General features: G+C 51.8%; 3 protein-coding genes across 11 annotated transcripts; all 3 read left to right on the forward strand.

The window, feature by feature from the left end:
• The first annotated feature begins 7,993 nt into the window (after positions 1–7,993).
• On the forward strand, positions 7,994–41,207 carry WIPF2 (WAS/WASL interacting protein family member 2). Of its 6 annotated transcripts, none has more exons than XM_070394486.1 (10): positions 7,994–8,154; positions 19,970–20,072; positions 23,036–23,299; positions 24,381–24,512; positions 28,162–28,294; positions 28,968–29,084; positions 29,416–30,072; positions 33,067–33,273; positions 35,322–35,423; positions 35,672–41,207. In XM_070394486.1, the coding sequence occupies exons 4-10, from the start codon at positions 24,450–24,452 to the stop codon at positions 35,710–35,712; spliced, it is 1,320 nt and encodes a 439-aa protein (XP_070250587.1). In that variant the 5' UTR covers positions 7,994–8,154; positions 19,970–20,072; positions 23,036–23,299; positions 24,381–24,449; the 3' UTR covers positions 35,713–41,207. The 6 variants fall into 6 exon arrangements, with proteins under 6 accessions (XP_070250587.1, XP_070250588.1, XP_070250586.1 ...); XM_070394488.1 differs by lacking the exon at positions 7,994–8,154 and adding an exon at positions 17,446–17,463; XM_070394487.1 differs by lacking the exon at positions 19,970–20,072.
• Positions 41,208–43,717: 2,510 nt separating this feature from the next.
• Positions 43,718–54,595, forward strand: CDC6 (cell division cycle 6). Its single transcript, XM_070393312.1, has 12 exons — positions 43,718–43,805; positions 44,551–44,741; positions 45,695–45,976; positions 46,100–46,299; positions 46,543–46,718; positions 47,441–47,547; positions 47,967–48,106; positions 48,635–48,735; positions 49,898–49,962; positions 52,453–52,655; positions 53,096–53,236; positions 53,548–54,595. The coding sequence occupies exons 2-12, from the start codon at positions 44,564–44,566 to the stop codon at positions 53,635–53,637; spliced, it is 1,683 nt and encodes a 560-aa protein (XP_070249413.1). The 5' UTR covers positions 43,718–43,805; positions 44,551–44,563; the 3' UTR covers positions 53,638–54,595.
• Positions 54,596–60,282: 5,687 nt separating this feature from the next.
• On the forward strand, positions 60,283–103,748 carry RARA (retinoic acid receptor alpha). Of its 4 annotated transcripts, none has more exons than XM_070393598.1 (9): positions 60,283–60,370; positions 80,752–81,291; positions 94,842–94,990; positions 96,281–96,422; positions 99,467–99,627; positions 99,861–100,037; positions 101,343–101,547; positions 102,265–102,423; positions 102,993–103,748. In XM_070393598.1, the coding sequence occupies exons 2-9, from the start codon at positions 81,114–81,116 to the stop codon at positions 103,208–103,210; spliced, it is 1,389 nt and encodes a 462-aa protein (XP_070249699.1). In that variant the 5' UTR covers positions 60,283–60,370; positions 80,752–81,113; the 3' UTR covers positions 103,211–103,748. The 4 variants fall into 4 exon arrangements, with proteins under 4 accessions (XP_070249699.1, XP_070249701.1, XP_070249702.1 ...); XM_070393600.1 differs by lacking the exon at positions 60,283–60,370 and adding an exon at positions 69,255–69,403; XM_070393601.1 differs by lacking the exons at positions 60,283–60,370; positions 80,752–81,291 and adding an exon at positions 89,111–89,794.
• Positions 103,749–105,562: the final 1,814 nt, after the last annotated feature.

A 105,562-nucleotide genomic window follows, 5' to 3' on the forward strand; every position in this document is an offset into this window, starting at 1 on the left:
TCTCTGTCTCTCCCCCTTCCCTTCCACTCTCTCTAAAAAATCAATGGAAAAATATCCTCGGTGAGGATGAACGAAAATGTGGATGGGAGGAATAGGTGCCAAACTCCTAAGACATGTCGCATTGTGCCTGGCGCTTGGAAGAGTGAAGGTTTTAGCTCTTCCATGTTCCAGGCGCCATAGATACCTGGTTCTGTTGGATTCTAACACTGTAAGGAGGAAGGTGGAGGCTGGGCAGTCCTAACCTGAGGTCCATGTTACAGGGCGAGTGAGAGGGCAGACCTGGGCCTCTAACCCAGAGCTGTCCCCTGCGGACAGCATGCACTAGTCACACAACCAGTACTTACCAGTTATGTTAAGGCAGGGGCAGCTAGAACCTACGCTCCAGGAGATACCGTATATGCAAACAGCTGCACTGGAGCCCTTGACCTTCCCTCGTCCTACATGTTATTTTCTTGATCTTCTGGATGTCAGAAAATGCTCCTCTCATCCATCCAGGTTCTCCAGGCAAGAAAGAATATAGGATTCACCCTGAATGGCTCTTTCTCTCATACCTCGTTCACCTCATTGGCCAGTCCCAGAATATATGCCGGATTGGTCCGCTATTACCATGACTATGACTTCTCTATCACCACTTGGTCCAAACCACGTTCATGGCTTCCCAGGACGCCTGCACTAGCCTCCTCCTGCGCTCTCAGCTTCCTCTCTCCACCCCTCCCCTAACCCCGCCAGCTAGTTCTCCACGCTGCAGCCAGGGTGCTCGTTTAATAACCTAAATCAGATCATGTATGGCTAAGATGAAAAGGAGAAGCATGCCAAGCATCAGCGAAGATGTGGAGTGTGGAGCGGCTGGGACTTTTAGATACTGCTGGTGGGGTTCAAAGTGGCACAACCACTTTAGAAAATTGTCTGGCAGTATCGACTAAAACTAAATGCATCTCAAGTCTGACCTAGTGTGTGTCCAAGAGAAATTAGTGCTTCTGTCCACCAAAAGACATGTACACCAATGATCATAGTGGTTTTATTCATGATAAATTGGGAAAAAAACAAGTGTCCTTCAACAGGTGCATGATTGAATGGACAAGCCAATTGTGAGAACATATATATATAATCTCTCTCATATATATATATATATATATATATGTATATATATATATATATATATATATATATAGAGAGAGAGAGAGAGAGAGAGAGAGAGAGAGAAGGAGGGGGAGAGACACAGAGAGAGAGAAGCATTGATGTGAGAGAGACACATTGATTGGTTGCCTCCCACATGGGTCCGACCAGGGCTGGAAATTGACTGTGGCTGGGGATTGAGCCTGCAACCGAGGTATGTGCCCTTGACCAGAATTGAACCTGAGACCCTTCAGTCTCAGGGCTGACACTCTATCCATTGAGCCAAACAAGCTAGTGCACAGTATAGTCTTACAATGGAATTCTACATGGCAATAAAAAGGAACAAAGGATTACTATCTGCACGAATGAATCTCATAGACATAATATTGAGTGAAAGGAGCCAGACACATAAGACTACATGCTGTGTTAGTCCATTTAAGAGAAGTTCAAGATTGGGCAGAGTGAATCTATGCAGATAGAAGTAAAAATAATGGTTATTCGATGGGGTGGGAGAGAGCATTGGCTGGGAAGGGCATGGAGAAGCCCTCTGTGGGGATAGAAATGTTCTGTATTTTGACCTGGGGGTGGAACACGCGAATATATATATATATATATACACACACACATATATATATATGTTCATTGAGTTCATGTGAGATTTATACATTTCACTGTAGTTATTTTATACCTCAACTGAAACAATTCGGATCATAACACCCATTTCTGATAATCCTTAGAATAAAAATCAAAATCTCCTGCCCATCTCCTACCCCCTGTCCCTTCACTCACTCCACTCCAGCCACACTGACTGCCTTACTGTTCCTAAAACACATGACATTCATTCTTGTCTCAGGGATTTTACCTTTGCCCTTCCCTGAGCCTTTCCTGGCCACTTTGATCTCACCCCCTCTCAGCCCTTACTCTCTGCCCCCTTAGCCTCCTGTGTTTTCTTCAAGGCACTATCGCTTCCTGACGTCATATACACTTCTTTGTGTATTTGCTTCGTGGTCGCTCCTCCACCAGAATGTCAGCTCCATGAGTCTGACATTCAGTCACTATTCAGTACCCAGAACAGTACTTGGCACAGAGAAGACACTCAATACATATTTGCTGAACGAATAAATTAGCTTGGTTGAAATAGGAGCCATAAAACACAAGATGAGAAGTGCTCTGGGGATTAAGCCAAGGTTATTCACTACTGGTCGGAGGATGGTGGTGGGGTGCAATCAGAGAAAAAATGTTGGAAGAGATGACCCGGGTCTTGAAGCAGCATAGGATTCAATGGCCGAAGTGTGGAAGTGGGAATCAGGAGGGCAGAGAAAGTGGTGTGGGTTATTCCTCTCATCCCATCTCAGTGGTCATCAGACCCAACACCTTTCAGGGTGATGATAAAAGTTGACATTTGGAGGAAAGTCCTTGGCCACTCACTGTGCTGGCATTACGTGCATTCTCTCATTCAATCTTCTCATCAAACCCAGGAGGTTGGCTCTCTTCGCTCTATTTTCCAGATGAGAATTAAGGTCTGGAGAGGTTTCTCATCAGAGGCACAGAGAGGCTAAGTCCCTAGCCCTGAGTTTCACGGCGAGTAGGGATTTGAACCTAGTTATTCTGACTCCAGAGCCACAGTTTAAGCTCCGCACAATCCTGGGATCTTGGATAGCTGAGAAACGCCCTCCTTGTGCTCACCAGGCTGCAGTGGTCACCTGACTATAGCTGAGGGGACTGTCCTTTCTGGTCCCTTTCCTACCTGTGTTCTGCTTCCTTGTGGGGGAGAGTGGCCAAGAGACTCAATAGGTGGTCCAAGGGTTCTGTGGGCTGGGTGGGGGAGAGAATGAGCTTATTAAGTAGCATTGCACCTTCTAGGCTGGTCTAGCAATGGTGACAATAATTTAGAGCGGTCAGGAGACCAGTGTAATAAGATGCCTGCCCCCTGATCAGGTAGGTGTTAAGGTAAAGAAGAGTGAAGAATTTAAGCAATACCCTTTGAATCCACTAGGTGTCGCCACCAAGACTACTTTCTCACCAGGCTTGGGAACAGGGAGGAGGCGCGGGACAGGGGGAGTGGGCTAGAGAGCATTTCTTGGGGATCTCTTCTGTCTGAAAGAGTCTATCCCCAAAGATGAGAAATAAATTTGACCAGAATAACTTGTATCATTTGTTCTCTCCATCTCTACTGGCTCTTTGCCATTAGCATTTAAACCATCTCAAGTCTCTCTTTGTAAAAACATGTTCCTTGACCCACCATGCCTGCTCTAGTTACTGTGCCCTCTCTCACTTTAGTTCATGGCCAAACTTCTTCAAAGGCTTGACTCCACTTATTGTCTCCACTTCCTCATCTCCCATTCATTCCTTTTTTATTTTGTCTTGTTTCCCCAACTTTTCATCATGGAAAATTTCAAACATAGAAATGTTGAAAGATTAGTACAATGAATCCTCTTAAACCTTTGTAGGTTCTATAATTAACATTTTGCTTTTGTTCTCCGTGTGTGTCTCTCTTTCTGCATGCACACACACACACACACACACACTTTTTATTTTACTAAGCTATTTGAAAGTAAGTTGCTTCAGCGGGAATCTCCTAAGAATGACATTCTTCTGCACATCCACCACTCCATTGTCATACCTTAAGAAAATCAATATATTTCTATGAAATCTAATTTCCAGTCTATATTTATTTTCCCCAGGTCGTCTCAAAAAACATCTTTAAAAAACATTTTTAAAAAAGCCCTTCCTGGTCCAATCTAGTTCCACGTATTGCATTTGGTTGTTATATTGCTTTACTCTCTTTTAATCTAGAATAGTTCATTTTTTAAATTTTTAAAAAAAATTTATTGAGGGGAGAGAGAGAGATTGATCTGTTGCTCCACCCATTTATGCACTTATTGGTTGACTCCTATGTGTGCCCTGACTGGGAATTGAACCTGAAACCATAAATTTGACCATTCCTGATGTGCCAACCAACTGAGCCAGCGCTGGACTAGTCACATTTTAATTGTTCAATAGCCACAAGTGGCTAGCAGCACCCAGTTGGACAACATAGTTCTAGTGGTTTTCTGGAGCATTAATATTGTAGAGAATAATACTTTATAGGTGATGTCAATAGCCAGAGGTTGGCCTATATTAGTGATGTCTGAGTTTGACTCCTGGTTAGGGGGCTACTACCAGATCTCTCCATTAAAAATATACTTTTTTTCTTTGCAGTTGTATCTGGTAATTTTTGCATCTTGAAAATATAGGGTGTCCCCATAAATGTATACACACACTTCAAATAGTTATAAAGGCAGTGCTTATTAAAGTACATTTCATTTTCAAAATTGAGCTATCAACTGTTAAAGTGTGTGTACATTTTGGGGAGGATACCCTGTATACTGTATAATCCAATCATTCACTCTTTTTAAAACATTATTTTTAAATGTGTTGTGTAATATTTTGATCATACAAAAAGTTTCAAGACTAACATAATGAAGACCTGTTTCTCCACCACTTAACTTAAGAAATGAAACATGACCCTACAGCTGAGGCCCCTGGTACCTGTCCTTGATCACATCTTCTTCGTTTCTCCCCAGAGGCAACCACTTTCCTGACTGTGGTATCATTTCCATGCATTTTTGTGAACTTTTACTACATATGTATACATCTCAAAACAATATAGTGTTTTGCATATTTTTGGGTAACAGTTTTATTGAAATATAATTCACATACCATGTAATTCACCTGGTTAAAGTATACAGGTCAATGACTTTTAGTATATTCACACAGTTTGCAATCATCACCACATTCAATTTTTGAATATTTTCATCACCCCAAAAGAAACTCACTGTGCAAGAATGTTCATAGTAGCATTATTCAAAATAGCAAGAAAGTAGAACAACTCAATGTGTGTCAACTGATGAATGGAAAAACTAACATGTGGTATACCCATAAAATGGAATGTTATTTGGCCATAAAAAGGAATAAAGTACTAATACATGCTGTAACATGGATACACCTTAGAAACATTATGCCAAGTGAAAGCTGGATAAAAAAGGTAACATATTGTATGATTCCATTTATATGAAATGTCCAGAATAGGCAAATCTGTAGAGACAGGGAGTGGATTGTGGTTGCGAGGGGATGGAAGGAGGGCAGAATTGGGAGAGACTGGTAATGAGTACAGGGTTTCTTTTTGGGGTGGTGGAATGTACTAGAATTAGTAGTAATGGTTGCATAATGTTGTGACTATACTAAAAACCACTTAACTGTGCACTTTAAGTGATTAAGATGAGTTCATGTTATGTAGATTTTATTTACTTGACTTGTAGACATATCACTCTAATCTCTGTTTCCATCTTCACATTGTGTTCTCTCTTGTATGGGAATTTAGGGCTCACCCTAATCTAATGTGACCTAATCTCCATCTGGCATGACCTCAATTTAACTAATTACATCTGCAAAGAACTTAGTTCCAAATAAGGTCAAATTCTAAATGAATGTGAATTTTTGGAGGACATTATTCAACCCACTGCAAGATCCGAATTAAATGTTCTGACACGTGAAGTTATGACAGTGCCTAGCACACGGCAAGTACTGTGAAACAGTTAGGGTCACTTCTTTGACCTAATTTCTTGCCTCTCCCATAGTTCTAGCTCTAACCACATCAAAATGCTGTTTTTACTGGTATTTTCTTTTCTTCAAAAAATGTTTTAATCCTCACCCGAGGATATGTTTTTATTGATTTTAGAGAGAGGAAGGGAGAGGGAGAGGGAGATGGGGAGAGAGAGAGAGAGAGAGAGAGAGAGACATTGATCAGTTGCCTCCTGTATGTGCCCCAGCTGGGGATCTAACCCTCAACCTAGGTATGTGTTCTGACTGGGAATCGAACCTGAGACCCTTTGTCACGTGGTCCAATGCTCTAACCACTGAATATGCTGGTCAGGGCCAAAATGCTTTGTTTTTAGAATATACCATGGTTCTTGTTTCGAGCATACTTTTCCTCTGCCTTGACATGCGTTCCCTCCCCTCTGCCCCTGGCGGATTCCTACTTACCCACCAGGCCTCACTTAGAAGTTACTTTCTTTATGAAGCCCACTTCTATCTCCCTAAATCTGGGTGAGCTGTCCCTGTATTCCACCCCAAAGGCTGCCATTATCATAGAGTGATGTTATAGAGAATGGAAGCTTACATTACTGTGGTGGGTAGGGAAGACCCTCTGAAGCAGAGAGCATTTGAGCTAAGGCCTGAAAAATGAGGATGAGGCAGAGTCAAGCCAACACACACACACACACACACACACACACACACACACACACACAGCCTTGAGAAACCCCTTGGTTCGTTGCTGCAATAGGAAGCAGTTCTGCACAGTGTACAGTGAGCGAAGACGGAACAGAATAAAAATGAGGCTGAAGAGCTGGGAGTTTAGATCCACCATCTCCCTGGCCCAGGCACCCTGATTTCAGGCACGCAGGGCTACATACCTGAAAATCTTTACCTTCGCACCTACCGATCCCTATGTCTGGAATGTGGTCCTTGCCTTCTCTGATTAATAATGAAATTCGACTCATCCTTCAAAGCTGAGTTTAAAACTGTTTACGAAACCTTCTCCCATTCTTTCGCAGGAAGTAATCACTCCCTCGCCTCATGCCCCAGAGCCCATATGTCCCCATAGTACTAATCACATGCTGACTGTATTTCAGTGAGCTGTTTACATGCCAATCTGCCCCACCACGGGGAGTCCCCTGAGGCAGAGGCTGTCTCAGCCACCGCTGCAGCCTCTCCTGGTGCCTAGCCTGGAGCCTCTCCCACAGCAGGTACTCAATGAATGCTGTGACATTTACTTGACGAGTGGGTGGTGCTTAGCACTACTAATGGCAGAACAGGAGGAAAACAAAAATAATAACAACTTCTGGTTTAGCACACGTTTTCCCATTCATTACCTGATTGGAGCCTATGAAACCGTTGAGGCAGGCACTATGAGCTCCGTTTTCTAGATATTAGCTGAGGTCCAAGGGCACACAGGTGGTATATAGTGGGAACTAAAGCCTACTCCTGTCTCCTTACTTCGGATTCAGAGGAGGGGGCCGGAGGGGAAAGACGATGGAGAGCATTTTGAAGATACAGGGCGTAAGGCAATGGGCTCGGCTGCAGGGGAATGGTACTTTGGTGGGTGGACTCGGGAGGGATCCCGTCGGCTGGGATGGAGTTAGCAGCCCCAGCAGGGAGGGCACAGTATTCCTCTCCCCGACTCAAGCAGCTGGAATAGGTTGCAGCACCATCCCCCAGCCCTGGGGCCCGGGAACCTCTGACCCTGCAAAGAGGAGCCGGGTGTTCACGGGTGTTCGGGTCAGGTGGCTAAGATGACGTTAATGCTGACATGTTAGCCGGGGGCCTGCCTCTCAGTTGCTATGACAACCGAAGCTTGACTCCTGGGGCCTTGCAAGGCTAACCGAGGCGGGGTCTTCGTTAACTCGAAATGAGGCAAGGACATTATGTGGTGTGTATGTGGATGCGCGCAGTGGAATAAAGACGAAAGAGAGGTATATTCAAGACCCTGTTTAGCTCACTGATTATCCACCTCGGAAATATTAGAATCCATCCGCGCAGTTTTAAAAAAAATCCCGATGCCTACACCGTCCCCCGGACCCGTTAATTCAACCTCTGGGAGTGCCTCTCGGGCATCACCATATATTTGTGTTCCCAGGTGATTACAATCGAAACCAAAGTTGCAACCCCTGCTCAGTGGTGGGAGGTGAAATCCTTGCGACCTTCCCAAGATGGCGGCCCCCGGCGGCTTCCGCTTCGACGTGCGCCGGCAGGAGGCGGGCTTTCCGGGGGCGCACGCGCGTAGCGTCGCTTCGCCCCGGGAGCCGAGCTCCTTTTCCCCCCGCCTCCATTTTGTTCGCGGACGCTGGGGACAGTGGGAGCAGATCTATTTCCGGGTTGGCAAAAGGGGCGGCGGCGGCGAGAAAGGGAGCTGGCCGGGCGGAGGTCGAGCAGAACGGGACCAAGTCGGAGAGGAGGCGGCGGCGGAAGGTTTGCTGCCGGAGCCGCTGTGGCCAGGTCGGCAGGGGGGCCGGAGGGGCTGGGTCTGTCGCTGAGATGACCTGCGGACCTGAGTGGGAGGGAGAGCCGGGGGAGGGGGGTTGGGGCGTGGCTTCGAGAGGGAGAGGGGCATTGGAGGAGGGGCCTGGCGGAGAGCGAGGGGGCCTGGGGGCGGGGCCTGGGGCGGGAGCCCTGGGCCGGGACGGGGGCCGGGGACCCGCAGGAGCGGGGGCGTGGGAATCCTCGCGGGGGGAGTGGTCGGGAATTGTGGGGCGGGCGCTGACCGCGAGAATGGGGAGGGCGGTTATTGAGGGGCAGGAATTGGGGGGGGATCCTGAGCTCGGGGCGAGGAACGAGGTAACCGTGCGCCAAGTGAGGGAGGCGGGGAAGGAAGACCTGTTGGGAACCGGTAGTTACCAGGATGCTCCGATGTCGGGAGGTCAATAGGACATTTCGGGGGTGAGTTGAGTGAAAACTGACGGTGGAGCGGTGGACGCGGGGAACTGGACGCTAGAGGGAACGTGGAGGGCGTTCGTTTGGTGGGAATCCCCGTGGAGTCGAGGCTGGAAGGGGAAGGGTGGCGATGCCCCGGCCGCACCTGGAGGGGAGTGTGCAGCTCGGAGCGGGCTGCCAGGGGGGAAGGTAGCAGCCTTGAAGTGTGAGACCTGGGCAGTGTGTGTGGTGGAGTTCTGATCAGGAAGGAACGTTCTTAAAAGATAACAGCGGTGACGAACTGGAAGGACTGGTGTGGACTGCAGTTCGGAATTTTAAAGGGATTGGAATGATCTGTGACGGCTTTGGGCTCTCCCAAGATCCACCTCCTTTGTCACGCTGTTGTTTTTTGCCTTACAGTTTCTGTTTCTGAATGACCTCCTGAGTGCTTTTGGTGTTTGTTTGTTTGTTTCCTGCTTTTACAAACCGCAAAAGACCCCGCAGGGAATAAGGACTGTTCTAGCACACCTATGGATTTACTCAGTAACTTTGAGGCAAATTGTTAAACCGTCTCATTTTTTTCCCCCTTTGAAATATAGGTTTGGTCCCTCACGGCTCCTAAAAGATTGTGTTAGCCAAATGAGATCTTTATTTTTTAAATTTTTACTTACTGATTTTAGAAAGAGAGCAAGGAGGGAGAGGAAAAAACCAATTCCACTTATTTATGCATTCAGTGGTTGCTATGCTTGTATGTGCCCTGCCCAGGGCTTGAACCCACAACCTTGGCATAGGTGTATGACGCTCTGACCAATTGAGCTACCAGGTCCGGGCTCCCAAGTGGGACCCTTAGTGGTTCTAAAGAAGTGATCTCTGAAAACAAGGTTGAGATGCTGCTATTTAGAAGACACGTCTTTCTGGGTTTCTTCCTCCCAGCCCTCCTGCATTTCTATGCTGGGGAAGAGTTGGTGATTTGATACATGCCCCCCTCACCCCCCCCCCCCTTTTTAACTTTTCTCCTCAACTTTTAGTAGCCATGAATTTCATATTATTGTATTACATTGTATTGGCTGCCATCAAGATAGAGCTAGGGAAGTTAGAGTTGGGGTGAATGAGGTCTGTTGATGGAGAATAGGGGAGAATGCAGTCTAGCCACCCAGAATAGTTTACTCTTTAAAAATTTTTCCCCCCATTTCTCAGTTACTTTGGTCTTGACAAACACTGATTTTCCTCATGATGTCTTTGAAAATTCACGGAAGTGTAATATTTTAGACCGTTGAGCCTTTTGTTTTGGTCCATTCGCTTTGGCCCTGTTGCCAGTTGGTGGAGACCAGTGTGCTTGTGGACAATTTTAACTTGACTGTTAATCCTTTGAAATCTTGACTGTTTTAGCTGTTCCTTTGGGCATAATACCCTACATACTTTGCCCATAGGTGAACTTGTTTAGTGTAGAAGTGTTCCTGAAAGTTTTGGCATTTCTGAAGTCTGACATGGATTTGCTTAAGGGTGGCAGTTCCCAATTCTCCCTTACACCTGATATCAGAGCAGTGTTTACTTAGTTAATACTGATTAGTTATGTTATGTCAGCACAAAGGGGAAATGCCGGGGGAGGGGGAAGGTGTTGAGAACAGTGGAATTTTCAGGTTTTACTTTTAAGAAGGGAAGAGAGGAATCCTGTTCCTATTAAAGAGAAAATTGTTAGGTGTTCTTTTTTGAACTCTTGAGCTCTTTGATAGCACCAGGTGTACTTGACTCTTTTTTCCTATTGCTCTTGAAGTAATTCTGAATTTTGTGGCTTGCTGGTTCAGGCTGTTTCAGCAAACCATAGTCTTCATACTAACTCCAGGAAGAGCTGCATGCTATGAAGTATGTACACTTATTTGGGAGTAAAAACCTACTTAATATTTTGCTGTCATTTCAACCTACAGTGTGTCTTTTGGTTTGTTTTTAGGAAGGTTTTGAAATAAGTTATAGAGGCTCAGAGCTTTGGGAAGGCTAATTGATTTCAGAGAGAAAGAGAGAGGAAGAGAGAGATAGAAACATCAATGATGAGAGAGAATCACTGATCGGCTGCCTCTGGAATGCCCCTCACCGGGGATCAAGCCCTCAACCCGGGCATGTGTTCTTGTCAGGAATCGAACCCGGGATCCTTCAGGCCACAGGCCGACGCTCTGTCCACTGAGCCAAACTGGCTGGGGCAGAAGGCTTTTAATATAGCCTGCTTGTTTAACCTAGTGATTTCCCATTTTTTCCTGTCCTGTTATGTTTTTCCATTGCTCTACTTGAGCCAGTCCTAAGTGGAAATGGCAAATTACATATTTTTTCCCCTCCTTTTTAGTCTCTGGTGGACTTCTTGTCTGTGTCACAGTTTGATACCACCAAATTGAAAGGGTTCTTGATTTCTTCAAATGGGGTGGGTGACAGAAGCTGAGCGGGTTTCCTGGGCCAGAGAATGGATTATGTCAAAGCAAAGAATAGTTGCAGAAACACAAACCGGCATCTTGAAGCTGTGACTAACATTTTGGCAACATACTTCCCTTTGCCAAATAACTTCTTTTCTTCTTGAGTGTGATTGTTGATCTCCTTCTCAAAGTAGGCTCTTGTTGCTACTGTTCTTCACACAACTCCCAGCAGAAGTTGGCAGAGTTCCAGCTGACTGTCTCTAGAGGGATGTGCCCCGGATTAGAGTAGATGGCGTGTTCCATGTCCAAATGAGGTTCATTGGCAGATCCTGAGAACTGCTCTGCAAGGAAATAGAGGCAGTACTCTTCACTGAATGTGTTTGTATTCCTTTATGTTTTTCCTAAATTCAAATCTGTTTCTTATTCATCTGGTGATTAAATGCAGAATCATTGCCTCTGTCTAGCTTTGAAAGACCAGGGTACTGAGGAAGAGAGAGAAAAAGAGATTTCCGACATATTTTTTTCTTCCACACTCACTCCCAAGCCTTTGAATTTGGGGAGCCACAGGCACTGCTTGGTATATTACAGAAGGGTATTTAAAACACTGCATCGAACTGTATGGAGAAAAACAATGTTAGTAGGAAAAAAAGGTGATGTATTTGCTAATGTCTGTGTCAGTCTTAGATTTTGACTTAAGAGCCTGTGGAGGCAGGTTATCAAATAGAGCCAGGAATTGGCTTCTAACTTGCCACTTAGGCTTGGCAAAGTTATAACAATTTAGAATGGCTAAACTAAATACTTTGTTCTACTTAGTAAATGCTCTTTTCAGTATTTTCTACTTAGTAAATGCCCTTTTGTTTTTCAGGGGATAGTTAGTTGAAGATAACAGTGCCTCTGACAGGTCTTGGGGTGGATTGTGATGATCATTTCTTGTCCTATATGACAGAGGTTCTGGTAACATTGGAGACCCCTCAGCACATGCCCTCACCCCTCTACTGTCTCTGTCCACTGGTTATGCTCATATGCATGCATACAAGTCCTTTGGTTGATCTCTTACCCCCTCACCTCCCACCTTCCCTCATAGATTGGACAATCTGATGCTTCTATGTCTCTGGTTCTATTTTTGTTCATCAGTTTATGTTGTTCATTATATTCCACAAATGGGCAAATCTGTATTTTAAGGAATGTGTGTAGCTTTCCTCCCCATTCTTATCATTGATTTAAAAAATTTTTTTAGTTTTTTGAATTTGTGGATTCAAGTTAAGCTCCATTTAGATTTTGAGGCCCCTCAGTGGAAATAATTTATTTTTAGTCAGTGTTTATAATATGTCTTTAGTACAAATTCATCAACCTACTTTCTATGCTTATAGGAACGTTGAATTCCATAATCCCTTTTTTCTCCCAATAATCCCTCTAACTGTGAACCCACAAACTGAGTATGTGCCTTGGCTGGGAACTGAACCGAGGACTCTTTGCTGCACGGGATGATGCTCCAACCAGCTGAGTTATATGGGCCTTGGCACTGGTAGACATTTTAAATGTTTCCAGTCATCTGCTATGACAAACTGTGCTCCAGTGAATAATCATATATATTTGGCCTTTTGCGTGTGTGACTGTATCTGTAGGGTAAGTTACAAGGGTGGGTTAAAGTAGGTTGACAGTTGTTCGTATGGAAAATAATACAGTAATTAATAAATATCAATACAAGAATAGCCCTGGCCAGTATGGCTCAGTTGGTTGGGCGTTGTCCCATGCACAGAAATGTTGCCTGTTTAATTCCTAGTCAGGGTACATGCCCCGGTGTGGGTTCAGTCCCCAGTATGGCACATGCAGGAAACAGCAATCAATATTTCACTCTCACATTGATGTTTCTCACTCTCTTCCTCTCCCTTCCTCTCTAAAAATCAATCAATAATAATAATACAAGAATAAATTCTGTGTTTTGCGTACTCACAACTATAAACCTACTTTTGCCCACTCCATATAAGTAGAGTTGCTGAAGCTGATTTTTTGGGAAGGGGGGCGCCTTGTTATTTACTTATTTGACAAGAAGTTTTGAGCTGCTATGTGCCAAGCACGGGGCTAGGTGCTGGAGTTATAGCAGTGAACAAAACTGACTCAGTCCCTGCACTCACGAAATTATGGTCTAGTGAGGAAGACCCATTAAACAAATAACTACTTTTGCTGTGAATGCTTTGGAGCCCTTGCTGGTGTTTCTCAGTGGTTAGAGCATTGGTTGGCACACTGAAGGCTTGCACGTTTGATTCCTCCACCCCTCCAGTTGGGGCATGCAGGAGGCAACCAATCAATGTGTCTCTTTCACATGGATGTTTCTCTCTCTCTCTCTTTCTCTCTCTCCCTCCCCACACCCCCTCCTCCTCCCTCCCACTCTCTCTAAAAATCAATGGAAAAATTATCCTTGATTGAGGATTAACAAACAAAAAAAGGCTTTGGAGACAGCTAATTGGAAGTCTAACCCAGGTTGATTGGGAAGGAGGGTAGTTAGGGAAGGTCTGTGAGGAATTGATTTAAAAAAAATCTTTTTATTGAGTTCAAAGAGGAGGGAGGAGAGAGAGATAGAAACATCAATGATGAGAGAGAATATTGATGGGCTACCTCCTGCACACCCCACACTGGGGATCCAGCCAGCAGCCCGGGCATGTGCTCTGACCGGGAATTGAATTGTGACCTGGTTCATAGGTCGATGCTCAACTGCTGAGCCATGCCAGCTGGGCAGGAATTTATGTATATATATTTAATATATTTTTATTGATCTCAGAGAGGAAGGGAGAGGGAGAGAGAGATAGAAACATCAACGATGAGAGAGAATCATTGATCGACAGCCTCTTGCACACCCCACACCGGGGATCGAGCCCACAACCCGGGCATGTGCCCTCGACTGGAATCGGATCCGGGACCCCCCAGACCGTAGGGTGAGGCCTGTCCACTGAGCCAAACCGGCTAGGGCAGGAATTGATTTTTAAGGCTGAAACCTAAAGGATGAGGGGAGAACAAAAGACTGTTTTCGGTAGTGGACATGGCATAGGTGAAGATTCTGAGGAGGGAAAGAACATGGCTGTTTTGAAGAATTGAAGGAAGTTCCAGTGTGTCTGGACCTTAGAGAGTGAAAAGCAGAGAGGTAGGGGGCAAGGCTTCAGAGAATGTGAGCTCTCCAAAAATGAATAAATAGCATAGTGAATTTTGAGTGCAACCTTTATGGTAGAGATTTCTTTCCCACAGATATTAATTTACTGGTGTTAATATTAAAACCATCATCAATATAAAGAAATTTGATACTTATATAGTGGAACATGTTTTCTATAAGAATTTTCCTAGATAAATCCTATTTTAATCTTGATTTATTTTTAGGTCCTGCAAGTTCAACTTGTGTGGGTGGATTAGGGCTTAAGATTTTAGGATTTTGCCCTGACCGGTTTGGCTCACTGGATAGAGGGTCGGCCTGGGGACTGAAGGGTCCCAGGTTCGATTCCAGTCAAGGGCATGTACCTTAGTTGCAGGCTCATCCCCAGTGGGGGGTGTGTAGGAGGCAGCTGATTGATGCTGCTCTCTCATCGATGTTTCTGACTCTCTATCCCTCTCCCTTCCTCTCTGTAAAAAATCAATAAAATATATTTAAAAAAAAAGATTTTAGGATTTTAGAAATTGGTTTAGATATTAGTGATTATTGGGGAACAATTCTTTTATTTTTTACTAGAGACCCAGTGCACGAATTTGTGCACAGGTGGGGTCCCTCGGCCTGGCTGGCGATCTGGGCTGATGGGGGCCATCTCACCAAGTCCCGATTGGGGCTGGCCAGGTGGAGGGACCGCAGGAGGTTGGCCTGCCCTGGGAGGTTGGTTGTGGGAGCTCACTGACCATCAGGGGCAGCTCCTGCATTGAGCATCTGCCCCCTGGTGGTCAGTGCGCATCATAGTGACTAGTCAACTGGTCTCTTGTTTGACCGGTTTTAATGGTCACTTAGGCTTTTATATATATAGATTTTTTTAGAGAGATAGAAGAAGGGGGAGGAGAGAGAGAGACATTGATTTGTTGTTCCACTTATTTATGCATTCATTGATTGATTCTCGTATATGCCCTGACCAAGGATCAAACCTGCAACCTTGGTGTATGGGGATGACACTCTAATCAACTGAGCTACTAGGCCAGGGTCTGGGGAGCAATTCTTAAATAATGGGGATGATGGAGTGTTAGTTTGTTAAACCTACTATTTAGGAAATAAAACCTACTTCTAGGGAATATTGACTATTTTTTTTGGTAAGCCTTATGGGGCTAGAGAAAGAGCACAGATGTTCTTATTATGAACTGGTGAATATAGTAGTCTGTCATACCCTTCTAGACCATATGTCTTAACATGACACATGGCTCTTGTTGGACATACAAATGAATCAGTAGCCCAAGGGCCATTATGAAAAAGCATGAAAGCATTTTTATCTGCAAGTATATTGACTTTTTTCAGAAATCACAGTACTCTTCCTCAAAGCCCAGATGGGTCTGTTTGATTTAGTACCTTTATTGTGTAATTGGATCAGCTTGCCTCATTTTCATAACTTAAATTAGACTCTTGGTTTAGCTGCCCATCACTAGTGATCAAGAAATGAAAAATGTGCAGATTTTTCTAGCATTTCAGCCAGGAACATCTGTGTATCTGATGGCTTAAGGGTATTAGAGTGAGAGAGAAGAGACTCCTCAACAATGAAAGTCACAGCTTTGTTAGTAGATTATCTGTGGTGAGTTGGGACTTAATATATTATCTTTGAATCGAGGCATGACACTTCTCTCCATGTGATTTCTGGATCAACATTTCATGGAACATCTGTTTAAGTTTTTTTTCAGGCCTTTTCATACTGGAGACTGTCATCACTGCATTTGCCTTCTGACTGCTCTCGGTATATGCTTTCCTACTTTTACTAGAGGCCTGGTGCATGGATTGGTCTACCAGTGGGTTCCCTTGGTGTGGCCTGCGGGGATCAGCTGAAACCGGCTCTCTGACATCCCCCAAGGGGTCCCAGATTGCAAGAGGGTGCAGGGCCTCTAGTATGTATATCTTTGGTTAATCTCTTCCCGCCCTCTCCCCTCCCCCTTCCCTTTGAGATTCATCAGTCTGTTCCATGTTTCCATGCCTGTACGTTGAGCGTCTGCCCCCTGGTGGTCAGTGTGCATCATAGCTACCAGTTGAACAGTCGCTTAGGCATATATATACTAGAGGCTAGAGGCCCGGTGCACAGATTTGTGCACCGGTGGGGTCCCTCGGCCTGGCCTGCAGGGATCAGTGGACCTTCGCACCGCCGCAGCCCGGCCTTACCCCCCAGCTCATCAGGCTCCAACCTGCTATCCACATCGATCCCGCACAGCATGAAGTAGTGTGCAAATTAGCCGGTGGCCAGGGAGGAGCCCGAGCCCAGGCTGAGTGCTGCGCCACTCCTGCTCATCCTGGCCCCGCTGCGCCTGCTGCTGCTTGGGCGCGCAGGGGGAGTGCCCACAGCGGGAGTGCCCACAGGAGAGGCTCGTGCTGCCACAGCTGCGCTCACCAGCCATGAGCCTGGCGCCCTTTTGTCAGCTGAGCGGCACTCTCCCTGTGGGAGTTCCTGCATTGAGCGTCTGCCCCCTGGTGGGTCAGGGCATGTCATAGATACTGGCTGGTCATCCGGTCGCTTAGGCTTTTATATATATATATAGATAGATATTTGGGGTGTGCTAATGAAGAATGGCACATGGAAGTTGAGGGCTAGTAATATGATGAGATGTGGCTAGCCTAGAGTGAGAAAAAAAAATTTTTTTTAAATATATTTTATTGATTTTTTACAGAGAGGAAGGGAGAGGGATAGAGAGTTAGAAACATCAATGAGAGAGAAACATCGGTCAGCTGCCTCCTGCACACCCCCTACTGGGGATGTGCCCGCAACCAAGGTACATGCCCTTGACTGGAATCGAACCTGGGACCCTTGAGTCCGCAGGCCGACGCTCTATCCACTGAGCCAAACCAATCAGAGCGAGAAAAAATTTTTGTCATCAATAACTAGGTCTCAACTTATCTTGTAATCACCTTTTAACCTAATTAATAGTTTCTTAGAACGTCTAAAGATGTTTGTTAACAGATATTGGTTATTTTTTGTTTTTTAATTAGTGCATTAAATTGAAAACAAGTCCTAATAAGGATCTAAGGTAACTGATTGTAAGATCTATCCCTCTATTTTTGTGCTTACCTTTACAATTAATTTTGGTCATGACCTGGAAGTTCCTCAGATATTTGACCTGTGGTGTAGGGAAGCTCTGGTGTGGTGAACATTGTTTGGTTACACCCATGTTGTGGCAGAGATTCAGGTCACATTAGACAGTCTGCTTCCATTAGCGTTGAATTCAAGACACAGGTTCTAGAATCAAGCGTAATAGCCCGGGATCTCTTTAATGGTTCCAGGGGTTTCTAGCTAAATATCGGTACCGCACCTGTCCTGCAATGTTGACAATCTCATCAAAAGTGAGTATTTCCACTGTGCCTAATGCTTTTTTGCTTCTGTCTCCTGGCAGTTCTTTGAGGGCTTTGATGATCAGGGCAGAGGCTGAAGGCTCTTCCTCAATCTCGGTCTGTTCTGAATGGTCAGCTTCACTGTAATCCTTGCACTCTTCCAATCGCTGGTTGCTTTGGCGATGTCATCACCAATCTTTTCTTGGAGACAGGCCAGGGGGCCATTCTTAGGGGTCAGGGCAGACGTGGCACCTCCGGTATATGACTTTGATCCTGTTGAGGTGGAACCTTCGTGGCATGGATAGTGGAAGTGGCTTGTGTTGGATGAACCCGGACTCAGGATGACTAAAGCAAGTTGCACCTAAGCCGCCTCTGAGCCAAAAGCCAAAAAGCTCAGAATTTTATACATAAATATTTTTATATGTTGTCACAAATTCTGTTTTGTTGACTTTGATTCCTACTTCCATGCCAGAGGTTTTTTTTCATATGCCTGATAATTCTTGTCTACCTGTTCATGAGGCACTTGTTCTGAATATGGAGCCCTGGCTCATCAAGTGGTGGGCGCCCCTTCAGAGTGAATTGGTGGCTGGTCAGTTTCCTCAGAGAGGATCCTCCACTCTTGCCTAGAGAGTATGTTCAGCAGCAGGTGTTTTGGGAGCCAAGGCAGAAAAGAGAGGTGGGGGAGAGGAAAGTAAAGGTAGATTTTTATTTGACCCCCTATTTTCAGCTTGGCACGCCTGCCCCTAGCTATGACTGGTCCCTCTGATTCAGCTTCTCCAATCTTCTGCCTGGCAGTATGGGCAAGGGAAAGGGGGTGGAGGAATCTATTTCTTATACAGATTTTCAGCCAGTTCTCCTGTTTTAGTCCCTCCTCTTTTCCTCTATCCAGAGGTACTAGGTGCCTCCAATTTCTGAGCCTTTTCTGAAATTCTGTGGTAGGAATCTGCTTCTTTCCACTGCAAGTTGTTTAGCATTTTCCTTTCTGTAAAGTTATTTATCACTAGTGCATCTGCTTTCCAGCTTCCAAAATTTTTTAAAAATATATTCTTATTGATTTCAGAGAGGAAGGGAGAGAGAGAGAGAAACATCCATGATGAGAGAGAATCCTGCAAGTCCCCCACTGGGGATCGAGCCTACAACCTGGGCATGTGTCCTTGACCGGAATCGAACCTGGGATCTTTCAGTTCATAGGCCGACACTCTATCCACTGAGCCAAACCAGTTAGGGCTCCAGCTTCCAAAATTTTGTTGACATCTCTCTTTCTGGTGTTTCTCCTTTCCTACTTTCTTTGTTTTTCTGTGTGGGGGTTTTTTTTTGTTTGTTTATGTTTTTAAGAAAAAGATCTCTCAGCATAATTTTAATGGTGTTTTATGATAAAAATGGATGCAGCGTATTCATGTTTAGCCAATATACTCATTAGCTATTTCGTGCTGATAGTTATTCAGATAGTGTCTGTGCAGTTACTCCTTTAGTATTTTCCAGACTTCCCTACCATCAAGAATTGTTGAATATCAATTCTCTCTTCTGGGAAACTTAGGACTTTAGAAGGTCAAGGATTAGGGCCCAGGAATCTCTCTGTATTTGTTTTTTTAACAAATGCCCTAGGTTGTGTGTTGACTTCAGGCAAGTTTGGAAACTGTTTTAGAAAGGTCTTCTAAACCATTTATTGCTATCTTAAATCTCCAAGGCAAACTCCTTAGGCTTCCCCTAATTTTGCTTTTGTATTCAGACTATGTTTTAGTCTGTCTAGCTTTGGTCTGGATTTCTAAATTAGAATGTGTGTTCTTCATCTGATTAATTCCTCTCTTCTCTAGTTAAATGCTGGCTGATGGTAGTAACTTTGGCCTTGTGTGACTCCATTTTTTAGCCAGCATTTCTAAATCCACTGGTTCCTGGGATGTGTGGGTGGGTAGGAAATAATAGTTATGAACATTGAGCTACTTTCTGCATCATTTTGTTGTCCAAATCCAGGAATTTTTTTTTTTAACACTTAAAGATTTTGTTGTTGTTGTTAATCTTCACCCGAGAATATTTTTTCATTGATTTTTAGAGAGACTAGAAGGAAGGGGGAGAGACACAGAGAGAGAAACATTGATGTGAGAGAGAAACATCGATTGGTTGCCTCCCACACAGGCCAACCGAGGCTGGGGATTAAGCCTACGACTAAGGTACGGGCCCTTGACCAGAATCCACCCTTCAGTCTGCAGGCCAACGCTCTATCCATTGAGCCAAACTGGCTAGGGCTGCCATCACTTTAGATGGGAGGACTTGGCTCCTGGGTTACCCTGTATTTGGGGATAACCTGTGGTACCTGATATTTACCACATCAAGTGTGTGAATAAGTAGACTTCCTGACTTTACATTTTTAAAAAGTAATCTGGGACAAGAGGAAAGAGTCATGGAGAAAAGCTGCATTATTGGGATGTATACTTATGTTTTTATTAGAGAAATTATATGTGAAAGGATTTCATTATGTAGTTATATATTGTTGTTTGGCCTCCTTCCTTTTGTCTTCCAGGGTTATGTGCTGCTTGTAACTGAAAAATCATTGATCTAAAGAGTAAAACATCCAGGTTTAGTTGTAGAAGTCCTAGGATTTTCAGTTTCAATATTCACAGTGGGTATGTGATTTTTATTACTTGTTGGATCAATCAGATTTGCTGCATAGTTGAATTGTTCATGATTGAAAAATGCCTGCAGTTGGAAATAGGATTTTTCCCCCCTTCATGGAGTAACCTTGAAATTTTAATTAATTCCATCATGATAGAAATCTGTTTCATCAGAGGTTTGACTGAATTGAATTTCAAGGGGGAGAAGAGTGCTGAGGATTATTCTCACATTATACAAAGCCTTTGGCAGTGGGGAGGGTAGTAAACTTTGTATAACTGGAAGTTATTCTAGCCCAGGGGTGGGCAAACTTTTTGACTCGAGGGCCACAATGGGTTCTTAAACTGGACCGGAGGGCCGGAACAAAAGCATGGATGGAGTGTTTGTGTGAACTAATATAAATTCAAAGTAAACATCATTACATAAAAGAGTACGGTCTTTTTTTTTTTAGTTTTATTCATTTCCGGCCCGCGGGCCGTAGTTTGCCCACGGCTGTTCTAGTCTGTTTCCTTGTATTTTAAAACAAAAATGCTTTAGTGGAGACCCTCTACTGCATAATGCCCTAGAACACATGGAGGTGTGTTCATAATTCTGTGTTGACATCATTCCCATGTAATTATAGGGACCTGTTTGGCTCCTGCTGTTCGTTAGTCTCCGGGAGAGGCATGTGAATACTCTCAGGTAGCTCTGGCTCTTCTCCCATGTTGGGGTTCTTTAGCTTAGGAGCTGGAGGCCATTATGCCACTATGGTAATGAGCTCCTGCCTCCCATGCTATACTGCTTCTCAGGAGCAAAGTTGAAGGGCAGGTCTACAGGAAGGCAGATTATCATCAGGTAACTTTTAACCCTGGAAAGCTTCCAGATGGTACATAGGTCCCTAGTTGTGCTTAAACCAAGAGATCAAGAGCAGTCTGGGATTAATGAAATAACTGATTGAATTTATGGTTTCCTGTAGGTGTGAAGCTGTTGGTTCGTTTAGACTTTGGGGTATTATAGGCATATTAAATGGAGAAGGGTACTACTTTTGGATTTGGAGGATGACCTACAAGGCCTCAGATTTCATTTCCTGCCACTCTTATCACTGTATTCTAGCTACCCTGGTCTTCTTACCAGTTGTCTAACACATTAAGCTCATCCCCATCTCAGTGGCTTTTCACTTGCTGTTAATTCTTTTTGGAATGCTCTTCTCTGAAATGGTCATAGGGCTTGCTCTGCTCATGGAGACACTTGTTTGATGAGCCAGCCACTCATCTCTGGCCTCCTCTCCCTGCAATTCTATCTAAAAGAATGCTATACTTCACCCTATCCCTACATTCTCCCTTTGTGATTTCCTGGTGTGTGTGTTTTACTTATCAGTAACTGAGATAATGAGTAATTAAAGCATAGTGATTAATCACAAAAACAATATGTAATTATATATGTGTTTTCCGATGGTCTTAGGCGACCCCTGTGAAAGGATTGTTCGACCCCCAAAGGGGTCGCAACCCACAGGTTGAGAACCGCTGCACTAGAATGTAAGCCCCAAGATTGTAGAAAATTGTTTAGCTTCTAGAACAGTGTTTATGACCCTCAGCATTATTACTAGTATTATTTTTTTAAAATATATTTTATTGAATTTTTACAGAGGAAGGGAGAGGGATCGAGAGTTAGAAACATCGATCAGCTGCCTCCTGCACACTCCCTACTGGGTATGTGCCCGCAACCAAGGTACATGCCCTTGACTGGAATCGAACCTGGGACCCTTGAGTCCACAGGCTGACGCTCTATCCATTGAGCCAAACCGGTTAGGGCTACTAGTATTATTTTTAAAAAATATTTTTATTGATTTCAGAGAGGAAGGGAAAGGGAGAGATAGAAACATCAATGATGAGAGCACAACCTCTTTTTATATATATATACCTACTGATTTCTAATCTGATATTACTAATACATTGTGAATGGCTTGTCATTTTATTAAATGTTAGTGATATCTCATTAAAATATTTTTACTGTACTAAAACTATGGGAAAAATTAGAGAATACCAATAAACATAGAAAATGTTACAAGTATCTATAACTTTTGTTAACATAGATTGGCTGCCTCCTGCACACCCCACACTGGGGATCAAGCCCACAACCCAGGCATGTGCCCTGACTGGGAATTGAACCGTGACCTGCTGGTTCATAGGTTGACACTCATCCACTGAGCCACACCAGCTGGGCAACCTCAGCATTATTGACATTTTTGCCTGGATAATTCTTTGTTGGGGGGAAGGGGCTATCCTGTGTGTTATAGAATGTTTAGCAGCATCCTTGTTTTCTGTCCACTAGATGCCAGTAGCATCCCTCATTGGTATCAATCAAAACTGTCTGTAGACATTGCTAAATGGCTCCTGGGGGACAAAATCACCCAGCTGACAACCATTGTTATAGAACAACTGGAGGCCTGGTGCATGAAATTCGTGCACTGCAGGGGGGGGGGGGGGGCTGCGGATTGTCCCTCAGCCCGGCCTGCGCTGTCTTGCAGTCTGGGACCCATTGTTCCTTACTGCTTGCTGCTCCTTACTGCTTGGCTTGATGCTCCTTAGTGCTGCCGCGGAGGCAGGAGAGGCTCCCACCACCGCTGCTGCACTCGTCAGCCGTGAACCTGGCTTCTGGCTGAGCAGCACTCTCCCTGTGGGAGCACACTGTCCACCAGGGGGCAGCTTCTGCACTGAGCGTCTGCCCCCTGGTGGCCATTGCGCATCATAGCGACCGGTCATTTTGGTCATTACGACATAAAGGTCACTTAGGCTTTTATTATATAGATAGATGCTTTGGCACCTGGTGGGTGCTCAATAAATATTTATTGGATAGTAGGTGAATTCATGAATGAATGAATTTAGCAAGTTAACAAATTTTAGAACATTGAACTATGTGCATAGCCTCATGTTTCTCTAGATACCGATTCTTCTGTCTTTTCTGTTTCTGGCACATTGATCCACTAAACACCTATTAGAATGGCCAAAATCTAAAACACTGACAACACCAATTACTGACAAGAATGTGGAGCAGCAGGAACTCTCTTCACTGCTCTTGGGAATGCAGAATGTTACAGCCACTTTGGAAGGCAGTTTGGCAGTTTATTACCCTGTGATCCAGCAACCATGCTCCTGGGTACAGGCAGTCCTCGGGTTACGTCAGACTCGACATACGTCTTTTCGTGGTTACGTCGCCATCTCCCATTTATTTATAAAAAAAAAGTTCCATCATTTCGACGTATGTACGTATGTGCTTTATGTTTTTTATTTATTATTTACCACAAGTAAAGGTCAGGATTGTTATCTTTTACATTTTTTTTACTGTTTCACTTCATTACTGCTGTGTATGTGCTTCATGTGAGTGACATAGGTGCTTATTTAAGTGGGTTCTGACTTATGGCGAAAATTGTGTTACGGCGTAGGAATAGATCTCTGATGTAACCCAAGGACCTACTGTATTTATTCAAATGAGCTGAAAACTTATGTCCACACAAGGATATTTATAGTCGTTTTATTCATAATTGCTAAAGTTGGAAGCAACCAAAATATCCTTCAGTAGGTGAATGGATAAATAAATTGTGATACGTCCAGACAATGGAATATTATTCAGCGCTAAAAATAAATCAGCTATCCAGCCCTGAAAATACACGGGAGAAACTTAAATGCCTAAGTAAAGGAATTATGATTCCAACTATATGACATTTTAGGAAAGGCAGTTCTATAAAGACAGTAGATAAGTGATTGCCAGAGGTTGGGGGGAAGGATAGTTGAATAGATAGATCACAAATTATTTTAGGGCAGTGAAACCCTTCTGTATGATAATACAGTGGTGGGTAGTTGTCATTGTACATTTTTCACAACCCATAGAATGTACACCAGGAGTGAACTCCAATGTAAACTATGCACTTTGGGTGATAATGAAGTGTCAATATAGATTCCATTGTCACAAAGGGACCACTGCAAGGTGTAGATAATTGAGGAGGCTTGTGTGTGTGTTGGGGTGCGGGGAGGGTGCAGGGGTATATGAGTGCTGTTTGTACTTTCTGTTCAGTTTTGCTTTGAATCTAAAAAAATAAAATTTATTAATTAAAAATATTAAAACAAAAAGAATAATAGGTATCAGAGACTATAGGTGCCTTACGAAGCCTAAAATATTTATTATCTGGCCTTTTAAAGAAAAATTTACCAAGCTCTGGACTATAGCACAGTGGAACTAGTAAATGAGGTGCTTAGTTTCTCTGGTGTCATGCCCAGTCCCCTAGTTCTCCTGGTACTCGGTGTGTCTAATGGCAAAGTTCTCATGAATTTTTATTTCATTTGCAGGTATATGAGTGACCTAAAGCTGCAAATTAAAACGGAGAGAGAGCAGTGCCAACTGCGAGCTGGGCAAGGATGCCAATTCCTCCTCCCCCTCCACCCCCTCCTGGTCCTCCTCCACCTCCCACTTTTAATCAGGTGGGTAATCCTGCCACTCGGCTATCTCAAAACCTTAGTGGATATTTAAGGCTTCCTGGTATAAGCCATACCGTACTCAAAGACTTGTGGTGCAGGAAGATGGAGAATAAACAAGTCAAGTCTTATCAGTTAGTTCTGATATTTGAGAGGTCTTCTGAGGACCATAATAGCTTCTTGTTTTCTTGTCCTGGTTCAGTCTAAATCAGCGGTTCTCAACCTGTGGGTCGCGACCCCTTTGGCGGTCGAACGACCCTTTCACAGGGTCGCCTAAGACCATCCTGCATATCAGATATTTACATTACGATTCATAACAGTAGCAACATCATAGTTATGAAGTAGCAACGAAAATATTATGGTTGGGGTCACAACATGAGGAACTGTATTTAAAGGGTCAGAAGGTTGAGAACCACTGGTCTAAATGGATATTTGGACAGGTGGCATCAGAGTAGGAACTGATGTTTCCCTCCTAAAGCTTTGTTCTTAAAGGTCAGTACATCATTTCTTTGGCATCTTTGAGAAAAGGGGTAGCAATTTCTGGTCGTTGATTCTTTGCAACCATTTCATCTTCTCCAAATCAGTTAGCTTTCAAACCAAATCAATCAAGTCTAACACCCCATCAAGAAAGAAAGGAGTTTATGGAATGTATTAGTAAGAAGACTTAAAGTGTCAGTAATGGGATGTTTAAAACCAGTGGAGCAGGGAGAGGTGGAGAAGGCCTCAGGGGTGATCAGGGCCGGCAGCCAGGCACTGGCAGTGGATGCGAGCGGCGGCTCCAGTGCCGGTTGTGGGTGTGAGTGGGGCTGGCACCGGCAGCAGGTGCGAGAGGTGGCTGCCCGCCCCGATCGCTCCTCAGGAGCAGGGGGAGGTGGAGAAGCCCTGAGGGGCGATCAGGGCAGGCAGCGGGTGTGAGCGGCAGCTCCTGTGCCAGCAGCAGGCAGGAGCACTGGGTGGGACTGCGGCGTGGGAGCAAAGAATTTTCAGTAACCACCAGAGGCTCACCCTGATGACAGCGACCCGCGCCCTGCCTCGGTCTGGTGCCGCCCCCCCGCCCCCATCTGCTCCACCATCCCACCACAGGCAACACCCGCCATGTTCTGCGCACGCCCCCTGGTGGTCAGCGCACGTCATAGTGACCAGTTGTTCGGTTGTTCTGCCGTTTGGTCTATTTGCATATTATCCTTTTATTATATAGGAGATTATAAGAAAACTAGATAATACAGATAAACATAAATAATTCTTACCAGAAGTTAACTTTTGCTACTATCAGTGTGTATCCTTCCAGAAATTTGCTGTGTGTGGGTTTTTCTTCCAAATGAAATCTAGCTACTGTGCATTGAACTTTTTTATTTTGTTTTGTTAATCCTCACCTGAGGATATTTTTCTATTGACTTTTAGAGTGGTAGGGAGGGGAGAGAGAGAGAGAAACATTGATGTGAGAGACACATCAATTGGTTGCCTCCCATATGCTCCCTGACCAGGGCTAGGGATCTGAGAACAAGTCTACAACCGAGGTACGTGCCCTCAACCTTTTAGTCCAAGGGCCAACGCTCTATCCACTGAGCAAATCCAGCTAAGGCCATTGAGCTTTTATTATGCACCAGACACTGCTAGGCTCTTGACAAGTATTGTCATTTCTAAAAACTACCTCGTGAGGTAAGTACTTAGGTTACTGATAGAGAAAACTGGAATCATGCTATAAATATTGTTTTATAATGTTTTTCACTTGATTGTGGTAAACATTTACTATCATGAAAAGATATTTACTTATACTTCTTTAAGAGCTTATCTGGCATCCCATTGTTGGTTATCATTGTTCTTTTTGGTTTAACTTCTGGATTATTTTCAGTTTTGTGCTATTATAAACTGTGTTTTTGCTATAGTATTAACATGTTTGTGCACTTATTCAATTGTTTTCTTAAAGTCAGTTCCTAGAAGTAGAATTCCTGTTTTAGACTTTTAAAAGGTGTTTAACACATAAATCACTTTCTAGAAAGATCATACCAACTTATCTAACTGCAGGTAGTACAAAAGACTGCCTATTTCCCTGAATCCTTATGATGACCACCATTGGGCAGTTAGTTATTTTACACATTTTTTGAACATTTGCCAGGTGTCAGGCACTGTACATCATTGCTCACTGGTTCCTGCCTTCAGAAAACTAGCATTTTTTTTGTTTGTTAATCCTCACCTGAGGACTTTTTTCCATTGATTTTTTTTTAGAGAGTGGAAAGGAGAGGGAGAGACAGAGAGAAACATCGATGTGAGAGGGACACATTGATTGGTTGCCTCCTGCATGCACCTCAACCAGGGCCAGGGAACCTGCAACCGAGGTACGTGCCCTTGACTAGAATTGAACCCAGGACCCTTCAGTCCTCAGGCTAATGTTCTATCCACCGAGCCAAACTGGGTAAGGCAAAGCTAGCATCCTTTTTAGTTACAATTTTAACCTTCATTAATGTCATAGGTAGATAATGATAGTGTTTTACCCTGTATTTCTTTTATTGTAGTTGATTTTTTTTCATATTTGCTGGCTTTTTTATTTTTATTTTTTTAATATATTTTTATTGATTTTTAGAGAGGAAGGGAGAGGGAGAGAGACATAGAAACATCAGTGATGAGAGAGAATCATTGACCGGCTGCTTCTTGCAAGCCCCTCACTGGGGATTGAGCCAGCAACCCAGGCATGTGCCCTGACTTGGAATCGAGCTGTGATCTCCTGGTTCATAGGTTGACACTCAACCATGGAGCCACACCAGCTGGGTTCTTTGATTTCTTTTACATAGTATTGTTCATATTCTTTGCTTATTATCCTGTTGATTCCTAAGTCATCTTTGTATTTTAATGCTCTATAGATTTAGGACACTATCTTTTGTGTCTATCATATGTTACATTTGTCACAGATGATTTTTCCTCCCAGTATATCACCTGTTTATTTACTTATATTCCTAATAAATAATTTGTACTAAGCAAATCTATTGATCTTTTCCTGTCTTTTATTTTTCTTTTCCTGTATTTTAGTTGTCATATTTAGAATGTTCTTCCCTTAGCAGTTTTTTAAATATAGTATTTCTATAGTTTTTACACTTAAATATTATAATTCAGCTAGAATTGTTTGAGAATAAGCTGTGAGGTAGAAATGTATTTAACTTTATTTTTTTTTCAAAAATTACCAGTGTTATTAACATCTTGTATTTAATAATCTATTCTTTCTGATGAAATATACTTTTATTATTTCTTATATAGATCTGGGCCATTTATCTTGCTGTCTATCCCTGTGTTCCTGTTGTAGTTGGTCATAGAATGTTTCAACATTTAAATGAGATAACCCCTAGCAGGGGTTCAGTAGATGTTTGCCTTGATGATGCTGATATATCTAAAGCATCTAACACACAACCCTAGTGCATTAGGTATTCAATAAGTATTAGTGCAGGCCTCCAATCAGAGACATCTGAATAGGAGGTACAATAGGAGCAAAAGGACTAAGAAGAATGGTAATGTACATTACCATGGTGTGATGTGTGGCATATATATCTGATTAAGTTAGATAGGTATCTCATGGAACCCTCAGTTTGGCTTAAGGCATTTATCCCAAGCTTGTGATGAAGGGGACTGTTTATGCTGAACTTCTTATATATTCCTCTTCCTCTAGGGAAACACAGAGCAGATCAAGCTGAGTAGAGATGAGCAGCGGGGTCGAGGTGCCCTCTTACAGGACATCTGCAAAGGGACCAAGCTGAAGAAGGTGACCAACATTAATGATCGGAGTGCTCCCGTCATAGAGAGTGAGTCTAAGCCTAGGATTGATTTGAAAACTTGGCTGGGCTTGTCATTTTTATTGCTGGGTCTTGAGTGGGCAAGTTTTTTCCTGGGATGTCTTTTGATGATCTTCCCGTAACTTAGGAACATCTTTTCGACCTTTGGGAAGCTTTCTCAGTAAGACTTCCGTCTCCTACGGTCACTAGTGCTTGTTATGCTTGTTAGGGCACATCCTTGCTGTTCTCTGAGGAGACCACTACAGTCCCAAAAACCGCTCAGCGGAAGCCAGTGATGATTTCATAATTGCTGCAAGTGTCCGTTCCGAAAGGCCACTGGAGAGTGTGTTCACACCTGTGTCCCTGGCCGTTCTCCCCTTATAATCCTCGACTATGAGAGCAGAGCCCAAGGAACTCTGTTGAACGTGTCTTTCTCCAGGTTATCCCTCTGGCCCAACCAAATAAGGGAAGATTGGCTCCTTGTTCCTTTTGTTGTTTTTCTTTCATCGCAGCAAAGACTTTCATCCCTACATGAAGCTGTGGAGCAGAGAGGCTTCACTTTTATTTTTTTAATGCAAAGGCAAAAGCAAGATTGTCTTGTTTGCAAATTAGAACCCAAATAGAGGAGGAGTTTTTCCTCAGGATTAAGTTGATCACCAGCTTGGAGCATATGAAATGAAAGCTCTGATGGTATGCTTTCCAGAACCCAAAGGAAGCGGTGGTGGTTATGGCTCTGGAGCAGGTGCCCTGCAGCCCAAGGGCGGTCTCTTCCAAGGAGGAGTGCCGAAGCTCCGCCATGTGGGAGCTAAGGACGTTTCAGGTATCTGATAAGTACTTTCTTACGATATTTCCCAAGTGCATTCCTTTCCTACTGGTCCCAAGTGGTTCATCTGGGGTTGAGGAATGTGGTAGAGGTGGGAGGAAGGAGAGGGAGCAGGGGTGGAGTTATAGAGTAGATGAAAGCAAAGGCATTACATAAAAATGTATTCAACTTATATCAGCAATATTTGTTAGTGGGCCAGATTAAAACCCTGTACTATACAAATTCTTTCCCTGCTGCTGTGCAAGGAAGTGAGGCTGGGTGACTTAGAGATACTAACCAATGTATCTCTAGCTCTCTTGACCCAGTGTGCTGTCTGGTCTGTTTGTAGAGAACCTAGCTGGTAAGCCAGCCCTGCAAGTTCCCAGTTCTCGAGCTGCTGCCCCAAGGCCTCCAGGGTCTACAGCCAGTGGGCGCCCTCAAGATGATACCGACAGCGGCCGAGCCTCACTCCCAGAACTGCCCCGGATGCAGAGACCTTCATTACCGGACCTCTCTCGGCCTATCACCACCAGCAGTCCGGGCATGAAGCACAGCTCCTCTGCCCCTCCTCCGCCACCACCAGGGCGGCGTGCCAACGCACCCCCTGCACCTCTGCCTATGCACAGCAACAAAGCCCCTGCCTACAACAGAGAGAAACCCTTGCCACCCACACCCGGACAAAGGCTTCACCCTGGCCGAGATGGACCTCCTGCTCCACCCCCAGTCAAACCACCTCCTTCCCCTGTGAATATCAGAACGGGACCAAGTGGCCAGTCTCTGGCTCCTCCTCCTCCGCCTTACCGCCAGCCTCCAGGGGTCCCCAATGGACCCTCTAGTCCCACTAACGAGTCAGCCCCTGAGCTGCCACAGAGACACAATTCTTTGCATAGGAAGACACCAGGGCCTGTCAGAGGCCTAGCACCTCCTCCACCTACTTCAGTCTCTCCTTCTTTACAGAGTAATAGGCCACCTCCCCCAGCCCGAGACCCTCCCACTCGGGGAGCAGGTAAGTGCCTGCACACACTTTTTTTCCCTAACACACTGAGAGTTGAGCTTCTCTTTTCTCTTCACTCTTTCCCCCAGAGCTCTCCTTTAGTGACTAAAGATAAGAATTCACTTACTCATTCAACAGGCTTATTGAATGCCTTTTTGTGAGTCAGACTTTTTTGTTAGGGAAACAGCAATAAATAGAAAATGTAAAAAAATCCTGTTTTAGCATATAGTCAAATTAGTAAAAAATATATTTAAAAAATATATATACTAGTATGTAAATACATAGTGTGTAAATACATAGTATGTAGGTGCTTTAGAGAAATACAAAGCAGAGAAGGGGGATAGAATATACTGGGGTGGGATGGGGTGATGATATTTCCAATTGCAGGGGTGGGGATGAGGTTAGGGTCAGTTTGATCAAGACTGAAGACGATATGGGAATAAGCTAAGCAGGCACTGAGAACAGCAAATGCAAAGACATTGAGACAGGACTAGAATGAGTGAGGGGAAGCGTGGCAGAACATGGGATCAGAAAGCTAGATTTCCACGGGAGAACATTGTAAGACTTTGTAAAGACTTAGGGTTTTACTTTGTTTAATATTGGAAGCCACTGGAGGGGTTGAAACAGAGAAGTAGCATATATTTACCTTTAAAAAGGTCACCTTAGTTAAGCTGGTGTCGTTCAGTGGTTGAGCATCAACCTATGAACCAGGAGCAGTCATGGTTTGTTTCCCGGTCAGGGCACATGCCTGGGTTGTGGCTCGATCCCCAGTGGGCAGAAGGCAGCCAATAAATTATTCTCTCTCATCATTGAAGTTTCTATCCCTCTCTCCCTCTCCCTTCCTCTCTCTGAAGTCAATAAAAACATATTTAAAAAAATAAAATAAAAATGTCAGCTTTTATGTTGAGAACAGACTGCGGGAAGACAGAGGTGGCAAAAAGACGCCACTTATGAGGCTATTGCAAGATACGGCAGGTGGGTTGGACCACAGCGGGTTTGGGGAAAATACTCAGTTTTGGACAACTCAAGTTTGAGATGCCTGTTAGACTTTCAAGAGGAAATAATTAATTGGTGATTGGCTATCAACTCAGAAGTTCAGAGGAGAGGTCTGGGCTAGAGAGAGAAATTCGAACGATATTGAAAACGACATGCTGAGTCAGATCACCCAGGTAGAGAGTATAGAGAAGAGGTCTAAACCTGGGGGCCCTCCTAGATTAGAGGTCAGAGAGATGAAGACTGCCAAGCAGGGCAAGCTGAGAAAGAGCCTCTAGTGAGGAAGGAAGAAGGGAAAGGAAGAAAGAGAGATGGAGAAATTCCAAGATTGAGTGAGCCAAAATTCCTGGATATGAGAAAGCCCCAGACAGCTGTCCTAGTCTCCCTCACTCTGCTTTCAGTCATGCTATTTTGTAAAGAATACACAGTCTCATCTACCTCTTCTAGGGTTGTGTCCAATGCTATAGCTGGGTCAGTTAAATTGAAGCCCGAAATGACATTGGCCTCAGCAATACGGGAATCTTTTTGGGGGACTCCAAACAACATGGGGTCGTTTTGGGTATTAGTGGAGTGGTGGAGGGAAGGTGAAAGTAAAAGTCTAATTGGAATGAGTTCACAAATGCAGGAATAAGAGAGGACTTGGAGATAAAATATGGAAATCCCTTAAGGGAGTTGGGGGGCATCGACCTATGAACCAGCAGGTCATGGTTTGTTTCCAGGTCAGGGCACATGCTGGGGTTGTGGGCTTGATCCCCAGTGGGGGGCATGCAGGAGGCAGCTGATCAATGATTCTCTTTCATCATTGATGTTTCTGTCTTTCTCTCCCTCTCGCTTCCCCTCTGAAATAAATAAAAATACATTTTTTTAAAAAGTGACATACCTATGAATGCTTTGGGAGACCAAAGAAGGAAGAGTTCGGAATAGAGTGGATTGCTTTGGGAAAGCCTTGAGAAGATGAAACTTGAGTTGAAGCTTAAAGGATAGCTAGGATTTGGTGGTGAGGGAAGAGGGATGGTATTTCCGAGTATTATGAAGGAGTCACAAGAGCAAAACATATGTACTTTGGTTTATTCAGCAAAGGTTGATAGAATGCCTACCATGTGCTGTACATTTGGTATGGTTGGGTACTTAAATGAATGGACAATACTCTCTGACTTCAATGAATATACAGTCTACTGGGAAGGGGCACATCTAATGCCTAATTACAGTATAATATAGTAGAATGGATGAGATACAGAGGTGACAGTGGGAGAGGTACCTACCCCAGCCTAGAAATCAAGAAAGGAAGCGGAGAACTGGCTGGCATGGCTCCATGGTTAGAGCATTGGCTTGCACACCACAGGGTCGTGGGTTTTATTCCAGGTCAAGGGCACATACCTGTGTCCAAGTGCCTGCAGGAGGGAGGCAACCAGTGGATGTGTCTCTCTCACATCAGTGTTTCTCTCTCTCTCTCTCTACCTCACTCCCTTCCACTCTCTGAAAAGCAATGAAAAAAATATCCTCGGGTGAGGATTAACCAAAAAAAAAAAAAAGGAAGGAAGGTGAGATCAGACTGACTGGGGTAATGGGTTATCCAAGAAAGGAGGATAATTGGGGGAAACTCAATTGGGTTGGAAGCTAAGAGTTTGAAACTTTATGATGTAGGAACTGCAAAGCTCTTGAAAAGTTTGAGCAAAGTGTGGGGAGATTAGTGAGTTGATGGTGCACACAGTGGATTGGTATAAGAGATTAGAAGCAAAAAGAACATTTGGGAGGCTTTTTGCAGTAGAACAGACTAAGTATAAGGAAGTCCTGAATTAGAATTGTGGAGGAAGACATGGAAAAGCAGGAAAAAAAAATCATCAAGAATACATAGATTCTTGACTGACTTGTGGGAAATGAAAAAGTCACACATTTATTCTGCACTTTGGTAGAGCAGGGATGGGAGGAGGGTGAATATGATATGTAACATGGTGCTCAGAGGCTCACAGAGCCTCTATAGCCAAACCTAACTGCTTTGGATTTTAATTGCAGCTCCTCCACCCCCGCCACCCATGATCCGAAATGGTGCCAGGGATGCTCCCCCTCCCCCACCACCATACCGACACGGGTCAGAACCTCTGAGCCGAGGAAAGCCCCCACCCCCGCCCTCAAGGACTCCAGCTGGGCCACCACCTCCTCCTCCTCCACCCTTGAGGAATGGCCACAGAGATTCTATTACCACTGTTCGATCTTTCTTGGGTGAGTAGCTAGCTGTTTTAGTCTCATAGTTCCTGTGGCGACTTACTAACTCCTGTAGAATGGGAATGGTCACTTACAGCTGTTCACACCAGTTCCTCTCCTGACTTTACATCTGACTTCTAATGCCTGTCCATTGATGTTCCTTTCCTTACGCAAATTCTAAGCATGGGTTGCTTTGGGATAGATTGAGGTAAAATCAGCAGGTGTCATGCTAACTCTAAAGCCATTCTCTTGCTCCTTAAGGATCATTAGCTGTGGTTACCTTTAAGTCAGAGACTTCATCTTCTTCAGGATTACTCAGACAGGAAGTGAGCATTCCTCTAGGAAGGAGAGCTCCTTTCTGGCCCTTTAAAAACAAAATAAACTTTATTTCCAACTTGGGCCCGCCATGATGGCTCTCACAAAGAAGGGTAGCAAGAAGAGGGGCCCTTCTGCCATCAAAGAGTCAGTGACCAGAGAATACACCATCAACAGTCACAAGCACATCCATGAAGTGAGTTTCAAGAAGCACTCAAAGAAATGCAAAAATTGGCCATGAAGGAGATGGGAACTCCGGATGTACACAGTGACACCAGGCTCAACAAAGCTGTCTGGGCCAAAGGAGTAAGGAATGTCCCATACCATAGTGGGATGAAGATTCACCAAGCAGTCTCTGTGTATTGGTTACCTACATACCTGTCACCACTTTTAAAAATCTACAGTTAAAGTGCATGAGAACTAACTGCTGATTGTTGAAGAAAGTTATAAAACTGCCACACAAAAAACATCCCACTAGGTAGACAATATTTACCTAGTAAACCAAAGCCACTAACTAGCTGTGTTACTTTAAGGAAGTTGCTTCACGTCTCTGGGCCTCACTTCCCTTATCTGTGAAATGAGGAGGTTGAGTAAATCAGGAGTGTGTCAGAGTAACTTTTCCAAGGTTATCAATGAATCTTAGGCCCCACCTAAAATACATTTTTTTAACCTACCTCTCTAACTCGTATTTCATCTCGTTAACTTCTTTAATTAGTTATTTATTCTTAAAATCTTTATTGTTGAAAGTATTAAATATGTCCCCCTTAACCCGCATTGACCCCTTCTAGCCTTCCCCTTGCCCCAAGCCTTGTCTGTGTTCATGGGTTACCCAAAGGTATCATTAGACTCCTGGGAAGATCTGTACAATCCCTTTCAGACCTAACACTTGCTCTAGTGTATTCTGATTAGGTGGACCAGGGTTTTTGCTTTGAAGATCAAGTCCTTTGGAAGGTCACCAAGCCACACCCATAGAGCATTTGAGCCTTCTTATAGAGGGGCCGTGGGAAGTGGGCACGGGGCCATGAGATGGCTATCCCAACTGTGTTGCAGAACTACATGAGGGTAACCTGGGCCAAAAGGGAATTATCTGGTCAGAACTCTCACTCATTGTGACAAATATTCCCATTTTAGGTTAATTTCTACCAATTTGTAGATTCAGTTCAGTTGGTATCCCATGGTGATAGTCTCTAAGATGGCTGTGTTAAAGAATTTTATTTTTTTCTCCTCCCATTCAAACAGCTGTGCTCCTTTCCTGTTAGATGCCTGGTTTTTGGTGGAAATATTTTTTAAAACCAGGTCAAGCCCTAGCCGGTTTGGCTCAGTGGGTAGAGCATCGGCCTGGGGACTGATTCCAGTCAAGGGCACATACCTCGGTTACAGGCTCCTTCCCTGCTGGGCCCGGCAGGAGGCAACCAGTCGAAGTGTTTTTCTCACATTGATGTTTCTGTCTTTCCCTCTCTCTAAAAATCATTGGAAAAATATCCTCGAGTGAGGATTAACAAAACAAACAAATAAACAAAAACAGCCAGGTCAAAGATTAATTCCTTAATGTAGAGAACCTTTGAGCACATCTTCTGGGCATACAAGGCACATAGAGCAATGCTATTGCTGTCCTTAGGAACCTGGGTTTAGTGGGCAAGGCAGGCCCTCACGTACATCAGAATAAATGGAGACCAGTAAGGGGAGAGTCAGAAGTGGCACGAAGAAGAGTCAGAAGGGTGATATGAATTAATATTCTGTTTCTTTTGTAGATGATTTTGAGTCAAAGTATTCTTTCCATCCAGTAGAAGACTTTCCTGCTCCAGAAGAATATAAACACTTTCAGAGAGTATATCCCAGCAAAACAAACCGAGGTGAGATGAGTAGTCATGAAAGTTTTTTCATAATTGCATAAAAAATAGAATCAGTGTGCTTTTCTTAGAAATTTTCTTTAAAATTTGTTTCTCCTCATCTTCATTTTCTTTAAAAACAAAAACAAAAACTAATCCCTCAGTGTTAAAGATTAGCTTATAGAGCTTGTCTCTCATTTTAGGAATGTTTGGTTATTCAGGATCTGGTGGGTAGTCTTGTGTATGTGGTTTTTATTGTTAATGTTTTTCAGCTGCCCGTGGAGCCCCACCTCTGCCACCCATTCTCAGGTGAAGCCTGGCTTGGTCCTGTTCCTCAGGAAAAGGATGGACCCTCTCCTCCTCTCAGATGGTCCCTCCCATTCCCCTGAAACCTGCATGAGAACTCCTGACGTGTTTCTCCAGTGCAACCAACCTCTAGACTCCAAGCATCCTCCCAGCTCGCCTCCATCTATGCATCTCGTCTTCTGGACTTGGTGATTGGACTCTATATTGACAGTAGGGTCTCAGACCCTGCGTCCATCCCTCCTCTAGCAATCCCTGCTAGCCAGATGAGGAAACAGCTTCCAAGTCGCCTGCTTTCCTCGTGGGGAAAGGTGCCTTGTTGTGATGAATTAACTCATTGTTGGGGCAGGGCGGAGAATGGTACTCCTACCTCCTCCTACCCACTTTGGGGGAAGCGTGGCGGGTATATTTCATCATTTAGGAAGCTGACATGGCTGGCCAGGACTTGGGGGTTGGGGACATTTTTAGTGAAACAAGAAAGGAGTTTGCAGAGAAGTGATCTGTTTTAAAGGTCAAGTTTGGAGAAAGGACAAGGGAGTGGGTCTGCTTTATTTTCAGGGGCATTTTGGTTTTGCTCTTACCCTACCCCATACCCTCACTCCAGGGATAAGTTGGATATAAACACTAAATACTAATCAGTTGAACTAAACAGCTAATAAAAAGGGAGGGTAAATAAACTGGCAAGCCTTTTAGCGTTTGTCAGTTTCCCTGCAGCAAAGGGACCAGGAGCCATTTGAGTCCTGGGGCTCCCCACCCCATTCCTCAGGGTGCTGGGCTGAGGGACGCTGTTTCTTCCCACCACCACCCAGGCCCTCAAGAGAAAAGTCACTTTTGTTCATTCCATGTTCACAAACTCCAGAAACTTCGGTGGGAGAGAGGAAGATGGGGCTGGGGTCTTGGTCTTATCTAAGACCTTGAGTCCACCTCAGTCTTTTCTGGCTGGTCCTGAAGGGCAGGGGTCCACTCAGTCCTGTCCAGGAACCACAGCCCTTGCTGGGTACGCCACGCTGACAAAGAAGGGAAGGTGAAGCTTGTAGAGTTCACAGCCCACTCACTGAAAGGACCTTCCTATTCTTCTCTCTCCACCCTTGCCTGTCCAAGACGGAGTGGTGAACAGCAGAGTAGAGAACGGGGAGGAAGCTCATGAGTCAAAGATTCCTCTGTGCCAAGAAACACAAAGACTTTGGTGAGATGACTCTCAGCCCAGTTACCTTCTTTGGCAGCCACCAATATGTTGTGTCTTCGTCTTCCAGGTCCTAGTTCAAGAACAGCAGAGTAGGGCTCCTGGGCTCCACACACAGGTGTTTGGTTTGCTACTGCGAAGTGCAGAGGCTACTCAAAGCTTGAAGTAAGAGCAAGGAGGCGCAGGTGACTTTTTGGGATGGTTGGGGAAAGTCTGTTAAAAAATTACATCACAGGCTTGAACTATTTTAGGGACCTTTCCAGCCTATTGGATCATAGACTGAGGATCTGTGCGTGGTGCCGGATGAAACCCAAGCCTTCCCAGTGCTAGAAGAGAGAGGGCTCATCTTGGGTTATTTGTATGGTATCTGCTATCCTTTATCATCTCCTGGACCATATTGCCTCTTGGGACAAGCAGTGATTAGGTCTATCCTCACACTTCTCTAACCATTATCATTCTTATTTTCAGACCTGTTAGTAGTTATCTCCCAGCAATGTCCCTGGCATCCTGAAGTGAATAGAGCTGAGAGAGGGGACACTAATGGAGGGAGAACAAGAGTGGCTACTGCAGCAGCGTTCCAGGGTAGATGCTGATCAGTTACTCAACTTAGACTGTGAAGTCTTCCCATTTATTTTTGAAATGGGAGTTGATGCCTTTTGTATAATGTTATAGAAATGTATTTTTTCCCCTTTCCTCAAACATAGAACATCAAAATAAGTATCACAAGTGAAAGCCAAACCACAGCTTTTCATTGGGGCTGATACCTTCCTCCCCTGTGACCTGCTGCTCATATTCCCCAGCATTTGGACTGTGTCACATGGGTATTGATTATTTTCATTTTCTTGGCCTCATGGGAAAAGGCCTCAGTCTAGATCTAGTTAGATGCATTTTCTTCAGCGCATGTTGGTGACACGGTACTTATTTAAATGTCTTTTGCCTTATACATATTTTGTCCCTCTGTTAATAACAGATTTATTATCATGTATATTTACTATTGAAGAATGGGAATGTGATCCTCATAGTTATTGATCTATTTTGTATGTTGTAAAAAGCTTGTAATATAGATTGAAGGTGGGCTGGCTGCAAGAGCACTACAACTTCTCACCTTTTAAATGGCTTTTTATCTGTTTATGGCAATGTTGTCTCTTCCGTGGGAGATGGGTGGTCTCATGTTGAGGCTATTGCCCAGTCCCATTAACCCCTTCTCCCCTCCCAGAAGGAGGAGGCATTGCCCAACTAAGCAGGAAGCTGTGTTAAAAGCCCTTGTGTGGGTTTGATTTCATGATGTTTTTCTCTAGGGGGGAAAACTTAATACTATAGTTGTTTCTTACCGCCCTTTCTGGGAAGTAGGGCAGTGGCCTCCAGGTTTTTAAATGAGCTTAGATGCCCTCCTTTCCCCCTCTTCTCTGGTCACCAAACCTGGATCAAAGCACTTGGATATTCCAGGTGTGGTTTTCTCTGTCATGGAGATTTCCTCCAGCCTGGTTACACAGAGAGAGGGTCGAGGGCTACCCCACCCAGTGGATGTGAAGCTGCTGTCTCCAGAAATTCATCCCAGTCCTTCCAGCTGGCAAAGGCAGAGAGACTAGCCACTGCCCATTGCACTGGGGGCACCCTCTCACCCCATAGTTTCCCAACTTGAAATCCAGATTTACCTCCAGGGAGAGGTGAGGAAAATTGTAAATAGACTTGCTACAGAGCAACTCAGGTTGGGGTGTGTTTTAATTCTCCTGATCACTTGAAATAATCTGTAGGCTGAGTGCTTATGGGAGTGGGGGAGAAGGGTGGCTCCAGGGTCTGCTGTGGAGCTCTGGGGGTGGAGTGTAGGGCATCTGAGGCCCTTTGATGGCACTACACTGAGCTGTCTGTCCTTCTGGAAACCCAACCTACAATCAACCACAGATCAAATTCTTCACATTCCAGTTGTAGTTTCTTTCCCTATTAAATCTCAGTCCCTGGCTATGTAGTTAGGGTAGCTTTCTGGGCCGCCCTAAACTTAGGGAGTGGAAGGCATTACAACTCTGCCTTCAAGACTCATCAAAATGAAACAAAACTACAACCACCTTCAAAACATACAAGAAAAAAAAAAAGAATAACTTTAACTGAAGGAAGGGTTTGGTTCCATTCGACTCCACGTTCATTGTGCCTTTACTTGTGTTAGATTTCTGTGCTTTCTTCCTCTCTCCCTCTTTGAAGCAATTAAAATCTTCCTTGATAACTGCTGTTTCCTTCTTTCTACTCTTGTTTCTGACATCAGTGCGTTCCCTAATTGTCTTAAATCTCATTTTACTGATGGCAGAGGGGCCAAGCCTACTTTTCTCATATCTATCTTTCGTCATTTCCCAACACTACCAGCATGGAAGTCAGTCAACACTGAATAAAAGACTAGAATGCATGTGTGAAGAGCGTGAGTGTGTATATGTGTGTCAGTTTTCTTTTAAAAAATAATTTATTGTGTGATTTATTTTGGAGTTGTATTCTGATTATAGTGCTCCCTCTCCCAATTAGCATTGATTTTTTTTCCAACCCTCTAAAAAATGTATAATCTGGTCTCAGGTTGGATTCTTCGGTACATTTGTTTCTCCTGGATGCCGTGCGGTTTAATTAAATGTTGCTTACAAACAAAACCAAAAACTGAAAACTGTGTACTCTTGTCTGGAATCTCGCCTCCTGTGGTGGCATAGAGAGGGGAGAAAACCTGTGACGTCATGTTCCAGGTTGTGTGGTCATTTGACCCCAGGTCCTCTCGGGAGGTAGGTCCACTGACCTGGGCAGAAGCATCTGCAGCTTCTTAAGAGTTTTCTGTCCTTCCCTCCTGTTACATTTTGAAAACCACAGTGCTGGGTAGCCATTCTGACTGGGTGATTCTGATAGAGTTGGCCATTATTTATATTTGCCACCTGAAACCCTTTTGCTTATGGTTTCCCAGACACCTCCTGGCCTTGTGTCTTTTCTTTGTGTCCCTTGTGATGCCTTCTGCCTGCGTTGCACGCCAGATTCACACACTGAGGCGTGAAGAAAGGTGGAGGCAGAGCATGTAGATTCTGTGTGTGTCTGTTTTTATGTGGGTGTTGGCTGTTTTTCTTAACTACTTTTTGAGTTGGAATCTAAGCAGGCTTTCTTGAACTTTGACTTTAGGTGTAAAAATTAAACCAGACATTCTCTGCTTACTATGGTCAGCTGACATAATCACCACTAGGACTTATTGAGCTTAACTTGCACTTTCATCATGGGCAAAGGTCTTGAAATTGTTTCCCATACTGATTTCAGAATGGGTGTGTACATGAATCACTCTCACATACTTTAGATATCAAAATCTATGAGGCTCCTTTCATTTTCACCCATACTTGCCAAATTGGTCTAATTCCTGATTATTTGACCCATCATTGTTATTAATGTGATGAATAAACTACCTATTTTGATTTGTTACTCTTGTAACTTTCAATAGCTCTGAAAGGGAGCTTGCCTAAACGACCCTCAACTTCCTAATGCTATAAGCTTTCTCCGTCCTATTGGGATGGTCCTGCTAATGTGTGTGTATGTGTGTGTATGTGTACATGTACTTGTACAACAGGATGCCGGACAGGTCCTTCCAGTGTGATCTGATTCCTTCCCTCATGATACTGTGTATGAATTAGCAGTTGATAAGGGCAGTAGTTTGCCCAGTCTAATGATACTGGGACAGCGCTGCTCACTGTGAATGTGCCTCTTAAGTATTTCCTGCCCCAACCCAGCCACAAACTGTGACTCACTGTAAAGAAAGCTGCTGGTCTCTGACTTCCTATTACTCTGCAGAGGTGAGAGAACTAAACTGTCAACCTCAGGACCCTAACTGCCCTCGAGGATAACTGGAGGGGAAATACTTCACCTCTGACATCACTGGAGCCCAGTCTGCATTGTTTTTTACATATAATTGAATTTATTCTCCACTTGTAGGTTTAGGTGTGTGAGATTTAAAGGACTGTGTAGTGTCTATCCACAAAAAATCTTCATGAGGCATGTCCTTTCCATTCAGCAAGCACTTATTGCATACTTTACTCTGTGCCAGGCATCTGTAATATGAAGATGAATAGGACAGGGCCTTTGCCTCCAGGGAGCTCAGAATCCAGTAGAAGACTTCAGGACAGCTACCAAGAGAAACCTCTGCAGGCTATTAAAAGGCTTCATGGGCCTGGCCAGAGTGGCTCAGTGGTTGAACTTCGACCTATGAACCAGGAGGTCACAGATTCCCGGTCAGGGCACATGCCTGGATTGTGGGCTCGATCCCCAGTGTGGGGCGTGCAGGAGGCAGCCAATCAATGATTCTCTCTCATCATTGATGTTTCTATCTCTTTCTCCCTCACCCCTTCTCTCTCAAATCAATAAAAATACATGTTTTTTAAAAAAGTCTTCATGGTAATTAACCAGGGAAGGAAGATGGTGAGCAATATTCCAGACAGGAAATAGCAAGGACAGAGGCACAGAAGTAAGAAACCGCATGGTGGTGTGTGCAGCATGCTACTGGAATATTGGAATGCCTCAAGTTGGTAAGCTTTTAGAGACCTTTCGATCTGATACCCTGTGATTCTCGGCCTGCTTCTACAGTGGTCATTCACTCCTGCAAGCTTTTTTATAGACCACTGCTATCCTTCCTGGTGTTTTCAAGGCTCCAATATGCATGTTAAGTACTTATAGCTTCCTCTGCTCCCTCACTCCCATGTAACGGAGCGAGGCTGTTCACAATTTCTTAAGACTGGTTGGGCACATGTTACCATTTCAGGCTACTAAGGACAATTTTCAGGTGCCCGGTTGTAAAAATAAATATGAGCAAGTGAAGGTTGCTTTTTAGGTTCTATTGCCCTATTAAGATATCAAAAATACCATCTGGTCAAAAGCCTCCATTTTATTTTATTTCATTTTAAATATATTTTTATTAATTTCAGAGAGAAAGAGAAAGGGAGAGAGAAAAAACCATCAATGATGAGAGAATTATTTGATTGGCTGCCTCCTGCATGCCCCACACTGGGGATCGAACCAGCAACTCAGGCATGTGCCCTGACCTGGAATTGAACCGTGATCTCCTGGTTCATAGGTCCATGCTCAATCACTGAGCTATGCCAGCTGGGCAAAAAGCCTCCATTTTAGGCCCTAGCCGGTTTTGCTCAGTGGATAGAGCCTCAGCCTGCTGACTGAAGGGTCCCAGGTTTAATTCCAGTCAAGGGCACATGCCCGGGGTGCAGGCTCGGCCCCCATTAGGGGGCGTGCAGGAGGCAGCTTATCAGTGATTCTCATCATTGATGTTTCTATCTCTCCCTGTTGCTTCCTCTCTGAAATCAATAAAAAATTACATATATATATATATTTAAAGCCTCCATTTTAGGATAACACTTTTACAGTCATGGCTACCTAATCTCTTCACTTTTACAGTTTTCAGCTCCTGGAAAGCCTTCCTGAAACGTGCTTCCTAACCATCTCTCCCTATTTAGAAGGCCACTGTGGAACCTGCATCTGTCTAATCCTCCCCCATGTTTAATGGTTGAGAGTTTGATTTCCTGTCAGATTTTCCCAGTTCAAATTCCAGCTCTTCCACTTACTAATGTGTGCCCTTGGTGAAATTTACTCAACCTCTTCTATTCCATTTCCTCATTTGTAAAATGGAAATAATGCCAACTTCATGGGGTGCTTGTGAGAATTAAGGTGACATAGGTAAAATGCTTGAACTCAGTCCCTGGCATACACTTAAGCACTCAGTATTGGCTCTTATCTACTATATGAACTAACTACAATTAACTGACGATTGTAATATTGCTTTCCTGTTTCTCAGCTTTATTGCTCTATTTTATTTGATATTGAAGGATGAAAGACAAATGCTTACCATCACCTAGAATTGGGTTTTGGCCTTTAACAGAATCTGAGACATAGCTATGTTATTAGCTTTGGAAGCTGGCCTATAAATTACTGCTCTAATTTATATTTTTCATTAAAAGCTCAGCTTGCCTCTTCTTCTATAGCCATCTTCTCTGGCCCTGAAACCCTAGTGTTTAGCCATAAAAAAAATTTTTTTTAAATGAAGGGGTCATAATTCTCTCCACTCCCTACAAAGTGTTGATTAATGGAATTAATGATAAGAAGGTACAAAATATATTCTTACCTTTAACAAAATAAAAGCAAAGGCCTGGCTTTATTTCTCACCTTTGAAATACAAATCAGGGGAATATTATAATGAGGGGTAGTATATTTCGTTATGCATGTGTAGAACTTTACCAAAAAAAAAAAAATTGGTTTGGGTGTCAGGAAATCTGGATCCTAGATCCTTCAACAAGATGCTGTGACCCCTAATTGACCCTGTGCACATTTGATTTGTGCCTTGCAGGGTTGAGTAAAGCTCCTAGAATCATATCTGATTCCCAGAACCGTCCCCAAAATGATAGGTATTACATAGTAGCTCACTAAAAATGTAGCCCATTAGGATAACGAAAATGGGTTAAATGCAGCACTGAGAAGGAGCAACCACATCTTTGTACCTCCCATCGAGAGAAAGGCATAGAAATAGAGTCGCCTGCGGCAAAGACTACATCTCCCGTCGAGCTTTGCGGCGTGGCCAGTTCGCCTTACCCAGCGTCGCTCCCTTCACGTCTTTCCGGCGGAGGTCCCGGATGTAGATGGGCACCCTCCGTTCAGTAGGCGTGGCCTTTAGAGGGCTCCGAGACCTGGGACTCTCTTATTGGTTGTGCATTGGAGGGTGGGCGTTGGCCTAGGAGCGCGGCATTCAGGCGACAGCCAATTAGAAGCCTGTCTGGACTTTGGCGGGAGGCCGGAAAGCTACAACTGTGCACATTTGGCGCGAATGTGTCTGGACTTGGCTGCTGCCGGTTTGTCCTGGAGCTTGAAAGAATCCCTGAAGCCTTGCGCGAGAGAGGAGAGAAGGATCCGGTACCGAGGTGACGCAGCCCTGTGGGGTGGAGAGGAGAGGATGGCCCCGGGGCGCCTGGGGTCAGAGAAGTAGGGGCGCTGAGTGACAAGGCCCGAGGGCGCCGGTGATGCCCGAGGTGAAGTGAGCGGAGCAGAGCCCAGATCGCGGGAGATAGGTCGGGGAAGGGAAGGGAAGGGAAGGGAAGGGAGGTGTGCGCTGTCGGAGCAGCCTGGCTGGCAGCTGTGCGTAGGTGATGCAGCGGGAGATGTTCCGGGTGGGGTTGCGAGCTGTGCGGAGTGGAGACTGAGTGCTGAGTGAGGCCTGGGGGTGGCGTGGGGCGAGGCTGGAAGGCTGGAAGGGGCTGGGGTGAGGGGATTAGGAGTGCGATCGGGACCATCAGGATACACTTCTCGCATCGCTCAAGCGGGTAAGAACGTGGAGCCAGAGTGCCTGGTTCGCTGTGCCTTCGGGCCCCTGAGCTCTGTTTTCTCGTCTTCAAGGTCATTTTAATAATAGTACCTTCCTCTGAGGCAGTTGGTTGTGAAACTCAGATGAGGCGATACCTGAACTGCTCCGAACAGCTTCGTACTCAGAGTTGGCAGACAAGTTTCTGCTCTTATTGCATCGATTGGGGTGGGAAGCAGAGCTGGGCGCTCCAATATCGTGATCATTGACTTAGGCAATAAATGCCGACCGTCGGCATGAATTCCGTGAGGTCTTTCCCTTCGGTGTTACGTGTTGACTGGCTCTCCCGTTCTCTTTTCCGTGCCCAGCTGTGCGGCCATCATGCCTCAGACCCGATCCCAGTCGCAGGCCACCATCGGTTTTCCAAAAAAGAAGCCGTCTCGGACCGTGGATAAAGCTAAAAGCTGCAGTGACACCAAACTGGAGCTGACCAAGGTCCAGGCCACACCCCGGACTCCCTGTGCAAAAAGCCTGCCCCTCAGTCCCAGGAAACGTCTGGGTAAGCCACCCCTTCTGAGCCCTTTGCGCCCCGCAGCTCTCGACCTCCCTTTACTCGGTAATAAGAATGCCTAGTCCTTGGAGGCCGGCAAGTTCTGTTAAGGCCACTCCATTCACTCTGGGGTTTTTTCAAGACGATGGCTGAGTTCTCGCTGAATTTCAGAGTTAAGATCACTTTCTGCAGTATTTAATAGGCCTGATCTTCTGTGTCTTCATTGAACTCAGTGCTGTTGGTTATTTTAAACGACCTTGCATGCATAGCCCATGGACACAGACAATAGTGGGGTGAGGGCTAGGGGTGGGGCCGGGAGGGGGCTGGGTGGACGTGGGAATGGGGGGGAAATGGGGGACATCTGTAATACTGTCAACAATAAAAAATAAACTTTTTAAAACAGTGACCATGCAGTTAACTGTACTGTATAGTATTTTTGAAACTTGCCTTAATGGCGGTGAAATTAAGAGACACGGGTGATGCTCTTTGTTTTAGAAAGGTCCTTGGTAATCCTTTCTTGTTTTAGAGTGTTTGTTTTTAATGAGGGGTGGTTGGGTAGTAGTATCTGGAGACATTTTTGGTTGTTGACACTGAGCTGTGCTTCTGGCATAACGGATAAAGACCAGGGCTGCTGCTAAATATTCTACCGTAAACAGAGGACACGCCCAAGGATTATTTGGTCTAATATATTAGTGGTGCCAACACTGAGAAACCCTGTTTTAGAACCATCTTAGAATTTCATCCCACTCAAACCCATTTGGTTTCTACCCAACAATAGTGAGACTCAGTGTTGCCATCTGGTGGCCAGTATTTGCTTCTAAATCTAAAATGAGAGGCGTTTTATTTTGGTGGCTTTGGCTGAGGTAGGAATTCACCTCTTTCTGGGGGAGGCAGGGATCTTTGCAAGTCCTTTTACGAATCACTGCCGCGAACGACCATGCTTTGATTTTCATGTGTTTCAGGTGATGACAATCAATGCAACACTCCCTGTTTATCACCCTGTTCTCCACCAAAGCTGGGCAGGAAAGAGAATGGTCCCCCTCACTCACACACCCCGAGGGGACGCAAATTGGTCTTTGACAATCAGCTGCCAGTTAAGTCTCCAGGCAAAAGAAGACAAGCCAGAGTTCACCAAAACAAAATATGTGCCTCTGTTCAAAAAGGTCCAGAGGTCACAACAAGTTCCGAGCAGAGATGTCCACTGGAGAAAGAATCCGCCTGTGTGAGGCTGTTTAAGCAAGAAGGTTCGTCCTCTCACAGCAGCTGTGAGTGCAGCCTTTCAACAAGGCTGGCAAGTCCAGATGAAACCCATTGGGTCTTCTCAGCCGCCTCTCTTGTATCTAATTGTCCTTTCGTGTCTGGCACAGGCACTTGCTACCAGCAAGCAAAGCTGGTCCTGAATACAGCTGTCCCAGATCGGCTGCCTGCCAGGGAAAAGGAGATGGATGTCATCAGGAATTTCCTGAGGGAGCACATCTGTGGGAAAAAAGCTGGAAGTCTTTATCTTTCTGGTGCTCCTGGAACTGGAAAAACTGCCTGCTTAAGCCGAATTCTGCAAGACCTCAAGGTGCTTTGAGAGTCTGAATTATGATGCTTTTGCTAAAATGGCACTTCGTTGTTAAGGGTTAAGAAAAAGTAGAAGTCTTAGGTGACATTTCCCCCCAAAAAGACGTTTTCAATTTCATTGTCTGAATCTTTCCAAATGAAAGGAGAGCTTACTCTTTCGTATGCTGTTGACTCCTCAGACACTTCAGGTTCCATCAAATCTTTATCCAAGGCTAAAATTACTCCTATGTTTGCATTTTTCTAGAAGGAGCTGAAAAGTTTTAAAACTATCATGCTGAATTGCATGTCCTTGAGGAGGGCTCAGGCTGTATTCCCAGCAATTGCTCAGGAAATTTGTCAGGAAGGAGTATCCAGGCCAGCTGGGAAGGACATGATGAAGAAACTGGAAAACCATTTTACTGCAGAGAAGGGCCCCATGGTGTAAGTATTGCTCTGCCGCGTGCTGCCCTCTAAAAATCTGCAGGGTCTCTCACCCACAAACTCACATTCTAATCTCTTGAATTTATTGGTTTGTTCATAAAAAGACATCCTATGTAATAAAAGCCTAATATGCTAAGTGTCCAACCGTTTGTTCAACCAGTGATTATGATGCACACTGCCCACCGGGGCAGACGCTCCAACTGGTAGGTTAGCTTGCCAATAGGGACTGGGTGAGACGGGCCAACACACCCTGGAGCCCTCCCATGGTCCCTCCCTGGCCCCGATCGTGCACCGGCGGGGTCCCTCGGCCTGGCCTGCGCCCTCTCACAATCCGGGACCCCTCGAGGGATGCCGGAGAGCCAGTTTCAGCCTGATCTGCACAGGCCAGCCCACGGACCCCATCAGTGCACCAGGCCTCTAGTTTCCCTATATTTGCTCTATGAGTGGTAGTTACATAAGCTTAAAGGGAAAGAAGAAAGGAAAATGACACCTAATTTTAAATTGGAAAAATGTTTTTAAACTAAGTGCTTGAAAAACCTATAATGGTACTTTTTCATGATGGTGGAGGGGGCATCATTTGTAACAGTGACTGGAGACAGGACAAATTATGATCTTCAAACTGATCTCTGCTGTAGGAATGTGACCTAGAGTCAGCCCAGATCACACAGATTGGAGAGTTAAGAAAGTGAACACGGGTACTAACTGTTTCTCTTTCCATGTAGTGTGTTGGTGTTGGACGAGATGGATCAGCTGGACAGCAAAGGGCAGGATGTATTGTACACACTGTTTGAATGGCCCTGGCTAAGCAATTCTCGATTGGTGCTGATTGGTTAGTGCCCAGTTACTGTTACATGGTCACTCTAAAGAATTCTTTTTTAATCTCTTTAGTTTATTTATCACCTATTACTTTATTTTAAACCAGCTTTCTTATCAAAATAAGAACATTACTCTAAAATAATAGTAATTTTAATCTAAGGAAGATCAGTTTGTTAAGTCTGAATAGAAATGACATAATACTGCATTTCAGAGACACCCAGTGTTGATTTTTGGAGTATCTGATTCTGCTTATCGGTGAACAATCCTAATATACATCTTACCTAATGAGTTTTGGGCGGGGACGAGGGGGCAGCAAGTGGGAAGCAACAATTGGAATGCTGGATTACAACTAGAAATTTTATTCAGCTTTCAGATGGTTTATTTTTCCTTGTAGGATGATTTGATGGTTAGTGTTATTTATCTCTTCCACAGGCATTGCTAATACCTTGGATCTCACAGACAGAATTCTGCCTAGGCTTCAAGCTAGAGAAAAATGCAAGCCACAGCTTTTGAACTTCCCACCTTATACCAGAAATCAGATAGCCACTATCTTGCAGGATCGACTTAATCAGGTGGGGGACAAACATTGTACCAAACTGTGTGTTCCTTGGATCACCTGTGCTGGAAAAATCTAACAGGAGCTCTAAATATTTTGTTTGGGTGGCATTACTAACCATGGAGTTCCTATGGGCCATAGGGAGAACATTTTTATAAGAATTTTCACCCATGGCTCCATTTATTGGGTGCCTCCGTGTTGAAATAAAAATAAGAGAGGAATCACTCAAATGCTTCTTCAATTAGACCTTTCAAAATAGGGTCTATGTGAAAACGTTCTCTTTGGAAAATGACCAAATCGGTTTTATTTTATTTTAGTTTTGCTAATTTAAGGTCTGATTACTTTCTTTTTTCCATTTATGGACATATATGCCAGTCTCATAAGTAAATCTCCATTTACTTACGAGCAGAAAAGGCATCTCTTAGACCCTACCGGGTGGCCAATCAAACTTAGACTTCAGTGTGAAAATATTTGTGCCTGGGATCTAAATTACAAAGTGGGGCACTCATAGTTCAAACTGTCACCTTCTGTGTCTTGTCCAAAGGTATCCAGAGATCAGATCCTGGACAGTGCTGCGATTCAGTTCTGTGCCCGAAAAGTCTCTGCTGTTTCTGGAGACGTTCGCAAAGCACTAGATGTTTGCAGGTGAGTTATGGCTCTGTTGGCTGCTTTTATTAAAAAAAAGAAATGCTGTTTAATTGTCTCGTGTAACTCAAGTGAATGTGGCTTAAGAGGCTCCGTTCTGCCACTTTTTTATGCTCCGAAAAGAGGACTTGTTTCTCAGTGGGGAGTTCTGCATTTCCACCGTGTTAATGTCTGAAACATTATCAGTCCATTACCTACAGAGGGAGGAACAAATGAGATGTTGCTGGCACTCCCTGTGGTGATTATAGATTGGTTAATTACATTTGTATTAAAAAAAGACTCCAGTTTACTTTTCCATTAGCTGGTCTCAAGCAGGTTTATTTATGGACCTGAACCATCTTTGCCTTTAGACATTTTTTCCCTCCCTTTGCTTTTTTTGTGTGAGCACCCCTTCCTTCAGTCGGTGGTCCCCACAGTTGTACTCCAGACCTCTCTCCCTTCCCATCCCCCTGTCCCTCCTGCTGGGGAAAGCCTCTGTGCTGACTGATGAAATTTCTTCCTTCCCAGTAGGGGCACTGGGCCCATTAAAATGATACTTGCTGTGCTGGCCTGCTGGTCCAACCCCCCCCCTACTGCCATACAGAAGATCCAGGTCTGGCTTCTGGCTTCCTGTGGGCAAAGTAGTTCGGAGAGAGCAGGAGAGAGCAGTAGGAGAGTAAGCTCTGCCTACTGCTAGATGGCAGGATCCTGGCTGGGTCTGAAAGTTTCCCCTAGTCAGCAAACTGCTCGGGGAAAGACCAGCTCCGAGCAATAGTCCTGGAGGCTGGTGCGGTGTGGCCTACACAGATGGCAGTATCGAAAACGGAGGACTGCCCTTTCGGGTGTGGTGTGGATGGGTGGTCCCGGCTGTCTTTAGTCCACTGCCCACACTGTATTCTCTCTCCTACCCATGACGTTTTCTCCTCATCGGCTCAATGTGTGATGGCCTACTTGGCGTCTCTAAGAGGAAACCGTGTGGTGTTGACGTTCTCGGATTGCCTGGTCTATGATTTATTTCAGGACAACTAAGTCTCCTTTAGCTGAGACATAGCCTCGTTTTGTCTGGGGGCTTGAAAATTATAAAACATGTTTTCTGTTAATATGTCTGTTTTCGAGCTTCGTGGTTTGGTGTGGTGTTTGGTTTGGCTCAGCCTAAATTAATTTTAGAAATATTTTTTTATAGGAGAGCTATTGAAATTGTAGAGTCGGATGTCAAAAGCCAGACTATCCTCAAACCACTGTCTGAATGTAAGTAGTTTATCTCCTTCCCATCTTCCTTTGTAATAGAAGCTTAACTTTTTTTTTTTTTTGAAGCTTGCTTCCCTTTTCTGAGGAAAGAGCTAGAAAGGTGTAATGAACATGGTTAAATCTACACCCATTTTTATGTGTGTGACTGTGTGTCAGCTTTATTTCAGGCTTGCCTGCAGTACTAAATTTCGTGCATTACTGGAAATGAGTTATCCACAGTGTTACATAAATGGTTGGGACAGAGTAAATTTTCTTTCCAAGCTCTAGGAATGGAAACTGTAAACAGTAAGGCTGGCTCAGCTTCTCTCTGGGTGCTGAAATTGTGTGCAGTTTAGGTCTCCGTATAGGTAAAAGCAGAGCCTGGTAAATAAGAGGCAGACAGTGAGAGAATTGAGTTCAACTTGGGATCTCTCAGGCCTTTAAACAAGTCTAGGAGGATGGAGGTATAAAGATGATATTGCTGCAGTAAACAGCAGGCTATTACAAAAATGGAAAAATTAATTTTCCTTTTCCTTAGCGGTGGCAGATATAAAATAGCCATGAACGACATATCTTGGCGGTGTTTAATATCCAGGGTTAATCTTTAGAAGCGGAACACCCTGATTTGATTGTTTCTTCCTTCATTCCTGCACTGGTTGAAAGTTATTAAAATTGTTTCTAGCACTGTAGTTCCACAGAGAACACTTGCTATTTTTCATCACCGTGTTGAAAGAAAATTAATAAAAATACTTCAGAAGTAGCCAAACTAAGTGCTTAGGATTGTCCCCCTTTTTTTTCCTCACTACCAAAAGTGTCGGCGACCCCTGTTAGCACTGCCGGCACACACAGAGCTAGAATAGGTTATAAGTTCCTGGTGTAAATTGTTAGACTAATCTAATGACTTCTGGTATATGTGATTACCTCTTAATGGCTCTAGAAAGCTATAGGAAGACTTCAGCTATATACAGGGTGCGGCAAAAATAGGTTTACAGTTGTTCACATGGAAAAATAATACAGCCCTAGCCAAGTGGCTTGGTTGGAACGTTGTTCCAATATGCCAAGGTTGCAGGCTTGATGCCTGGTCAGGGCACATACAAGAAGCAACCAGTACCTGGCCGGTGTGGCTCAGTGGTTTAGTGCTGACCCATGAACCAGGAGGTCCCAGTTCGATTCCTGGTCAGGGCACATGCCCAGGTTGCAGACTTGATCCCCAGTAGGGGGCATGCAGGAGGCAGCCGATCAATGTTTCTCTCTCATCATTGATATTTCTATTTCTCTCCCTCTTCTCTGAAATCAACAAAAACATTTAAAAAAGAAAAGAATCAACAAATGAATGCATAAATAAGTGGAACAACAAATTGATGTTTTTCTCTGTCTCCTTTTCCCTCTCCCTTCTCTCTCTAAAAATCAATAAAAAAAGATACAATAATTAATAAAAAATATACAAGAATAAGTGCTGTTTTGCGTACTCACAACTGTAAACCTACTTTTGCCCCACCCTATATACTAGTAAGACACTTTCTAATAAGTAGCACTAACTGAGCTTTTTTGACCCATCGTGGGTTCCCCAGCATTGAAGATGCTCAAACAAAAGCTGGCTAGATGACCACTTGTGGGCATTGTTTTAGAGGGCTCAGCCACGGGGTAAGGGAGCAAAACCAGGCCTCAAAATTCTTTCAGCCTCCCGATTCTGCTACTTGATCAGTGATCTCCAGTTTCTCCACTCCTGTCCGTCCTCTGCAACATCCCGTTTGTTGTAATGAAATAGAAGCAAATGGTTGTGGGACAACTGCACATGATCTCAGGAAGTAACTGTAGGCAAAGGTTGTTACAGAGCAAATCCCTCCCGTCTTGCAATTCATGCATCTCCAGACAATGAGGCCATAATCCCGTGCAGCTTGTTGGCTGTTTCCCAACCTCCGGCCTCTGAGATGGTGCTATCTGCTAAGATAGCCAATGACCTTTTCTCAAGTGTAGAGATCAGCGTGGGCAAGTGAACCAAACCCCAAAGGTCATTTGTGGAGGCTCTCGGAGACTCACATAGGATTGACTGTACTGCCCACATTTAGCCACTTGTTTGAGTCAACATATTAGGTAATTTTTCCAACTTTTTTCTTAATAACTGGGCATCTTTGCTTCAAGGTTCTGTTTGTCTTTACCTTTGAGATATTAGGAACCCCCAAGCAGGAGACAGTAGTTCTTTGTCTGGTCTTTATTCTTTTATGAGGTGGGTTTTTGTCTCTCTGAGATTACATTGTGTTCTACAGGGCAAAATAGCTCACCATTCTGCCCAGAAAAAGGATCAGCCTCCGTTGAAGTTACCCACGTTCCCCTGGTCTCTTGGTGAGGACAGCACTGTCTCTCATCCTTTCGTTTCCAGTTACAGAGCTGGAACCTCTGCTTTGCCACGACAGGACTGCACTTGAATCTTCTTCAGCTAAAACTTAGTCTCATCTGTCGCAATACACACAATTTTAAAAATCTAATTAAGCTCGATGTATGTGTTTATAGGTAAGTCATCCTCTGAGTCGCTGGTTCCGAAGCGGGTTGGCCTTCGTCACATATCCCAAGTCATTTCGGAAGTTGATGGAGACAGGATGACTTTGATCCAAGAAGGAGCACACGATTCCTTCCCCCTTCAGCAGAAGATCTTGGTCTGCTCTCTGCTGCTCTTGACCAGGCAGTTGAAAACCAAAGAGGTCACTCTGGGGAAGGTTAGTTGGGAATGTCGGCAGATGGAGCTGGGGGAGAGGTGAGAATCTGCTTTGCAGAGCAGATATTTTCCAAAAGGCCTATCACGCTCCAGCTGATAGGAATTAAAAATGGATTTTTAACCGTAAGAATAAACACCGGAACCATGTAAGAGGCAGCTGACTTTATTTCCCTTGGGTTGTGGTTGAGAATTGACCATTAATCTTCTCCCCTTCCATTTCTGCCTCTCAACGAAATATAGAGCCCTTTCCTGCATGACAGTAGAGGGTTTTGGCAATATCTACAGGATGCCCGTTCAAGGGTCCTATTGAAAAGAGGGAGGACTGGGTACCGAGAGAACTTTTGTTTGCAAACCCAGACTCACATTCTTTCGAAGATTATAAATAGGTTACAAGAGATAGGACTTCTGAACAACATTTGTTCCTCCCTTATTTCCTCCCAGTTATACGAAGCCTACGGTAACGTCTGTCGCAAACAGCAGGTGGCAGCTGCGGACCAGTCAGAGTGTTTGTCGCTCTCAGAGCTCTTGGAGGCCAGGGGCATTTTAGAATTAAAGAAAAACAAGGAAACCCGCCTCACAAAGGTACAGCCCACTGCTTCTTTGTGGCATTCCCTTTAATTGTCCTGTTGTGGAGAACTTGTGTTTTGCTAGAGTAAAGAGTTTAAAATGACCGTAATTAGATACACAACTTGTTTCTTGTTAGGTAGAGTTTAAGACCTGTGAGGATGGGACTGGGGCATGAGTGAGATTTTTTTGTGTGGGGGCCCTTACAAAAGCAGCGTTTAACGTGCTTTCCTCTTGTGAGAAGGGTTTAACATGGTAGACCTTTATGTACTACACACTTAGCTTTTGTGAGTTCTCCACTGTGAAAAGCTTTTTTCTCTTTTTTCCAGGTGTCTTTGAAGATTGAAGAGAAGGAAGTAGAGCATGCTCTGAAAGACAGAACTTTAATTGGAAATATCTTAGCTACTGGATTGCCTTAAAATCTTTTATTTTTCATACTACCCACCTGAAAGTATCCAGTGTTATCTAGAACGTTATAAAGTCTTCGTGTTAGTACTTTAATATATTCAGGTCTGAAAACAGTACTCTTTTTACTTGAAAATGATCAATTTTAATTTATAGATTCAAGAATGTTTACACAGAATATAACATCTTTGGGTTTTATTATTTTGGGGGGAGTGTTATTTTTATGCATTAAAAATGAGGGTCTTATTACTTTTATGCATTAAAAATTACCAAGTAGATCCTTTTAAATTATATTTACTACCTTAATAAGCTTGCAAGGATATAGATTTATGTTGTGGAATGTGCGTATATTTACCTCTTTGTTCCCTCAAACATTGGTGTATTTGAAAGAACTTTGGTACTCAAATCAGAAGAATGAAAAAGGGTGATCCAGCAAAATAAGCAAGTCCTCGTGGAGATGTGGAGGACACTTCGTGATCAAAGGATTTCTTTCTTTTTGGAGTTTCCTGTGTTTGCGTTGCAGATACTTCCACATTGTGGCATTTTAAAGACTCACTTGAGTTTCTTAGGCACTCCCCAGGGAGTGGGGGTAGTAAGCAGAATGTAACTCTACAGATTGTGAATATATTTATTTTCAAGTTTCGTTCTTTGTCTTTGTAAGCAATCACATTTCCAGAGAACTCAAGCTTTCGTTGTGGAAATTCCTCCCTAAACTGTCCCAATAGTCTTGTCGCACTCAGATGAAGCTGCTTGTCTCAAGATGCCTTCGTTTGGGGTTGGATTTTTATTTAAACCTCATTTTTCTAGTCTTGTTATCAGCGGTTCTCAACCTGTGGGTCGAGACCCTTTGGGGGTCGAACGACCTTTCACAGGGGTCGCCTAAGACCATCGGAAAATACATAATTACAGTGGTTCTCAACCTTCCTAATGCCGCGACCCTTTAATACAATTCCTCATGTTGTGGTGACCCCCAACCATAAAATTATTTTCGTTGCTACTTCATAACTAATTTTGCTACTGTTATGAATTGTAATGTAAATATCTGATATGCAGGATGTATTTTCATTGTTACAAATTGAACATAATTAAAGCATAGTGATTAATCACAAAAACAATATGTAATTATAGATGTGTTTTCCGATGGTCTTAGGCGACCCCTGTGAAAGGGTCGTTCGACCTCCAAAGGGGTCGCAGCCCACAGGTTGAGAACCGCTGTGTTGGATAAATTAGTTCATATGGTTACTCGAGACTCCTCTTTTCTGGGTTTGTTTTCTGGTGGCATAAAATGGCAGTTTGAGATGGGAACACCAGAGGGCACCATTACAGCACTGACTGCCTTGACAGTGCAGGCATGGGGCTGCCGTTTTGAGAAAGGGGGAGACGTAAGTTTGATTCATTTGGGAGATGGCTGTAGTTTTATAACTCGAGCAAATCCTTGGAATGCAAACCATATGTGATGTGGATGGTCTGAGAACCAGTGACCAAGTCTGTTCCCTGAGCTCTTCTGCCTCCTGCCTTTCCAGCATGGACTTGAGTTTGGGAACTTGATATGTGTACAAATGATCTGTTGGCCACTGTTTCATTCATGCTGCCCACTGTATCCTTGCAATGTGATCTGGGCTACAGCAGGTGGTACGGGATAGAAGAAGGGCATGCAGAGAGCCCTCTGAAATGAACACTACCCACGGGTGTGTAGTGGGGCACAATCTATAGACAGGAGTCTGAATGCTCTCACACGCTCGGCGGAGAAGTCCTTCCCTCTGAGGGTAATTTGCGAGTGGAGAACGCAGTGTTATATATACCTCGAAGCGTGGAAAGTGTCTGGGGCTATAAGGGTTAACAAGCATAATTGCAAAGATTGTCCGAAGGCTGATGGAAAGCAGAGACTGAATGGGATTGAGAACAGATGCGAGGCTTGATTTAAATTACATTTTATTGGATGCTGCAGCCTTAAGAGACGTGACTGCTTTACAGTTTGTTTCCACACTGTGGGCAGCTGCTGTCTGTTCTGTGTCCACAGTAGGATCCTGCCCAAAAAGGAGTGGCCTCCCCACCTCGTTGTATTTGAGGCTTGGCGCCTTCCTCTTCACTGTAGGGCCTGAGTCAGGAACATGGCTTGACTCGCAGTGGGGCTGCTGTGTATCCTCCGTGGCACTGAGCCAGGATTGCATTTGCAGATTCAAAGGGGCCAAATTTCTTTCCCTTCCACCTTCTTTCTCTCCTTTTCCCCTGATGTTTAGAAATAGGGTTTTCTGTGGACTGGTTTGTTGGTTTATTTCCCTTCCGTTCTCCCCCCACTGTCAATTTCTAGGTCACTGCTGCTCTTAAGACTTCAGCAATTGGAACAGGGTTGGTCTGTCAGTGATGCGTGAAGCAGACTTAGAGTCCCCGCGTGGCTTCCGCTGCTCGGTGGGAGCGAAAGCTGATGTACGTTTGTCAGTGAGGTCTTCGGCGTCATTCAGACAGCCAGGGAGCAGGTTGAGAGAAGAAAGAAAGTCCTTTTCTTGCGGGGTTTTCTCTGAGCGCTATGGGGAGGAGTGGGATTTGGAGGGGGACGGGATGGGCTTGTGGTGACTGGTGTTTGCCAGGATCATAGGCTGTTTCACATAGTGTAGTAGCAAAGATGCTGACCTACATTCTTCCTCGTGGAGGTGGGGGGGGGGGCGTGTGTCCATATCCTGGGTTACTTCTTTTCCTTCGAAGAAGCAGATTAAGCTTCCATAGCGTGTTGTTGGGTATTGCCATGGAGAGAACACAGACACAATAAAGTTGGTGTGAGTTTCAACCCCAGAGCTGCCACTGATCTTTCTGGCTCAATGAAGACTTGCCTGTGGCTAGATAACTGGCAAGAGTGTGTGAGGTCCAAGCTTCCCAGAGATCAAAAAAGTTGGCAAAGCTCTCCCCCCCCCCCCGCCCCCCCTGTTGCTCCCTGCCTTTATTAAGTGCACTTTTAAGATACACCAGTAAGAACTGGGAAGTAGGAATGAGACAGACCTGGAGTTTTTTTTTTAATCCTCATCTGAGGGTATATTTTTATTGATTTTTAAAGAGAGAAACATGGACCAGTTGCTTCCCATATGCACCCCAACTGGTGACCAAATCCACAACGTAGGTATGTGCCTTGATGGGGAATCGAACCCACAGTTTTTGGGGTGCTAGATGACACTCCAACCAACTGAGCACCTGGCCAGGGCCAGACTTGCAGATTTTTAAAAATATATGTAGCCCAGCCAGTGTGGCGCAGTGGTTGAGCATTGACCCATGAACCAGGAGGTCATGGTTTGATTCCTGGTCAGGGCACAAGCCCCGGTTGCGGGCTCGATCCCCAGTATGGGGCGTGCGGGAGGCAGCCAATTGGTGATTCTCATCATTGATGTTTCTATCTCTCCCTCTTCCTCTCTGAAATCAATAAGAAATATATATAAAGTATATATCTGTAAAGAGGTGTCACATTGCCTACTGAGGGAGACCAAAGGAGCCAAGCTTGAGGTTTTATTTATATTTGTCTTGTCCCTAGTACTTAGTGCCTGGTACCTGGTAGGTGTTCAATGGACAGATAAATAAACCAAATAAAATGCTTCCTTTCCCTCCATCTTGACAGTTCTAATCTGGAGATAAACATTGCTAGTGCTTTTACACAGAGGTGGAGCAGGCGCCCCCCTTTCCCCCCCCGCCACCACCCCCCTCTCCGTAAAAGAAAGGTGCTTCATCTTAAAAAAATAGGTCTTGGCACAGTTGTGCAGGTTTATTGGCCTCACAGATGCGTTCCAATCGCTCCCTCTGATGTGGTGTTTTGCTTGAGGCAATTTCCACGTTGCTCCCAGGATGCCTTGGCTGTGGAGGGAGTCCTCCCTACAGGCTGGGAAGAGGGGTGCCTGTCTGGCTCTTACCTAGTGTCCCTAGACCTTGGCCAGAAGCTGTGCCTCTAGCTGGCAAGGGATCAAGGAAGAGCTCACCTTTGATGTCCCCCTTTTTAACTTTTGGGGAACGTTGTAACCCCAGGTCCCTCCTGAAAAGGTGTCCTCTAGACATTCTTAAGCTACACAGAGCGGCGGGTCTTCCTCTTAGAAAAGGAGCGAAGGATGCGTAGGGGGACGAGGCCTTCCCTCTGGCCTCCCCTTGATTTTCAACCCCAGCCCCAAGGCACTGGCAGTAGAAACTAATTGGGCGCAAGAGGCCTGGGTGCAGGCTGTCTGCAGACTGGCAAAAGGAGAGACCTCGCTCCTTCTTTAAGGAGCTCTAATTGAGTTCTGAATCAGCCTCGCTCCCTTTGATCCCACCTCTTTTTCCCACACTGCCCGAAAGCGCTGGATCAGCACTTTTATAACAAGGGTGCGCCTGCTCCCCACACCCGCCCCCCTCTCCTGACGCTCTCCTGCCGCCATCCACTGCTTGTCTCCTCCAGTTAAGATAATGAAGATGCTGAGAGATAAAATGTGTATTTAATAAGGGTGGGGGTGGGGAGGCAGAAGGGGGCAGCCAGGGCCTTCCCTCGTTTGGGGCCTCGCCAAGACTCGAGCTGAAAGCAAAGCTAGAGTAAGACTTGGCCCCAGGGTGTGGGGGTTTCTGGGCCTCAATCCAGCTGACTTCACTGCCTGCTGTTTGCCCTAAATTCCCCCACCTCCACCCTCTCACCCCCACACTCCTTTCTTTCCTCTCTTCTTGCTCCCAGTGGGAAAAAGGAGTCTTGCTTCAACTTTATTTTCAGCTGGTAACTTGGCCTTTGGTGTGGTGTCCCCCCAGCCCAGAGTCAGCTGCAAGGTCGGGCTAGGGCAGCCCCCTCTAGCCTAAGCCTATAGAAGCTGTGGGTTCACAGTGTGGGGTGAAAAACGCTGGAGCTAATGAAGACCAGCTGCTAGTCTGGGTTCTGACTACAGTGAGCTTTGGTGGTGGTTAGAGGTATGGGGGTGCATGACCTCCATCCCTGGGCACAAGGATATCCTGTGGCAGCTGAGGCTTGTGCTCTCTGAGCTGGTTTCATCCTGAGTTTGTCGGAGAGCAGTCTGTTTCCCTCTCCCCCTGCTCCTCCCCTCCCCAAATAACACTCAGCCCTTCTTGAGCTTTATAACTGTAGTGGTGGCCCAGCTGAGATCTGAGGATCTCCAAGCCTTTTTGTAAACACTCATTAACTCCCTGGGAAGCACCAAGGGCCCTGTTTAACAGCTGGGAGAGAACTGAGGCACATCAGGGTGAAAGGCTTGACCTGAGCTCACCCAACGGGCTCCACCCTGGGGCTCTCCATCCTTACTGTCTAGTTCCTCCCCCCACACTTCTCCCTGCAACACACAGAAAGAAGTGGAGGCAGTGCCGCTGCCTTCTCCCCTTCTAGGAAGAGGCCACGCTTTCCCCCTTCCCTCATTTCTGTCTTGACTTTCCCTGGCCCTTCACCCCATGACATTTCCCCAGCTCTGCTGCCGGAGCTATGCGCAACTCCCCTTGCAAAATGCTCTCCCTCCAGCCCTCTAAACACTTCCCATCCACCTTTCCCTGGTCCACCTGGCCCACCCACCCTGAGTTCTCCCTTTTGAGCTGCTGAGGTCAGCTATCCTAAGCTCCTAAGCTCGGTCTGTGACCTTGAAGTTGATGTACTTGTGTTAAGAGGCCCTTCTTGCCCCCTCCCCCCATATTTATCCCAATGGTACCTGGGAAAATACTCTCTCACTTATTCATTCTGGAAAAGTTTCAGGATCCTACTAAGGACTGGGGATCCTGGCTGGTTTGGCTCAGTGGATAGAGCATGGGCCAGCAGACTGAAGGGTCCCGGTTGGATTCTGGTCAAGGGCATATGCCTGGGTTGCCAGTCGATCCCCAGTAGGGGGCGTGCAGGAGGCAGCAGATCAATGATTCTCATCACTGATGTTTCTCTCCCTCTCCCTTCCTCTCTGAAATCAATGAAAAAAAATATATTTTTAAAAAACTAGTCCTGACTGGTTTGGCTCAGTGGATAGAGCGTTGGCCTGCGGACCAAAGGGTCCCAGGTTCGATTCCAGTCAAGGGCATGTACCTTGCTTGCGGGCATATCCCCAGTGGGGGGCGTGCAGGAGGCAGCTGATTGATGTTTCTCTCTCATCGATGTTTCTAACTCTCTATCCCTCTCCCTTCCTCTCTGTAAAAAATCAATAAAATATATAAAAAAAATAAAAAAACCTAACTAACATCAAGTTGTGCTGTTCCTCTTACTTGCTGGGGTGGCCTGAGGCATTTCGGAGTGGTGGGGAGGGATGGGGAGCCTGCTGTGTTTGTGAGGGAGGGCAGCAGTGAGGACCCACCCATAGTGAATGTCTCCTTCCCCAAATTCTCAACAAGCGAGCAGCTGAGCAGGAGTGGCGAGGAGAGCGATATTAGCCCCATCTTCAGCACCCAGGCCCACATTCATTTTCTCTGGGCGGGCAGAAGAAATGCCTCATTTCTCCAGCCTCGTCCTCAGCGGAAGCCATCCCTGTACTACTGTGTATTTGAGACGGGGCTGCTGCTGTCCCCAGCCCGTGACTCAGACCCCTGTCTTTCTCCCGGCGCGTTCCTCCCCCATCAGTCCTCCGCGCTGCCTTGCACCCGCTGACCCCGTCCGGCCTGGTGTCGGAGGGCGGGCTTGCCAATGGCTGTCAGTGGGCTTTAGGACCCAACGGAAACCCGTGCCTCTTGCAGCAGACTAACCCAGAAGCAAGGGGAATCCTGAATCGAGCTGAGAGGGCTTCCCCGGTTCTCCTGGGAACCCCACTGCCCCCCTGCCAGCACACACCTGAGCAGGTAGGACCACGCGCACCCCCTCCCCACTCCCCCTTGGTGGCCTTCCGCCGGGCCTCTCCTCTTCTGATCTGGCGGTTTCCTTCTCGCCGGTGCAGGCTTTCCCCATCCCTCCTCCCCCACTGCTCACCGTAGTCCCGGGAGGTGGGAGCCTGGGAACGGTGGGGTGTCTGAACGTCCAGAGCAACCCCCACCCCCATCCCTCCAGCCGCCCTCCCTGCACTTCCCCGAGGCAGTCCCCTTCTCCAGCTCAGAATAGGGAGTGGGGGGAAGGACTGCCCAGGCCCCACGCCCTTGCACCCTCCTTTGCAGTATTGCCCAATACCCCTTCCCCCACCTCCCCTCGGTGCTGGGGTGCCCGAGAGCCGAGGGAGCCGGAGCCGGACGGAGCCTCCCTGGGGATTTCTATCTGGCTTCCTCTTCGCCTCCCAGCCTCCAGCTCAGGACTTTGCCCCCACTCCCTACTCACCTTGAGGGAGAAGTCATGTCTCCTTTCGGGCACACCTCACACTAGGGCGGCCAGAGCCGGTGCTGGGGGGAGTGGAGGGAGGTTAGGGGGAGTTTGATGACCTTTCCTAGGGAAAGTTCTTTCAGCTTAGAGCCCCCCGCCTGCCAACACCCACTGCAAAGATCCCCCACCCGACGTGTGTGTGTGTGTGTGTGTGTGTGTGTGTGTGTGTGTGTGTGTACCATGCGGTTCGGTTGGTTGTAAGACCTACAAGCTTTGGCTGGAGGTGGCCGAGTGCATTGAAGGGGAGAGATCCCAGAGGATGGTGTGCCCAGAACAGGCTCAGCCCAGATGGCTGGGGAGGGGGGGTGTGGAGGCTTTCAGAGCCTCAGCTCCTGTGTTACCCCTGAAGCTTCCTCCCTCCTGCAGGCTCTGGGGAGAGGGCTGCCTGGCACCTCCTGATTACAGTGGCGTCTCTTTCCCTCCAGCATGAGCTCTGCTCTCTGAAGATCTAGGGCATCTCATTCTGGTTTGGTGGGTTTGCAGGAGGGGTGTCTGGTTGTCTGAGTAACCGTGTGTGAGTATCGCCTCTGGGCACAGTAGGTAGACTGGGCAGGGAAGTGACGCAAGAGACGGTCACTCTTTGGGGGAAACCCCACTGGGTGGTGGGGGTGGGTGGCATGGCCTCCAGATGTCCAGGTGTGGGGTGTGCTCTGTGGCCCTCCGCCGCTCCCTGGGTTCCCTAAGGACTGGTCTTGGAGGGAAGGGTGGATATAGACGTAGTTCTGCTCTTGACTCAGAAAGAAAAGTAGAGATTCTGAGTGTGAACAGTGAACTGAGAATCAGAGGCCTAAACCTGAGACTCAGCCAGGTCATTTCATGATGCACATGTATACAGTTTCTTCATTTGTAAAATTGCCTATCAGTGAAATTGGCTTGACAGGATGAGGCTGTAAAGACCGCATAAGACAATTTATCCTAAAGCTCCGTGCAAATGGTAGTTCTGGCTGGGGGAGGGTACCAGGATGGGATTCTCTTTCTAAATCTAGGTCAGTCTCTCTGCCTTCAGTGTCCTTCCCCATCCTTGCCCATGGGGGGCGGAGGGGGGTGGAGGAACCAGGCAGGGCTGTTGCCCCAGGGGCTTCAGAATCCCCCCAGTACAGGTGGTAGCTGTCCCCAGAGAGCCTGTGGTCAGAGAGGACGCATTCTCCAGCAGGCTTTTCCTCCTCTGGGCTGCACACCTTCTCCCCTGAGCCCTGTCTCCGCCATCCTTCTGCCATTCCTGCTCAGCGTCCTTGTCCCTGTCTCTCCCCTGCCCGGTGGCCTCCTTGTCCGGCTCACTGGGCAAGAGACCTAATCAGGTTGGACAGCTGAGATATGTGTGGCGGCTGAGAGCAGGCGGGAGGGAAGCCAGTGGGAGGATGGTATGAGGGCTGCCCCTGGCACTGCCCAGGCCTCCCAGGCACCACGTGGAGCCTGCTGACTCCTGGCTTGGCATGGCTCCAGGGAAGGTATGCCAGAGGAAGCACAGGCATGAAGGGGCTGGGGTCTGGAGATGGGGGAGGAAGAAATACACCTCTTTGAGATTTGGTGGCCTGCACGTCAGTATCCCTGACACTGAAAGGGAAGAGAGAACAGCAGGTGAGAGCCAGGCTCATGCCATCCCCATGCCTCACTCTCTTCTCTCTTCTTTGGTCAGAAATGTGCTCACTTTCCCACCTAGCCCCACTGGCCATTTCCTCCTGGTGGGTCACAGCCGGGAGCTGCTGGGGCCATCATGTGTCTGCTCACTCTGGCTGCTTCCTCCGCTCCAAGGTATTTCTCTCACTCACTCTCTGGGCTGGGCGCCAGGACTCCTGGGTTTCCCGCCTGCCTCCTGTGCAGGGCTGCCCTGCAGGCCACCAGAGAGTCGCTGAGCTGGTTTCCGTTCTCTGTGTGGGGAGGGCCTTCTCCCAGGGCTGGGAGGTGTTGGGGACAGGGGTGGGACCGGGGTGGGGGCACTATAGCCCCTTCCGACCTCTGACTTAGCTTGGGGGCGGCAGCACATGCCCAGCCTGTGCGTGTGGCACGGGCCTGTCCTAGCCTCCTGGCTTCCGTCTTGACATGCGGGTACCCAAGATCCTTTTCAGCTTTCCCCCCATGGCACCTGGGGGTGGCTGTTGAAACCCCTATATCTGCACCCACACAGGTTGGGATTAGCATAATTGAGGCCGGGCACGATTTCGTCTTCCCTCCAGCTGGGCCAGGATGAAGGCAGCCGGTACAAACTTCCCCACACCAATTCCCTCTGCCCTCAAAAGACCAGTCACTGGAGCCAGACCCTGCCCTCTCGGTGCCCACAATGTGGCTGGCACTGATTTGTCAGAAATTGGGAAGGTTTCCCTGTAGACCGCTTGCCTCCTCTCTCTTCCTCTCACGGGGTTGGGACAGCTCTGTGATTGTAGGCACTTATGGGCAGGCCTCCCCCTAGGGAAGGGGTGTGGGATGCCCCTGAGATGGCCAAATTGGCACTAGTCCCAGGCTGGAGTACTGGACATGGTTCCGAGCTGGGAGTGTGTGTGGGGGGGGGGAGGGGGGAGCAGGACATGGGCTCCCTGCCCCCCTCGCTTCCTGCTCTTTGGGCAGCTGTGGGCGAGAAAGGCTGCGGGACTATTTTTAGTTGGTCTGTCCCCTGGCAGGAGGGACGTGCAGAGAAGCACGGGGCAGGGAGAGGGGCTGGCCAAGGTGAGGGTAAGGAGGCAGGCCGAGGCCTTGGGAAGGGCTGGAGGGGCAGCCGATAGAGCAAGGAGACGCATTAGGCAGGGGTGGGACCTGGTGGAGCAGGTACTGACCCAGGTCAATGGGCCGGGCTGGGTGGAGGAGTCCTGGGGATCCCTCAGGGTTGACTCTGTCCAACTAGGACTGGACTTGGAACCAGAGGGGCTTTCCAGGCCATATCTCCCCTTACAAAGGGGGGGAAACTGAGGCACGGAGAGAGGATGTGACTTGCCCTCGGACAGCCACTGGTCATTGGCTGCCCAGGCCCCTGCACCGTTTCCCCTCGCCATGGCCGCTCAGCACACCTGTCTGGGCCTTACTGCAGCGAGGAGGACCCCGGCCAGGCTCCAGGCCCGGCTCCCTTTCTGCTGGTTTGCGCGGGGTCTCTGGTCAACCCCAGCTGGGCTTGTTTCTCAGCCTCCTCCGTGTGGAGAGAGTCTGAATCCAGGTTGGAAGGAGGTCAAGGTTGGGGTTTGTTTAGGTGGCCTGTGGCCACTGGTGTGAATGGAGGTGCTGGGCGGGTGCCATCAGGCTCGAAGGCTGGGAGCTGTGGGGCTTGGCGACACTTTAGAGGAGGAGCTTCCTGTCTAACTCCATTTAGAGACCCAGAGAGGGCCACAGGTCTGCCCCACGGCGGCGGGGATGGGTTGGGGACAGACCAAGGACTAGGATCTCGGATGTGGGTTTGCAGGCTCTCCAGCCCCCTCGGTGAGCCCCCATCCTGCCACGCCTGCGTCATGGTGGTTGTGTGCCAATCCCCTCACCAAAGGAGGGGAGCAGGCTGAAGAGTGGGGAGATTATCAGAGGCTCCGAATCCCAAGTCAGAAGCGAGCCCACCTTGAGGCTGGAAGAAGGGGGCTGAGGTGCTGCAGGGAGAAAGGACAGTGGAGAATTGTGGTCCCTCAAATTCAGGCTCCTGCCTCAGCCTCTTTCCCAGGGCCACCACGTTGCATGGCTGCAGGAGGTGCCATTCCATCAACTACGATGTCAGTGGCGCCCCCTGGAGTTGTTCGGGGGCCCTGCCTGTGTACCCTCTTTCTTCCAATCAGCTTCAGATCCAGCTGGAAGGAGATGCTGGGACTGGTCTTAATGCAACACCCACTCCCCCACCCCTGCCTCCTGCCACTCAACCTATTCCCCTGCCGCCCACCCCCTGCCCCCAAGTCCATCTCACTGGGCCGCAAATTGTGGTGAAGGAGCCCCTCCCCCCGCTCCACTCAATTTCTGTCTCTGGGGGGCTGATTTATCATGCCCCCCCCCATCAGGCCTGCTGCAGTGTGTGAGAAATCAATAGTGCAAATGGATTGAGGTTGTTCAGCCTGTCAACCCCCCTTGGGCCCCATCTACTCCCCTGGGACTTGGGGAGTTTACTCTGTCCCCTTCCGGCTTATCACAGAGATATACACACCTCGGTCTTGTGGTTGCAGCCAGAGCGCTGGGCACAGGAATTATTCCTTCTGTCCATCTCTGTCTCTGTCTCTCTCTTTCTCTCATATCCTGGGCTGGTCTTAGCATGACAAATACTCTTGAACATCTCTTTTCTAGCTTGGGTGGAGTGGGGGTGGAGGGGCTTAAAGGGCAGTAGGCTGCCAGCCAGAGGTGGGAGGGAGGCAGGTGGGTGAGTGAGACGGTGCCCAGGGAGGAGGACTAGCTGGGGAAGGGATTGGGTGACAGCCCACCCCATCCGCCTCTGGTAACTCAATCCCTGCACCCCACCCTCCCAATCCCCCTCCTGCTCCACAGCTTCAGCAGCTGCTGGCTGGAGCAGGGCTGGCAGAGTGTGCATGAGTGCATGTTGTATGTGGGGGTAGGGGGGTAAGAGGGGCTGTGGGGGCAGGAGGTGCTGCCAGGACATGTTAAAGGAGACTCTTAGCCTGGGTACAACTTGGGTGGCAGGAGGCGGTAGGGCTGGTGGGAGAGTGGGTGGTGAGTGATGGGCAGGGGGCAGGCTGTGTGGGGGGGGGCAGGGCAGCCCAGGGGTCTCACAAAACTTGTCTGCACTGGAGCAGGGCCTGGTGTGGTGAGGGTGGGCATGGTGAGGGGGCAGGGGCAGGTACAGCCATAGCTCACCCCCCAGGATTCCTGTTCTTCGCCAGGGGGCGCATGTAACCATGAAGGACACAGCCTGTCTCTGTCCCCAGTGCCCGGGCTGTGCCTGCTGGGCATCACAGTCTCGGTGACTAAGTCACTTCTGTCCCGGGGCTGGCAAGGTGCCAGCTGTAGCTCTTCTTCTCTTCTCGGTAGGTGAGTCACTGCCCTGGCATCTCCCCCGGATGCAGCTGAGTCACCCGGCTGTGCCTGCTGGGCAGGTGGGCACCAAGCTTGGGGTGGGGCTGGGGGGGGCCTATGCATAGTCCCAGTGTCTTCTCTGGTCTCTCTGGGGTCTGTCCTGGCCCCACGCATAGACTGCAGCGCCAGCCAAGGATGGTGTGTCTCCCATGGGCTCTGTCGAGGGGAAGAGGTGGCAGGATCTGCGTGGAAATGTTTGATTTGGAGTAAAGGCGGGGTGAGTTAAAGAGGTGACTGTGGGTTTGAATCTTAGACAGTTTCCTTTTTGGGCCTCAGCTTCCTCATCTGTACAATGGAGCCAGGAGCCTCACCCCATATGACCCTTCTGGACTGTGAGAATCCAATGGGGTGGGGCCATGAGGGTTTGTGGGAGGAGCTCCTTTGGGGATAAGCTGGGAGGCTGGGGAGGGGAAGAGTCCACTGAAGCAGACTTCTCCCCTCGCACCTGCGTCCCGGTGGTCTTGGCCTGCAGTGCCGCCCAGCCTCTGTTCACATGACCACCAATGTGATTCCCTAGGGGCTCCCCAGAGACTGTGAGGGAGGCCTTGTTTTGCTGGAAGTGAGGGCCTTCTGGGGGGTGTCAGAGCTATTTTGTATCTCCTTGGACTGCTGGGGGCTGTCACTGGCCTCACACCTATGTGGGCTCTTGGGTTTCCCTAGGAAACAAGTAGCTCAGACTCCTCCCTGAGCTCTCTTCCTGTGTGCTGGGGCGGGGGGGGGGGGGGGGGGGGGGGCGGGGGAGGTAGACCCCCAGGAGAGTCTTTCCTGAAGAGTGAGCAGTCCCCAGGCCCCTGGCTTTCCCGTCTCTGCTAGACTCCTGCTGCCTCCTACACTCTTCTCCCTCCAGCGTTAAGGACCTTAGAGGATGGGGTAGGGAGGGCGGGGGTAGGAGTCCCATTGTGGCCCCAGCACAGCTGGAGTGCAGCTGCTGCTGCAGATTGGACTCCTGGCCTCCCTCCCACCTGGGACCTCTCCTGCCTCCGGGAGTCAAGCCTGGGGAAGGCTAGACATTGGAAGGCAGGACGGGGAGGGAGTTCACCAGAGGCGTGCGGGCTGTGTGCTAGTTCACCTGGGTGCCAGTCTTATGTGCCTGTGTGTGACCCCCTGTGGGGAGCAGGTTTGTGGAGGCATGAGTTTCTGCCCTCATCTGCACAGGGGTCTATGCTATGTCTGTTAAGGAGCGTGCCCCACCCTCTGCCTCATGTCCTTTGTGTGTGCACAAATGCCTGTCTTGCTTTTCTTTTGTAAGAGAGAAAAAGGGAGAGAGAAACATCGATTTGCTGTTCCACTTATCTATGCATTCATTGATTGACTCTTATATGTGCCCTGACCGGGGATCAAACCTGCAACCTTGGCAATTCAGACGACGTTCCAACCAACTGAGCTACCCGGCCAAGGCACTCATGCCTGTCTGTGTGCTCATGGATGTGCATACATGGGTATCCTGGGCATGCACGTGGGGGTATACACATGTGTGCTCTGAGCGTGTATGCGGGTGTCCTGAGTTTGCATTTGCACACCTGACTCTCAGTGTGCACGCCTGACCCCATGTGCTTGCAGGTGTATGCGAAGGCCTCGCATGGTGGGCGGCGGTGTACCTGTGTTTATGCACACTTCCATTTTTGTGTCCATAATCCTTACCCCCTGGCCTCAACTGGAAGGAAGACTGGTAGAATCTAGGCCCCGGGGGAGCCTGTGCTGGCTGGGGGTAGCTGACGCTGAGTCCCCCCTCACCCCCCCCCCCAAGGCTGGTCCCTCACCAGGTGGCGCCCCCTGCTGCTGGCTGGGCTCCTGCTGAAGGCCTTTTGGGGGGGGGGGTTGGAGGAGAAGGGGTTAAGCGTTGGCGTCCACATCTGGGAGCCATTGGCGCATTCCTGCCGGCTGAGCGCATGTTTGCGGATGGATCTGGACGGGACAGGGCGGGAGGGGCGGGGCGGGCGGTTCGCACCGGCGGACGGAAATCCAGACGCGAGCGGGAGACCGCCGGCCCAGCGGGCGGGAAGGGGCCGGGGAGGCGCTGCCAGGCGCTGTGCGGGCACCTTCCCCTGCGCAGGACCTCAGGGCAGTGCGCCCCGCACACCCGGCTGGTCTTGTCTTATCTCCCCGAGGCTGGGGGCTAAGGCCGGAGAGACCATCAGACGCCTCCAGCCTCGACCTGGCTGTGCAACCAGGGCGACAGGGGGCCCAAACCCGTGTCCCCTCCCGGCCCGGGGTTCCCTCTGTAAAGCGGGGCCGTGGGGCCGGTGGGTTGGGAGCTCTGCCTGTCGGGCTAGGCGGTCTCCTCCCCGGGCTGGAGGCTGGGGCGTGAGGCACTTCCCCTTCCAGCGGGAAGTCCTGTGGGGGCACTCGTGGCCACTTCTCTGACTGCGAAAGGGGGTTCCCTAGTGATTCCGCTTTCTGCTCCCCCCTCCCCTGGCTGCGAGAAGAGCAGCAGGCGGGGGGGGGGGGGGGCACGGGGCTGTGTTGGGGACTGTTGGGGACTGGGGTCCTGCAGATGGAGAGTGAATCAGATCCTGCCCACCTGGAACAAGCATGCGCGCTTCAGTGGCTCCCCAGCCTGGGCCAGGAGGGAGAAACTGGGTTCTCTAACATGGGGGGGGGGGCAGGGTGTAGGGGTGTGTGGTCCTGACGCCCCTGACTTAGCCTTTGGGAGATCCAAGAGCCACTGCTCTTTTTGGGGGGAGGGGGCTGCTGAGCGGTTGGGGTGGGCCAGAGTTCCTCTGATGACCCACTCGCGCTGGAGAGGTTTTGGGGGGAACTGGGAGGAGTGCACTTGAGTGAGGTCTATCTACTCTTGCACTTCTTTTTTTTCAGATGAGAAAGTGAAGATTCAGAGAAAGGAAACGACTTGTTTAAGGTCACACAGCTTTCAGCTCCCACTGGTCCCTGGAGGAGGGTTATAATTAGGGGAGCCTGGGCTTGACAGCTGGGGCCAGAGGCACTGGATTCACTTCCCAGTTCACTTCCCAGGTCTCAGTGTGTGTGTGTGTGTGTGTGTGTGTGTGTGTGTGGGTGTGTCTGTCTGGGGAAGGGAATGTGATACCACACACTGCAGCCCTTTCTCCATCTAGCCCTTTTCCCATTCTTCCCGCAGAACTTCAGCTCCTCGCTCCGAAGCTGTCCTTTTGGGGCAGAGGGAGGGATTCTCACAGATTCCCACGGTCCAGCCTTCTGCTAGGCGCGGCTCCTTTAAGACTCGCCCAGTCTCGGGTCTATTAAGGCGAGGAGAGTGGGGCGTGATCCTGTGGGCCCGCCTCTGGCTGGTGATTGGTCAGTGGGCGGGCAAGGGCGGGGCCGAGGGCGAGGGCCTCCCCCAGCTCCGTACCCTCCGCCCCCCAAGTCTAGGGCTCCGGGTAAAGTTTCAGCCTCCGCACGTGACTCGCCATGGCCGCTGCCTTCGGCCCGCGCTGCTGAGCTCGGTTCCCCGGACGGCTCCTCTCCCGGGACCCCGCAGCCCTGACGCCGAGCTGTCCCGAGGCGCAGGGGCAGGGCAGACGCCGTGCCCGTGGGCGCACGGACGGATTGCGTACCCCCGCTGCGAGGTAACCTCTACCCCGGGGATTGTGGAGCTCCCACCGGCAGCGGGGACCCTTGCTCCGCTCCCGATAGGAGCTGCGGATGGGGACCGGGAGCCGGGCGGGTGCCGACGGGGGCCCGGGGTTTCCTGGGCTTCCCAACCCGCTGCCGCCGTGCCCGGGGCGGGGGAGCCCCGTCTGTGCGTCTGTCTGCGCCCGTGTCTTCGCGCGCAGCCGGGAGGCGTCCGAAGCCGCCTGCCGTGCGTGTCCCCGGCGCCCGGGCTGGGGCAGAGCCGCCGCTGGGAACTCCGGCTCTCTCTCTCCTTTCTCTTCAGAAACGAGCAAAACAAAAAAGACTTTCAAACCTGTTTGGGGAGAGATCGGATGCCCAACGGACGAGCCCCCTCCTTCTTCCCCGCCTGTTATCTGAGCTGCTCTGTGGTTTGGGGAGAATCGGCCGGGGGGCCCACCCCCACCGGCGGCAGCCGGCTTGGGGGGCGGGGCCCGCTCAGCTGGTGTGCCCGGTGGAGAGAGGGGAGCCGTCGGCCTCGGGTGGGGGGGCCGGACCGTCGGGAAAGGGACGACTGGGACAGGGTCTGGTGTTACCCTGGGCTGGTGGCAGCTCTTTGGGTGAGAGGAGGACGGAATAGACTGGCCGTCTTCGCTCTGCCGAGGGTGTCTGGGACGTGGTGCCACCCACGAGGCGGGGAAGCTGCTAGCCAGATGTGTGTGTGGGAGGGGGGCACTGGAAAATCGGCTTGGCTGTGCCCCCTCTCTGGGCACTGCCCTCCTGTCAGGCTGTTCCGTGGGAAGGGGGTCGGGCCACCAGAGTGCTGGGCTGGGGATGTGCACCAGCTCATATGGAAATCATACCAAAAAGCAGCCCGCCCCCCACCCCCCAGCCTTGGAGACTACTTCTTTCCCATCGATTCTGCCTGGGATAGGGTACCCACCTGGTGTGGGCTTCCTCTTCTGTAACCAGCTTGCCTTCTGCCCGCGGGCTGTGTGCACATGTGTGTAGGTATATGTTCTCCAAGGGACTTGTTCCCGAGAACACCCCCCCCCCCTTGCTGCATACCCACCACCCTCACCTCTACTGCCGACCACCACCCTCTGCTCCAGTTTCCTGGCCAGGGGATTCGGGCATGTCGCTGTCCCCTTCCCCCACAGCGGTGGTCATAGGGCCGGGTTGTTCTGGGGAAGCGGTTCAGTAAGAACACCAGGTCTTACTAGGAAATGGGCTCAAGCCTTCAACTCCTCCAGGGCCTTGTGCTTGATGGGGAGGCTGGTGGGGGAAGCCCCAGGTTGGAGTAGGGATGGCTTGGAGCCTTGGGGCTTCCCCTGTGGAGAGTGGGGTGGAGATGGGTCTGGGGGTGGGAACAGGAGAGAGTATTTGGAGCTGGAGGAAGAAGGTGGGTGTGTGTGTAGGCGGGGGGGGGGGGGGGGGGGGGTGGGGGGGGTGGGGGGTGGGGGGGTGGGGGGTGTTGTGGAGTCAGGGAGTTTGTGGCTGTGAAAGATGTTGGTGCACTGGGAGGGGCTGGGACATAGTTCTGCCTGGGAATCTGGACCATGTGGGCCCTGAGACAGAGCGGTTACTAAGGTCAGACTCGGGTAGGCCCCTGGGAGCTGCGGATGTTGGATTTTGCGGGTGTGAATGAGTGCGATGCGGTGTCATTGCAGGAGTTTCCCCGCCAGACTGGTGAGGGCCGCGCGAGGCACTGGCAGTTCTGCGAAGACCCTGGGCTTGGAATGGCTTCATCTTGGGCACCTCCTCCTACAGCCCCTAAATCTCTGCCCTTCAGTTTTACCCTAAATGCCCCTGCTACTATAGGACACCTCTCTGGTCCCCCCTCCTACTCCCCAACCATGTGGCAGCCTGGCAGGAAGCTAGCTGTGGGCAGCACCATCCTGATCACCCCCATGCATTCCCCGTTGGGCAGAGTCACCCACATGTGCCATGACGTGGTTCCTGCCACCCTGTCTAGTGTGGGGGAGAGGACATCATCTGAGTGGCCCTTCGGGTCTCCTTGGCGGGTATTGACCCACGCTCCTGTTAATTAATGTTCCTTCCCCTAAATCATTTGGTCAAGTTTATGAGGAGGTTCGAAGTTGGCTGTGCCCTCTGGCACCTTTCCCCGCAAGCCACTCCTTGCTCAGACTCTAGGGTCTTCGGTGGGGTGCTCCTCGGAACGGTGTGACATGAGGGTGCGGCCTGCCCCCAAACACAAACCTCAGTGCCCAGCCGCTGTCCTCTGGGTGGCATGGCCAGGCAGGACCTAGGCTGAGCGTCTTGGGGTCTGTTTGTGAGTACTGTCTGAGGTCTGGGTGAGGGCCATCTGGGGAAGGTAACCCTATCCCTGTGATGAATAAACAGGGTTATCTTCACTTGCCCAGCACCCCACACCCCTTTCCGATGGTGGTGGTTTGGGGAGTGTGGGAAGCTGGCAGGGCCCCTGGCAGGATGACCAGGGTTGTCTTGACTTACTGGGTTTTGGGGAAGGAGTGTGGCAACCCGACTCCAGCTTCCAGGGCTTTGGCTGCACATCCTCTGCCGCCTGCTGTCTTTCTTCCCTCCGTTCCCCTCTCCACCCTCTGGCTGCTGTCTGGAGCCCACACGGTTTGTGGGGGGTGAGGGCCTGGATCTCTGTGTGTGTCCGGGGAGTGTACTGGGGATTGGCAGGATTGGCTGAGGGTGTCTGGGTGTCCCCGCAGGGTGGGCGGTGTGCGGGGACCAGGCCCAGAGTGTGAGAACGTGTCAGGGTTGGTGTGTCTATCCCAGCCTGGCTCGGGTGTGGGTGTCTCTTGCTCCGTCTGGATCTCGCCTCCCGCTCCAGTCCCCGCCCCCCCTCCTTCCCCAGCTGGGACCGCCTGCTCGCTCTCCCTCTCTCTCCGCAACTGGAGCCTCCCTTGCTCCTTCCTGGAATTTGGAGAGGAGGAGGAGGAAGAGGCAGGCAGACAGACCTCCCACACTCTAGCCTGCCCGCCTGGCATCACAGGGAAATGAAATAGGCGCTATGGAACTAAGGTTTCCTTGGCTTCCCCAGACCCTCCAACACACATCACAGAGTAGGGGGGCAGGTTTTACAGAAGGGGCATGGCCGCCCCCACACCCACCCAGTGGAAGTGAGGCCTCTTGCTTCCACCCAGCGTCCTGCCCGCCTGGGCCCCTGCGGGGACCTCCAGGCACCACTGTCAGCCTGGGAGGGGTGGGGGGATTAGACTGCTGCCAGCCTGGCCAGCACCTGCTGCCAACCCCCAGCCCTGTAACTGGAGCTGGCTGGGAGTGGGCTGCAAATGACAGGTGGAGTTTCTGCAACCAGGCAACCCCCCCTCAACCCACTGGATATGCCTTTCCCTTCTCAGAAAGAGGAAAGCCTGTGCCCCCTCCCAAGTGTCAACCTGATCTCATGGCCGATGTCCCTCTCCCGTCGATGGGGGCAGGGCCTGGGAGATGGGGAAGGGTATGAGTTTAGTGCTATTTGCCCAGTGACCCCCACTGGCTGCAGAGCTGGGCTGCCCTTGTTCATGTGTTCTGAGCTCTGCTGCTCTGGCAGGGCTGGGGTCGGGGTGGGGGGGCGTGTGGATGGGGGTGGTTTTCTGTTAATGTTTTAATTGCATAAAAACTGGGAGCTCAGCTCTGGGCCAGTGGGGAGTCGGTCTGGCTGGCCTCCCGGTTTGGGCTAAATATAGTCTGGGACATCTGCAGAGAAGGGGAGGGGGGCAGAGGGAGCTTCCATTCCCCCCACCTCTGGCCAAGGTGCCCTCTCTGGGCGGGCACCTTGGAGCAGGAAAGGGGATTCTTCAGCACAAAAGGCAGGGGAGAGGTGGGTGGGGGCTGGGCACAGGGGAGACCTCACCGGTCTGGAGGCCAGTGGAAGGATGGGGTGAACCCAGAGGCTCAGGACAGTGCCTGCCGGCAGGAGTGGGGTGCAAGGGGCTGGAGCGAAGGGCTCTGCTCGCCTCCCCTCCGCGATGCCGCCGTGTGTCACTGCGCCCGGCTGGTGTCACCGGTGTCACTGTGACCCACTCGCTGTGTGCTTGTGTGTACACATCTACCTTGCAGCGGCTCCCTCCCCCAGAGCCTCGTCCCCTGGGTCCTACTGCAGGTTCCCAGCCCTTCTTCCTTTTGTCCCTTGCCCCACAGTGAAACCTTCAGCCCAGGAATCGAGACTTGAGAAGGGGAAGCTGCGGTGGGGAGTTCTCTGATCTCCAGTCACGGCAGGAAGTGGAGGGGAGGGGGACCGAGGAGGGGACCTGAGTGGCAGGCGTGGAGGGAGGGCCAACCTGGAACGCTGTGGTGGGGGCCGGCCAACCTCCCAGCCACCCCTCTTCCCTCCAGCTCCAAGTGGGGCGGACCTCGGGAACAGCTGATTTCCCAGGGGCTGCTAACCATCCTCATCACCCTCCCCACACTGGGGGAAAAAAAAGTCTTCCTGTCATGTGACTGCCACTTCCTGTCCCACTGTGGTTCCTGGGATGTTTGTTGTTGGTTACCATGGAGATGGCCGCTGTAGGCTTTACCCTGGTTCTTGTGGGGAGGAAAATGCCCCCTCCCCCTAGACCCACAATTGGGGGGGGCGGTCTGGGGGGCCTGTCTTGGGGGCCGTGTCAGGCTGAGCGTGTGTGGTCTCTGATGTCCCAGACCCCCCAGGGCCCCCCAGACTTCTGTCTACGGGAAGGAGTCACAGTATCTACTCAGATGAGTGTTGGGGAGCTGTGACCGCGTGTGGCTGTGCTTGGCTTGCCGGCGATGTGAGTCTGGCTGTGCAGACCCTGTCCCCTCCAGCCTGGGTCCTGGCTGCTTATAAAAATGCCCGTTCATGTCTCTTTACTTTTGTCACCTTCTCCCATCCTGTGTTCTCATGGTAACGACCCTTCCCAGGGAGTTTCTGTGACTTCTTGGGGTCCAGGCTGGAGTGGGGTGGGGCTCTGGGCAAGATCCCTGGTTGTGTATTTTTTGGGGCGGTGGGGAGAGTGGTGCCCCTCCCACACAGCCTGCACCAGCTTCTCCCTGACCCCAAAGGCCTTGTGCCTAAGGGGCCAGCCATTGGACTCTGACCCATTCTCCCCACCCCCTCCTGGGCTTCTCTGTTCTGTTCACTGGAGATGGAGAGGGGAAGAGATTCCCCCAAGTTTTAGCCCCAACTGAGTAGGCGTGGAGTAGGAAGTTCCTGGGGGGTTGATGGAAGGGGGGGGTATCGGGCAGGGCAGAGTCTGACTCAGTCCTAGTCTGGGGTCAGAGCCAAAAGGATATCCTGAAGCAGTGGGGAGGGGGGGCGTTCCCGGCTTCCCTGCAGCCTGGGTCCCCCGGGAGGGATGCTGGCTGGGAGGGGGCTGGTAGCACTGAGGCCAGCTGACAGCCTGTCTGCCCTGGGACTCAGAATTGGGGTAGTTTCTGGGTTGGGGCAGAGTTGAGGGGATGGGGGCATGGCTGTAACCTTACACACACACACACACACACACACACACACACACACACACACACACACGCCTCCTGTGTGCTCCATCCACCCAGCGCGCCCATTGTGAGAGGGTTGTGCTGCCTACACTGTGGAGGTTGGGAGACGCTGGTGAGGGGGCAGCTGCCAAGGTGAGGGTGGGGAAAGCCCCATGCCAGGATGGGTGTGAGGACGGTGGTTTCCAAGCTGGGGGGTCCCCTTTTGTCTGTGCCCCTTTGGTCCCCCTCCCCCGACAGAGCGGCCTTTGTTTGGGCCACTCACTCCTGTGGTCTGGCTGTGGCCTGGGCTGGCTCATCTCTTCCTCTTCCTGTTTCTGCCTTCCCCAGGCTGCTCCCTCCTCCGAGGCCTGGGCTGCCCCCTGCCCTTTCACCTACTCTCTGCGCTGAGAGTCGCCGGCTTCACCCGGGCCTTTGAAGGTCCTGAGCACAGCTCCCAGGGGCTCTGGGATGGGGTCCCTGGGTGTGCAGGAGTTGGGGGCACCGCCCCGCCCATCAGAGACCCCCCATTTCCTCCTCCTAGAACTTGGCCTGTCATGGGCTTGGGCCTGTCCAGTTGCTCTTTCTGCCTGTGACAGTCACTGCTGAGAGTGTGGCAGTGGAGGTCAGGTAGCCCTGCATACGGGGGCAGAACCGGGGCCAGGTGGGGCACAGGTTGGGGAGGCCTCAGACCCCCTCTTCTTGAACCGGCGCTCGCTCGTCTTGAAACAGCGGGGCAGTGGCAGCCTCCAGAGGAAGACACTGGGCTTCAGCCCTCCCCTGACCCCTCCAAGGATGTGCTCAGGGCCTTCACATGCTTGGAGCAGGTTTTCAAATAAGTCCTAGCCCCAGCGGGGCAGGCCTGGGGTTCTGAGGGGCTGGTGGGGGAGAGCTGCCCTCCACCTGTCCCAGGTGATCCTTCCCACACACTCCTGGGGGGGTCTCCCTCCTGCCTGCAGCCCAGACCCTGGTCACCAAGGACCAGAGTGGCCAGAGTGTGGGCTTGCTGGGGAGGAGAGGGACCCCTGGAAAAAGGTGGTAGTGGTCATCACGGCTCCCCAACCCTTGCCTGCAGATCTGAGGAGCATGGGGGGAGGGGGAGGTTGTGGCTTTGTGTGTGCGTATGAGTGTCCTTTCCTGGAGAGTTTGTCAATAGATCCAGCCCACCGCTGGGGTTTGAAATCTGCCCTGCCCTGCCCTGCCCTGCTCCTGGCAGGGGAGGGGTCCAAAGGGGCCAGGTGTTTGCCTCTACCAGGGCTGGAGTTCCCATCGCCATGCCACCCCCTCCAGTGGAGCTTGAGCTTCGGGTGTCATTTGCATATGATTCATTGACTGTCTAGAATTGTTAGGAAACCCCCTGTGCCCCCTTCTTTTAAGCTCCCCAATCCTGATTTCCTTCTCTGAGCCCCTCCGGGACTGCCTGACTTCTATTCATTGGGAACCATTGTTTCAGGAGAGCCTGGGGAGGGGAGAGGAGAGAGTGAATGAAGGGGGGGGGGCTGGGCCAGCTGGGTTTGGGGGACCCCTGGCTCCTCTCCCCTGACAACAGGGAGGAAATGGTCAATTTCTCTTCCCCTCGTCCCCTCCCCAAATCCAAAGGTTTCCCTTTTTTGGTTTGTGAAATGAAAGAAGGGAATTTAGGAAAGGGTTGTGGTCGGGCCTCCGCCCACACCCCGAACATCCCTCTCCCCACATCCCTCTCCTCAGTCTGGGGGAAGCAGACCCTGGAAAGTGGGCAGTTCTCTTGCCCAGCTCTGTCCACAGATGCTCACCGTGGTCGGGGAGAGGAAGGGAGAGCAGACACCGCCCAGGGAGGCCCTGGGTGGTGCTGAGAGGCGTTGGGGGGGGGGGGGGGGGCAGTTGCCCAGCACCTCCTGGGTGCCAGGCGCTGTGCTGGGTGCTTTCCAGGACTTTTATCTCTTAAATCACACAACCAGTTGTTGAGGTAGACGGTGCACAGGCGAGTAAACAGATGCTTGGAGAGGTTAAATGACTTGCCTAAGGTCACCCAGAGTGGCAGAGCTGAGATTTGACCCTTCAAACCTCTGTTTTTTTCTACCATCTTCAAGGCGCAGCCAGCTCCTGCCTTTTCCTCTAGGCGTGTGACTCTGGGGCGCCTGACCCTGGGCAGGGGTTCGGGCACCGTGGTGAGGGGGGCCCATGGGCAGGGGCGTGTGGCTGGTGGCAGGCGCTCTAGCCCCCACCCCTTTCAGCCGTGCTGAGTCCTGGCGCCGCGTATGGGAGGTGTGGGCCTGCGGTTTCCATCCCTCGAGGGAGGGTGCCCCTGTGCCGTGGAGGTGGCGGGCACAGGGTGGAGGTTGGATGTGGGTAGTTTGTTTTCCCTTTCTTTGGTGCCGGTTTCGATTCTGTGACTGTGTCTTCTCCACCCCTGGGTGCAGGGGCCCGCGGCCCAGGTGTCTCCTCGAGGGTCACGGCTCCAGAGGGAACGTCTGAGGCAGAGCCTGTGCGCTTTGGCTCTGTCCCCATCATCCATGCCCTTGCCCATCCCTGTTCCCTCACCAGCCTGGCCCTTGGCCCATTTCTGTGATCTTTACCCCCTCCGGCTGCTAAAGGCCCTCCCCAAGGGGCTGAGTAACTGCACTGCAGTTTGAGGCTCAGATCGGGGTGGGGAGACCTTCCAGCCTCTCCCTGGGGTGTGTATCTGTGGGGGAGTTTGAAGTTTGGTTCAGTTTCAAACTCCTCAGGGGCAGAGGAGTGGAGGCATTAAAGTGACTGTAGTTCTCTCTCCTGTGGGGGTTCCAGAGGGTGCACACCGGACTGACTGGTCCACCCCCAAGCCCCCCCAAAGCTGGGTCAGGATGCCTGGAGTCTGAAGCGACTGGCTTTCTGGGCCTCAGCCCCCCTCCCCCCCTTCCCCCCGGGGCCTCACCTCAGGGAGGCAGCCCCAGCGTGGATGTGAATCCTCCAGAGTATTTCTGAGGGGTGCACCTCTGTGTGTTCACGGAGCGCGGTGTGTGCTGGGGGCCTGGACCCCAGGGAGGCAGGTGCAGAGGCCATCCTGGCTGGGTGAGGGCAGGGGAAACTGGGGCTGTGGTGTGTGTCTGCGGGGAGCTGTGTCCTGGGGCTGGGCACGCCAGCCCGGAACCCTGTTCATTGTGTGGTGGAGCCCAGGTGTGGAGAGATGGTATCTCCAGGTTCCCTCTTCTGCCGTGCGTGCCCACACACACACAGGCCGGTGTGCGAGCGTGCTCTTGCCCACCCGTACGCTTCCCATAGCCCTGCGTGCATGAGTTTCTGCAAGTGTGTGTGTGTGTGTGTGTGTGTGTGTGTGTGTGTGTGTCTTAGTCTGACTGTCAGTGCTGCTGAGGCCCAGCCAGCCCCTCCTTCCCTTGCCTGAGTTCCGTTGTGTGGGGCCCCACAAGGGTGTGGGGGGCCTGGGGTGGCAGTTTGCCCAATGGGTGGGGCCCTTGTTCCTCTGACGTCAGCCCTCTCAACCTGGGAGGGAATCCGCAGGGGCCTGCGGGGGAAGGGACACCTCCTTCAGGAGTAAGAACAGAGCCCAAAGGTCGTCGTCATTAATAACAGTAAAAATCATGGTCATTAACAAGGTCCAGCCCTAGCCGGTTTGGCTCAGTGGCTAGAGCATCGCGCTGCAGACCAAAGGGTCCCCAGTTCAATTCTGGTCAAGGGCACATACCTCTGTTGTAGGCTCCCCCACCCCACCCCCCACCCCCCGGCACAGACCTCGGGGCCCTAGTTGGGGCTTTCTGTCTTTCCCTCTCTCTCCTACTCTCCCTAAAAATCAATGGAAAAATATCCTGGGATGAGGATTAACAAAAATAAAAAAACAAGGTCCAGATTTCACTCCTAGGAGAGCTGCCCCCTTCCCTAGCACGTACCTGTCCCCACTTCCCCCTCCTGGCACAGGCTGCCTGGCCCAGCTGGGCCCAGAAGCCCTGGCCCTGTCCACAGTGGCCTTGGCAGGAACTCCCCCTTCCCAGGCATGGTCCTCAGCCAAATGCTGGCCATGTGCTTGTCCACTGGACTCCAGGTCTGAGCTGGGGAGCCTGGAGCTTGGAACTTGGGGCGGCTCGAGCTTGGGGGGACGGGGTTGGAAAGGGAGACAGTCCTTATTTTGGGTCTCTGTGGCCCCGTGACTTTTCCTTTCCCTTCCTCCCTTCTCTCTTTCTTCTTAACAGCTTTATTGAGATGTAATTCGAATACCATAACATTCACCCATTAAAGTGTACAGTTGAATGGTTTCAGTATACTCAGAGTTGTGCAACCACCACAATCAATTTTAGAAAATTTTCATCACTGCAAACAGAGGTCCCCTACTCTCAGCAGTCACTTCCCATTTTCCTCAAACCCACACCCAGCCCCTGGTAAACCACAATCTACTTTATGTCTTTATAAATCGCCTATTCTGGACATGTTATGTAAATGGGATCAAACACTGTACGGTCTTTTAGAACCAGGTGAATGCTTTTAAGGTGTATCCATATTACAGTGTCTATCCATGCTTTAATCCTTTTTCATGGCAGAGTAATATTCCATTGTGTGGATCTCTGTGCCATTTCTTCATTCATCAGTTGGTGGACATCTGGGTTAGCTTTCTGGCTGTTATGAACCATGCTGTGATGAACAGCCATGTATAAGTTTTTGTGTGGGTTGATGTTTTCATCTCTCGTGGGCAGGTACCTCGGAGTGAAATGGTTGGGTCGTTATAGGATGCTAACGCTGTGTACCCTTTGAGGAACTGCCGTACTGTTTTCCAGAGCAGCCGTTCCACGTTACATTCCCACCAGCAATGTACGAGGGCTCCAGTTTTTCCACATCCTTGCCAACACTTGTTATTGTCAGTCTTTTTTATGATAGCCATCGTAGTAGATGTGGAGTGGTATCTCATTGTGTTTTTGATTGGCTGTTCTTTGTGTGTGTGTGTGTGTAGCTGTCTTTTCTTTTGTGTTTCTTGTATGTCCTACACATGTATGTATATAGACATGCACTAATATGTATTCAGGTATGTATGTCCTGTAGAGCCCAAGTGGGTGGGAAGTCTCTGCCGTGGGTCTGCTTCTCTTTTTCTCTCTTCGCTGTCTGTCTGACTGTGTCACGAAGCCTCTGGGTTCATCTCTGTCTCTCTCTCCCCCATGGTGTTATCTATGCGTGTCCTCTGGTCCCAGCTGTTCAAACAGGGTGTGGATCTGTGTACACACTGGTGGGGGAATCTGGCCTTTCATCTGTGGCCCACTCCTCGCCCCCTCCAGGGATGTTGCCTCTGCAGACAGTTTGTGGGTGAACTCAGATCAGCCTCCCTCACCCCTTCAGTGTAGGCCCTGCCCTCCTGACACACTGCCCACCCAGCCCATCCTGCTGTTAGGTTAGGCACTGGGGGTGATGCCCAGGAGCCCTCAGTTCGCGTTTCCCTATTTTCACGTATGTAAACAGGCCTCCTCCCCTGGCCTGCGGGACAAACCCATCTGGGGTGCTGGGGCTTGGATTTGGGGGGGAAGTGGTGTAAGAGGGGCCCCTGGCTTAGGAGTCATTTTTCTGAGAAGTGCCAGTGCTTTAGGGAAGCGGCTTTTCCTCCCCCTCCCTGCTCCCCTCCAGCCCTCATTCTCTGCATCTTGACCTCAGGTAACCCACGCTGGGGGAAGGCGCTCAGCCGCCTGCCTCTGCTACAGGGAACCTTTGGGGTGGCACCGTAGACCCTTTACCCGCAGGACTGTGGGTGAGAGGCCTTCTGCGGCTCTGAGCTCTGCCCCTGTCTCCCCAGCCTGGCTGTGCTGTCCTGCCACCCCCAGCAGCGTCTGGGCCCTGCTCCCAGGCTGTCTCTGCCAGCCAGGCATGGTGCCAGCTGTCTGCTCAGCCGGGTGCCACAGGAAAATCTCCGGCCGCCCAGGTTGGGGAGCTCCACGGGGAATGCCCGTGTGCCCGCTCCTCTGTGCCCACTCACCTGTCTTTCCTCTCTCTGCAGCGTCACAGGACATGGCCCCCCCAGCTGCCTAGCCGGGGCCCACCTAGGAGAGGCATCCTTTTCGGCGCCCGGAAGGCCAGCTCTGGACCTCCCCAGGAAAGTGCCAGCTTGCAGAACTGCTTGACCAAAGGACCAGCTCTTGGGACGTCCCCCAAGCCCTGGCCCCCAGCTAGTGTGGGGGCTCCAGGCGGCTGAGATTAGCCTGCTAGCCTTGGACAGCAGCCCCAGGACAGAAGGGGGGGTGGGCTGACCACCCCAGCCCCCTTCGGGCCCAGGCCCCATGCCCCGAGGAGGGGCGGCCTGAAGCCCGCCGGAGCCTTCCGCCAGACTGTCTGCCTGCCTCCTGACTGTGGCTGCTTGGCATGGCCAGCAACAGCAGCTCCTGCCCGACACCTGGGGGAGGGCACCTCAATGGGTACCCGGTGCCCCCCTACGCCTTCTTCTTCCCCCCGATGCTGGGTGGACTCTCCCCGCCAGGCGCTCTGACCACTCTCCAGCACCAGCTTCCAGTTAGTGGCTACAGCACACCCTCCCCAGCCAGTAAGTGGGGTGATGGGAGGCTGGGTGGGGGAGCCCTGGAGGGAGCAGGCCTGGGGGTTGGCCTCTGGGTACATCTGTCCTGCTGCAGCAGCGAGGTCTTCTGCGGACAAGGGACACCATCGTTTGGGGGGCTCCAGGAGGAAAGGCTTGTAGGCTGCTCACGTGGTTGTTTGATGTTGTGGCCGCGGAGGGAGACAATGTTGTCCCGCGGTGCCCCCCAGCCCTCTTCTGTGCCGAGTCTTTGAGGACCTTATAAATAGCTCCAAGGACTGGACACACAGCCTGCAGGCGAGTAAACAAACCTCTCGACATTTGGTGGAAATGGCAGCTCTACTGAGAGCGGCACCCACCTACTCCCCACCCCATCCAGCGTCTCTGAGGGAAAGGGCTTGACGGAGTAGAGAGGGGCAGGCTGCTGGCTGGAACCCCCTCCCAGGGCCAGCTCCGCCCCGTGGGGAGGGAGAGAGGGAGGAACCCAGCAGCAGCCTGGGGGATAGGGCGAGTGTCCCAGGAGGGGCTCTGGGCTTGGACGCTGGCTGTGGACACATGCGTGGTCTTGGCAGGGCCTGTGTGTTTTCTCTGCCTCCTCCCTCTGCCATGGGGGCTGCCTGTTTGCTGGACGGGGGTCTCAGTACCCTTCCCTGGCTGGCCGAGCCAGGTAGTGGGAGGTGGCGGCTGCTACGGCCAGCTGGCAGAGTCCAGGCCTCGGGCCTGCCAGGCCGCTTACAGTAACTCTGGCCCCCAGGGCCCAGCTGGGCGCCAGGCCAGGGCTGGGGGGGGAGGGGGGAGCAGAGCCGGGGCCTGGCCTGGGGCTGGAGGAGGGGTGGAAGCAGCAGAATAGACCGTGGACCGGCATGGGCCAGCAGGCTGGCGGGTCAGTCGCTGACCTGGGAAACGTGTCCCACCTCTCCTGGCGGGCAGGGACTGAACACCCTGCCCCGGGCACCCACTGCCCCTCCCGCAGCCACTGGCAAGCTGCCTGGCATCACTGCCCTGTGAGCCTGGCCTGGCGGGGTCAGTGCCCCCTTCTCGGTGCGGGGGCAGCGCGCTCTCCCCAGAGCCAGGGAGTCTCTTTGTCCCTGGGGCAGGCCCTGGCTGGGCGCCTCACTGCCCGCACTGGCCCAGTGCCCACCACCACCGCTTCCTGGTGGCCGCCTCTGGCTCCGCCATGGCCCCCTTCCTCCCAGGCCCCACCAGCTGCTGGGAGTAGGAGCTCTATGCCTGTGCCCCTTTAAACCCTGGCGCAGGGGGGGCAGTCAGATACTGCCTCAGTTTCCACCACCACCCCTTCTCACACCTCTGTCTTCTGTTTCCTTCCTCTCTCCTGTCTTCCTCACATAGGATGCGAGGCGGGTGGCATAGTGACCTGGGAGTCGGAACCGATTCTGGCCTGGCTTTCCAGTGGGTGCCAGGTGATGGCGAGGCCAGTCCTTGGGTTCAGGGTTGCCAGGGAGTGGGTGGGTGTGGCTGTGGTTCCCAGTATCCGCATGGGGTAGTTGCTGGGTAGTTGCTGTGTCTACAGGGACTGGGGCTCCTGTTTCCACCTCGGATAAGAGCGTCTACTTCCTGCAGGGTGGGGTTTCTTTAGGGAAGAAGTCGGGGGCTGTAACCTGGTGCCTGTGGACAACTTGTCCTTCCCCAGGTGATGGGAGCAGAGTTCCTGACATTGCTCCCCGGAGGCCTGGCCTCACTGAGGGTGGGAGGGGGCCTGCCGCTGGCCCTGCCCTGCCCTGTGCCAGGGGAGTGCATGCTTTGCCCTACTCTGAATATTGCAAGCTTCTTCCTCTTTCTCAGAGGTGGGTGGGGAGGGCTTCCGGGTCCCCACTTCCCACCCTGGTAACCTTTCCCCCCCAGGGTGGGGTGCCCACACTTCAGGCAAGTAAAGGCTTCTCTGGCTTTCTCCACCCAGGTTAGGCAATGCCCCTTCCTGCCCCCTCCCTGCGGGAGCCTGCGGCTTTCCCTGCTCCTCTCCCCCTCCTCCTCATCAACAACAACAACAACAGCGAATCCTCCTACCCAGACCCCCTGCTTCCCAGCTTCTCCCTAACCTTCCCCTTTCCTGGGACCATCTCCCTCCTTCTTATGCAGAGCTGAGGGGCCTGGCTCTCAGCTCCGGGTAAGGAAGCATGACATCAAAATTCCCATGCGTGGGGCAGCCCCACCCTCCCTGCTGCCCCTGCTGCCCCATTCCTACAGGGAGCCCTGACCGGCTCTGGCCCCCTGCCACCCTTTTGTAGGAAACCTCGCTGATGAGGCTCCCTCCTCCCACTTTCCACCAACAAAGGTGTTGGGACCTTTCCTCCCCACCCTGGCAGGCCCGGGGGCAGGCCCTGGGTGCCTTGGGTGTCCCCTTCAGAGACCTGGTGGCCTATGGAAGGACATAAATATTCTTGGGGTGTTTGCCCTGCTAGTCTCTCAGGAAGGTCCCCGAGATGGTACAGGATTCTCTACCCCAGACCAGCCCCTGGGGCTCGGTCTCCTGCGAGGACTGGTATTTGCTGTGGAGGGCTGGATTCTGTGTGCATTGTGGTGAGGGTCAGGGCTGTGTGTGCTTAAGGGATTGGAGGGGTCAGGGCTGGGTGTGTGCTGGGAAGGGAGTTAATGGTTTATGTGTATTGGGTGAGAGGGTCACAGAGTTGAGTGTGTTTTGGGGAAATCCAGTTGGGGGAGCTGGGGAAGGGGTATCACAGCTTGTGTGCTGGAGGGGCCTTGATTTAGGGCATAGAGGGTTTCAGAGGGAGTGGTCTGTGGATTATGCTGTGTTTGGGGAGGGGAAGGCCTCTAATTCTTATCATCTAGGCTGGAGGGGAGACTCACCCGCCTTTTTTGTTGCTCCCCCAGAAATTCCTCGGTGGGGTAGGGTAGTTTGGGTTCAGGCTTTGTCACTAACTGATCTGATAACCTCTCTGAGCATGCTGCCCCGGCTGTAAAGCAGGGATATTACCAGAACTCCCTAAGAGGCCAGGTGGTCGCACAGCTATTGTGACAGTGAGAAGGGCCCCGGGCCCTCGTAGGTGGGTTGCTAACCTCCTGTGTGTGGGACTTTATCTCTGGTCTACAATCTTCATCCTCCCAATCCTGGGAGAGGGACACTGTCTCCATTTACACTTGAGGAAGCAGCTCTGGTGGAGGCTGTGACTGGGTTCAGTGGCCGGGAAAGTTGGGCTGTTTTCCAATAACTGGATTGGCAGCTGCGGGAGAGGGTATTTTGAGGGGCACTCCTGGGAGTGGGAAGCCCAGAGGGGGCAGCGGCTCTGCCGAAATCCCCCCGCGGCTGAGGCCCTGCTTCTGCCTTCGGAACTCCCGCGGTTCCCCGGTAGGGGGCGAAGGCAGCACCCCCAAGCCTCACCCTCTCTTTCTCTGTTTTGGATTCTGAAGGCTGGAGGGAGAGAGAGATAAGAGGCCTGGGCCAGATCTCCATCCTGTCCTGGAAGCAGCGGATACAATCTGTTCACACCCGTCCCCACCCCCCCAGTCTACCCACTGCCGCCCGCGGGAGTTCGCAGAGCTCAGCAGGCAGCCTTCCCCCATCTCCAGACAGACACTGTAGGAACAGAGTGTAAAAACCACAGTTCATATTCTTATTTTGTTTCAATGTGTGGGGTGGGGGCGGGGAAGCTGGAAGCAGTCAGTAGAGGAGCCGGAAATGGGAGCCCCGAAAGATCGGCTGTCTTTTCCTTGCTGTCCTCGTATTCGCTGTGTGCACCTGGAGACTGGGGCATGGCCCTAGGGCCTGGGACCCTGGGGAGTCAGAGGAAGGGGTGTGCCCTGCCCCTCTTTGTCTCCTCTGCCACTCTCTCCCCATCGCAGGCTGCGTCCTCCCTTCCTCCCTCCTGCCTGCTCTTTCCCTGGACAATAGGAGGGGCAGCCCTGGACAGGGGGAGGGGGGACAGCTAGTGATGCCTTTCCTGGGATCCAAAATGTAGAGTCAACCAAGACAGTTGGATGGGATTTTGAATGAAAAGGGGGCCCCTCACCTTTTATCTGGCGGCATTAATAATGCACAGACCCCCTCTGGGCAGGATCGCAGCAAGGGTTGGGGGAGGGACTCCGGGAAGGAAGCCTGCCCTCTTAGACTGGCCAAGGCCTGGGACATGGTAAGGGCCGTGCGCCCGTGGGGATGCGCCAGTTGAAGGCCTGACTACTCTTCAGGGGTAGCCTATGTAGAAAGAGGAAGAGGTTTCCCTTCTGCAAATGACTTTGGGGTGGTGCCCACACCGCCGTCTTCCTCCTCCTCTTCCTCCTTCGTGGAGCGGGTGGACAGCCCGTGGAGCTGGGTCTCCCAGGGTGGACTGGAGGCCCTCAGCCCTCACCAGATCAGAAATAGAGCCCCCCCCCCCCCATTTTGACGACTGGGTGCTGGGAACCTCAACCAGCCCACAGACCAAGGCTCTTGTGGGCAGCAGTCTTACAGGAGAGCTCTTCCTGTTTGGCCTTGGGCAGGTCACCCAACGCTCTCTAAGTCTGTTTCCTCCTCTTTAAAGCAACACTCCTCATCCGTCTCTGGCTGGGCAGGTTGCTGTGAGGCCACGGTGACCTGCTTGCTGGTGCAGGCTTGGGTGAGCTTCCAGTGCCCTGGGAGTGATGAGCAGCCATGCTGAGGGGCGGGTAGAGCCAGGAATTGTCTTGGGGGATGGCCACCCCGTACTGGGACCTGATGTCCGTCTGGTTCAGAGCCTCATGATTTCCTGTTTATTATCCTCTCCAGATGGGATTGGGGACAGGAGGGAGCCCTGCCTGGCACAAGTGGGGGCCAGTTCAGTTGAGCCCACAACTGCTGAGGGCCTGCTAAGCACACAGCCCCGGGGGAGCTGTGGGGGCTGCTGCAGGAGGACCCCAGGCCTGCAGCTGCCAGCACCCACCAGTGGGCTGGCCTTCCTTTCTCCTCTTCTCTCTCTGCCCCAGGACACTGTGTTCTGCTCTAACCTGTCCCATGACCTTGCTGTCGCCCAGAACCGGCATCTCACCCCCAACTGCTCCCCTTCTTCAGCTCCGGAAATCCTATCCATCCTTCAGAGCTGTTCCCCAGAACTTGCTACACTCTTTCTCCCTCCTTTGAACGCCTGTGGGTCTTTATTTTTTTCTCTGACAACACTCATCTCTGCCATGAAGTGACTTCTCCCCACCCAGCTCCTGCTGTGAGCTAGCATCATCTAGGAGATGTTTTCCTTATCCCCGAGGCCTTTGATGGCAGGGACAGTCTCAGATCCCTGAGTACCTCCCCGTGGTGAACACAGAGCCTAGAACATAACCGGTGCCAGGAGCTACGTCATTTGGGAGGAAAGACACCAAGGGCCGTAAGCATCTGTCTGCTTCCCCAGCGATCTCATTCGCTGCCAAGGCTGGTGTTCGTGCCCCGGACCCTGCGTTCCACCTGCAGCCCACACCTCACGTAGGTGAGATCTCACACTGGAGCCCCACACCCACCTGTTCCCAGCCCAGGAGGCTTCTCTACTTTTCAGTCTCAGGAACTTTGCGGGTACACAAGCCACACATGAGTCCTCTTTGCTATCTCCTTTCCTAGTCCCACTCACCCCCCACCCCCTTGATTCTACCCTCAAAAAGTTTCAAACCCTGACTTGTGTTGTTCGGTGGTTAGAGCGTCCGCCTGGGCACCAAAGGGTTGTGGGTTCGATTCCTGGTCAAGGGCACATACCTGGGTTGCAGGTTCCATCCCTGCCCTGGTTGTGGCGCATACCTGAGGCAGCCAATCTACGTGTCTCTCTCACACTGATGTTTCTCTCTCTCTCCTCACCCTTCCTTCCCTTCCACTCTCTCTAAAAGTCAATGGAAAAATGTTCTCAGGTGAGGTTCTAGAAAGAAGTTTCCAGAATCCACCTTCCTCTGTCTATCAAAACAGCCAGTTTCCTAGACTGCACTACCGTTATGTGCTGTCCAGACGACTGCAGTAGCTTCTAACTGGTCTCTCTTGCCCTCCTACAATCCATTCTTCACGTATCTGCTAGAAGGATCTCATAATGCTATAACTCAGATCTTGCCGCTCCTCTGCTTGGGATTTTCCTGTGGGTTCTCCTTGCATTTAGGATAAAATCCAAAAGTCTAAATGAAGCTAACAAGCCCACGTGGTCTGGCCTCAGCACACCTCTCCAGCCTGGTCTTGTGCCCCTTTTCCTCTTGAATTTTATGCTCCATCTACCCTATTCCTCTGCCGGTTCCTTGAATGAACTCACCAACTTCTGTAACCCCAGGACCTTTGCACAGGCTCTTTCTTTTTCTGAGACTGCACTTCTTCCTACTCTTTGCCTGACTAACTAGGTCTCTGCTTTGAGGTCCTCCCTGACCCATCAGTACCTACATTAATTCTTCAAAGCACGCTATACTTGTGTCATACTACCAATTATCTCAGTTTGCAAATACACACACACGTATAATCACAAATATTTGCTTAATGGCTGTTGCTCCATAAGGACTGCAAGGGCAGGCTCAACAGAGTGTCCACAAAGGAGGTGCTCAAAAAAATACATTTTTATTTCTTGAACTGGCCTGGCATGGTAGGAATATGGGCTTTGGCAGCAGAAAGTTCAAATACACCACCCTTTACTGGCAGTGTGCACTTGGGCAGCCCACCTAGCCTTGCTGTGAAACAGGAATAATGCCCGCTTTTCTCTTGGAGTAGCGGTGAGGATTCAGTGACAATACGTCTGCGTAGGTTAAGAACCTGGCTTCTAGAAGGCTATCCTTGGGAAGCAGGTGGATTCCCATCCCCTTTTGGGATGGAGGAGGGAAGGGTAGAGGGAGCCCTGGGATACCCGCTCCTCTAGGAACATGCCCTCCTTCGCGGACCTACCCAACCCGGGCCTTTCTCCAGTGAACAGGCCCGAAGGCTCCAGAGGAAGTGGTCAGCTGGGAGCACCGGCCCGTCCTTGGATCCCTCCAGGGCTGGGCGGTGCGGCAGGGGCCGTCCCGGTTCCGAGGTGGGAGACACCCTGGGCTGCGCTGAGCTCACCGGAAGCCCGCAGGGCGGCGGGAGGAGAGTCCCCGCTGCACGCAGAGGTGCCCGGGCACCCGCACCGGCGTCGGTTCCGGCAGCGGGCTGGCGGGCGGCCAGTCACACATGATGTCACAGACAATGACACCAGCGGGTGTCTCAATCCGACCCGCGTCTGAGCGGCACAATGTCACCCCCGGGACACCCGGCGCGCCGCGTGCTGCGTGGCGCCAACACTTGGCCACACACCCCCGGCCCCTCGCCGCCCGGGCCACTCTCCGCGCCTCCGGGGGAGCTGGCCCGGCCCGGCTGGACGGGGGGCCCGGCCGGCGAGCCCCACGGGCGGGCTGGCGAGCGGGTGATGTCACGGGCCGCGGTGGGTGGGTCACCCGGAGGTGAGGCGCCGCCAGGCGAGTTCAGCGAGAGTTCAGCCGCATGGCATTAGGCAAATGAGGCCGGGCTGGTGGGGGGTGCGGGGGACACCGGACCACCCCCCGCCTCCCGCACCCACACTTCCCCGCCGGGGCACCGCCGGTTCGGGGACGGACCTAGCCTCGGGGGAGGCCCGGAGCCGGAACCGGGGAGGGGGAGCCGCCCGCCCGCCCCTCCTCCGTCCTCGCCCCGCGCGCAGCCCCCTCCTCTCCGCGTCCCGGCCCCGTCTGCGCTCGGCGGCTCCTCCCCGGGTGCCCGTCCCTCTCTGTTCCCTGCGCCTCCCCTTCCCAGGCTCCCCCACTCGCCCGTGCACGGCCCGCCTCTCGGTCTCGGTCCCGGCGTCTCTCCCGCCGCCGCCGGCCCCGCGGGAAAGGGTTAAGCGAGGGGCGGCGCCTGGGCGCCCGGGCGGAGGGGAGGAGGGGGGTCCCGGGCGGGGGCTCGGGCTGGGGGTGGGGGCGGCGGCGCGCACCGCCCGAGCCCCAGCGACGGGCCCGGGGAGGCGGGGCCGCGCGGGGTCCCCACCCCACCCGGTGTCCCGGCCCCGGAGAAGCCCGGGCGCCCCGGGGGGAGGAGGAAGTGCTCGGGGCTCCCCGCCTCCCGCGCGGATCCCGCCCCCGCCCGGCGCGCTCGGGGCGCCGCGTCCAGCACCGTGAGACTCCGAACGGGAGCCCCCTCGAGGGGAAGCGCCGAGGTCCCGGGCTCGGCCTGGCGTCCCCGGGGGAGCCGAGGGGCCCCCGCCCCCCCGCACACAACTTCCCCGCTTTTCACCTGGAGCTGGCGGAGCGGCGGGCCGACTCGGACGCAGGACTCCGGGCAGCGGGCGGCCCCCCGCGCGGGCGGCCAGTCGGGGCGGGGGACGCGCCCCTCGCCCCGCTTCCGAGGATGGCGCCGTCGTCTGAGTGAGGGAGCCGGCTCTCAGGACCTCCCCGCCCGGCCCGCTGGTCTCTGCGGAGATGTACGAGAGTGTGGAAGTGGGGGGGCTCGCCCCCACCCCCAGCCCCTTCCTGGTGGTGGATTTCTATAACCAGAACCGGGCCTGTTTGCTCCCGGAGAAGGGACTCCCCGCCCCCGGGCCCTACTCCACCCCGCTCCGGACTCCGCTTTGGAATGGCTCAAACCACTGTAGGTACCAGCCGCCCCTCCATTGTGAGGGTGGGGGTGGGCCGGGGGGCTTCGCTCCCCGGGGGAGGCGAGCCTGGGGGGCGTGGTGGGGTCTTGTCTCTGCCCTTCGCTGTCCCTTGTCTCTCTTGCTGAAACCCTGGTGCCTTTGCTGGACAATTCGACCCCCGGGATCACCCTAGGCCCCGTTTCTGTCTTATTCCATTAGGGCCAAGGAACTTTGGGGGCTCCTGCCTTCAGGAAACATTTGTTCATTTATCCACCACTTTGTGGAGGGGAAACGCAGCCCCTGGCCCCACGTCAGGTCTTCTTGCTTGGAACCCAATAGCCTCCCAACAGAGCGGTCCTTTCTCCCCCCTGGAGGGTGGGGTCAGGGTCCCATTTGTGGGCTTGTCTGCCCTGAAGAGGAGGGGCCTCCTCCCCAGATCCCAGCCCTTGTCCTGTGTCCTTAGAGTGGGTGTCAGGGAGGCGTTGGCAGTGGGTGTGGCAGGAGGGGGCAGCTTCATCGGACACCCCTGTGCCATGCCAGTGACCCTTCCATCTTGGGGAGGGCACCTGCCCATCTGAGTGGAGCCCTGGCCCTGGACACTCGGCTGGCACCGTGGAGGGTTCTGTCCCAGGAAAGCAGGGGAGAGCTGCTCTGGGGATGAGCGTGTTGTAGGTCGGGGGCTACTCCGGACGTGAATACATCCCTTTCCCACCCAGCCACGTCCTTTTGTTACCCTGTGCTCACTGGGGGACGGGGCAGGTACTGGGCAGTCCCTTCCTCAGGGGTGCTGATGAGAACCCTGGAGTCCTGGCAGGCTGCTCACCTTCTCTGCTCACTGCCCCGTGTCTGGGTTCAGGGTCCTCTGGTGGGGAGGGGGCTCCAGGGGAGCTGTGAGCGCCTGGGGTGCACATCTGGGTGTGTTCAGACCCAGCTGTGCATGCGGTGTGGTACCTGGGTGGTGGGAGCTGGCACTCCACTGGGGGGGGGGGGGTATTGTTACAAGGCTCGGGTTTCTTCCCCCACTCCCCTCGGGGCCCAACTCTTCCCAGGAGCTTCTCCCATCCCCCTGAACCTGCTGTCGCCCTCCTGAGGTGGAGTAGGTCTCTGGGGGCCTGGCCGATTGGAGAGGGTTGAAGGGCAGCCCCCAGCTCCTTTGCTCTCGGAGAGAGACCGAGAGACACCCCACCTCTGCCTCTCCGAGAGCCAGCTTAACCTCAGCCTTTGCTTTTGTCCTGTCCCTTGACCTTTGCCTGGGGGGTGGCGTGCAGATTGGCTGGGAGGCCGCAGGCTGAAGACTGTGGGCGGACAGGGGTGTGAGCATGGGTTGACTTTGGCAAAACACAGAGAGGTGAGAAGTATGACACCAGGACCCTTCTTCCCATCCTCCTGGAGCTGAAGGGAGGTACCCCCTAACCCCCCAATTGGATAATTGGGGCCGGGCTGCCAGGGTTACCCCCTCACTACCTTGGCTGCCTTTCCAGGGGACTGGGGGTGAAGCAGGAGGAGAGCACCTTGGGCTGCAGCCCCAGCTCTTCCTTAGCTCTGGGGCAGCTCAGCTCCTCCTGGTCCCAACTGAAGGGGGAGGGGGGAGCGAGGAGTCCAGCAGTCTGGGGGGCTCAGAGGCAGGTGATGGGTAAGTGGAGGCCTGTCCCCCACACCCTGTCTGGGGTAGAGCTCCAGCCTGGGCCCCTGTCCTGTAGGCCATGTAGGTGTCTGTACGTGGGTGGGGTGTCAGGGCTCAGCTCCGGGCTGGGAGCTGGGAGGGGTGTTCGGAGGCACTGGAGAGACCTGGAGGCTGGAAGTGGCGAGTAGCCCGCCTGGTCCAGGGGGCAGCACCCTGCCTTGGTGTGTGGGGAGGTCCTCTGGTGACAGGAGCCCTCCGCCTCCGCCACCCAAGCTGGGAAGCGACAGCAGGCCGGCTTCGAGAGGAAACCAGCTCAGTCCTGCAGGGCCCTGGGGACGTTGCCATCCTCCCCAGAGCTCCCGTTTGGGGGCACTAGAAGACAAGGGGTACACAGGATGTGGTTCCCCATCTGTCCCCCACCAGTCTCCGCTGCTCACGCCTCCGCCCGCTCCCAGACGTCCAAGAATGTGAAGCACGTGGCCCCGCGCGGGGGGAGGGGAGAGATGCTTATCGGTGGCCGCCGGCCTGGGGCCTTCTTCCTCGGAGCGGCCTGCACCCGAGCCCCCCACCCCCGGAGGAAGGGCAGCCCCGAGGGCCCTGCGTCCCCTTCCCAGCCCTCCAGGGGCTGCAGGGGGAGCCGCCGAGGAGCGGGCGCCAGCTGGATGGGGAGGGGAGCTGCTGGCCGGGGGCCCGGCTGATTTCCTCCTGATCTCCTCCAGGAAACCGGCCCCTTGTGCGAGCCTGCGAACGGCTCTGGGGCGTGGGGAATCCGGAGGCTCTGCGCCTCCGGCCCGCGGGGAGGGGAGGGGCGGGGGCGGGGGAAGGGCCCCGGCTGCGCGGCCGGCGGGGCCAGGCTTCCTGGGCCGGTGCCAGCCCTGCGCTGGGCGCTGGAACTTTGAGCTGAGAAGGTGTGGTGCGCCTGCAGCCTCGTGTTCCTGCTGGAGAGAGATTTGTGGGCTGGGGCCTCTGGGGAGGGAGGTGAGCGGGGAGGGGCCGGGCATGGCCGCCCTTCCCCCAGGGGTTGTGTGGACGGTCGGACGTAAAGCTGTGTCCTTAGAGCGCCCCGCGCCTTCCCAGGCTGCTGGCTGGAGGCCTGAGCAGGTGGGCACTGGGCCCGGACTCTGGGTGCAAAGGGCACACTGGGAAACCTGAGCTGTTACCTGGGTGACAGGTGGGGTGTGCTGGAGGTGGGGGTGCAGACCACGTTATAGCCTCAAAGGCAGCCAGCCTGCTGCCGGGTGGGTGGGGAGGAGGCCTCACCCAGACCAAACTGTACCCCACGCTGCTGGGCCGTCTCCCCTAAAGCAGTGTTAAAGAGCACGTTCTTTCAGTCCCACAAACACGCTCCGGACTTTGCCTGAGCTCCGAATTTCTACAGACCTTTGCCCCGCTGGTTTGACTCTGACCTGAGAGCTGCCTCTCATCCTGGTATCCTGTGTGCCTCCCCGTGCTCCGCCTCCCCTCCTCCATCCCACGCTGGACTCCAGAGCTTCCCCTCCCCTGTCCTTTCCCCCCTCCAGCCTGGTCCATTTCAGAGGGGGGCTAAGGGCTGATGGGGAGGGGAGGCAGGTCAGCGCCTTCATCCTCTGCTCCTTGGAACGCGGACTGGGATCCTAGGCCGCAGCCCCTCCACCACACCCCCGTGTCCTTGACACCCCCCACACCAGTCTGGATTGTCTATTGTTACTCCTTTTACGTCTTGGAAAAAGTTAGCACAACAAAGGGCTCCTTTGTCGCTCACCCCTCTGCCTCCTGGCCTCACCCAGGCCCCCCAACCCTGCCCCCCACCCCAGCAGCTGTTCCCAGGCCTCTTGCCCGTCTGATTTGCTTGTCTGGCCTCCAGGAGGGTGAGGTGGGGCAGACCGGGCTAGGGCAGTTTGGTGTTGGGTGAGGGCAGGGAGGTGAGGGCAGTGCAGAGTGTGTGGGCTGATGGGGGTATGGGCGTCCACGGTTTCTTTGCTGTGGGCTGGTCTCTGGGCACGCACGGGACATGGGGCCACAGCAGTGCTGGTCAGCCAGGCTGACCAGGGAAGTGGTGCCCAGGCCGTACTAAGAGCCAGGAAAGCCCTGCCAAGGTTGTTGGCCTGGTTCCCTGTCATCAACCTCCTGGCCATCCGTGGTGTGTCTGCAGGTACGGGGGAGGGTGGGAGCATGCAGCCAGCCCCCAGTGCCCAGGCGCTGCTTTTCTCTGTGCCTGGACTGTGGGGCCAGGTGACTCATGGCTATAAGGTGCTTGGGCCAGGAGCTCTGGGCCCTTTTGAATGCCAGAGCCTTGTTATAGAGCCTTGTGTGCTGGAGTTTGGGGTGAGATGAGGTAGGATTCTGGGGTGTGGGAGGAGGTAGGGATCTACCTCTTGGGGAGGCATCCTTGAGTTTGGACAAGTGGACTTGGCAAGGCCTCCGGCGGATGCTGGGTGGTCCCTTGGGAGTCTGGGGTTGCTTTGGTCACAGTTCTCCATCCAGCACAGCGTACCCCCGGCTGCCCGGGCTTTAGGCACAGACGGCCCCCACCCAGACCAACCCTGTCCTGCCTGGGGTGATGGGCATGGGGCCAAGCACTGGGGAGGGTTTGGCTAGTGAGGGCTGCCCTGCTGGCTGGGTCAACCCTCCTGGCTGCCCTATTGGAGCTGAATAGCAGGAGGGGAGGGGGTAGTAACCCGGACATAGTATTGAGGCCAGACAGACCGAGCATTGATGGGAACAGACCCCCCATTGTCATGCTGCTCCCCCGAGACTGGGCACCCAGAGCAAGGGGCTTCCGGGGCCCCTAGGGACTCCTCTCCTTGTCTCCAGGGAGTCCCCCCTGCTTATCAGGAGTCCCCGCCTGCTTTGCCCGCCCTAACATTTGCAACTTTTCTTTGCTCACTGCGCCTTGAGTCCCTGGCCTGGGATTGTTTGGCTGGAGGAGGGGCTGTGGCTGCTGTCAGAGAGGAGGGGGGAGCGGAAGCCGAGGGGGTGGGGGAGTGGCCGCCTTTGAATATCCTGTTGACCCCAGTTTCCTCTGCCCCTAGCTTGTGTCCTCTTCCCTCCCTCCTCACGGGCCTTAACTCCTTCCTAACTGGGGAGACGGGTCCAGGCCGCCCAGATGCCAGGCTTTAGCACCAGGCCGCCTCCCACCCCCGCTGCCCAGGTGTAGCCTTGTCCACGTACAAATCAGATGGGTCATCATCTGACCTTGCTGGGTGTGAAGGTGGGGTCCTGGGCAGTGGATAGGAGTGATGGGGTGCTGATGGGTTCATTGGCAGCCGCATTCCCCACGTCTGGCTGGGGAGTCCCTGCTCTCCTGAGACGGGCGTTCCTGCCCCTGAGTTTGAATTCTGACAGCTGTGGTGAGGCTGGGAGGGGCTCCTGGGAGGGGTCTGGAGGCAGGGTGGGCGGGCACGGTATTAAGGATGGCAACCTGGGTCTCTAACTGCCCCTCCCTCTTCTCTCTCTAGCCATTGAGACCCAGAGCAGCAGTTCCGAAGAAATAGTGCCCAGCCCTCCCTCGCCGCCCCCCCTCCCCCGCATCTACAAGCCTTGCTTTGTCTGCCAAGACAAATCCTCAGGCTACCACTATGGGGTCAGCGCCTGTGAGGGCTGCAAGGTGAGTTGAGTCATTGGGAAAGGCAATCCTGATGAGATAAATGGACTGTCCCCACTGCCATGTCCCGGGAGTATGCTGTTGGGGGTGTAGGGGGGTGTCCCTGAAGCTTCTGCACTTGTTCCTATGTGGCAGGTCGCAGCAGCCTTGGAAGAGGGGAGGAAGCCTACAATAGAACCACACCCCCCCAGGGATGAGCAGGGGTTCCCCCAAACCAAATAGGTCCCCTCCTGCCCGAGCTCCTCTCCCTGTCTCCATCCTCCAGCTGGCAGGGCGTAGATCTGCTCTGCCACCGCTGCCCAGGTTGCCATGGTGAGCTGGCTGCCGACTGGCTCTTGGCTGAGGACCCAGGAGGCCTGCCCCCAGTGGCCCTGCCTGAACCTCCCCATGGCAGCCTGGCAGGAGGCAGCCAGGAGCAGGCGCCTTGCCTTGGCCTCTCCTTCAGATGCTCAGGCTGTGGGCTCCCCCGTGTCTGGCTGCATGTCCCTGCGCCCACGCTAGACTCCAGGGTACAGATGTGGTTGCCACCTTCCCAGCGGCTGTGGGCGTGGCCTCTCCTCGCCTCCCAGGGCCTGAGCCTCTGTCCCTGTTTCTGCCCCAGAGGTTGGGGCTCAGAGGCGGTACAGTTTTAGGGGCTTGGGCTCCAGACTGCCTCTCAGCCGGGAGTAGCTGTCCCCAGGTGTGGGGCCAAGATCAAGGGCAAAGCAGCAGGCCTCAGGGTGTGTGTGTCTGCCTGTCCTGCCTGTCCCTGGTCTGTCATGTCTCTGGTTAGCCCGTGTGTGGAGGAGCCCCTGACCAGCCCGGTTCACCCGTGATCAGGCTGTACACATCTCCCCGGTTGGCAAGGGAGAGTGTGTGCGTCTCCATCCCTCCAGCCAGCCCGTGTGTGTCCCCGCATGCCTCCTCCTGCCTTCGTTCTCTTTCTGGGCTCTGAGCCCAGGGCTGAGGGTTCCAGAGCTCTGCCTCTCTCCTCTCTAGCCCCATCTTCCCCTTTTCCTGACTCACTGGCAGCCCTGAGGTCCTTTTCCCAAGGAGGAAGGAAGCAGGGTCTGTGGGTGTGGGTTGGGGGAAGACCTCTGCGAGCTCGCAGTGCAGGGGCAGGCCCTGCCGTTCTCGGGGAGCATCCTAGTAGGTGAGCCCTTCTCCCACCTTATCTGCCCTGCTCAGGTAGGCGATGGCCAGAGGCTTGGGAGCAGCAGCGGCCTGGCCTCCTGTGCCCCTGGCGAAGGCCCCAGGCTGGTATGGCTCCCACTGTGGGTGTGGCTGATCTGACTCCCTCCCCTCCATACTCAGGGCTTCTTCCGCCGCAGCATCCAGAAGAACATGGTGTACACGTGTCACAGGGACAAGAACTGCATCATCAACAAGGTGACCCGCAACCGCTGCCAGTACTGCCGGCTGCAGAAGTGCTTCGAAGTGGGCATGTCCAAAGAGTGTGAGTGCCAGGGGCCAGGGGTCAGGGGTCAGGGGCCAGGGGCCGGGGGCCAGGCCACCCGCTAGACAGGCCTGTGGTGCTCCTAAAGGTAGGGGAGCGGGTGGCTGAATGTGGGTGTGTGTGTAGGGATGTGAACTTGCACACCCGTGGTATGGTGTGTGGGCTCATGGCTAAGGGTGGTTTGTGTCTGTCTGCACATCTATCTGTGTCCATTGCAGACACCGTTCCTGTTTGCACACGGCTGGCTGTGTGTGCTTGTGTGTCTGCTGCAGGCCAGTGGGCTTCTAGCCCTGCTGGGCTTTGGGGCAGGGCTCAGAAGCATCCCCAAGTCCCTTCGGATTGTGCATCTTAGGGAAGGGCCTGTACTAAGGGTGTGTGTGTGTGTGTGTGTGTTGGGGGGCCTGTGGCTGGCACAGGGATCTAAAAGCCATTGTCCAGTGATAGAGCCTGGGCCCTAGGGTTTCAAGAGAGAATCAGAATGTCTCAGTTCCCTGAGGGATGGGGGTTTCCAGTTTGGGCTCAGCTGAGGCTGGATGGAGGGAGGAGGGAGGGCTGGACAGGGAGACCCTCTTGTGTTGAATCATGAGTGTTGCCGTGGTGACCAGTGATTGATGATGTCAGAGATAAATGACGCTGACAGACGCCTCCTTGTCTGCGTGGCCGTTGCCATGGAGCCTGAGCCTTGGGGGATGGGGTGGGGGAGGGGGTTGCAGGACCCCCTAGCCCTTTGTAGGTTGGGCAGTAGAAGAAGAAAGTGGGGAAGGGGTGTGGGGGGACCGAGGGGTCCTGCATCACACTGCCACCTCCCGCCACAGGAGGCAGGGCGGCCTCGTGAGGAACCCAGGAAGTGACGGCTCCATGCTGCATAAGGGGTGACACCTTGGGACCTTCAGGGCCCAGCACTGCCTCCTCCCTCTGCTCCTGCCACCTTCCACTCCCAGAGCCTTCCGGTGCAGAAGGACCAGGGTGGGGACCCCTCTCCCTCCCACCGCATCTCCCCCTTTCCCTCCCTCCCTCTGGCTGCTCTGTGCCCCGGAGCTGAGCAGCTGCCATTTCAATAGAATTAAAGCTTCCGAATGATAAACGTCTTGTCACAGCTGCAATTTTCTCTTCCCAAATTATCCCCCCACTCTCCCTCTCCCTTCTTTCCCTTGCACTTTATTGAATTTGCAGAATCGACATGAGTGATCTCCAAATTATGCCAGCTCCCCCCCCAACCCACTGCCCCCTCCTGGGGCCCCCACCCCCACCTCTCTTCCTCCAGCGTCAGCAGCCGCCACCACTGGCCCTGTGAGTGATTGTGTGTCTGGGATAATCGGCTGGTAACGACCCCATCGCTTCTTTAAAGCCGAGTGGTGTGTGCGGCTCAGCGCCCCCGGTGATTTGTCAGCTCCCCCAGCTAATGGGCCGAGAGATTCTCCCATCCGGCCCCCCACTCTCAGGCTGGGGAGCCCTACACCGCCCCTGCCCCAGGAGAGGAGCTCCTTCCTCCACAAGCCAGTCCCAGGGACCCCGGGAGACTGCTGGCTGGAGGACGGGCCAGTGGAGGCTGCTTGTTCTTGGGAGCAGAGGGAGTGGGGGACAGGCAGGCAGAGCGCGAAGGTGGGGCACTGCTCACTTGCTTTCAGACTGGGACCCCACGCTCCAGGAGTGTGGCTGGAGTAAGTGCGTGGGAGTATGGGCACAGCGGGCTGGTGCCGTGGTCCTGGGGCCCTCGGGCAGACATGGCTGTGGGTCAGGTGGGCATGGAGGGGTGAAGCGTGAGTTGACACCTTGTCTGCCTGTGCACTCGTGTGTCTGTGAGTCTGTGTGTGTGCACATTGTGCATCTGTGTGTGCACACTGTATGTGCATGTGTGCGCGCATTGTATGTGCGTCTGTGTGTGCACATTGCATGTGCACCTGTGTGCACAGTGTTGTGGGCACTGCTGTGTGTGCACATTGTATGTGCGTCTGTATGCACAGTGTGGTGTGCACTGCTGTGTGTGCACATTGTATGTGCGTCTGTGTGCGCGCATTGTATGTGCATCTGTGTGCGCATTGTATGTGCGTCTGTGTGTGCACATTGTATGTGCGTCTGTGTGCGCGCATTGTATGTGCGTCTGTGTGTGCACATTGTATGTGCGTCTGTGTGTGCGCATTGTATGTGCGTCTGTGTGTGCACATTGTATGTGCGTCTGTGTGTGCGCATTGTATGTGCGTCTGTGTGTGCGCATTGTATGTGCGTCTGTGTGCACATTGCATGTGCGTCTGTATGCACAGTGTGGTGTGCACTGCTGTGTGTGCACATTGTATGTGCGTCTGTGTGCACATTGCATATGCGCCTGTGTGCACAGTGTTGTGTGCACTGCTGTGTGTGCACATTGCATGTGTGCCTGTGTGCACAGTGTTGTGTGCACTGCTGTGTGTGCACATTGTATGTGCGTCTGTGTGTGCACATTGTGCATCTGAGTGTGCATTGTATGTGCATCTGTGTGTGCATTGTATGTGCATCTGTGTGTGCATTGTATGTGCGTCTGTGTGTGCACATTGTATGTGCGTCTGTGTGTGCACATTGTGTGTGCGTGTGTGCACTGCTGTGTGCACATTGTATGTGAGTCTGTGTGTGCACTGCTGTGTGCGCACATTGTATGTGCGTCTGTGTGCGCACATTGTATGTGCGTCTGTGTGTGCATTGTATGTGCATCTGTGTGTGCATTGTATGTGCGTCTGTGTGTGCACATTGTATGTGCGTCTGTGTGCACATTGTATGTGCGTCTGTGTGCACATTGTGTGCACTGCTGTGTGTGCACATTGCATGTGCGTCTGTGTGCACAGTGTTGTGTGCACTGCTGTGTGTGCACATTGTATGTGCGTCTGTGTGTGCACATTGTATGTGTGTCTGTGTGCACATTGTTGTGTGCACTGCTGTGTGTGTGCCCACCGGGTAATGACTCCTGCAGCCAGCACCCCTGGTGGGAGGAGCTTGGGCTGGGGAGGGACCGGGACCTGTGGATGGACCACGGCCTGCACCTGCTCTCTAACCACGGGCCTCACCCTCCACAGCTGTGAGGAACGACCGGAACAAGAAGAAGAAGGAGGCACCCAAGCCCGAATGCTCCGAGAGCTACACGCTGACGCCAGAGGTGGGGGAGCTCATTGAGAAGGTGCGCAAAGCGCACCAGGAGACCTTCCCTGCCCTCTGCCAGCTGGGCAAATACACTACGGTACGGCTTCCCCCGTCCCCTCACGGGGTGCCCCTTCTGCCAGGCTGGCTCCCCCTCCCCCTTCCCAGGCCTCTGCGTCCTCCCTCCCCCTCCGCCCCCTCCTCCTGCTTCCTCCTCGGGAGGAGTGCTCAGGAAGCAAAGGCGGGTTTGGGGCAGGCCTGTGGGGGCTGGTGGAGCCAGGCCAAGGAGGGGAGCCTTGAGGAGAAGGCCCTCACTCTCCCCCGTCCTCTCAGAACAACAGCTCAGAACAACGTGTGTCTCTGGACATCGACCTCTGGGACAAGTTCAGTGAACTCTCCACCAAGTGCATCATTAAGACTGTGGAGTTCGCCAAGCAACTGCCTGGCTTCACCACGCTCACCATTGCTGACCAGATCACCCTTCTCAAGGCTGCCTGCCTGGACATCCTGGTGAGGGTCTGGGCCCTGCCCCTTGTCCTTGGAGGATGTCCTGCCACTCAGATAACCACCTTTTTAAACATCTGTCTGGAATGGACCCGTCCAAATGCCCCGCCCACCCAAAGAGCAGCCCTTTCTCTCCCCGCTGTGTCCATTCGCCCACTTGTCTACCTGGCCACTTAGCCACCCGGCACCTGGATGTACACTGGTTCACCCACTCACCCGCACACATTCATCCATCCTCACCCCATCTTTCTATTAAGCCTTCCCCCCACCCACCCATCGTCCCATCTGTTCAGTCGGTAATAAAGATTCACCTGGGACCTGTGTGGGCAGGCCTTGAGCTGGGTGTCAGGAGCAGAGATGAACACAACGCTATCCCCTCCCTTGAAAACCTCCTGGTTTTGGAGGCGACAGATCTGCAAACAGAGGTTGCGAGCCGTGATAAGAGCTGGCTGGAGATGGGAAGGGGTGTTCTCCCTCCACGCAGACGAGAGAGCTCCAGCTGCTGGTTCCCAGGGAAAATGTTCAGAGGAGACGACACCCAGGGTGTGGAGGGGGCATGGGAGAGGGCGGCCCTGACGGAGGACAAGGATGTGCAAGGCCTGCTGCTGGGCGTCCAGCTGGAGCAGGACTGGTGGGGCCCAGAGGGTGGGCTGGGCTGGAGGCAGGATCGGGGGCGGTGGGGATGCCAAAGCCTCCAGTGACAGAACTCTCCTCCCTGTCATTCATCCTGACCGGCTCAGCCCTCTTGCCCACCTCCGGGCTGGGGCACCCGGGTGCGACTTCCTGGTAGGAGTGGGCAGGTGCAGTGTGTGCCGCCTCCCTTCCCACCCAGGCCCTGGATGCAAGAGGCAGGATCGGGGTTTGACACAGTTGAAGCCGATGCACATTTATTGAGCTCCTGCTGTGTACCCTGTCCTGGGAACCGTGGACATAAATTTGCTATGATTCTTGCCTGGAAATTCTAGTTTCTAAAGAATTCTAAATTTTCTGCCCGGAGACAGACAGGAGGCCGACCCAGAACCAGGCCAATGCAGAAGCCGCTTGCCATGCGTGGCTATTTAAATGAACTAAAATGAAATCCAATCAGTTCCTCAGGGGCACTAGCATGGTTTTCAGTGTTCGATGGCCACACTGTGGCTGGCGGCTCGTGTCTGGGTGGTGCAGACTTAGACCGTTTTCATTATTGTAGGAGATTCTATCGGGCTGCACTGGCCTGGCTGCCTGCCAGGTGGGCCTGTGGGGATGGCTGCTGGTGCCGGAGGTGCTGGGGGATGGGCTGCGTCCCTAAACTCGTGCCTCCTCTGCACCCAGATCCTGAGGATCTGCACGAGGTACACGCCCGAGCAGGACACAATGACCTTCTCGGACGGGCTGACCCTGAACCGAACCCAGATGCACAACGCCGGCTTCGGCCCCCTCACAGACCTGGTCTTCGCCTTCGCCAACCAGCTGCTGCCCCTGGAGATGGATGACGCTGAGACTGGGCTGCTCAGCGCCATCTGCCTTATCTGTGGAGGTGGGCAGGGGCCGGGGGTCCCGGGGCTCGGCCCAGGGTGGTCGGGGAGCCCCTCACCAGGATGTCCAGGGATCATCAGCTCAGGGAAGGACCTTGGCCCCTATCAGGTCCTGTTCAGAGGGGGCAAATCAAGTCCCAGAGGGGGGTAGAGTCTGGTCTGTGGCCACACAGCACGGTGTGGCAGTGGAGACTTGAATTCTGGTTCCCTCCCTGGTCAGACCACCCAGGCTCATATCCTGGCCAGCTCTGAGCTTGAGCAGTTGCCAAATTCTCGGAGCCCCCATGTCTGCAAGATGAGGCCATAATGGGCCGAGGAAGGTGGTCGTTAATAACGAGGGCGCACTGTGCCCAGAGGAAGACACGTACACGTTGGCTGCTGTCACTATTTTATTGTTACCAGCTCTGCCAAATCGTGCTGGTGTCGTGGTGGTGGGAGCCGGAGACCTGCCTGGGCATCTTCCTCTGCTGGGTCCCATCCCCACGAGCTGGGCTGTCAGGGCCGCTTTGGGCCACCACATCCTCCGCTCCTCTGCTTCCATTTAAGAGCCTGTATCAGAGCACACAGACCCGTCCACTGCCCTGTGTGGTGAGGCCCCAGGAGCGGAAGCCCAGCTTGTGGCCTGGGCAGGCGCGCCCCCCAGTGGCCAAGGCTGGGAGCACAGTGGTGTTCCTAGCTTGGCCAGGGCCGTGGCTCAGGGGGCTCCTCTGCTTCCTCAGACCGGCAGGACCTGGAGCAACCGGACAGGGTGGACATGCTGCAGGAGCCGCTGCTGGAGGCGCTGAAGGTCTACGTGCGGAAACGGAGGCCCAGCCGGCCCCACATGTTCCCCAAGATGCTCATGAAGATCACGGACCTTCGAAGCATCAGTGCTAAGGGTGAGGCTCCCACACCTGGAGGGAGGCCCCCTGTGCCTGCCAGGGCCGGGCCCCAACAGCTGGCCTCCGTGAACACCAGTGTCTTTGTGCCTGGGACAGTGCCCCCTCATCGGGACCCAAGCTGTCCCCCTCCGTCTAGGCGATGTCCCCCAGAGGCCCCACTGGGCCCAGGGGACCTCCTGCCTGTGAGCGCCAAGGTGGCAGTGTCACCTTAGCTTGGTGGTGACGGGCATGGCTCTGGAACCAGATGGCAGGGGTGCGTGCCCTTGAGCAGGTCACTGAGCAGCTCTGAACCCTTCTGAGGAGCGAGGACAGTGATGGTGTTGACAGGGTTGTGTCGAGGTGTCAGCAGGAGAAGCCATAGCACAGAGCACTTAGGAAGGGCCCGGTGTCAGACCAGGAGGTTGGGGTTAAGAACCACTTTCCCTGCTGCCCCTTGGACTTGGGGACTAAGAGATCTGGGGCCTGAGTCAGGGCATGGTGGATGCTGAGACTGGAGGGGTTGGTCCTCCGGGAGCCATGCTTGCACCCCAGGGGCATGTGCTGACCTCTGCCCTCCTCTCCTGCAGGGGCTGAGCGGGTGATCACGCTGAAGATGGAGATCCCGGGCTCCATGCCGCCTCTCATCCAGGAAATGCTGGAGAACTCCGAGGGCCTGGACACTCTGAGCGGACAGCCGGGGGGTGGGGGACGGGAGGGGAGTGGCCTGGCTCCCCCACCCCGCAGCTGTAGCCCCAGCCTCAGCCCCAGCTCCAACAGAAGCAGCCCGGCCACCCACTCCCCGTGACCGCCTGCGCCCCATGGACACAGCCCTTGCCCCTCGCCCGGCTTTTCTCTGCCTTTCTACCAACCGCGGGACCCCAGCCACCCTGCCCCTCCCTGTCTCCCTTCCGGGGACAGGAGGCAGGAGGGAGGAGGCGGCGACTCTTTGGACAGAGGCCCGGGTGCTGTGGACTGTTACTCTGCGGCCTGGGTTGTCAGGGGCAAGGCCACGAACTGCGTGAGGACCCCTGGTCCTGGGTCTCAGGATGGGGCCTGGGGGCCTCGTGTTCATCAAGACACCCCTCCGCCCACCTCGCCACATCTTCATCACCAGCAAAGGCCAGGACCTGGCCCCTCCATCCTCAGAACTTGCAAGCCATTGCCCCCCGGTTGGGGAACCCCCCCTTGCCTCGGTTGGTGACAGAGGGGGTGGGTCAGGGGTGGGGGGCTCCCCCTGTACATACCCTGCCATACCAACCCCCAGGTATTACCGCTGGTTTTGTTTTTATTTTAATTTTTTTGGTTTTGATTTTTTTTTAATAAGAATTTTCATTTTAAGCACATCTATACTGAAGGAATCTGTGCTGTGTATTGGGGGGAGCTGGATCCAGAGCTGGAGGGGGTGGGTCCTGGGGGTGGGCAGCGGCTCAAAGGGGCTCCCACTCTCTCTCTCTCCATGTCCCTGTGTCCCCCAGGCCCTCTCCCCAGCCCTTTTCTCCTCAGTTTTCTCTTTCAAACTGTGAAGTACTAACTTTCCGAGCCTGCACTCCCCTCCTTTGTGTTGGGGAAGCAGCCAGCCCCCGGCCCCCGTCTCCCTCGGCCTAACCACTGGGTGTGGACAGTTCAGGAAGAGGGTGCCCACCACCAGAGACAGGTCAGGCCACGCAAGGGGGGCCTCCAGAACATACACGTATGTGTTCCTAACCCGCGTCCTTCGCTGAGCTGCCCCCCGATCCGGGCCCACATGATCTCAGCCCTCCTGCCCCCCACTGTGAAGGGGCTGGCCAAGGGGTCTGAGCTGTCCCTGCCCCCCAGCCTCACAGCCACCAGCACCACCCACAGGGCCCCCAGACACACACACACACACACACACACACACACACACACACGCCGACAGAGACTCTTGGCCTGAATTCCTCCATTTCCCCGGCCTGCCCCCCAACCCCCACCCCACACCCGTGCTCCCTCCTTGCCCCGCAGGACGGGCCTAAGGGGGTCCCCTCCCCTCATCCCCTGCACCCCTGGGCTGGGGGAGCTGGCTCTGCCCTGCCCCCCTTGCCCCAGGGTTGGGGTCTCACCCCCCAGAGCCCGCTGGTGCACCTGTTACTGTGGGACTTTCCACTGAGATCTACTGGATAAAGAATAAAGTTATATTTATTCTACACATGCCTCAGCCTCGCTGCCTCACTGCCTTCCCTCCACATCTGGGCAGGGGGCTGGGGCCGGGGGGTCTGATGTGAGTCCTGGGGGCCTCTTGTGCTGTGGTCCTTGAGACCCTGTGGCCGGAGACAGGTCTGCTCTGAGGAAGCCCTTGGTCTGTGTCAGGGAGCCCCAGTCTGGAGGTGGGGAAGGGAGAGGGGGAGAAACTGCCCCCCACCTTCAGGGAACCGCCCATCAGGGAGCGTGCCAGTCCCAGCTCCCAGGGAGTCCCTGGGAGAGAGGCAGCCAGCACTGCCCTCGGAGCTCCTAGCCTTTGGGAAGATTGGGTCTGGGGCTTGTTTAATAGCAGAGGAGTTTGCCTGGCCCGTGTGGCTCAGTGGTTGAGCACCGACCCATGCACCAAGAGGACGGTGGTTTGATTCTGGGTCCGGGCACATGGCTGGGTTGAGGCCTGATCCCCAGTAGGGGCTGTGTAGGAGGCAGCCGATGGATGCTCTCTCTCATCAATGTTTCTCTCTCCCCCTCCCTCCCTCTCTAACACCAATTTAAAAAGAAAAGAGTTCTATTTTTGGAGTGAATACAGACTTGACCTTCACGGCAGAGTGGGTAGTTGGCATGGGGACCTGGATCAGGGGCTCATGGCAACCTTACAAGAACACGGGATTGGGATAGCAGCTCAGGAGGCCAGCCTGTCAGCCCTCGGCTCCCAGGAGGACTGTCCTGCCCTCTGCCACCCCCCGAGGTGGCCCCTGAGCAGGGGACACAGAGGACAGGTTGCAGGAGAACCTGGTTGCTCCTGGTTGAGAGGGTTGAGTGTGGCAGCCCTCAGGGGTCCTCGGAGACCAATTTTGCCTCACACCACACAGCAAGGCTCAGAGAGGGCAGTGCCCTTGTCCAGGGTCACACAGCAAGTTAGTGGCAGACGGGGGGCCAGTACTCAGGGCTCCCACCTCTCAGCCAGCCAGGGCTCTTTCCTGGATCTCTGCAGCCCCGAAGG

This window comes from Myotis yumanensis, unplaced genomic scaffold (assembly GCF_028538775.1).
Source record: "Myotis yumanensis isolate MYYU_CA2020_CCGP unplaced genomic scaffold, mMyoYum1.0.hap1 SCAF_16, whole genome shotgun sequence".
Lineage (NCBI taxonomy): Eukaryota > Metazoa > Chordata > Mammalia > Chiroptera > Vespertilionidae > Myotis > Myotis yumanensis.

What these genes read in the sequence shown, in the direction of transcription:
- RARA (XM_070393598.1), top strand. Translation starts at nt 81,114, where the DNA reads ATGGCCAGCAACAGCAGCTCCTGCCCGACACCTGGGGGAGGGCACCTC. An exon ending in CAGCACACCCTCCCCAGCCA is followed by an intron (nt 81,292 to 94,841) that starts GTAAGTGGGGTG and finishes TTCTCTCTCTAG; the next exon opens with CCATTGAGACCCAGAGCAGC. An exon ending in TCGAAGCATCAGTGCTAAGG is followed by an intron (nt 102,424 to 102,992) that starts GTGAGGCTCCCA and finishes CCTCTCCTGCAG; the next exon opens with GGGCTGAGCGGGTGATCACG.
- WIPF2 (XM_070394486.1), top strand. Translation starts at nt 24,450, where the DNA reads ATGCCAATTCCTCCTCCCCCTCCACCCCCTCCTGGTCCTCCTCCACCT. An exon ending in GAGTGCTCCCGTCATAGAGA is followed by an intron (nt 28,295 to 28,967) that starts GTGAGTCTAAGC and finishes TATGCTTTCCAG; the next exon opens with AACCCAAAGGAAGCGGTGGT. An exon ending in TCCCAGCAAAACAAACCGAG is followed by an intron (nt 35,424 to 35,671) that starts GTGAGATGAGTA and finishes AATGTTTTTCAG; the next exon opens with CTGCCCGTGGAGCCCCACCT.
- CDC6 (XM_070393312.1), top strand. Translation starts at nt 44,564, where the DNA reads ATGCCTCAGACCCGATCCCAGTCGCAGGCCACCATCGGTTTTCCAAAA. An exon ending in GAGGCTGTTTAAGCAAGAAG is followed by an intron (nt 45,977 to 46,099) that starts GTTCGTCCTCTC and finishes TGTCTGGCACAG; the next exon opens with GCACTTGCTACCAGCAAGCA. An exon ending in TGCAGGATCGACTTAATCAG is followed by an intron (nt 48,107 to 48,634) that starts GTGGGGGACAAA and finishes TCTTGTCCAAAG; the next exon opens with GTATCCAGAGATCAGATCCT.